General features: G+C 41.5%; 5 protein-coding genes across 6 annotated transcripts; 2 read left to right on the forward strand and 3 right to left on the reverse strand.

Moving 5' to 3' along the window:
* Nucleotides 1-23,089: 23,089 nt before the first annotated feature.
* On the reverse strand, nucleotides 23,090-63,658 carry spock2 (SPARC (osteonectin), cwcv and kazal like domains proteoglycan 2). Its single transcript, XM_061232306.1, has 10 exons — nucleotides 63,391-63,658; nucleotides 38,946-38,991; nucleotides 32,320-32,434; nucleotides 30,850-30,955; nucleotides 29,745-29,859; nucleotides 28,461-28,580; nucleotides 26,549-26,767; nucleotides 25,455-25,517; nucleotides 24,280-24,417; nucleotides 23,090-23,319 (listed from the first exon to the last, which is right to left on the reverse strand). Exons 1-10 carry the CDS (start codon nucleotides 63,577-63,579, stop codon nucleotides 23,171-23,173), a joined length of 1,260 nt encoding a protein of 419 aa, XP_061088290.1. The 5' UTR covers nucleotides 63,580-63,658; the 3' UTR covers nucleotides 23,090-23,170.
* Nucleotides 63,659-74,880: 11,222 nt separating this feature from the next.
* Nucleotides 74,881-85,045, reverse strand: ascc1 (activating signal cointegrator 1 complex subunit 1). Its single transcript, XM_061227817.1, has 11 exons — nucleotides 84,879-85,045; nucleotides 84,500-84,636; nucleotides 84,235-84,334; nucleotides 84,008-84,105; nucleotides 83,578-83,756; nucleotides 83,194-83,327; nucleotides 82,570-82,689; nucleotides 81,937-82,061; nucleotides 80,296-80,369; nucleotides 77,341-77,486; nucleotides 74,881-77,236 (listed from the first exon to the last, which is right to left on the reverse strand). The coding sequence occupies exons 2-10, from the start codon at nucleotides 84,618-84,620 to the stop codon at nucleotides 77,370-77,372; spliced, it is 1,068 nt and encodes a 355-aa protein (XP_061083801.1). The 5' UTR covers nucleotides 84,621-84,636; nucleotides 84,879-85,045; the 3' UTR covers nucleotides 74,881-77,236; nucleotides 77,341-77,369.
* On the forward strand, nucleotides 84,617-89,274 carry anapc16 (anaphase promoting complex subunit 16). Of its 2 annotated transcripts, none has more exons than XM_061227831.1 (4): nucleotides 84,617-84,752; nucleotides 85,876-86,041; nucleotides 87,457-87,531; nucleotides 88,173-89,274. In XM_061227831.1, exons 1-4 carry the CDS (start codon nucleotides 84,690-84,692, stop codon nucleotides 88,280-88,282), a joined length of 414 nt encoding a protein of 137 aa, XP_061083815.1. In that variant the 5' UTR covers nucleotides 84,617-84,689; the 3' UTR covers nucleotides 88,283-89,274. The 2 variants fall into 2 exon arrangements, with proteins under 2 accessions (XP_061083815.1, XP_061083823.1); XM_061227839.1 differs by lacking the exon at nucleotides 84,617-84,752 and adding an exon at nucleotides 84,996-85,177.
* Nucleotides 89,275-93,438: 4,164 nt separating this feature from the next.
* Nucleotides 93,439-95,768, forward strand: ddit4 (DNA-damage-inducible transcript 4). Its single transcript, XM_061231727.1, has 3 exons — nucleotides 93,439-93,606; nucleotides 93,870-94,110; nucleotides 94,453-95,768. Exons 1-3 carry the CDS (start codon nucleotides 93,547-93,549, stop codon nucleotides 94,944-94,946), a joined length of 795 nt encoding a protein of 264 aa, XP_061087711.1. The 5' UTR covers nucleotides 93,439-93,546; the 3' UTR covers nucleotides 94,947-95,768.
* Nucleotides 95,769-99,385: 3,617 nt separating this feature from the next.
* Nucleotides 99,386-106,079, reverse strand: LOC133121703 (dnaJ homolog subfamily B member 12-like). Its single transcript, XM_061231094.1, has 8 exons — nucleotides 105,625-106,079; nucleotides 104,814-104,958; nucleotides 104,334-104,479; nucleotides 103,914-104,087; nucleotides 102,730-102,809; nucleotides 101,973-102,082; nucleotides 100,727-100,899; nucleotides 99,386-99,948 (listed from the first exon to the last, which is right to left on the reverse strand). Exons 1-8 carry the CDS (start codon nucleotides 105,755-105,757, stop codon nucleotides 99,827-99,829), a joined length of 1,083 nt encoding a protein of 360 aa, XP_061087078.1. The 5' UTR covers nucleotides 105,758-106,079; the 3' UTR covers nucleotides 99,386-99,826.
* Nucleotides 106,080-109,289: the final 3,210 nt, after the last annotated feature.

Here is a 109,289-nt window from a genome sequence, read left to right on the forward strand (position 1 = left end):
ATAATTTGAATCAATATTGTCCTGATGTGCATGTCGATAGTGCTGGAGGTTCTTCATGAGTTTTTACTTTGTAGCAGAACCTGGTGTGTTGAGTTTCATTGCTAAATGATGAATAAGAAAATCCACATGTACAAGCAAGCAATCAGGGGTGCGTTTCCCGAAGCCTTCGTAACGCTACGTCGTTCGTGAGCTCTACCTTAACGTTTCAGCGTGTTTCACGAAACGTTCTTAGCTAAGTATACATTCTGTACGTCTTACTTTCGTAAGGTTGGTCTGGACCACTCTTAGCTTTACCTTAGCGATGTTGTCAGTGGCCACCACTGTTACGACCGCAAGCCTGTGAAATCAGCTGTTGCTCTTAACTACATCTCAATCTGTTAAGCAATATGTACACTAATAATTTTCAGTTGTAGTTGGCTAATAATATTACTAAAATACCACATTAATGACACTGTTTTTTTAAAACCTCATTAGAGAAAATGGTGACTTACACCAGTGATGTGATGGTGCTTCTGCCAAATAAACCCTGATTGTCATTTAAGGCACTACGACAAAGATATTAAAATAATATAAATAAAACATGACATGCCAAAGAATGCATATTGCTAGATGGCGTAGCCACAAACCGTATCTCTAACCGTATATATAATTTGTCGAAAATTATATATACGGTTGGATAATTTAGTTTGTAGATTTTTAATTCTATTAATACGTTCCCATCAGTCGTGATGGATGCAATATTTGTAAGTATTCCTGTAGTGTTTTATTCATGAATAACACTACTTTCTCTCATAACGCATTCAAACAGTCGCTGCACGCAGAAGGTTGTTTATTGGGGGAAATGTTCACAGGGTCGAGGGGAAAAGGAAATGGGAAAAGGGTATCCTTCTTGTGTCTGTAATCCATTCTCAGTGTCCTAGTCCATAATCCAAGTTCCAAGGCCAAGCTAGTTTCACATTAGAATCTAGGATCAAGCACAAAACAGTCGTGATCCAAATTCCAAAAACAATTGGAACTTTACTTAGGTATTAGACAATGAAGGTAGTGGGTAATGAAGCATTGAAATGGATTCTTTTAAATATGTAGTACTTCATCATGTATTACAGAAATGATAAAAAAAATCTCTATGCTCTATAGAGATTCCGATCTTATACAGAGCAACTACACAGATTACATTTAGCCTAAAATGGAGTTGGGAATTAAACCAAAACCTCGGGGTTTACAACAATCCCAGTTCCCTAACCATTATGCTACAATGCCATCCATACAGGTGGAACTGAGCTCAATACAGTTGTGAAAACAAACACAAAGGTTAAACTGGATTGCACCTATACCTTGGCAAAATGTGACATAGTCCCAGAGATCTTTGGCTATCACTGACGATTGTTTTGACATTTTAACAATAGTTGACTGGTTTATCCAACAGATCCAACTGCCAGTAACCAAATTAGCGTGGGTGTTATTGATTCTCAAAACTCCAAGTTTATGAATGATTCAATGTCTGTACCAAGATTATTCATGACATAATAGGTAAAACTATCTCGTTTGACAATTGCATGCCTTAATGCAAAAAACATGTGAAATGTCACATTATTGTTTCAGTGGATTAACCCAATATAAAATTAATTCATCCTCTTGCTTCAATGGCTAGATCTTGACTGTGCATATTGCTTGAAAATAAATCAAGGAAATTTTAAATCTTAAAGCTCATTACCTGAAGTTATAGCCACAGGGCTACAATAACTGGAAATAATAACAGAAAAGTGTCTGATTTAATTAATAACAAGCTGCAGGCTACAGGCACATCTGTAGAGTCATGCCGGAAAACAAACACACTTTATAATCCCATGTGAGATTAGAACTATCTACAGTTAATTTGTAGAATTTTAGATCACCTCTTTATACAAAATGACTTTTCTCCCATTCAGAATGTATTCCATGCTGTTATTGAAGTTCCCAGATGGACAAATGCAAAGATGGAGGTGAGACCATTGAAATATTAGCAGTGCAATTGATATTTATTCCTGTACATATGCATACACAAAAAGTGCTAAAAGTCTCCCGCAGGGGGATTATACCAGTTGTTGGGTTTCTTTCTACATTGATTTCCCACAGGAATTATATGGGTGATTATTTCTTAACTGTTCCAAACCAGCTGAGAAAATGTAAAAAAATAATAATAATTGAGATTTGTCTGAAAAAGTCTTCTTAAAACAAGTCCGCTTTTTAAAACACATTAAAAATCATTAATGTCTGGTCTTCACTTTACAATCTCTATTGTGAAGAAAACTAAAAGAAATGCATATAGTGATCGGATGTTCAATGTCATTTATTTCCGGTGTGTGGTAACACCATGGACAACACATCATTCATGTTAAAAAGCAGTTTGAGAAGTAACACCACAGATAATTTCTTCAAAGCTAACATACAATTTTAGCTAACTAGCAAAAAGACGTGGAAAAACAAAGTATCCACCATTCATTATTATTTGACATCCAAAAACTATACTCCATGTTATTTACAAGTAACATCATAGAAAAAAGTTTGGGACATAAGAGTTTTTGTTAAATTTCACATATAAACATTTAACAATTTCAAAAAAAAAATTCTATTCCCTAATCATAAAAGAGGTTAATCCATCAATTTTCTGACATTAAGTATGTTTTTCATTTTTGTATTGCTCGGACATGGTTTGCAACACAAATCAAAGAATGACCCATATATGTCATCTCCACCCACTCTCAAATGTTTTTTTTTTCTAGACGGTTAATTATGTGGTGGTGGAATCTCAGAAGCTGCAAGGCCCTGGAACTAGTCCTTGTACATCAACAATGTATGTCTACTTAAGTTGTGCACCATCCCTTTGTTTTGTGACATTAACCTACTTTTTCAAGATAACTCGAGAACTATATATCGGAACAAATTATCCACTTGAAGCTTGAATCACATAACATTTTCTTTCATTCAAGGTGCATCTCAAAAAAGTAGAATATCATGGAAAAGTTCTTTTTTTTCTGTAATTTAATTCAAAAAGTGAACTTTTTATATATTCTAGATTCATTACATATAAAGTGAAATATTTCAAGCCTTTTTTTGTTTTAATATTGATGATTATCATGAAAAATACAAAAATACAGTATCTCAAAATATTATAATATTAAATAAGGCCAATCAAAATAATACAGATATGTCGACCTTCTGAAAAGTATATTAATTTATGCACGCAATACTTGGTCGGGGCTCCTTTTGCATGAATTACTGCATCAATGCGGCATGGCATGGAGGCAATCAGCCTGTGGCACTGCTGAGGTGTTATGGAAGCCAAGTTGCTTTGATAGTGGCCTTCAGCTCATCTGTATTGTTGGGTCTGATGTCTCTCATCTTCCTCTTGAGATTCTCTATGGGGTTCAGGTTAGGTGAGTCGGCTGGCCAATCAAGCACAGTAATACCATGGTCAGCAAACTAGTAGTTTTGGCACTGTGGGCAGGTGCCAAGTCCTGCTGGAAAAGGAAATCAGCATCTCCATAAAGCTTGTCTGCAGACGGAAGCATGAAGTGCACTACAATCTCCTGGTTGATGGCTGCATTGACTCTGGACTTGATAAAACCCAGAAGCTCCCACAAGTTCTTGAATCGGCATTGCTTGACAATCCTCTCAAGGCTGTGGTCATCCCTGTTGCTTGTGCACCTTTTCCTACCACACTTTTCCCTTCCAGTGAACTTTCCATGAATATGCTTTGATACTTTGATACAGCACCCTGCAAACAGCCAGCCCTTTCAGCAATTACCTTCTGTGGCTTACACCCCTTGTGGAGTGTGTTAATGACAACTTCTGGACAACTGTCAAGTCAGCATGATTGCCTGACCAAGTATTGAGTGCATAAATGAACATATTTTTCAGAAGGTCGACATTTCTGTATTATAAATCCTTTTTTTGATTGGTCTTATGTAATATTCTAATATTTTGAGATACTGGATACTGACCATAATCATCAAGATTAAAACAAAAAAAGGCTTGAAATATTTCACTTTATGTGTAATGAATAATAGAATATATGAACGTTTCACTTTTTGAATTAAATAAAATTTAATTCAATATTATAATATATTTAATTCAATATTATAATATATATTATAATAATTCTAAACTATAGAAATGAAAGTAATCATTGCTAGAGAAATGCCAGTGGGAAATATTTTAGTATTTGTTCATATGAAAAAATCATATATTGTATATATTTATACTATATTTATACTATATTTATATATGCAGTTCTTGGGTGGCATGGATGGTGCAGTGGGTAGCACTGCCGCCACGCAGCAAGGAGGTCCTGGGTTTGAATCCCCGTTGGCCAATACATAATTCAATTTGATTCAGAGAGTGTATTGACCTTCATTTGTTGATTCCACAAGGATACTCCGCCAGTTAGTAAATCATTTGTGGTTCAAATATTTTACATAGTGGCAGCATGGATGGTGCAGTGGGTAGCACTGCCGCCTCACAGCAAGGAGGTCCTGGGTTCGAATCCCTGTCGGCTGGGGCCTCTCTGTGTGGAGTGTGCATGTTCTCCCCGTGTTTCCTCCGGGTACTCTGGTTTCCTCCCACGGTCCAAAGACATGCAGGATAGGCTGATTGGAGAGTCTGAATTGCCCATATGAGTGTGTGAGTGAATGGTGTGTGTGCCCTGTGATGGACTGGTGACCTGTCCAGGGTGTATTCCTGCCTTTTTCAATGTATGCTGGGATAGCCTCCAGCCCCCCTACGACCCTGTACAGGATAAGTGGGTTAGGATAATGAATGAATGTACAGTACTGTGCGGAAGTCTTAGGCACCCTAGACTTTATTATATATATGTTCATTTTTTTGTGTGTGTTAGTATAAAAGAATACATTTGAGATTTCCAAATATTCATTTTCCAAAATATTTAATTTTACAAATATATATATTTTTATATCAATTTATTTAGGATTTTTCCCTTTTTCTCCCAATTTAGTAGCCAATCGTACCCTCCTCTAATTCAATTTGAGTTAGTGTTAGATACACCGCCCACACCCCGCCCCCTGGTGGGCCGAGGAAGAGCGACACGCCTTCTTCAAGACGTCTCGTCTCTCTAACCGTGTCCGTGGTTCCAAGGCGTCCGAGGCGCTTATAGTATACCTAGAAGAATTGATGCTGTTTTGAAAGCAAAGGGTGGTCACACCAAATATTGATTTGATTTAGATTTTTCTTCTGTTCATTCACTTCATGCATTGATAAAAATGAACTATTAACATTTCTATTTTTGAAAGCATTCTTATTTTACAGCATTTTTTCCCACACCTGCCTAAGATTTTTGCACAGTACTGTATATTAATATATTCTTAGTGTATATTCAAAGATATGACCAGAGCAAGGCAAGTGCAATTCAAATGATTTTTTACTTTTTTTCCGTAAGGGGTGCTCACATGGAGAAGTCATTCAAATGAAAGTTTTGGGTACTTTTGGGCATTGATCGTTGAGGGCGAAACAGATCATAATCAATGTAGAAGACCCTGAAGCCTAGGACTTGAACAGTATGGGGAATTATTTGGTGTTAGTAACTGGCAGAGGTGTTCTGAATTCAAGTTTGAGCCCAAAGTCCAGCAGTGCATGTGTCCTCATGTCCAATTGCCAATTGCAGATATAGATGATGTGCGAAGTCTGAAGCCAGGCTACCTGGAAGCCTCAGTGGACTGGTTTAAAGGGTACAAAGTACCGGATGGGAAACCAGAAAACCAGTTTGCATTCAAAGATAAGGTAATAATCTTATCTGAATAATAACTAAAATAAGCATTTTTTTCCAACAGAACAATGGTACTCTTATTGGGCATACAAGTTTGTTGACATTTAATCTCTGTGTATTGTGATTTACATGACGATGAAAAGTCAAGATATTTGGACAACCCAATTTAGTTTTCTTTCGATACAGGACTTTGCTATTGATGTGATCAAGAGCGCCCATGGCTTTTGGAAAGCAGTTATCACTCAGGAGACTGATGCTGGAGAGCTGAGCTGGTGAGGCATCCATTTTATATGTAATAGTCGTTCACTTAAACACTTCATTATTTTCTGTGCCTTTCATCTGATAATATTTCTTTTTTTTTTTATGCTTTGTTATTGCAGATATATACTTACATGTTCAAGGTATATACTGTAATTTGTGATAATGAGCAGTTTTGTTTTCTATGTGATTTAACAGGGTTGTTCAGACCATTTATATGTCAGGTTTTTACATTTAATTCAGCCATGGAACAAATAAATAGTCTAAGCTTTTGCTGTGATCTATTATAATGTTCATAGACATTGGGGGCATTCCAAATACATGTCAATCTTTAGGCCTGTTAGATATAAAGAAAAAAGAAACAAAAATTGTCCAAAAAAATCAACAGAAATGTACAGTTATTACGAATAAACTTGTTGACTTCCTACATTTCTTCCATGGCTTGTTGAAATAACTGCCTGAGGTTTGCTTCATATGGTAACATTTCATTTCAACGAAGGCTTCAAATTTCCTGAAGCATTCATCATATACAAGGGGGCATAATACATAGGAGGCTTTGTAGAAGCTAACCCTGGTTTGGGTGATGGTTGAAGACTGAAATCATTTTATTTGTTTCATAACATGACATAATTTCATATTCTATAGAATGTTACTTGTAGGTCTGAATTTCGGCAAATAACACACAGTAGAATTATGAAAAGATGAATGATTCACATTTAATTTAGTTTTTGTTAAAAAGGGGCAATGTGTCATGAATGTATATGTGAAGATATTCATACATTTCTCATTTTATTGATGCAGCTTGAGCACCTGTCTCTCTGGTAGTCCATTCTGCTGCTCAGATGATGATGCTAAAGCTGCTGTTGATGCAGTAACTCATTTCTTCTCCACATTCGGTGTCATTATTGACATCATTATTGGTATCTTGATGCGGCACAACAGACATTTGAACCTGGCCCTTTATTATCTGAAAAATGCGTCAAACGCAAGCCTTCGCCTGAATACTGATGACTGAATTTGTGCGGCATACATTTCTAAAGCCTTTGAAATCTTCAGAAATGCTTTTAATATTGTTCTAAACTCAACTCAAAGCTTGTTCTGAATGCAAAAATGTTTTAAAGTGAGCTGTTCATCAATTCAAATCAACCTTGAAATTTTCCTCATATTCTCACCTTGGAAGGTTAAGTGAAAGAAATGGTTGAATTGTATATAACCATTGAATTGTATAATTACCTGTCTTTCAGACCTTTTCAGTGCCTTATTCAGAAAGATGTTCTATGTGGTATTAGCCCGGGCTTTGGCTGGGCCAATCAATAACAGTCAGGAGCTCTCTGTATATGGCTGCATTCATCCTTCCCTCAATTCTGACTCAATTCAGTCTCCCTGTCCCTGCCACTGCAAAGCACTCCCATTCTGCATTATTTTTATAGGCACCCTCTTCTGTTGACAAAGATCCAATTTCATCAACAGGTGTGTATAAACCTAGAAAGCAGAAAGCATTCTCTTGAATGCCAAAATGTCAAAATTAAAGTTACTTTTTGATTAAATGACCTGGAAATTTACTGTTACCAGTGATAATGTTTGAATGGCCCTTTTCAGCAAGAGATGTTCTAAAATATATAAACTTTTCTATTTCTATTTTCAGTTGACAAGTGGTACTACTATGAGCAAAACTAACCATACATGAAGACCTGAAGTGTGGACAGAATCCATCTCTCTTTAGAAAGTATATGTGAAACTGTTATTTGTTGGTATATGGTATATAATCTTGTTTAGTTAGGGTATGGAAGATAAATCATGGACCTCTTAGTTGCAGCTCATGGAATTAGTTTATTTCAGCTTTATTTATACATGTTTTATGCTGTATGCAGTGTTATCTGTGACATTTACCACAAGAAAACAAGAAGCCTTTGTCTCCTGTGATTGATCACTTGTTTTGTCAGAGTGCTCATTGATAGGAATTTTCTAGTATCAGGTTGTTTCAAATTGGTAAATGAAAATCCATCTATTTTAATTTGCATAATAGTTATTTCATTGTATATACAAGCCACTGCAGTGGATATGGATTAGTGGACCATCTCAGTTTGTCAAATAAATCAAGGAGGTCTTTCTTCATTTTTAATTGCGTTTTACTTAATACCCTTGCTTCCATATCACAGCATGGCAATTTCTTGGGATTGTGTGAATGGGAACACTTTTAGATTGCGTGTGACCATGGAATCCGACAGTCTATTAATTATTCGCAACAGGTTATGTCTTTGAATGATAACCCAAGGGAATGAAACAAAACACTCCTAAATGTCATGCATGTATGTTAAATATGTAAAATATCCATCCATTATCCTAACCTGCTTATCCTGAACAGGGTCACAGGGGGGCTGGAGCCTATCCCAGCATGCATTGGGCAAAAGGCAGGAATACACCCTGGACAGGTCACCAGTCCATCGCAGGGCACACAGACCGTTCACTCACACACTCATACCTACGGGCAATTTAGACTCTCCAATCAGCCTAACCTGCATGTCTTTGGACTGTGGGAGGAAGCCAGAGTACTCAGAGGAAACCCACACAAACATGGGGAGTACATGCAAACTCCACACAGAGAGGCCCCAGCCGACGGGGATTTGAACCCAGGACCTCCTTGCTGTGAGGCGGCAGTGCTACCCACTGCACCATCCATGCCGCCACTATGTAAAATATTTGAACCACAAATTATTTACTAACTGGCGGAGTATCCTTGTGGAATCAACAAATGAAGGTCAATACACTCTCTGAATCAAATTTAATTATGTATTTAATTGGAATACAAATAGGTTACAAACAAGGTTGTGGCTGTAATGAATCCTTCTGATGGAATACAAGTACACTATATGCAGTATGTTTAACTGAAAATAAGATATGACAAAGAGAATGAGAGACCAGTAAACCACATCGAGTGAGATATTACCAAACTACCAGCTTTAGCATAACACAAGCAAAGAAATGGAGTACAAAATGATGCTCGCTGGAGTAACACTCAACAAAGGAACAACCATCATTTTCAATGTATAGTCAGCATTTAGTTGAAACAACTTGTGCTACATGTACAAACATGTATATTTAACATGGTTAGACAACCACCATATGTAACTTGTGATGTGCCTTCTTGTGTGCTAAAGGATTCTTTCAGTTTATGATAAGGTCGACATGTTGGTTGTTTAATTGGACCCCTTGAATCCTCTGGATCACAGTTTAATTCTGTTTCTTGTACATCTCCTGTGGAATGCAGAAGATACAGAAAACACTAAAATAAATGTTTTGGATCCAGAAAAAGCCTGCTGGCATGGCTATACAAATTTTCTGAAATTGGAAGCCAATGCTGTTGCGGGACCATTAACTTGTATTTTAAATCTGACCCTTAATTTAGGTGTTATCCCTAAATTATGTAACTCTGGTAGTTATTCCCCTATCAAAGGGGGGAGATCTCATTATTCGTAATAACTACAAGACTTTTTCTAAACTCAGTGGCCAGGTCCAATTTTTGTGTTTGAATACGATTGTATCAATTTATCAATCCGGATTCAGAAAGCAAAATGGCACATTAACAGCAGGCATGAAGGTCAGAAATGGCATCACCGCTGCTTTAGATATGAAAGAATAACTGCACTTGAGGTGGGTAAGGTAGGTGTGTCCATCTCTTTGGCATAAAGTATTATCAAATCAATCAGGTGCCGGTAGTGTTCTGTATCGTGTTGATCCATAACAGCTGGCTTGCCGAGAAAAAAAGCCGTTTAATGAAATGGACAAATTTGTGGGCATCAACAGTTTTCTAACTAGATATCTGATTGACATCTATATGACATCTGCAGCATACCCTTTTTAGGGTACAGAGTTCAGGGCAGGGCTGGAGTGCACTGCAGATTGCATTTTTCAAACATTGTATGCAGCAGAACACACTTTCCAATCAGCTAAAATGATATTTTTCATTTTTCAAATGTTGAAATGGCATGAATTAAAAATGTTCACTTTTAAGGTAGGCATACAAACATGGTTACAGCTAAAGAAAAGTTTTACAGAAAGATGTTCTATGTGGTATAAGTCTGGGCTTTGGCTGGGCCAATCAATAACAGTCAGGACCTCTCTGTATATGGCTGCATTCATCCTTCCCTCAATTCTAACTTAATTCAGTCTCCCTGTCCCTGCCACTGCTAAGCACGCCCATAGCATGATGCTGCAAAGACCATGCTTCACCGTAGGGATGATATTAGCCAGGTGATGAGCAGTGTTTACCAGACATAGTGCTTGGAGTTGTGCCCAAATAGTTACAATCTTTGACCCATCAGACCAGAGAATCGTTTTCCTCATTAGTTCTTTAAATGCTGTTTGGCTGATTCAATTCAATTCAAAATCTCCAAGTAGGCCATCATATGCCTTTTACTGAAGAGTGGCACTCTATGATAAAGGCCTGATTAATGGAGTGCTGCTGAGATGGTCATCCTTCCGGACTTTAGAGTGACCTTGAGCTGACCGTGGGGTTCTTGGACACCTCCCTGACCAAGGCCCTTCTTGCCTGTTTAGTTTGGCCGGACAGCCAACTCCCAGTGGTTCCAAACGTCTTCCATTTCACATGTATTGAGGCTACTATGCTCCTGGGAACACTCAAAGCTTTAGACGTTTTTATACGTGCCTCATCACAATTTTTCAGAGAGTTCCTTGGACTTCATGGTGTAGTTTTTGAATTGTGAATTGTGGGATTTTATATACATAGGCATGTGCCGTTCTAAACTATCAATCAATTAAATTTGCCACAGGTGGACTCCAATCAGGTTCTAGACAGGGTCTGAATACTTATGTAAATAAGAGATTTTTTATTTTTAATGAATTTGCTCACATTTATAAAAACATGTTTTCGCTTTGTCATCAGGGGTTATTGAGTGTAGGTTGATGGCAAGTGACTTGCCTTGGATGCTAGTGATGTCCAGAAGATGGAGAGGCAAAGCAACAGGTGGCTTGACGTGAATTTGGTTGAATCAACCAGTGAGTACCAGCATTCTGGACCAGTTTCTGTGGCTTTATGGCAAAGCTTTGATCATAAGCTGATGGATCCTGTGAGGGATGAAACACTAAAACAGGATATGAAAGTATACCGGAACATCCAAAACAGGACAAGTGGTTTTTATATGTCTGTTCATGCTATTGTATCAAGTCAAGAACAAAAGCTTCCTTCAGTTACATTGAGAAATGTACAACAGTAAAGATTCTGAATGGCAAACAGTTGTGTTGTGCCGTGTTAAACTACCTAGGAGACAATTTAAATTGTCACTTATTTATGTCATTTTAATCTCAGATGTTGTCAGAGTTTTCATCCTGGTGTGTAATGTAGAAAAGCAGAATCCTGAACAGAGCAGGATTTTGAAAGCTGGAGCTGTCATTTGCAGGTGGACGGCTTAGCTTAGCTTCTTTCAGGTGCAAATTACACAATATCAGCACTATGTTATTTACGTTTGATTGAGCTATCAGCAGTTAAAACGATCATAAAGAGGAAATTGAGATCACGCTATACTGTTGCAATGAATAACATTCATTTTATGGGCTGTTCTCATTCATGCTTTGGTCCAGTATCTACCAGAATAGCATATTTTATTACATTTGCTATTTTTTGAAGCACATATATTTTCACTGAATTTACTGTATTACCAACCTCTCTGGCGGAGTAAACCAAGCAATTGAAATCTTAATAATCTGTCATACATGCACAACCTCCATCCCATTGCTGATAAAGCCTACTGCTGTGAACATCACAAAAAGGTTAGCTGCAGTGTGCCAACTTGGATTTATGCATAAAGTAAGTGACACAACATCAGACTCACCAGTTCTAAAAGGAGTCCCCTCTAAAACAAAAGTTCTGTCCCAAATATTTTATGATATGTATGTATAGATGTAATAAAGTAAAAGTGACAATTGTTTCATATGGAAACCAGTACACGATGGGTAACCCCCCGATACCCAGGTCAACACACAGATCTCTGCCTGCTCGGCTGATATCTGGGATGTAGTGGATGACTCCCCACCACCTGAAGCTTAACCTTGCCAAAACTGAGCTTGTCTACATCCCGGCTAAGTCCTCTCACGCTCGTCATTTCCCACCTGGATTACTGCAACTCCCTCTTAGCCGGTCTCCCAGCGTGTGCCATCAAGCCCCTCCAGCTGGTCCAGAATGCTGCAGCCCGCCTGATCACCAGTCAGCCCAGGTCAGCTCAGGTCACCCCGCTTCTCATTGGCCTCCACTGGCTTCCTATTGCACTTATGATGACTATATGTTTAAAACAGCACTTCCTATGTACTTTCCTCGTTATGGATGTGATGCTTTGACTTGTAGAAGAACCTATGCACTTGTAAGCCGCTTTGGATTAAAAGCGTCTGCCAAATGACTAAAATGTAAATGTAAATGTAACCCAGTGAGATGCACACTGGATATACAATGTTATGTTATCTATACCTCGAAGAAACAAATTCATATTTGGTTGACATTTTTTACTACAAGACCACAATCCCCTTGTATGGTAGCAAATTGGCTAAAGGGCTGTCAAATGTAATAATAATTTATTTTCTGTGTGAATTAATTTTTTCTGAAAACAGGAATAGCTTTCATAGGACAATGTTATTTTCTCTTAAAGCACTTTATAACAGTAATTGCCTCTGATTGTCAAGTTTCCGATCTCTTTATAAAAAAACAGCATGACCTAAAGACTCAATTCTTTTCTGTGCCAGGTTCAGCTGTGAACTATTCAAAGGGTCTTTTACTGCTCTCTTGTGGACATATAGTACACATATAAATATTTACTCATTTATTTAGCAGATACTGAAAGAATATGTCAGTAACCTAACCAAGGTACATAAAAGGGAGTCTGCAATCATAGCATCTGTAAAAGCCATAATATAACATTTTTACATTACATTTATATTTTAGTCATTTGGCAGACACATTTGGCAAGCGACTTACAAGTGCATAGGTTCATCCACAGGTTAAAGCATCAAATCCATAACTTAGTAAAATACACATGAAGGGCTCTTCTAAACAAAAGGACAACAGTCAAGTCAAGTGCAATATATACTTTTTTTTTCTTTTTTGGTATAGACAAGAGGGATATTGGAAGTGGGGGGGGGGGGGGGGGATCAGGAGGGAGGACTAAGGTATAGTTTTAAAAGGTGTGTCTGCATCAGAATATGGGGAGGGATTCTGCTGTCCTGACAGTGGTAGGCAAGTCATTCCACCACTGAGGAACCAGAACGGAAAACAGGCGTGAACGTACAGCTCGACTGCCAGGTGCTTGTAGTGAGGGAACCACAAGGCGACCAGAGCTGGCAGACCAGAGTGGTCTTGCTGGGGAGTAGGGAGCGATTAAAGATTGTATGTAAAGTGGGGCAGTCCCCATAGCAGCCTGAAATGCCAACACTAGGGCCTTGAAGTGGATGCGTGCAGCAATAGGAAGCCAGTCCAATGAGGAGTGGGGTGACATGAGCCGACATGGGCTGACTGGTGATCAGGTGGGCTGTAGCATTCTGGACCAGCTGGAGGGGCTTGATGGCACAAGCTGGGAGACCGGCTAGGAGGGATTTGCAGTAATCCAGGCAGGAAATGACGAGCGCCTGGACTAGATACATGAACTTGCTTCACCTGCATCGTATTGCAGTACCAAATGCAATTCTTGTGTGTCACATTTTATATGAATACAATATTGTGATGTTATATAGGACATGTCTTTACATGTTTTTACCATATATACATGTTTAACATATAGGCCATGTTCTTGATATTTACGAATATGTCTACGTTTTGTATTATGTTTTGGGAAACATTAGCCATAAAATTATTGTTTTTTGTGACAAAGGGAACATGACTGCTTAAGATTATTTGCGAGTATTTTATTTAATATTTCATATAATATGAATAATGTATTGCTCATTTTAAGCCTCTGGTCTAAAAAAAGAAAATTTCCACATTAAATTCCATTGAAAACTATGAATTTACCCTTGTTAAATGATATTATTTTGGACAATACGCTGAACTAAATACTCTCCAGGGACTGATTTTTTATTTTGATTCATCACTTGAGGTTTAGGCACCCAGTGTGCATACTATAGTGCCAAAAAAAAACCCATAGTCAAAGATGGGAGCCTCATATTTAACATGTGCCTATGCCTGCATGCATTTGCTATCAGTATGGCAGGTAAAGTTGCAGGCAGACCTCATGCTTGCTATGCTCTGTGGTCTACAGGGGAATGTATGGCAGAAGAAGCTGTAGGGTAGGGCCTCTGACTATGTTCCTGTAGAAACAGGGGGAGGCTTTTACTGACTCTTGCATTTGGCCTACCTCAACTGATAAAAAAAAACAAAAAAACACATCAACTGATCTCTCAGCAGGACAGCATCTCGTCAGGCAAACCCGAGGCAGCTTCTGAAATTGATTTATTTACGTATTTGGGTGTGTATGTGTGTGTGTGTGTGTGTGTGTGTGGGTGAGAGAGAGAGAGAGAGAGAGAGAGAGAGAGAGATAGTGTGAGTGAACTGGAAGAATGATTCTGTGCTGGAGAGTTATCAATGCTCCAGCATGTGAGCCGAATGTCAAGTGTCACAGCATCCCAAATGCGACACATTTCAGGCACCAGTACGGTATTTTAAAGGTGCCAAGCGTTGGTCCAAATAAATGTGTTTATTTAAATAGGAAGAACTGAATTATTTGCTTCACAAAGCTGTGCAATACACGATACATTAAAGCAGTGGGGTATTGCCAACACAACTGAGGACACCACGCTATTAAAAGCTGTTATTTTTTATACAATCCACAGTACATCATCTTATCACTCTAGAACACCATGTTAGCATGCCTGCTACTAGGACCTCATTTATAATGGCAGATCACTCCTGAGGGTGGCAAATGGCTGAAAAGCACATTCATTATTAAAGCTGGATGGTGGCACCATTTTCCTCTTGTCATACAAGAGGGACATGCAGTACAGAGTCAGTCGCCTGCTTTGGAATGTCTAATAGGGTAAATTAAGTATGAATGGTTTCCATTAGGAGTACTCTATCAGGACAATGGCAGAGGCATTAGGTGGATAGTGATGAAAAGATGGAAGCAGAAAATAGAAGCTGTATGTATTCATCCCTGGAACAAGGCAGGTTTGAATTTGGCATTTAGAATTTTCAATTTTTCACATCGTTTTAGAACAAGCAAAAACGGTTTCTCATAACCACTCTTTTTTTTTTTAAATATAGTATTCTAATTTAAACATACTGTAGCTTTGAATAAGCCTTACAGCGCATGTTGTTGTTTTTTAAATATGTAAATGCCAGCTGGTGCACTGATAATATTGACTGAAAATGCTTTCAATTATTTGTGAGAGCAATATCACATCAGGACAGAAGGGGGCAGCTCTGTGCCATGTGAGGAGAAATAAAAATACTTCTCATTTAAGCCCATCATTTAATGGCTTAACTAATATAGCAGTGTAAATGTACGTATCCAGGCTCTTATTTTGGTTATGACCTTGGTTACAGGGTAATGTTTCAGAAGTGTTAAAGTAAGGTGTCTTTGGCAGTAACCTGTGTATTTCAAAATGGCTGCAGAGTACTTGTAGTCCTGCAGGTGGCTGTCTCGACACCTTGGGCCCGGATCACGACACAGGATTACAGTGGGTAAGTCCCAACACACTGAAAAATGCATCACTCCTTTCCTCCACTCGTCTCCTCCCCCCATACGTCCAGATAGGAGATGAGGTGGTAGGGGAGGATACGAGTATTGGGACGCATAGCCCCTCAGACAATAACTGTGATGAACCCTTCCAAATCATGGACTGAAGTAAAAAGAGCTCTTTCCAGGTTTAGTGTGGTTTTGCAGAAACTGAGTAATCCTGCTGCGTTATGCAGGCCCCTGAATTAGTTTGCTGTGTGAGTATTAGATTGAAGTCTACCTTTAGTCTTTGCATTTAGTGCTTCAGTCTCAGACACACTCTCAGACATAAAGTGACAGTGGAGGTAGACTTTTGTTCTTCAAGAATCCAATTTCCCAAATGTACCCTGAAAGTACGGTAATGTTCTCTTACAAATGAGTATGTATTCAATCCAAAAAAACACTTTTCGTACCTTTATTTCTGAGAGTGCAGGGTCAGGTGCTATGGATTTACCACATACACCTCAAATCATTCTGAGCTCTCTCTGCTTTAGAACCCTGTTGCTGTCCATTTTCTGTGTGATTTAAGCATTACTCTGCTTCAGAACCCCCAACTGTGGGTATCTCTGAATCCACAGAGCCAGAGAAGGTCATGATCTATTACTAACCCTAAGTAAATAATGGCAAACAGGAGTTATCCTCTTGGTTTTAAATCGGCCCTGTCATGAGGCTGTTTACTGCTGTTTGGAGCCACTCTTTAGCTTGCTTAGCTGTGGGCTCAGCAGCAGTTTACAATCTGCAAGTTCATTCATTTTCATTCAACGCATCTTTGACTCTGATCGAATGCTATACAGGGTCATCGATTAGACTCCATTTCAGTCGATTTGACACATCCTACAGAAGTTGGCATTGGTGTATTATTTTGTTGCATTGCTGCTGTATTTGCAGTTGCCCTGTTCTGGATTGTTCTGTTCTATATCTACCTCCTGTGAGAGGATTGGGGCAATGGCGGTGTTAGCACTTGAATGCCTAGACATTAATTCCCTAAAAGAGGACGGCAAATCATAATGTGTTGCAAATTGGCTTAATCTTTTCAGAAAATTGGCCTGTCCAAGATAACATTATCATCAGGATTGTGCTGCATAGCCACTGTGATGTTGCGTCTGATTTTGTATTGTTGGTGCAAATGCTCTGCTGCTGTACTGTGGAAGGGAGGTGCATGCCAGGTTTGCTCTCTCGATGCCGCCAGGCCCAGGGCTCTGGGTAGATTTGCCCAACCGTTTTGGAGAATGTCCACATTTTCCCATGTAAATTCCCCGCTTTTGCTTTGGCATAATTCGGTTTAGCCTTGTTTTGTGTGTCACATTGTTTCTTTGTAGATCCTCCTGGGCTACAAGCATGCAATCAGATTACGAGACGCTTGGCTCCACTCACAATCTAAAAGCTGCTTTAGAATTTTCATTATGCTAATACATTATTTATTGTTAGTTTGAATCGCTTGCAGATCCAGGGCAACTTCATAACTTACGCGCAGCGCATTACACAATCATGCCTCTCATGGCTATTTACCGAAGTCACAGTCCTCTGCATCGTGTCCTCATTTTCAATTCCGCTTGTTATTGAGCCCCGTTCGGGAACACATTTCTATACGGCAAACTGGAAAGCGCTGCGAACAGGGAGTAGGGGGGTCATTAAACTACAGCCCCTTCAAAAGGCAGTTTGAAGTCAGAATAAGTGAGCGCCCTGTTTCACCATTAAGCTTGTAATGTGCGTACATAAGAGGGAAAGCTTCAAGGTGATCCATGTTAAGAGCGTTTTCATAATAAGCATGTCTCACGGTCCTAGTAAACACTAGCTGTATGAGCGTCGTCTTTTTTCTGTGAATTCATTGCTCTAGAAGTCAATTAGAAGTAGCTGGGAGCCCTTTGGCAAACAAGTAATGTGTTTTAGTGTCTGCTGGAATCCGCCTACCCTTTGCGGTGCACTCTGGTTTAGGCAATTGCCATCTAGAACAATGGTATAAATACATTGCCATAGCATAGGTCTACAACTTACAGGGCATTAGAGCCAGGCACCTCATCAGGGCTAATTTTAATACTTGATCATTTATTTGTGATGATATGTGGAAACTTTACTGGCCTCTCTGCCTGATTTGTGCAGTTTAATGACCTAAGAGTACCTGGTGGCCCCTCCGTTTCACATGGTGACAGCCCTGTCTCAGTCTCCTGTGCTGTGACTCAAAGCCTGACCCTGTGCTGTCTGAGGCAGAGAACAGGATGAACAGAGGCTCTGTAGGCTGTGTTCAGCTGGCGCCCACGTATCATTTAACATTTGTCAGCACTGGGTCAAAGGCAGGGGCACCACAGCACACCGTTCCCCAGGCAACGGATTAGATATAGTACTCTCTGAAGAGTGCTTTTCTCTTCCACTGCTACATACATACTACTTTCTGCTTAACACTAAATATATATAAATTATGTATTGCAGAAGCTGACCCAAGGGCTTATTTCTGTTTTCTTTGGATGAATTTTGAAAGGGATTAAGTTCAGCCCCTTTGGTAAATGTTAATTGCGCTCAGCTTGACAGCTATAAGAGCTAAAGAGGACTCTTGGGGTACAGAGTTGGCTCAAAACAACTAAGTTCCCGCTTGAAGGAGTCCAGTATACACAACCACTGCAACTCTCGGGCACGACATGCAGATTCCAGGCTAATTTAATAATCAACACTGCCCTCTAGAGTACAGCATCAGGTACAGCGTTCAGGTGCTACAATTCTGTGTGAGCTAACCCTAAAATGGAGCCCGTCCTCTATACCCCAGGGCTAAACTAGCCCACTGGACCAATCCATTTTGAAACATTTAAGACATTGAATTCTTTAGTTCACTCAGCTACAGTAAGAAAGGAAGGCACTTTTTATTATTTTATTTGACAGGGAATGTTCTCTTTGAGAATTTGTGTTGAATAAAAGAAAAACATTTATTTGACAGGGACAGTGAGAATGCACGTGAAGGCAAATGTGCCGTCCCAAGGGTCCATGTTTGGGAGAGGACACCCGTGGGAACTCAGGGGAGAACATTCAAATTCCACACAGAGAGGATGTATATTTAAAAAAGTATGCATCATTTGTGATTTTTCCCACAGGTAAACTGAAAAACTTAACACCATAAAAGATTTTGATTTTCTTCAAACCGACAATAAAAAGTAACTCCTGCTGTCAGATTTAAGACTTGTGATAATATTACATAGTAGACTGAGCACTGTATGCATTCCCACTGTCCCAGCAGGACCAACAGTAAGAATAAAAAAGGAAAAACAGAATTGAACAGAAAAGACATAAAAAGAGGCATGGTTATGGTACTATTTTATTATCAAATACAGTGTATTAAGTGTAATATACGGAATTATGTTTAAGTCACATTAAGTACACAGCATTTCATTTTACATTCTATGCGCACTATTGACTGAAGACGTAGATGTCATTAAGCAGATTGGTACTGTAAAATCCTAAACAGCTTACTAACAATGTCTGTTTCAGGGCTGTGTGTTATGAACTTCTTTACCATCTGTGATGAGCACGAGGCCTGTCTGTTGGGCTGCCCACCAGTCTTATCTGATATCAGTCCATTCTCTTTCATCAAAGTCACTCAAATCCCACTCTGAATCAGTTTCACTAATGGCTACAGCAGAGTATAATGCAATACCTTTCCGTCATTGAAAGGCCAGGTTAATATGTGTATTCTGTTTAGACATTGTGGCCTGTAGGACTACACATCTGAACAGAATCCTGTTTTTGGTTTTACAGTACTTAATGTTCATGTTTTGGTATGCTGGAGGCCAGTGTGTTAAAGACGATCATATCTGTACACAATCACAGAAAGAGCTCTAAACGTATGGTCCCTTATGGAAAATGTTAAAAAATAAAATAAAATAAAAATACAAATGTTAACTTGCCAGATGATAAATAAAAGTGAAATTAAAAAGGTTTGCTCACAGCAACCGATTGCCTGTGTCTTTACCGTCTAAGGGTAAGGGGGTCTGCAAACACTTACACAAATAGAACATATGTAATCAGCAACAAAAAGAAAAAAAATGAAATTATTAGCATTTAGGGTTTTTTGGATGTGAACAGAGAATTACACATTGATGACCATTTCTTTGTGCTGAAATAATTCCTCTTAAGCATTGTCAATGTGAAGTATGTGTTTGCCTCCATCTTTTTAAATGCAAATTGTTTATCTCCATAGTATAAACATGCAAGCTGTTACTGCCAACCTAAAAAAAACTCCAACATTGGCCAACATCGACGTACAGCCAGCGGAGAACAAAACCATTCATTAAATCCCAAAACACTAGTCAAAGAACAATTTGGATTTCTGGAGTAGTTTTACATTAAAGTCATGACAATAGGAAATTATATTATTGTTTCTATTTTCATACGCATTCAAAGGTGAGAAACACCATCTGTGTGTACGTATGTGTATGTGTGCATATATACACACATACACACCCACATAAAATATCATTCTCATGGTGTGTAGCCTTAAAACGAATACACATTCTACTAAATGCATGTTATCAGTAATACATATTTCAAAATGCTAGTCATTTAAAATCAGTTGAACAGAGTATGCATACAAGGAAAATGTGAAAAGTTTACTTTTAAACCACAAGTAACACAAACTTTTTCTTCAGCAAATCCATTTAATTTACAAATATGTACTTTTCAAACTTTAATCACAATTTCAGAAGAGTTTGAAGTTTGGCTGCATGTGTAAAATAATATAGAAATAGGAGAAATCTCAGACCAATTTAATTTAATGGTAAAGTGCTCAGCCAATGAAAAGTACATTCTTGTTCACTAACATGCAATACTAGAAACACTCTAATGTATATACCTTACCAATGGCAGGCAAGAACATGGTTACAATTTACTCACCATTAAAAGAATAGCTAATTGTGAGTATTCAAGTATACACACAAAACTTCAAGTAACATACACATTTTTATAACAAAAAATTCAAGTAGCATGATGAAAATAGAGCATTAAGTGGCACATTCTTAAAAGTGAGATTTAGTAGCAGTTAAAACTGTCTTTTATTTAAAGGGCTGTCATTGGTGTTTTTCTAAGTACTCCAAAGCAAACAGGAGAGAGGATTTTCTGAGGTGACTGTATGCTAAACTGACAGCTGAGGAACCCATACCATCTTCATCAGAAAACTTCAAACACAAGATTGACCCGACATGTTTCAGCCAAAGGTTCTGAGGCAATTTTTGTCCAAGCAACACAAACGAAAAAAGCCTTTTAAGATGACTGTTCAAAGTATACCAAAAAAGCCATAGTAAGAACAATAATCAAAAAACGATTGTGTCATGTTTATTCATACCACATTTTATAGTTATGTACAAGTGAATATGTGTACATTTTTCAGCTTAGCAGTAGCACAAAACCTAACTAAACGACCCTGTTTCTCATAGCCTAGCAGTGTGCCTGCAACACATTGCTGTTCCCCTCCATTACCACGGTAGGTAACAAACACAGCTATTTATTATTCATGTAAAGCACTACAATGGAACAAACTGTGTTCCTTTCACTACTAAGAAAGATATCTCTATGTAACAGGCGTTCATAACTCAGCCGTATGCTTTTGAGAAAAGAGATAAGGAGGTCAAATGGAACCTTAATGTTCAACATTTCTTTGAATATTGTCTCATTTAGCAATATTAAAGATAATAACATAATATCGTTTGTAACAAGCAATCATAACAGCATCATAGTAATTTTGAATTGTCTCTTAGCTGCTTCCCACCCTTCATCAAAAGCCATCACAACAATGTGAAACGCAGCTAATTTGATTGTTTAAATAGATTATATGCGTTTTTGTGCATGTGTGGCTGTGGATGTGTGTGCCCAAATGAAAGTGTAAACAGCAGCATGACACTAGTGCCCAGCTATCAGCTGTTTCAAAACCTAGCTTGAGCTGGTCAAACCATGTTAAGTATGGAGTTGGTCTGAACTGGTCAACCAGCTACCGGCTGTTTCAAAACCTAGCTTGGGCTGTTTTTTTCAGCAGGGAGGACTTTTTCTAGTATCTAAGTCAGCTTCTAACTTCCCCCTAAAAAAAACCCATCACACCTCTAAGATAACACAGTACGACTGATTACCATTGTAATGCCCTTGGATTTGACTCTATTAATGTAGGTATCCTTCCGTTGTCACACAGGATCAGATTGGCTACAGTCCATTTAACAGAAGACTGTACCTCAGAGGGTTGGGAAAGCACAGTGAGGCGTGTTGAATAATGCTCCAATGTGCCCCAATTTCAATGGTTATTGCGACTCAAAAGAAACACTGTAAAGTGCTACTAAGACAGTCCCGGAGGAGGGAAGGTTCTGAGCGATTCATGAATTCGCAACTCTTGCATCATGAAAGCGGAATTCATAAAACATGGGGAACACAAGTCTGCTTCCAGCAGTTCACCCTTACACACCAGCAATTAGAAACAATAGAGCCACCCTGAAGGACCTTGGCAAAATGAGAGACTTGCATGCCGACTGCAGCAGACTGATTTTCACAACACCAGCACTATCACACTGCTAGTTCTCTCCTTTGTCCATCCTCCCCCTCCTCTCCCCCACCAGACCTGCAGAAGGCTCTGGAAGCCCGTGGCCCTGCTGTGACACTTTACGCAGGTTCTGGGCTCGACCGTGCCCTGTTAGAGAGGCACAGCCGCCTGGACTGAGACTGCCCTGGCTGCTTCTAAGCCTGTCAGCCGGTGACAAGCGGGCGAACAAATCCCCTCTCCCGCCCTACGGAGGGCCGCGTCGCCGTGGCGACAGCGCCGGGCCAGGGGTGGGCCGCGGGGACCCGCCCGTCTACACCGACACACGCGCGACGCGAGACGGGATCAATCTGCCCAAGCCCCTCGCCAAAACCTCCCCTCCTCCTCCGGAACCGGGACATAAACGCCAACCTGCGTCTTAAATGAGAAATATCGAGGGATCTGGAAATGTGCTGCTGTTGTGATGCACTGCACGGTGGGAATGAGACAGCTTGCTCACCGCGTCTCAAATTTCATTATAAATCATTTGGGAAACGCTCTCAATTTTTTAGACTAGGCTGTTCTGCTTGCTTGCAGCAAATTGTATTTTTGTTATCTCTCATGTCTGTGATGGTTCAAGCATACGGCACAGGAATATATGCATTGCTAGCCTGAGTACTGTTTACTGTGGCCCATCCCAAGGCCCGGAGAGAGCGACTCCAGGTGCTAAGACTGCTTAATGAAAACCTCTCTTGCACAAGAAACAGAAAAATAATGAAGTGTCACACATATTTAAGACCGGACCTGGTCGAGAACACCCCACCCTCCCGCCCCCTCCCACCCAGAGTCATTCAGCTTGGTTTAAAGATGTCTGCCCCCTTTAGTTCCCACAATCCTTTTACTTCCACAAACGGGAGAGCCGGCCCTGTAGCATCAGCCAACACCTCCTCGTGTCGTATTCTACCAGATGTACCCTCCGTCATCCGCTTCTCCCGCCTCCCCCTCCTCTTCCTCCTCCACCTCCTCTGCGTTCTCCTCTGCCTCCTTCTCCTCTTCATCCTCCCATCCTACCCCACTGCCAAAGTCCCCCGAATACCCCACCAGTTCATCTGGGACAGGGACAGAGAGAGAGAGATAAATGACCTACAACGGCCACCAGTAAGAAAATAAAATGGAGATAAAACTGCACATACCCCCAGTGAGCAATTATTAGGTAGACCTGTACACCAGCTTGTTAATGCAAATATTTAATCAGGCAATCATGTGGCTGCAACTAAATGCATAAAAGCATGCAGCCGTGGTCAAGAGGTTCAGCTGCTGTTCAGACCGAATGTTAGAATGGGGAAGAAATTGTTGGTGCTGATTTGAGTATCACAGAAACGGCAGATCTCCTGGGAGATCACAACAGTCTCTAGAGACAAAAACATCCAGTGAGCAGCAGTTCTACGGGCAAAAACACGCTGTTAATGAGAGAGGTCCAAGGAGAAGGGCCAGACTGGCCAAAGCTGACAAGAAGGTGACAGTAACGCAAATAACCACACATTACAACAGCGGTATGCAGAAGAGCATCTTTGAACACAAACCTCTAAGTGGACAGGCAGCAGCAGAAGACCAATAAGTAAAAAAATAAATACCTAATAAAGTGCTCACTGAGTTTATACAGTATGTGTGTGTATATGCATATGCTGCCAATACTGCAAATACAGTATATTATACGCACTTCATTCATTCGATTATTTTATACTAATTTCGAGTATTAATAAATGTGACATTCTGGAGTAAGGGAATTAATGTGTGCAACCAGAGGCTGTTATCATTACGGTTCATCGGGCAAATGAACAGGCGCAATCACATTAAGTGAAACACTGAACAAAGAATATCTCTCGTAAACAACATGTCTGATGTAGCTAACCTTATCTTTAAAAGCCTCATTTGAAGAGACAACCTGGTCCTTTAGAATGCAAATGAGACAGAGCCACGCGAGGCAGCCTCCCACTCCACTAATGGCCCCAGAGCCGTTGGCTCATAAAGGGGGCCTCGTGTACGTATACGCGGCCGCTCGGTCTTACCGCAGTCGGGGTTGCCATGGATCCGGGAGCCTGTGAGCTCACTGCCGTGCTGATCCACGCACCAACACTCCCCCTTGCCCTGGTCACACTGCAGCTTCCTGTAATATCCGTCCTCATCGCAGCTGGGGATGTACATGCCTGGCAAACGGCACGAAACATCACTTTAAATATCCATCTCTGCCTGTGAACCTTCTGCCATTTCGAGCCAAATGGGAGAAAAAAAGACTTTTGAGAAGTCTTGTCACGTCTCGAGTCCCGGCAGTGGAAAAATCAATTTAGGGGGAAGAGACTAAAGGCTCAAACATATACACAGATGTGGGTTTGAATTGGCCGGATTGAACAATGAACAAGCTAGAGGAGAGGGTTCGTGGGATGTCTGCTGATGGGCTGTCATCACAATGCAGTTCTAGGATTATGGTAGATTTCTACTGTTGTTAGCCCCTCTCTACAGACTCTCCTCAGTGCCTGTCAAACCTGACTCTCAGTTCACAGGGTTTCAAAAAACATATTTCACTTTTTTTTTTAAAGGAGAAAGACAAGGGGAGGTGTGAATTGAAAGCAAATGCCGGAGCGCAGAATATTCTGGAAGCAAGTCTAAGTCTCCTTCACAGAAGGCGCATTTGCCTCCAAGAGAGAATTATGAGGGAGCACAGTGTGGATAAGCGGCAGTGCGGTTTGTTTCCTTGTCTGCAGCACCCACAATGCACCTGTGCTGAGCCTTGGGGAGGCAGGCTGCTAGCACAACTGCCTAATCCCTGGGCTGATTAGGAGGTAATCCCAGCCTCGTGCTTGTGATCTGTCTAATGAACCTCCTCAGCCACTGCCTGCTGCCAGCGGCAGACTAACACATACAGAGCACACAGAGAGATGCACAAACACACACCTAAACAGGCCTACACGCACACACATACACACACTCCTGAATACAAGATATACAATCCTTATACAAGATACACCTGCCCACACACGTGTGCACACACGCACACTGACACACACTCCAGAATACAAGATACACACACACACACACATATATAGATATGTAAAAACACACACATTCATACACATGCACACACTCACACAGAAGCACACTCATAATCACACTCACATTCATACTCATACTCACATATGCACACACACATACACACACACCCACACGCACAGCTGCAGACACGTACCAGGCTTCTTTTTGGCCACTTCCTGCACTTGGATCCTCTCAAGCTCTGCCAGGCAAGGAGGTTCTGAGGGAGAAAGAGGTTATTGTGCTTCAGGAGCAAAATCAAACCACTCTGCTAAAGACTCAGACCTACGATACATCTTTTAATGAGCTTCTGAGTGAAATTTTTTTTTTTTTTAACCATGTTAACAGAAATCATACACTTCAAAGAGAGTGAAATGCATACTTTACGCTTCTTTTAAGAAACAAAAACCGGGTAAGCTTATTCCCCCCTCCCCGATACATTCATCTTATGTCTGATGTAGTTTAGGATAAGCTCTCTGTGGTAAATGAGTGCAGTCTATACTCTGAGGGGAAACAGCCCTTTGTTGAATGAGAAAGAGCACAGGGGCAGTTAGTCCTGTCCTGACAGGCTATTGCCCACACAGTCATGGTCAGTCATACCACCCCTGGCTGCCCAAGCAGAACTACAGGCTGAGGCAACATCCGGGAGTGACCCCCCACCTCCCCATGAGGGAGGCACTGGGGACCTGGCGCAACTGAGCATGCTCCAAAAATGCTTTTCATGTGGCTGTGGGGCGAGGCCACTCTGTGTCAGAGGTCCGCACTGAGAGAAGTGACTCACAAAGGCACTGGGCTGACTTACTCCAATTGAAATTCGCAATCCTATTAATGCGGACTACAAGTCAGAGTGTGTGGGAGAGGGTTTCGCTTACTTTATTTCTGTTGAGCGACACACACAACGCAATCAATTTTCCACACTGAGAACACTCTCTTCCACAGTAACTGTTGGAAAAGGCTCCGTTTCTCCAAGTGCTTGCATCAAATTCATTTAAAAGTCTTAGGAGCCAGTCACTGGAAAGTATCTGTACAGTAGATCCCTGTGCTCGTGGCATACTCGCATACATTGGCTTTTCCCCAGCCAATCGGCTTGGGTTTATATATAACTGACCAATTAAAGACCAGCCCTGCTGTTACTATAGGGAGAAAGGTTTGCCTTGGAGGTGCGCAGTGACACTAATGCATGTTTAACTGGGCCCTGCAGGCCTTGCCCTGTCCGCTCCTCCTGCCCTGCCGCCATTGCAGCGCACTCACTTTCCCTCCAGAAGCAGAGACACCACTCGGCCGTGGACACCTTCCCGTCCTTGTAGCTGTCGCAGGAGTTGAAGAAGGGCCGGATGCAGATCTCATACTTGTCCAGGTTGATGGCAGCCAGCTCCGCCTGGTCCAGGTACAAGTCGCTGTTGGTGTCCAGCTTGGAGAACATCCATCCGATCGAGTCCTTGCAGCTCGCCACCAAACTCTTGTCCAGAACTGCGGACGGGGAAAAAAAGTCACAATGTCAGCTTTCGGCCGTAAATCTCACGTAAACCAATAACGGAAGTGTAAACTGACAGGAACAATACCTGTGCTGTTGATGAATTGAACTAAACTGACCCTTTTCCACAAGCAGGAGCTAATTTATTTCCAGCCAACGGTAAGTTTGATATATGAGCACTTCTTTGTTGCCCAGTGTTCAGAGAGGTCGCCTTTCATATTTTGTGCCAGGAGCAGAAATGTGAATTATGGCAAGAAATTAAGCTTTGAAGCTTTTCACTTTTAAGTTAGGCTACCGAAGCTAATTGATCGCGTGGGTTAACTAATGAATAAACAACGCCATATAAACACTGTGTCAGATTCAGTCAATTGTTTATTGGCTATGTTGCTACCTAACCAGTTAAATGGTAAATGGTTGGCATTTATATAGCACCTTTATCCTAAGCGCTGTAAAATTGATGCTTCTCATTCACCCATTCATACACACACCACACACTCACACACCAACGGCGATTGGCTACCATGCAAGGTGCCAACCAGCTCGTCAGGATCATTTAGGGGTTGGGTGTCTTGCTCAGGGACATTTCGACACAGCCCGGGCGGGGGGATCGAGCCTTTATGCAACCCTCCGACTGCCAGGCGACTGCTCTTACTGCCTGAGCCATGTCGCCCCCTCACACTGCTCACACTGCTCTCAATCAGCCATAGGAGCTGACACACTCAGAACAACCTACAGCTACACCACTATTCACCGGATTTTCAAGGACTGCAGATAATCCTGCAACGCTATGAAAGGTCTACTCATGAGCATAGAAGCATTTTTTTCATATGAAGTCTAACACTAATTCTAAGTTGCTATTTAATGAGTCAAAACGCCACAATTAGTCTAACAATTCAGTGTGGAAACACTCAAAGCTGAATTGAACTTGGGACGCACTGCTTCTGCCTTTTAATTCAACATAAATACGGTCTCTACAAATAATTGGCCTTTCATTTCTACACAGCTAAGTGACAATCAGCTTTAATGTGGAAGCAATTAATTTAAACTTTCTCATGTCCATTGTTTACATTTTATAGTTTATATACTGAGCACACAATTTCCATTACAACTTGACGTCAGCATCCTGAAAAGCTTTGTGGATGATTAAACCTGCTGGCTCCTTGTGGGATAAGCATACTAATTATGCCAGCGGTGAACAAAGCCTTTATGTGAGCCGAGAGCTATCCATGGAAAAAGTAGCATTTTATTTCGACAGGGTTTGCTGCATCTCAATTCACTGCAGCGGAAACCTCCAGCTGAGACGTCAACGGTAGAGAAAAGAGAAGTGCCTTCTATATAATACCATTTATAATGACTATAAATCAGAGTTATTATATATATGAATATTTATAGAGGAACACTGTACATATATCAGAATGTCTGGGTTGGAATTTAGATCATAAATATCAGAAAGTATATCATAAAATATACCAAAGTTGTATCCTTGAACAGTTCCCTTCAAATGAATGCTGTCTGGCTTATCTTTTGAGTTCTGCATTAGGTCTTGGATTATATCACATTTCACAAACACAGTCATCTATCCCACGAGAACAGACAGCTACCCACAGTACCTTACCACATATTGATTTCATTATTAAGTGATGACCAGGGTTCAAAGGTCAATATTGGGTAAGAGTAGCCTGTCCTTACCTGAGGCTGTGCCAGTGCCAGGCTTGCCTGAGTTGTTCTGCTTGGCGTTGCCGTGGAGAAGCTGGAACCAATCGCGGAGGCGGTCGCCCAGGTCTGCAAGGTCCTGCCCAGTGCAGGTCTCTGGAGAGGGGACAGATGCTGGGCTCAGATAACTGCACCAACACTGGCACTGACCTTCCCTAGGGCACACCCTGCAGTCCTGCACACAGCTCGCACTGGGATGCAATGGGACGCAAAACAAGATGGCTGCCCAGCTAACACAAAATGTTCTCACAGTGGTATTGGAATGTTTTGTCAATGCTCCTATAAAATTGCCACTATGTGGCAGCAACATTGTTTTGTGTTAGTGGAGCCCTGTGTCCATCTTCCTATTAGATTTACCATCACATTTTTACTGCTAAATATTGGGACATACCGCATTATTGAACTTGAGAGGCAAAATCGAACTTTTAAGTTCTTCAAAGGCAATGGAATATATTAAATTGTAACGGTATGACATCAAAATATTCAGATAAATAGTGGAAATGTGTTAATGTACTGTGAAAATAAAATATTTTAATCTTGAGAACTATGTATTGCTAAGCCACAGAGCATAATTTGTCCCTGCTAGGTTCACATAAATCAAGAGAGCCCCCGATGGAATCGAGATGCTGAAAATAACCTGCCAGAACCTGCCATTTCCAATTTGGAGGCCACTTCCAGTTTGAAACAAATCCCCACATATCCGGTTATAGATACAATACATAAATCATAATAAAATCCATTCCAAAGTATCGACAGCACCCATCACCCCCTCTGTCAATACGCATAGCCAATGAATTGGGTAGGGTTTAACTCTGATGAATGCTCATGGTAAATAATTAATTATCGGATGAAAGGATCAATATTTCAATCACAAATGGCTTTTCTAATTAAGCCAAAGCTACCTGCAAACAGAAGCGTGGTCTAATCTCTGTAATTGTCCATTACTGACCAAAATGAGCAAAGATTACTGCAGTGTTACTCCAAGGAAGGTAAGCCGTCTAGCTCCCATATTTCATTGTAAAGATGTAAGTGAATCTCCAAAAGCTTTACTTTAGCCTTTTCTGCTAACTTTGGCTTCAAGGAACGGCCTTCCTTCAAATTGGCTTTTGATCCACAGCAAATACAAAGCTTCAATTGGCCTGCGAGGCAGGGGGAAGAGTGGAGAATTTGAAATAAGCTAGATAATGACTCCAAGGTTAAAAGAGTGTGCTGTAGAAAGAAGAGGGAGGCAGAGGTCTGCGGCTGACTGGAGATACTTGCCATGTTTGCCCTGGGAGTCGGAGGTGGGAATCGTTTCAGTGGTGCAGGGGCAAAGGCCAGCGCACTTCACCGTCAGCTCTTTCCCTGTGAGGCATCCCTGCTGCTCCAGCTTACACTGTAACACACACACAGCATTACTCTGAAGTCACTAGCTAGGGCACACTGACGAATACTTGCGGATGGACCCTATCCACATACAAAAACACACAAATTGATCTCAATGCAATCACAGAAGCATAGACAAACACAAATACAAATAAACACACAGACTGGTGGGGGAGCCCAGAGAGATATCAGAGAGATAGGCTATGTGAATACACACATAACCTACACTCACAAACACACTAAAGTACACATTCATAAACACATGCATCCACACTGTCATGTACAAATACACACAAGTGTATACTACCACACACTAACCTATGAACACACACACACATGCAGACACAGAGGCATACAGACACACACACACACACACACACACACACAGAGGCATACAGACACACACACACACACACACACACACCCAGCTCTGACGTGCTGCACCATTTTCAGTTATGCTGCCCGGTACGGAGACACAAAGCCCAGCCGAGATCCAGATAAAATATTTATAGAGGTGACCGCAGCAAAGGGAGCTGCTCATTCAAATGAGACACAAAGCTTTGAAGGAGGCTGACGTGAACAGCCATTTTCCTCTGCCTCTTCAACAAGGTCAAATTAAAAACAATACATAAATCAATAAAGCAGCCGAGCGCTAGTCGCTACGCTCCTCTGCCATTCAAACTCTCTCAGGCGATTAATCATTCGGCGGCATAAATCCGGAGTGCTTGTCCCCTCCGCTTCCGGTGACAAACCGAAAACCTCGGGCGCTAATTCATACATTAATGCAGAGCCACACGCATAATGAAGAAATGAGAGACAGCAAGACAGAAAGTGGGGGGTCATTTTTCATTCCTTCACCGCCGAAGACTGTCGTACGTAATAAGGGCAATCCGATACTTGAAAGGCTGGAGGAAAATTGTGCAGAAAAGTAAATTGTTCCGAGCAATTAGATTTAATGGTTGTACACTGGACCGCTGTCACTCGCAGGGCAGTGATTTACCTGGGAGGCGTAGTTGTGTCCGTCTGAGCCACACACTGGGGAGGAGGCGGATACAGGACACGGCTTACAGCTGCTTTCGTGAGGCTTAAGAGCAGGCTGTCTGATCCTGCAAAAAATAGAACAACTAAACAAAAGCAAAAACATGGGTGCGAAACCATTTCACACCAAGTCTATCTATGGTACACAACTCTGAGCTTCTCGGTATGGGGAACACTTACACATCATATATCACAGCAGATGTTACATCTATTGACTGCCAGACGGTTTGCATTAGTGTTTTTTTTTTTTTTTTTTTTTTTTGCTACTGTCAATCAAGACGCCCACCGCAGAAGAAAGACCAACAGATTAAATAACACATCTGTCCTTTTCTACTGGCCCTCCAGTGCACCTCCTTTCTTTGCTTGAAATCTTTGCTGCTTCATCGGGAATTAATTCTCAAGATTGTCACGCTTCGTAAAAGCCTTGCACGCTACAACCGGTGCTTTAAAAGGCATTGGTGCTCTTACTGAGAGTGTACTTAATGACAGTGGAATGGCAGGTGTGATCGTTCTCTGTACCCACATCCCGTTCTCCAGCAGTCGGGAGAGAAAATGGGAGACTCAGATCTCAAGGGTGATTTCCCAGATGAAGTTCTTTATTGAAAAAGATAAATGTCTGTCACCACAGATATACTTTGCAGGTAATAATGTTTCACTCCATTAATTTTTCTGATTACACTCAGGCTAGAATCTCCTGCTTTATGGAAGATGTATAAAACCCGGAGAAACATCGGGAGATATATATCACGGATTACCATGGGGACCGTGTGCGGGGGTCGCGCTATGACAGCTGTCCCTTGGAAGTCTCGAGGCCCTGCACTGACAGCACATGACCACGCTTCAGTCAAACGTAATTAGAGTGCTGCAAACATCCTCGTGTTGAAATGACTCATTTCTCGTCAGGCTTACACACACTGTTAGAAGCCCTAATACCAAGACGTGTTGACAAGGGCTCTCAACAAGCTGCACGTAAGAATAATTTCCTGGCTCTCGTAGCGGAAATTACACAAACAGTGTCAAAACATTCATGATGCCACAAACACTGTAACGCCAACATGCTCTCCTCCGCCTGGTGACACTTAAACCCTCCATACCCCATTCCTCTTCCTGTACCCTGTCCTACACCCTGTAACACCTACACCTTCTGACACTTATCCAACGTGACTTAAAGTTGATTAGACATCAATCCCCCCAGGAGCAATGTGGGGTTCATGACGTTGCTCAATGGCCCAACAGCTGTGCAGATTTCATCGTGGCTAAACCGGGGCATAAAGCACTAACCTTTCAGGACCCAATCATGTACCTTAGCCTCTAGCCTACAAACAAACTTCTCACCAAACCTTTTCCCACGTCCAGAGATCTGTAAACCCCTCCACCCTAAAACTCCCGCACCCGTCTGGCTTTGCCCGCGCCGCCCCGCAGTGCCACCCACCTGTGCTCCAGCTTCTTGCGGTTGATGCACATGGCCCGCTGGTAGCCCTGGGCGATGCACACCTTGTGCCGGCTGCACTTCACCTTCTGGCACGGGTCCTTGGTGGTGTCCACGTCTGTGGAGACAGGAGGAATTTGGCAGTGGCAGCGAAAATGAGCACCTGAAACTGACGGCACCGTCCAACCCGGACCCCCTATCCGCCACCGCCATCACTCAGCAGTGCGTGCAGAAAACCGCCCCCTCCTGCGAAACACATCTCTCTCCCGTGATTGATAAACAGATCGGTCAATCGACCCTTCCACTGCAGCAGGATTATCTCTTAACAAGCTGAGACATTCAAAGCAAGGTACATCTGCAGAGGCAGAGCAACAGTCAGGTACACTGACTGTTAAAAACCACAGGTGATGCACACAATATATCATTTAAATTAATCACTGCCATTTTTCCATGTCGCTAGAGCTAGCTGGCTAGCCTAGGGAACTAACTTTGTTGGTGTTTATGACTAGCCTAATAAACTAGCTAGCTAAATAAGCTGGTGATTTAGCTTATAAGTTTTCTGTATGTCGAGCAAGCCCTTGCTTTACTGTATCCAACACGTTTTCACAAATTGAGGGCTTGCTTTTTACTTTGGACAGTGACACTGGCTGCCGTTAGCCTGTCCGTGACATCTAGATGCATGCGATAACGAGCTGCATGCGATAAAATTTCTGAACATATTGGTGTCATGTTAACAAAACATTTATAACTTTTGTTAGAACAGTCAATTAGCCACAGTCAAGTTTGCTTTGTGTTTCTCCATGTTAAGTCTATGGGTCAAAATTTAGAATATTGAGGTTTAATTCAAATTTAATAAAATGTACAGTCATGAAATTAGAAAAAGCATGCATGTCGCCTTGTGTCAGGATCTGTTGGAATGTGTCATATGTAGGGTTGCCACACGTTCTGGCATTCCTGGGATTGTTCTCTTTTTTGAGCGACTGCCCCGGAAAATGACTATTCTGTCCCAGGACATGAATTGTCCCGGTTTTTGGTACTTCTAAATGTCAAATAAAACCTGATTCTTATACTTCTATTCTGTCTGTAAACAGGTAAAAATGAGCAAAACACAGCGACCATTGGCCATATGCCTATACTTCTTTTTAATTGGAACAGAAATACGAAAGTTTACCTCATCACCTAGCAACTGTTGCACAGGCTATCAGTCTGGCTATTCACTTCAACGACCCCACCGTGGGAAAGTTCAGCTAGCTACTAGCCTAGAGGTAATCGCCTAATATTTCTGATTTTTATTTTTTATTTTTTTTGTCGGTTTTAGCAAATGGGGGGAGAGATGGACGAGGAGGACGAGAGAACAAAATCAGACAAGCAACCAGCAGCAAAAAAAAAAAAAAAATATATATATATATATACAACAAGACTGGGCAAAAAGAGAGCACTTTTCTGAATGCATAATGGCGCATCAAATGTCCCGGTTTTTCACAAATCAAATGTGGCAACCCTAGTCATATGTGGTATAACCAATAGGTTCTTCATTCTCTCCAAAACTCTGAAAATGTTTAACCAGGTATAATAGACTTTGCGTCACGGCCTCAAAGGCAGCTTTCATTCTGATGTGCCAAAGAATTCTCGCTGTGCACATCTTAAGCGATGTAAGGTTCAAACAAAGAGAGTCCTTGCACTGCACTGCAGGGAGGGAACAGCAGTGCTGCAGAAGTGTTTTGAGAAAGAGACTGCTGTGTCACTGCTCCACTTGCTGGGATACCTTTATGCAGATCTATTTTTCAAATCTGCTGATATGCAACCTGATAAACAGCCGAACAACGGCGAGCTTGTGCTTTTCTCTCAAGCAGAAATCACTGCTGTCCGACCCCTTTAAAACCCATTCAAGAAAAACAAAGGGTTATCGAGACAGGAAGAAATTATGTGCCAGGTATGAAAAAAGCCTCTCTTTAAAGGAAAGACAATGAAGCATCCGCAGAAACACTGATCCATTCATCTGTTAGCCTGGGATACTGGGATTACTAAAAAGAAGGCCATTAGCGGACTTGCCTACTTCAATCTGACGTTAAAAGCGAACCCAAAAAGGCACGCTACGTCGTGAGAGAGGCCCCCGAAATGCATCATTATCTGCCCAGTCACCAGCAGCAGTCAGGATCTCGGTGGGCCTTCCCTTTGATAAAGACGAGATTGATCGCGTTTCTCTGTTCTCCCGTCACGTCTCGTTCTCCCCCTGCCTTCCCAGCAGGCTCGGCGCTTTAGCCCCGAACTCGCGCGCACTGATGGATCGGCGTGGCGGCGGCAGCGCTTGCTCCTGGTTGGTCCGGGCCTGGCCCAGCGGACTCCTGTCAGGAAGAGCGAGCTCCGCGCTCCAGCCCGGTCTCGCTTGCCCCCCCTCCAGGGAGGGGGAAAATGGAGAAAGCGGAGTGGTGAGAGACGGGCGCTTCTGCGGGGGGAATTACCGCCATTTAAGCGGTGGCTTTTAATTGTGACGCCGCCGTAGAGTGGCGAACAAATGGCTTCCGCGGACCCCCCAAGTGAGCGGGTGACACTAGAGACGCCAAAGTGCCAGGTGGTGGGCATCCATTTTGTGCCTGTGTGTCACTCACTCTTCTCTGGTAGCCTCCAGAGGGTTCTGGTGCACAATAAAGACCTGTGCTAGAGCCCAGGAGAAAAAACAAAAACAAATCTCTCTTTCGGCAGGGAGGGCAGGAGCAAGGAGCACCAAATCTCCAATTGATTCAATCAGAACAGCCTTCTGTCACGTTTTGAAAGGAAATCGGTGAAATGAGAAAAGCAGAATTTCAGATTTCCACCCTCCCCAAGAAAAAAATGATTGAGGCAAGCCCAGAGCGAGGCAAACAATGACACCACTGCCTTTCAAAGCCATCATTCAATCCAGAGGCAATTGTATTACAGAGGGAATAATCCTTCCTTACTCTTAAAGATATTTAGAAACAATAATGGTCCACCTACTCACCTCAACCCTGACAATATTACAGACAGAATAACAGACGGTATTTTGAGATATTTCACTTCTCTTAACAGGTTTCCACAGCTTAAAGCTAATCGGGAAGAGGACGGAGTTTCCATAGAAACAGGCACACTGTGTTGACAGTAGATTTTCTGGACCGTGATTTGAGGCTCGCTCCTGCAAAGCCCAGGTCTCTTCAAAGCCTGTCTAAGGGCAAGTGCTCTCAGCTCACAATGTAAAACATGGAGTGAGTCCCCCAAATATGTAATACATCGCAATTCTGCTTTGTGAGAAAGACGGCCAGACAAGGTAGATTTAACCCACATTAAGGGCTAGTACAATTTTAGCCTGTCATCCCCTCTATCCTTTGTTTACACGCTGTAGCATTCAATCTCTCTCACTGCCAGAACAGGACATCCAGGACTTGCTATAATTCTAAATCCTGAGCTAATTTTTCAGCAGAAAGGCAATATTGAGTCCAGTCTAATTTGCTACAGACCCAGGCCAGACCTACAGTATTGTATGTATAAGTACCCTTTTCAAAATACAGCCAACAGCTGTATTCACCAATTCAACCGTAACCTACAACCATTTATTTTGTCCAGCATCCCCAAAAAATGCATTCAATAAGCTTTAACACCAATCTATTTCTGGTTCAGTGGTGTGAGGAACTGTTTTCTTGGACAGGCGAAGCAACAGCATTCCAATGTGTGCAAATAATCAGTTAAAACTGCCAGTACCCTACTAAGCCTTTGACTCTGCGAAGGACTTGTGACTCAATTAACAAAATCCTTACTTTAATCCGACAGCTCTCTTGCAAAGACCAGGAAAGTGAACAATTAATATTTTATATGACAGACGAAAATGAACCAGTTTGATTCGGGAGCTGCAATTAGTGTCACATTAGAAGGCTATTTCATATGGTAATGCATAATTGGTGGTCCCCGGCTAAATCAATAATAGCATTTCACTGAGATTAGGCTCTGCTGTAGAACATTCCATCTGGAGCGTTGCTACATTTACAATGCATTTTAATGATGATATCCATTAAATCAGTCTGGGCAATAAGTATGAACTGACAATTCCACAATTAAGGCAAACAAAATGACCTGTTTTGTACAAGCCTTAACCAAGAGATTATGCCCCAAACAGACACTACCATTTTATTATTTTTCAAAATAAATTTGGGACCATACGTTGAGGCAGAGTAAATTCAATTCCCACCCGAATTTGGAATATCCGATGGCTATTCGTAGCCACGTTCACATGCAATTCCTCACTGTGAATTCAGGAGAGTCAACACAGCAAAGGTTCGCCCCCAAAACATGTGTCACCAGCCTACTTCTTTTCACACCACAGTCAAGCTCGCATAGAGTCAGAGGAAGACATCTCCTATGCGGCTTTGGCATGTAAATGCAGTCCATGGGCATACACACAGGCAGTGGAGGTCACAAGCCAATTGAACCCTCCCAAACCCTATGTGATGCAATGACCAATTACACGTCAGCCTATGAGCTACTAGCAACAGCGGGCACTGGCTCATCCATGCACTAAAGCCAGGTGCCTTAACTGAATCAGCCACCCAACAACCCCACCGGTACTAATATGTATTAGTTTGATGAAATTATCATAATATTGCTGATACTGGAAAGCCTTCATTTTTTTAAATTTACATGTCAATGATAACCTCATTGTGGTTACAGAAATCCTGTGGTGGAGACCATGAATAAGTCCTGTCCTTTGAAACAATCTCCCTGGATGTAATTGGTGTTCAAGCCATTCCAAAACCATAGCGGTAACCCTCAAAACTACTTCGGATCGCGTCACAGGACTGACATCTTTATCATCCGGCTTTAAAGGCGAGGCCTGCATGGTGCTGATTTAGTAATGTTCGGGTAACAAATCTGTCAAACGTTCTCCATTCCTCTGCCTGACTAAATCATTAAGATCAATCAGGTCTGCAGAATTGGTCCCTTTGGGAGGCGGTTCAATGTTATTAAAATGAGCTGCCCTGCACAACAGTAAGTGAAGCTGTTTCAGATGAGCATTAAGTATTCCCATTGTACACTGGGCAGATGAGAGGATAAGAGGCTAGCTCCCCGGAGGAGATCCCCCCCACCGCTTTACAATGAGTCATGCTGGGCGGGGTCGAGCTGAAGAACTCCCACGTGTGCCTCTCATCAGCCGACACCAGCGGTGGGCCGATTGAGGCTCTACTGGGCCATGTGAATGGGCGGGCTTTCAGCAGCTCACTAATCAATTCAAAGTGCATATCAATCGAGCAAGGGACAGCTCCGCCCATGAAATACAGGCAATATACTAATACTTGCTTTCCTATGCAGTTTCACATACTGCCTCTGGCATATTACGACCAAGTGTTGACATCACCATGAGGCATAGATGCATTGTGTACAGATGACATGTTGACTGTACAGCTTGTGGTATTCAACAACCAACTGTGCAGTCCTACAGCAATGATGCTTTGCAGTAAATGTCACTGCTTTTCCATATGTGCTCTCAAGTATTAATTTTTTTTCAAACCTCCAAGAATAGATGACAGATAATCCCATGTGCATGTTTGCACGCACTGCAGTGAAAGGTTGTCGGTAAAATCTGGAAAAGACTAATGAATTGCTGTATATGCTTGATGATTTGATAATGCAGATGCTTAAATTAAAATAAAATACCTAAACCAAATGATGGAGCTTTGCAAGATATTTATTTTGGAGACTAATGAACATAAAGTGGGAACATTACTGCATACATGTACACATTTGCAGAATGCAGCAAGAAACAAGGCAACTAACTCCTGGTTCACAGCATAGCGCACAGACTTGTGTTCTGTAGAAACACAGCCCAATGTACAGCGTGCTAAATCAAGCGCTAGGGCTTTTACTGGAATTCAGTCACTGTGGCAATTATGCACACATTAATGTATGTCTCACTAATGCACTCCTCCATTCCAAACACTTCCATTTTCACCCCAAATTCAAAATATGGCATTTTATCCTCCAAGATGTGTGTATCTAGGGCCAGCTTTTAAGCCCATGACCTCATCTGGTGCTTCTGCAATTAAATAAAGCTAATGCCTCGAAATAAATGGGACATACTTTCCGTCATTAATTCCATTTGCATATGTGCAAAGAACAAAGTCATTTAGTCAGCAGCCACATCGGTGAGCATCCAAAGAATGGGATCTTGATTAGAAAGATAAGAGAAATATGACCTACACCACTTTAAAAGCTTAACCTTCCTTTACCAGCAAATAATAGAATCAGCAAGTGATCACTGGGCAAGGAGTAAACCATTTCCTGACTTCATCTGACTGACAGGATGAAATCCAGGCCTGTTTTCATCTGATGTTCAGCGGTACCAGTTTAACATACAACAACCGATAAGCCTGCATTAACCAAGGCAATACGTCCTTCAAACTGATAGAACAGATACTCTTAAGAATGGTTTTGGCAACCTATCTGCGACTTAAATGATTTTGAAAAGGGCATCAAAAGATAATAGATTAGATAGTACAGTGTATTCTGTTCAGCGACAAATAATGCTGCTCTCCTCAATAGCACACATGCTGTATTTCTACCTAAGAAGCGAATTTCCTGAATAAAGCGTATCGTTGCCAAGATAACCTCCAGATTGTACTTACTTTCATCAGAGCTTTGGTTTTCTTCCAGTGTTCGGATGTAATCGTCCTGAGGAGGAAGGAAAAATGTTTAAATGTTAGCATTTCCCTCAAAGTTCAGTTCACAGTATGTGTGCAGATACTTGAGAAGAGAAGAATAGCACACTGGTCCCATCAACAATAATATTACACCACAATGCAATCATGCAGCACAATCCCATGCAAATAAATATCATGTTACATTTTTCCATGCCATATTTTATGCAATCCAGAAGGTGAAGTGAACAGTTCTTTAAAATGGTCTTCCATGCAAACTGTTAGTGGAAGGACTATGGACTTCACAATTTCATGGACTGCACTTGGCATCAAAATATTGCAGTGGCAATAAAAGAAACAAACACACTCCTAAAAATGAAAAAGTAAATAAATGGCCAAGTCACTTTGGAAGACATTCAGAAGGACTGGGGAGATATTCCAAGAACCCAACAGTATTTACTTGAAAGCAGACTGCCTGAAACACTGGTTGCTCGGTTTGAGCATTTCACACCAGAAATCTCACAACAGATGTTCCATCACCAATCAGCTTGGACCAAACTATCCGGTCCATGGCTTGAGATTCCCACAGCTGATGGCAGCTGCGATATCTAGAGCAGAAACCTCCTTGTTTGAGAAGCAATTTTCCCTCACAGAGGCTCTCTGTCCTTCCCAGGGAATTCTGCACACTTCACTGAAATCCAACTTCAGTTTTTAGATTCTGTCCCCAGTGATAGCGGAGTAGCATTGTGATACACGTCACATGCCACTGCAGAATCTCAGAAATACCTGGGCCTATTTCTAGCCATGGAAACCAAGAACACCTGCACACAGCACACCGTCTAGAGAGCTCTAGAATTTTCCGATGGACCCAGGTGACTAACACTGTGTCTGATCTGTGTCTTATCTCTCACCGTGTGACTGCCAAGATGACGTTAACCTGAATGATTAACTCAGCGTTAATCTGATTTCAATGGGGATTACGTTTAGAAACCGTGTGTAAATTCCACTAGTAGTAATCCTCAAAATTGCTTGAGAACCACAGTATGTACATACAGACTGTATGATGATAATAATGCAGAGGGGCTTTTGATTGAAGGGTCACCCCTAGAATCCAATGTGGGTTTTTTTTTTTTTTTTTTTTTTGCTAATGGAGACATTAACTGCCCTGATTGAACTGGGCAGGTAACACAGTCTTGGAGATCTTCCCGCACTTCAGGTTAAGAGATATCAGGGGAGAGTGACATGGACACAGCACAGGATTAGAAATTGTTACTAACCTCCACTTCCTGGGGTATTGAGAAGCAAGAGGAAAAGAAAGAGATGAGAGAGAAAGACAGTTAGGGGAAAAACACTAGACTTGCTTCACAAAAGAAAGCGCCGCTTTTCATGCAGTGCACAAACCAACGGCGAGTCTTGTTTTACAGCCAGCCTAGCAGCAGTTAAACTGTCATCTTTTTGATGCGTGCTGATTACAAATATAAGCCTGCTTTGGCATCCCCTGGAGAAAACGCATAAGAAATTCAGAGCAGATTATGGGGCTCTATTAACAAAGGATGATGAGCCACCAGTTCTGTGAGCTGGCACAGGTCCTATCCATAGGACCCTTCCCTCCATCCGAAAAACCCTAATTACACCTGTTCTCCAAGGACTTCTTCTGCAGCTCCTTTGCGGAGAACCACACATGCACTCAGAAAAAAGCCTTGAAATAGCCCAATGGGAGGCCCACACGCATCGCAAAAGTATCATATAAACAACTAATTTTAAAATGGCAGTAATTACTATTTTATTTGCCCACAAACCATTTTTATGACACAAACGTGCTACATCGTTGCACCCATGCTACACGGTTGCACCCTTGTGTGAGAAAAGGATCCACACACAAAGTGTATAGTATAAATGTTGTTGCAGCAGGTGTTAAAAAGAAGGATTCTGCCCTCACCAAATAAACAAATATGTTACTAATGCTTAAGCATTTTGGCAGGAGAATTCATAAAAGAACACTTATCTTGGAAAGTGTATTAAGACTCAGTCCCATATACTTTGAGGCTCCACATTTGTTTCACGGTTTAATAGCCTAGTAAACTTGGAAGAAATATACCTCCCTTTGACTTATTTCTTTGCCTCGTGCTAGTAAACGCAAGCCCTCCCCAGAAATGAATATCCATCCATTTAGCTTTGCTGTTGCCCAATGTAAAATATATCACCATAAAAATTTACGACATATACAGGGAGCGCCAAAAAGGTTGTAAAGTGTGACACCTGAAATAAGTATTGATCATAACCGAAGCCTTGGGATTTCATATCTGGGGCCATTTCACAGAAGTAAATGTTCCCTTCGTTGGCAGTAATTTGGCCCACCCTAATATCTGTGGGGCGTGATACCAGTGTTTCTCACATGGTAAATGGCCCATGGGAAACTCTCCCCCTTGATTCTAAGTGAATAACGCTGTGCCATACCTGTCAGGATGCACACCCCCTCCATTCAGTTTTGGGGAATGGAGTCAAACTCCCAATGGAGAATAACCTTGTCCAGCTGGCTAGAGTGCCACATTAGCCATGAATGCGATGCATTGCAGCCACCACAACACAGTTCTCTGGTCTGGGCAGATGACTCTGCATTATTCCACATGCTATTCTATATTAATGTGAAACGACCAAATACATCCTGAGTACACCACCTTCGTCATCGCGGTTGGTCGGTCGGTCTCCCAGAAATTATATGCGCAAGGGTGGGATATCTACTGAGTCCTACTGACCCGTTGTTACAAAGTGAGTGCAGCAATCAGTCTTTTCTGTAGAGGCCTATGTATCTTGTTATTAAACATACATAACTGCAAGTTGTTCTGTCTGTTCCAAAATTATAACAGCCAGAAGAACGGCACCTCTGATTAATGGCTCTGTTTCCACTAGAATGTCTTCTATTACCCTGTTCCATTGTCGTTAGGCTATTTTTAAGGTCTACAGAGACAGCCTGCCTCCTCTCTCTGCACCTCCTTCCTTCAGGCATAGTAAAGAACAAAAACAAATGAAAATCCGTTTGTCCTCATATTGCCAAGGGACAAAAGATAGCTTTGTTCTCGGTTCCAGCCATCTGTATCGGGTTAAGGTTACAGTTAGGTTAACTGTTAAGGTTAACTTCCAACAATATGTTCATCAAATACAATAGTAAAATGTGCAAATTGTGAGCTCTTCATCATAAACGGTATTGTGTTATACACACTGATACTGAGTATTTGGCTTGGACATATTTAATCATGCCAGTGGAAGGAGCAGTGGGGCAATGCTCTGATTTCCAGTCCCAGTAAGAAACCAGGCGAAGCAGAAGCGGGTGGGGAGATCAGGGGTCATGTTTGTGGGATCCCCTGAGCAGTGAGATTCATATCAGAGAGCCCACCTTTTCCCGTCGGTTTGTGAGGAGCGCTGTAATGCAGCTGCTGTAATACAGATCGCTGGCTAATGGAGCCTGACTATCAGCAGGACCCCAGATGCAGTATCTGTCCTCCAGGGCCACTTCGGTTTTAGCCTGACAGGGTTTGGCAGCGAGCCTGGCGGAGCATCCCTGATCCGGAGCCAGTGCGTCTCACCTCCGACTAGCCTTCCTTGGTAACTGACAGAAATATCATGCCCTCCTCCGACACCTCTGTCTGTGCCGCGCCCGTAAATGCACGGTAGGCCAGCGGCAGATGAGAGGGGCCAAAATAAAAGGTCAATTACCTTTCATTCAGGTAAACGTGGCATTTGCGTACCATGCTTTACTGCAGGCAGGGGTGAAAGTTAGCTTAATACAGACCCCGGGGCAAGTCCAGGAGAGCGTAATAAACATGAGCAGGCAGGCTGCCTCTGGACCTTCTGCTAATGCATTCAGTAAAGGGCTCCAGGACATTGCTGACCACACCTGACACAATATGTTTCAGCCTGCCCAGCATGGAACAACATGTACAGGCCATTAGCCCCTCCAAACTGCTCTGGCCCTAACCGTGCTCCTAGGCCACGTTCTGCCAATTAGCTGCGTGAAGTCGCTCCTAAACCGATCGCTGATTGGGCAAGCCACGGAACCGGCGGACTCCCACGCACACCCAGCTATGAGTCGTTGGCCGGGGTTCTGTTGTGTTGCAGAGGGGCAGCCATTTTGCAGAAGGTGGCCCTCTCAGCTAGAAGTGCAGAGCGTGATCCCATTGAAGTGTGGCCAACCTCAGCCAGGGAAAACCCACAAGGACACGGAAATGCAGCCATGAAATCTTCATCCCCTCACCACAATGATCCATCATACGTCATGGTTCAAACATGCCCACAGCGAAACTGCTACTATATCTTATATGCTTGTGTATGAGTGGCAGTAGACCACAGTGGAAGGAGACTTTTTGTTTCCACTAAATGATGACAACCAATTTCAGCTTAAATCAAGAAACAAATATTTAGGACATTTCCGTAATGTTTTACCTGCATGTGTTTCATTGTCAATTAACCGTTTGTTTGGTCAGGTTATTAGAAATGTGTCCACCAATACACAATGTCTTCATCTGTAACAAGCTGTAATAGACTTCAGATAAAGAGCAATGAAGCAATGAATATTTGTCCTTCGCAACCGAGAAAAAAAATTAATCGTTCGTGAGGAAGCAAAGTGTTTTGTAATATAACCAGTGACACCTTACGCCTTATGCTAAATGAAATCTGTCCTCTACTTCGCATTTGGCTCATCACGGCGCTTAATTTTTTGCATTTCTCCCAACGGAGTGTCCTTTTTTTCTCCCTGAGAGATTGGATAAATGCCGGCTGATCGATGGGCCCACGCTCCTGAGCATTTCCATAATGAAGGAGAGCCTATCAGGCGCTCCAGGCCTGAGGTAGCCGTGTCAGCCTTTCAGGAGATGCGCGGAACAGTCTTCCTGTGACAGGGCTTTGTGAGCACATCTCCGCCATGCTGATTTACACCCCCTGCTGGGCACAGCTTTTGCAGAGGTGGTGGTTCGCTCTGCTAACAGCTCACCGCCACCGAGGGGTTTGTGGCAAATCGCTCCACAGACGTGGACGGAAGCTGGGCGGAGCTGCAGCCCACATCACAGGCCTCAGTCCACTGGAAGTGTTAACGGATGCCCGGTTTTCAAATTGCTAGTATCGGTCCTGTATGTAGTCCCGATTTTGTAATGTATTTGTGTCTTAACTAACCCCGGTCCAAGATCCATTCTGATAGTCACATATGCCTGTCCATGAAAGGTTCCAACAGGGTCCACCCTGGGTCCGCTGTCGGGTCTGACAGCATCGCACTTCGTCCTCCGTGATTATGCTTCCAGCTGTGCATGTTTTGAAAAGTTCTGGTAACCCTGCCCAGAGGCCTGAGATCCCTAAACCAGCTGTTCCCCAAAAAAGATTTTTAATAAGCATTCCTACCAGTGAAATTACACACTCCACCTGTTACATTTACAGTGTGTGTAGCACAGCTGTTCATGGGCTTGGGAATTTTTGGAAGCGCTGCCCTGATCCCTAAACTTTACCCTCATTATAAACAGACTGCTCTCCCCAAATTTACATTGTCCTCCTTCAGTCTGGTCACAGTGATAATGTTTATAAAATTCATGTGCCCAATACCCTGTGGCATGAGTCGCTTGCTCTGTTGCATTCAGTCTCCTGCCTGGAGTCAGATATAATTGAAGCCGTGGCATATCTCCCATGATGCCCTTTGGTGGTTGCCAAGGAGCTAATGCCGTTGCAGATTCACTCGTGCCACTTACACCAGCTAATTCTGTAGCTGTACTTCTGCTTATTATTCAGCACCTTTTCCCTTGAGCATTTCTAGGGTTGTGATACAGAAGCCTTGCACCTGAAGAAAAGATGCTGACTCTCTCCAGTTTCCCCACAATTTCAGATCCAAGACACGTCATAACAGATTAGGGCGGTGTCAAACTGATCGATATCTGTTACTGCACACTCAAAAAATCACTAGTGTCAAGTGTCGAACATTTGCTTTGAGACAGCAGAAGCAAACAGCAGAAGCATGTTAATCATTGAAAATGACTAATAAGTGTTCACTTTTGAAGACTCTTTTTCAGCAACATTTCCATTAAATGAAGGCCAGCGGGAATATGAGACCAGGCAGTCAACACAGTATTTAATTAAAGTGATCATCTGAGCTGAAATCTGCAGGCTCTGAAGTTGCCTTGGAGGGTGGGTGTCTGTAATACACTGTGGAGCGCTGTATTTTATGCAACAACAGTGTCCTTCACAGCAGAAGACTCTTGGCTTTTTCAAACATTTTAAAGGCATACTATGCCATATTTATTTAGCTTTGCTATGCTGTGCTATGGCCCTACAATCAAAGACTATATACTGTATATCCATTTTTATGCTGTTTTTAGTTTTATATCTCCATTTCAATAGCTGTCACCATCATGGAAAAGCAATTCCAAGGTTGACTTCGGTCAGCTTGTCAATCCACTTTGCTTTTCTTCTTCACCTCTGTCCAATGCCGTGGCTAGCTACAAACGCTCTGCTGAAACCTGATTCCACCGCACAGGCACTGTATTCACACCCAGTCCTGCCCACACAGAAAAAGAGTCACGCCCAAGAAACATCCCAACACATTTTACAGTAGAAAAAGAACTACGGGCGGAGCACTGATTAAGCAGATGTGAGCAGACAGAGACTGCCAGTGCATCATGTGATATATTATTTTATAATATTAAAGGCCCAGCATAGTATCTGCTTTAAAACATGACATTGCTTTGTTTCCGTGACATCCTAATTCTCCATCCATGCAGTGCACATTGGCCAGGCGATTCCCAAATGCCTTGAATACAGGCTACTTTCACTGCGACTGACAGCAGTTTCAAATTTAACATACAGGAAATGGTGGAAGCATGCGGCACCAGGCAAATAGCACAATGGCACAAAACGTATAGAAAGGAGACATAGCATAGCACCCAGTCCTAGAATACCATCTCCGTGAGTATGCGTGAGTAGCTCTGCAATCAGACGAACAGGGAACAAACAACCAATGGTTACAGGTAATCGCACTCAGGGTGGTGTGTGGCAACACATTAGGCAATCGTCTCTGACATTTTGAAGGCCGGATTGTTGAAAAGCGTTGTTTCACACTACACTGACTACAAGTACTTACAGAAATTGATTGTTCCCTTTCCATCTGTTCCGAGTGATACCAGCTCATTCTATGTCATCGGCCCTGCAATGGATAATGGACAACAGCCAGCTGACAGCATTCCTTTTTTTAACAGAATGCAGGTTGCTTGCTTCCTTTCTCTGTGGTCTATCCCATTTAGTTTCATAACAATCAGTAAAGCGCAATATGGTGCTTAGGGTCTCGGACAGCTCTCATTTCTTAGCCTGCTGTATTTCCAGCTTGCCTCTCACTGCCTGTTTTCCCTGAGTGAATAATGCAGCAGAGGTATGATGGTTTCTGAGGAATGACCAACAGTGCTACCTGCCTGCTTTCTTTTCTCCTGTGGAGGAGAATAAACACTGCAGACCACAACACGGGCAGGTCCCTTGCGATGACATTCACATGTAGACCAGCTTCAGTCACGACTACTGTATGTTATTTTTGTTTTCACATTCTTTTGCATCGCAAAAAGTTGCAAAACAGGTGCAACTCCTAGAGCACTGTGCTTTGAGCACGGGCGTCTCCGACTGAGTGCTCCCAATTACCAGCTCAGCCACAACATCAAAAGTGCAGCCCGGAGCTCTCGCCTTTGACTGCGCAGATGGGGCCCGTCTTAACTTGGAGGAACAGGCATGGGGTGTGTGTGTTTGAGGGGGTGAGGGTGAGGGAGAAGGCCTTTCAAAGCTGAGAACGATGGGAAGTAGCACCTGGAGATAGCTCTGAAGCAGACGAACGCTTGATGTGGTTATTCTGACAGAACTCACGGCTCGGTCAGGTGTACCGGGAACATGCTAGCGGGGTTTCACTCTGCCCTGCGCCCCAGTGAGGACTACAAAACCTGGAGAGAAGCAGGGGGTAGAGGCAGCCCCTCCTGGCTCCCCACCCCTCACCTAACGTCTTCATACGCCCCTGTCTTGGAGATGTCAGCGCTTCTGCCGATGAGCACTGTGAGTTAAACCAACCAGAAGATCAGAACACACAGGTCTACAGCAGGGGCATTGGCTTCTACGAAGGCTGGACTGCAGTCTGTCAGGCACTCTACCAGTATCTCACAGAACAGCTGACGCTTCACATCGAATTCCTTTAAAGATAACTGTCAATCACGGCCCCATATCAAAGCACTGTGCATTCATTCACACGAAAAGCAATCCCTGAATTACACCTCGACTCTGGCAGGGTTGCCAATATAACACATAGACACATGCACCCCTGAGCATCCTTGTATATAATGGACAACCTAGAATTGATTTTTGTTGATGAATGCACCATAATCTCCATGAAAAAGAATTGCAAATAAAATAATCAGTCAGTGCCTTTGGGACAGACTGCTGTGGTCACAATAATCAAGATCCAGAAAGATGTCAGAAAAGATGTGATGGCGATGGAAATCTTTGTGCCAAAGGGCCTGCAGATATTGATAACCCTCCCTTGCCATGTCACCATCTTAAGATGACATCGCAGGTCTGGGTAACCTGAAGGTCAGACGGAGCACTGCATCACTGCGGTTGGCTATTGGCATCTTCTGTCCTTTCTTTTTTCAGTGAAACTTTATCCCCCTATTTTCTATCGTCTGGAATGTCCCTAGGATATCTGCGGGCCCATCCCATCTCCAACACATCGTCTATGAAATGGAGCGTGCAAGCATTCGCCTTGTCCCAAGTATCCCATTTACCCCCTGGCACTTCTCCTTTCACTGCGCAGTCACTGTGCTGGATGACTGGGCTTCATGCGCAACTGACGCAGGCAGATCACAGGCTCTTCATTGGCCTGAGGTGCTGCCCTTGTCAGAGAAAAAACATGCTGACCCTAACCCTCCCTCCATAGACTATGCTACTGTCGGGGAAGTGAAGCTTAAGGTGAATTATGGTTCATTTCTGAATCCAGCAGTTTTAACAATTAACGCCCTCATTTAACGTTTGGCACTCTGAAAACTGAGCACAAGCGCATCAACTGTTAAAACCCTTCAACATGTAAAATAAATGTATTCATTTATGTATTCATGTATATATTTCATTTGTTAAGTATTACCAAAATATATCAATTATCCAATAAATTGCCAAATTCCGTGATAAGCAGAGCAACCTGTTGGATCAACGTTTATCAAAATGAACAACTCACAATTAATAAAATTGAGAGCTTTATTAAGTTACAGAATAGTCAATGTCTAAATTAAAAGATGTATGTTAACTTAAACAAAGAAGTAATATACATGGACAGTCACAAAAGAAAAAGAGGAAGAACCGAACCCCAGCGTGTCTCCCAAAACAGTCCCAAAAACTGAAATTAAAGTCCAAAGACCAGAAGACAGCTGAATCATCCCGAAATCAGCAATGAAAAAATGTGAAATTTGCCAGAGCAGCTGTGTGACGCCCACAAATCCCACAAATCAAGCCCCAAAATGTCCACTATCTTGACTACCTGGAAATGTCTGTGTGAAAAACCGACCAAGTCAAGGAAGGCTTGGTCGGTTGGCCGCTTGCTTATGTGCTTGAAAAAAAGGGGGGGACCTTACCCTCAGAGGGGCAGAGCTGGAAACTGGAAGGTTTGGGAGAGGCAGAACTGTCCTAACAGAGCAGGCCATCTACGAATTCCCGTATGTTGTTAGAAGCAGGACCGAGCAGTATGATGTTGTCATCAAAGGATTCATGATATTTGAATATTTAAATATTCAAACATGAATATTGTAGGAGGTACAGAAGCTCAGTTATTGTATACCTCTAAAGAAAGTTTCCTCCTGCTTCTAACAATAGGTACCTGTATACAAATAAAGTAAAACATATATGTTTCATGTAACAAAACAAATTGCACCGCATTGGTTTCCGCTCAAAAAGGTTTTTTTTCCCGCTGGTTTTCAACTGGTTTCCGCCCATCCAGCACACGCAGGAGTGTGTGCGCTGCTTTTCCTCCCAAGCCATGAAGTAATACAATTGTCAGCATAGGGATAGAGGACAACCAGATAACATCCCATTAACATGGTTTAAGAGAGCATGGTACTTAAACACAATGGGCAATGAGAGAGTTTGCTAAAAAATTATTTTGTAATTATTTTTTCTGTCTCTCAAAGACAATATTCAGGCTATTTTTCCGACAATACAGCCAATGATGTGGGGCGAGAGGCCATAGATAGCACTGGTGCGGTCAGGATACCAATTACAGAGTCATTACCTTTGGTGCGATAGGATGGCCCACCCGACAACCCCAACCGCTATCTTTGTGATGGAATTTATTTGCAAGATTCAACTGAGGTTCTGCAGGGGAGATGAGGTTTACTAACCTGTAGTACTATTGTGATTTGTTTATTTATCATCACTCAAACAAGTGAAAATGAATAAAAATCTAATTATGTGGAATCTGAGATAATTCATAGGTAAATCTCAAATAATTATTGCTTCAATTCATTTTTAATCAAACAACAATAAGGTCTTAATCAGTACATTGTGCTAAACTTATCTTAAATGTGTCTAATACTTGCTCAAACAGCACAGTGTCAAATCGCATTTTCATATCACTGAGGTACAAGGCTTCTTCTGTTCTTAGATGTAAACTATCTGTCGGGCAGATCTTCTGAGAGACTGTGAGCTACATCCTGCAATTTGCTCTGATCTGCCTGTTCCTCGTCGTTACACTTGACCTTTTCACATGAGCGTGTGAAGTAACAATCTGAAGGTACACAATAACCACAATAATGTATGAAAGAAGCAAGAGGTGGAAGCTACAGAAACGCTGATGTTCAAACATTCTGCAAATTAACATTCACATCTCTGTGTGCACCCAGCCAACAAAGAAGAAAGAAACATATTTTCAATCTGCATATGTGCATCCTTATTAGATGGCTGACCACAAATGTAGGTCTTATTTGCAATGCATCAAGGTTACTATCTTGCAGTGCAAAGAGCCACCCGTTCAATCAGGGAACAGAATGTGCATCAGAGTGGGCAAAGCAAATCAGTGCTCGCAGCAGCAGATAGATGCAGGAGAGTTAATCACTGGGACTCTGTTCAGTATGCAGTCATACAGAATTTAATTTCACTCCTATCTGTTTGGGGAATGAACACAAATTGCTTTGTCGTGGTTCCTGGCACTGTTGATCCGTTGTTTTCTTCCAACACAAAATTCCCTCGTAGCTTGAGGGTATTCAAACGGTGGACCGCAATCAGGACACTCCTTTGGCTATTTGGGGTGTGTGTAGGAGTGGGGTGTATCAACAGAAAACGAGATTCTGATGCATTCTCTCAACTGAGAAAAAAAAAGCCCATTAGCGATTCCGCTCTGTTGCACATTCCCGCTGTACAATTTTCCTGATTAAGGTCATCTCAATATGAATCTGTTCAGCACATCCATTACGGAGCCCATCCCGGGAAATTAGCACGAACCCTACCGCGGCGACTCGGACAAGCCGGGCCATCATCACTTATCAACACGCCGTTCCCCGGAAACATGCCGCTGTTGCCACGGAGAAAACACTTCCACAAAAGGAGGGGCTCTCAGGCACGGGAGAGAAGCCATTTACTGCACTGCCGGTGTAGCTGGGAGCTGGGTGGCACTGCACGAAATGGCCCGATAGTGGCAGATTGGGTCCCAGGTGGCACTAGTGACGAAGGAGGTCAGCCCAAGGTGGGACGCCCCTGTCCCGGTGGAGTTAACAGACCACGGGCCACTCTCTGCACCCATTCCAGCCATTTAAAACGCTGCAGAGGACATTTGTGGCTTGAAGCAGAAAGCCTGCTTTTATTAATCATGCCAATGAACGCTGCTCTACATTCCAGCATTATCAGACAGCAGCAGCATTGTTGGGCCAGGGGAGGGGCAGAAGGGGGTTTAGGTGCAGTAAGAGGCCAGGTGCTGTAAGCAGATGAAATCATTAACAGATAACAGCCGCAACAGCGCCCTAGGGAGGCGTCCGCATCCGAAAGAGCTGCCGGGATTTGGGTAGCCGGGATTTGGGTAGCCGTGTTTGGGCGATGCTGTGTCAAAGGTAGGCTCCTCCCCCCCGTCCATCTCAGACACAAACCTGGGCATGCTGCCACAGCTGTCCCTGTGGGTTTGGAGGGCATGGTTCAATTCCAATGACAGAAAAACAAGCTGTGTGTGTGTGCGAGTGTATTTGTGGATGCCTGTATGTTAGCAGGTGTGTTTGAGTGTGTGTGTGTGTGTGTGTCCGCATCTGTGTGCATTTGTGTGCATTTGTGTGAGTACGTGTGTTCAAATGTGTGTATGTGTGTTTGTGGGTGCGTGTGTGTGAGAGTATGCGGGTGTGTGTGTGTATTTGAGTGCATGTGTCCGTGCAGGTGTGATCGAGCATGTGTGTGTGTCAGTGTGTTTGTGTGTGTGTGTGTGTGTGTCGGGGGGGAGGGGTTGGTTGTGATGCAGTAAGGACATTGTACCAGGTGTGTTTCCATTGGCAGCATTCTCTCTGCAGTGTGCATGGATGGGGACTGGGAACTGGGGGCCGGAGAGCTCTCACTGCTGGTGAGGAGAGGAGAATAGTGGGAACACGCCAATGCAACGCGGCCCTGAAGACCAAGTCCATTAACCCAGCAGGAGCAGGAGAAAAACAATCATCCTGTCACCACCTGAGAGACTGCCGACTGGATTCATTCCCCTTACAGGGACAGGGTGTGTGTGTGGATATACGCATGTATGTGTGGGGTGTTTGCCTGTGTGTGTGTGTGTGTGTGTGCGCTTGTGTGTGTGGGGTGTGTGCCTATGTGTGTATATGTGGTGTGTGTCTGTGTGTGGTGTGTGTATGCTTGTGTGAGTGTGCTTGTGCGTGTGAATGTGTGTGTGAATGCGTGTGGGCATTCCTGCCTTTATGCGTGGTCATGGTCAATGTTTCTTCACATTCCTTCTTCATGTGACCAGTTTTATCTCACACTCAGCAGGGGAATCTTTAGCCAGCCTCAGTTTTCATTGTAAAACCTATGTGTTTACAGTGAATGCGGGCTTCTCACAGGGGAAGAAAGGCTCTGAAGCTTCCACTTTTGACACTTAGGCCTCCTAATTGGTGCCTGCAGAAAAGCCTGTTTGTTTGTCAGGTTCAAGCCCCATCGACACGCTCTCGCCGAAATGCTCTCGCACCTCTGTCGTCACGGTGATAGCAACGCCGTTGAGAACAGTCTCGTCACCACCGTTTGAAACGCAGACTACTCCTCGACTACTTCCAGGGGGAATAACACATAGAGGATAAAAAGGGAACCGGGGATCAGCTAATTATTCAGCTTGACGTTTCAATGCTACTCCCTGGCGAGCATCAGGCCAGGCCAAATATGCTTTGGTCCCAACACAGTCACACATTTATGTGAAATACATACGTACGCATACGGCGAGCTCTGACAAAGCGCACGAGGATCCGAGGGAGGGAGGGGGGACTGTAGCGGAAGCCAGCGACGAGCGACATCTGATTTTTGAACGTTTTCGTGAAAAGGAAAAGCAGCGGGAAGTGCTTTAAGCTCCACCTCTGCAGCTGGCGGGGGAGGGCTGTGTGGGTGGGGGCGAGGGGGGGGGGGGGGGGGGGGTCGTCCACGTCAGCCAGTGCCGCCGCACTCCACTCCCGCTGTCAGAGGACATAAATCCGACTTCGGCGGGGAGTTCTATCCCCCGCAGCAGAATAAGAGAAACGGATCGCACTACTCAATTAAGGCTCACCTACGCCTGTGTGAAGGTAGCTGAGGATCACTGCAGTATTTCTCTCTCCCTCTCTCAATCCACCACTCTCTCTCTCTATCTCTATCTCTCGCCACCTCGCCTCTCAACCGAGTGAACCGCTGCAATCCACCGAATGTATGACCACCCTGTTAAAAATCTGCACATTTCTCTTCATTTTATTCGTTTTTACACAACAACACATGCACCAAAATCAAAACAATCACACTTGACTCGTGATCCTCATTAGCTGCAGTGCTGCTGAAAATCACAGATGGCTGCACTGTTATTCTGACCCTGGACGATGTCTTGTACATGGTATTCGGAGCACATTTGCTCTCTCTTTTTCTCCACTGTGCTATTGTGCTATTAATTGGAACCTAGCATACTATTAGATTATCTGAAATGACATTATTCTGTCAAATATGAATTCATTTTCATGTCGCTGGTTACATACAGAGGTAGACAGCGAGCTGAAATCTGTGACGTGATAAGAAGCAGGTAAGTCACACACAGCAGCACACAGTAAAATGTCCAGTGTTCATTTAACTCTAGTTAAATGCAGCTCCAATAGAGACCATGTAAATGGTTGGCATTTATATAGCGCCTTTATCCAAAGCGCTGTACAATTGATGCTTCTCATTCACCCATTCATACACACACTCATACACTGACAGCAATTGGCTGCCATGCAAGGCACCAACCAGCTCGTCAGGAGCATTTGGGGGTTAGGTGTCTTGCTCAGGGACACTTCGACACAGCCCGGGCAGGGGATCGAACCAGCAACCCTCCGACTGCCAGACGACTGCTCTTACGGCCTGAGCCATGTCGCCTACGGCCATACACCATGTGACCTGTACTGTGACCTGTAAGAGTTGATTCAATACTATTTCACTGTGTCAGTGGGGATGACATGTGAGGTTCCAATACTGCTGCAGGTACTGGCAAACACGGCACTGTCATACCTTCTAAATGTAGGCAAAATGTTTTGAAAATGGCTAGGCGTTTTGAGAAAGCTATGCTTGCACAAGTCTTGTTTTATTCAATTTCCACTCACAACAGAGGATGCGGACAGGCTATTTACTACTAACATATCATTAAGCCTCAGAAAACAGCAACTAACCTCATTTACAAATATTGTAATTTCGCATTGTATACTGTAGACACATAATAACAGCCTACTTCCTTCATTATTTGGTTTTGGATAGCAACATTAGCCGTCAGCAGAACACTTCGTGAATTCCTGGATTCAGCGAGTTATGTAAACATTTACTGTCAGATTTCACACAAAATGCGAGACAAGAGTATGGATATCTTTCAGTTAGCACTTCCTGTATTTGACAAGTCCTGTTTCACACGTCTTGTTTTAAGAACATTAGACTACAGCATAATATTGCTTCGTAACTCTAACACGTAATCCGTCTGTGTTATGATAAATTACATTATGCTAATGCAATTATATTTTGAGAAATCTCTCCATCATCTTCATTTGCATTTTCGTTGAGTATCTCATAAGGAGACAGATTCTGGTCCAAGTATCAGTGTGAAGGAACTGCTTCACCTGGAGACTGCTGCAGAATAAATGTAACAATAGTAGAGGGCTGAGTAAGATGTGTCGCTGTAAGACCTCAGGACTAAATCCTGTGTTTATTGTGTCGCGAATGTTGACTTTCTTATGAATGAAATGTGTGATATGACACATTCATATCCTGAGTTTGAGAAAAAATGTATCAAATTATTCTTGTTGGCAGATCATAGCCACTTAGCAATCTGTACCCTTTAATGCAGTGTGTATTTGTGTGTGGGAGTGATGTGCCGTAAATGCCTTCCAACTGGCTGATTGATAAATGCTCCACACCAACAGTATTGGAGGGCCACGAGAGACTCATTCTCAGTTGAACAGCATTCCTTTACTTACTTGTACAGAGATTCTAGCTTGTTGTATGTTGCCAAATTTTTACATTCTTACTCGTAGAATTTACTCATGTGAAGATCCTAGGTTGTTGTATTGTCTAATTTCCACATTATTGAACTAGTAGATTATCAAATAATCGAATTACTTTATTTAAAAACTGTGTGTCATTTAAAAATGTCTGTATTAGTCTTTTCACAACTAGGCTCATCTTGGGCTGCTACTTTTTGAGACCGATACACTTAGACTTATTTTTTACACTTATTAAGTCTTCTGCTGCTGTAGCCTATCCACTTAAGAGGTTTAATGCATTGCATGTTCAGAGATGCTCTTCTGTATACCACTGTTGTAATGTGGTGTTTGTCACCTTCCTGTCAGCTTTGACTAGTCTGGACCTCTCCACTAACCTCTCTCATTAACAAGCCATTTTTCCACGCAGAACCTCTGCTCACTGGATGGTTTTTGCTTTTTGCACCATTCTCTGCAAACTCTAGAGACTGTTGCATGTGAAAATCCCAGGAGATCAGCAGTTTCTGAGATATTCAAACCACCCTGTCTGGCACAAGCAGTCATTCCATAGTCAAAGGCACTGATTTCACATTTCTTCCCCATTTCTTCCCCATATTTGGACTGAAAAACAGCTGAAGCTCTTGACCATGTATAGCCCATGCTTTTATGCATTTCATTTCTGCCACATGATTGGCTGATTAAATATTTGCATTAACAAGCTGATGTACAGGTCTACCTAATAAAATGCTCAGTGAGTGTATATCAAGGTTGCATGACATCACAACAATGTAAATAGATTTACATCTTTTATATAGTTCCAAACACCCAGCTGATAAAGGGAAGGGGTTACAAGCACCAGAACCGAGCCTGAATGAACAAGAGCAGGAAGGGGAAGCCTGTTCTGTAGGGCCAAGCCACAAACACGCACATGTACACACACACAGACACAAACACGCACCTACAGTACACACACTGTCACACACATACACACACACACACACACGAATACACACTGCTCTTAAGCTAATGATAAAGGCTGAGGAACTGAGAAGCCATTTGCTGGGAAGGATGTAGCCATTTCCATTCATTAAAGATTCAGCAGCAGCGTAACAGGTGCAGTCCTGAGCAGCCCTGCAGACTGGAGCTCGGCACGCTCTTTAATGAGCTCTCTCACTGCACTGCCGTGGGTGCGAAGGAGGTCTGTCCACCGAAGGAGTTCTGCTCCAGTGGCCCTGTTCATTTTAAACTGGGAATATAACGGAATGTGAATAAAAGTTATGCATCCTGGTGACGGCGTGGAGGGAACGCAGTCTTCCAGAGGTGACCACGGCAGGTTTTTGGACCTAATGGGAGTGCTACGTTCGGACGCAGGCGAGCTATCAATTAATTACGGGCTGAAAAGGACCCATTATTCCAGTCACTACACGCTCTCTGTGTGGCCTCATGAATGTCTGCTCCAAGATCTGTGTGCTGTAAAGAGAATCTGCATTTTCTTTGTGTGTGTGAGAGAGAGAGAGAGAGAGAGACTGAGAGAGACAGAGAGAGAGAGACCGAGAGAGAGACCGAGAGACAGAGAGAGAGAGGGAGAGAGAGACAGAGACAGACAGAGAGAGAGAGCGACAGGGAGAGAGACAGAGAGAGAGAGAGAGAGAGAGAGAGAGAGAGAGAGAGAGAGAGAGGAGCTGAGGTGTTTTTCCATTGCCAATTAGTACATGTAAGGTTTTGCTATTGAAACACATAAGACACATATTTCTTCGAAGAAAGAAGGCTAAATGAAGAATAAGCACCACACAAATCTTTTTACAGCAGAAAAAAACCCACATTCCACCAGGTTTGGAACTATACAAAAAAACACAAATCATTTGACACTCTTCTGATGTCATAAAAAGGCTGCAACCTTGATATATGTATTTGTCTAAAAAAATTACATACAGATATCCCTGATGGATTGACTACATCAGTGGAGTGACTGACTGGTTCATTCTATGCAAGGCTTCCTATTGGTCCCAGGTGTGAGGTTCAATCCCAGTGGAGACTGACTGGCTATTTCTAATGTTACTCCGAAGAGGCAAAACTGAAATAGCATTAAAACATTTTTCAAGGTTATATCAGTAACTTGGTAGGTACATGGTAATTTAGTAATTGGTAATTTAGTTATTCTTATAGTAATGAGCGTGAGAAATATGTGGATGGCCATGCCAGTGATAGAATATCAAACACACTGCATATTGTACTTTTTCACTAACAATTCAGACTCACGTTATGGGTGTGCAGACAGTACGTTATAGAGTACTGAGGAAGATGCTTGGTTTCATTCGTCTTTCCAGAAAGCAAATGGGGGACGTGTGAGAAAGATGCCAGCGAGAACATATTACTGAGACAGATAAATATCCCTGTAGGAGCCTTTTACATGTATCAAAACAACATTTTTCTTTCGTTTTTCTTTCCAATGCTACCATTTCAATCCTTGTGGAAAATTGGTTTTGCTTCAGTTTTAATGACATTTTTGCTTCAGATGCAAATATGGAGAGGCAGGAAACTGACAAACCAAAGTCAACACGTGAACGCAGATTATGAACGCATACTCCAAATTTCAACCCTGACAAACAGAAAATGACGAGCAGGAGGCGTACCGCGCCAACTGAAATCCCTCTCTGGGAGACAATGTGGACAATTATGCCCTGCCCTGCGGCACCAACGGTCACAGTTGGCACCGGCACATTCCAGATCGATCCAGACTGTGGGACGCATCATTTCACATGAGCCTCAGCTGGATAGACCAGACCAGCCTGGTGATCCCTTTGGCATTGTAGATATCACTGTTCACTAATCCACTCCATTGGAAAATAATGTATGTATATTAGTATTACCCCAAACCGAAAAACTAAATGTTAACTGATCATTTCAATGAAATAAAATGTATTTTCATGTAGTGTTATTATTGTTTTCAGTACAGGCCTTCTATATATAGAAAGAATAGAAGAATTGTAGCAACCATATGACAAATTCCCTTTTTATAAAATACTTCCTGATCTGATTTTCTTTAGAGGATAGACAATCAAGACAATAGGTTTTAAATGGCTTGAAAAAAAGATTTTTCATAACTAACCTAAAGATGAATACTGCCCTGCTTTAACAGATTTACAGGCAGCTTGGTGGCTCAGGGAGGGAGAGTTCCAGTCAGCAAGATAATCTCCACCTCATCCCATAATACTGCCTCCTTTCACCAGTCAAACACCTGCAGTCTCACCTCCCCTGTTGTGGAGCCCTCTGGTTCACTGCCTGCTCGGCTCAGCGGGGGAACTAGCGCGGTGGGTGAGCCTATAATCGGGCTTCCAAAATTGAGGAAGGGAAGCAACAATTCACCCTCCCTCCCATTTTCAAATGGACATTCTGTCCCCTTCTCCCGCACAACATGCGGTTCTCTTTCAACAACTCATCTTTAAAACAAAAATCTAGCACATCGCAAAGCGCCTTTTTATAAACACGCTGTGAACAAGGTGCACATCTGTCATCACAAACGTGTGCCACTAATCCATCAGTCTGACCCTACTGGTTGTGTTTTCATAAACATTTTAATCGTTATAATTATGCAATAATTACCATTCATCTACTTTACAAGCAAAAACACTGTGGATATCACATCTTTTTTTGTCAGGATTTGTTAACTCATTTTACACCTAAATATCTCCCAAAAACTGTCACATGGGAGGTTTTCATTGAAAATGTTTTATGAGATTAACAACATGCATCTCTTTGATATTCCATAACTACTCAAAAGGGTCTTTAAAAGGTTAAAGGTGTAACCCCTCTAGCAGAGATTGCTCAGCTAACTCCACTTCCAGTCTACTAAACAGTACATTATATTTCGGAAGTCCGTGGTTAAGCACAAAAACAAATACAACAAAGAACAATTGCACATCAACACCAACTGTGAAGTAACACACATTCAACAACAGAATCTAAATGGCTGATTCTGAAATACATCATTACACTTTTTGTCTTTCAAAATATGTATTTTAAGCCCGCCGTACTGCAGAAGTAATGTCATTTTCAGGTTCGTTTACACTTCGGATCCAGGGATAACATCAAACACTTGGCCAGATCGCAATTTTCTGCCCAGTTACCTCAGCTGCAGCCCTGAGCCCTTTCCGGTAACGAGCTGCCCAGGATAAACACTTTCAGTGAGAATTATAGGATGGCAGCTGGATGACAGGAGGACGCCTTGTGTCTCTATTATGTCACCCGGGGAGGAGGAAGTTTGCGGGGGGAAATTTGCATTTGTTTTCAGCTCAGCACTGACGGTTAGCTCACGGGAGAATACGGGAATCACGTGGCTTTGCAAGGGGACGGCTTGTGGCATGATGATAGATATATGAGAACACAGTGGCTTTTCGATCTGTCACAGGGGAGTAAGACCTGGCCCGATGCAAAACGGCAGACGGGATAAACAGACTTTTTCATCCACCCGTACACGTGCTGTCTGAAGCTGGAGGAGACCACAGGCCGCATGTACTATGCCCTCAATTTGCTCCTGCCCAACCTTCCAAAGAACCATGCTCTCTTGAATAATGGGGTTGTCAGGGACTCTCGGGAGAAAAGTTTTGGTTCTTAATGATGTTAGTGTGTGTCAAGATTTTTCCCATTCACACTCACTCAACATCTGCCAGCACCTTGGGCAATCTAAGTCCTGACCAACAGTAGAAAAGATTTTGAATATACTGTAAACTATATGAATCTTATTCTGAGCAAGAAAAAATAAACAAATTAAACAATATTATAAAAATTATACAAAAAATATTAAATTCACATGCAAAAAGGAACAGGAATAAAAAAGTACAAATATCTTAACAATGATTCAGAATGTATTTTAGGAAGCATATGATATGGTATGATAAAAAATATATGTACAGTATATACACTCAGTGAGCACAAAGGCATAAAAACATGCAGACATGGTCAAAAGGTTCAGCTGTTTTTCAGACCAAATGTCAGAATGGGGAAGAAATGTGATCTAAGTGACTTTGACCATGGAATGAGTGTTGGTGCCAGAAAGGGTGGTTTGAGTATCTCAGAAACTGCTGATCTCCTGAGACTTTCACGCACAACATTCTCTAGAGTTTGCGAAAAACAAAAAACATCCAGTGAGCAGCAGTTCTTCAGGCAAATACGCATTGCTAATGAGAGAGGTCAGAGGAGAAGACCCATACTGATCAAAGCTGACAGGAAGGTGACAGCAATGTAAATAACTACACATTACAACAGTGGTATGCAGAAGAGCATCTCTGAACACACAACGTGTCAACCTCTAAGTGGATTGGCTACAGCAGCAGAAGACCAATAAGTTAAAAAAATAAGTCTAATAATTACCAAATAAAATGCTCACTGAGTGTATCTGTCTAATGTGACTTATGCGCTTAATTAAATATACCAACATCATCTATGAGTGTTCAAAAGATATGAAAGTCGGTGTGGTGTCCTGTTGAAATAATAGTTTGTCTAGATTTTATTTTAGTCAGAAGATCATGCCATGCAATTTATCAGAAGCAATCAGAGGGGATCAAACCACAGAGAGCTCAAATTGACGGTATAATCATACACTCTCTGTTTATTCAAGAGATTAAAATAGTGGAACGGAAGTGCCTTTCCATACAGTCACAGAAATTGAAATTATCTCATTTTTTGGCCCAAACATAACTGTCAAAAACACTTTTCAAAATATATGTAGACTACAGAGAACTCCAATCGATTTACTTTCATCAACATTCTTTATGATTTGAAAACTGTTTGCAATTAAATGTCTGCAATCTCCTTTTCCAGTCCAGAGGTCTTGGGCACGGAGGAAAATGGAGTCATCAGACTGTGTATAAAACAGCTGAGGCCCACAACACAGCGAGCCCAAAGTTGTCAAGGCGATGGCTGGAATCAAAGTGGTTACTATCCTCTGCTTTACTGCCGTTCTCCTGGGAGCGCCCTGCACTATGCTTTCATATTCCGCCTCACCAACACGCATGTGCCTGCTTCAGCGCTCCCTCTGAAGGAAGGCTGCACGGTGCCAGGCCCTATGCCCAGTTGATGGACACAGGGGGCGCCCATTCTCGCAACCTGTCGCATGGTAAGGGATATTTTCACACAAAAAAAAAAAAAAACACTCACACCGAGCAGTGCGGCACATATGTGACTCACGTCTCTGCTCTGAAACGGAAAACAAATCAATCGCATCTCGCAGCCGATAACAAAACCCGAGTGCAACTCCATCGGGAGCAAAGAGCAGCGCTTGTTCTCTTTTAAATATTTTGATTTAGAAAAAAAAAGAAAATGGAAGTGGGGGGGGTAGATTCTGCCAGTGAGCTCCTGTGTATTTCCTCAGTGTTCGGCTGCTGTAAAATACATTTATATGCTGAGGGTGGTGTGAGCCAATCAATAACTATTGATCTCAGGAATACAGGGGCTGCTGAAGGCCCTGGTTTGAATATCAAAGTTGCCCATGTACAGCTGCAAAGCCTATCCACTTATAATGCTGTTCTAATTTATACTTAATCCTTCCCCACTTGCAATTTGACTAATTCCCTGAACGATTCTGCAGTGTACATCTTCAATCAACATCTTGGGAATTATTTGCTTAATCCTGCTCTCAGGGGTTAGAACTGTTAGCATTCAAAGTCTGTGTGTAAATAATTGTCCTTATCTTTAAAAGTGCAATGATATTTCTAAGAAGCGCTGTCCTTGGAGACATAAACCCATCACTTCCTGACTACTTCTTCCTTCACCTGACGAAGGCGGCTTCTGACAATTGCTATGAGTGTCAGTTACTGCAACTGACAATTTGAAAGAAGCAGAGACCAGACTGTATATATAGGTCATGTTCCCATTAACAGGAATATTAGACCAGGGAATATCAGTCATCCATGTTGTATTGAGCACTCCATTCATTTAATTCATTTTTATTCCCACAAATGTGCAGAATGAAGAGAATGTACCCATAATTTCAAAACAAATCTCAGTTTCACATTTTGCAAGCTAAACAAATGCATCCCTGACCTATAGTTAATATATTTAATGGCACATTGAACAAAATCTATCATAGCACATGATCACGATTATTATTATATTATATTATATATTATTTAAGACTTATGTCATGGTAGACAGTTACAATATTTATTATGGTTTTAAAAGAATACAGACAAATAATATATTATTTTGAACTTGGTGTTAACTGTCATATGTATGTATGTATGTATGTATGTATGTATGTATGTATGTATGTATGCATGCGTATATGTTTTGAATCTGAATTGCATGCTTAAATGCCACATGTGAAGGTTTGATTAATACTATCAGCGTCTTGCCTGAAACCAGCAGAACGAACCAGTGACTGTAAGCTCAGTGCCTGGGTTGTTTAAATAATTATTCATTAGCTGCTCTAAGCACAATTGGCCACAACTGAATTATCAAGATATTATATTGTATGTCATTAGAAGCTAATTCGTCTGAGGAGCCTGTACTTTCGTTTTCAATCACTTGTTCGGCCTACTTCATACTGCATGACTGACTGAGCTATGGTTAATTTTTTTTTGAAACTGCACGATTGTTTGTTAATTACTGGCACATTGTGACTTCTACCTACTGCAGGCCTGTATTTCAATTACAGTGTGTGTATGTGTCTTAGTAATACGCCTACTTACAGTAGTAATAGTGGCAAGGATAAATGAAATGCTCAATGATAACATTTTGTAGCCGCTGGTTGTAGGCTATAGCATGAACTGTTACACAGCTTCAGATTTCTGCTGTTACAAGTAATGTAACCAGCGGCAGTAACGCAGCCTAAATGCAGCCAAACGTTATGGATGAAATAATAACAAGTAAACTAAAATCAGTTATCAATAAAAGCAAATGTTAGGCTACTGATGAAAAAACTAGACGCATATTCCAAAGCATCCTTGATATGCTATGGCCATGACTTGGAATTCATGGAAGTTGACCTTCGACAACACAAATAATCGTGGTGAAGAATCTCTTCGTGATTTTCTGCAAGAAATTTTAAATGGCCAACAAAAAGAAAAAAAGAATAATGCAAGAAATATTGAAACGCAAATTATGTAGCCTATCCTGATTCCCCTACTGTATGGGATGCTTTGAAAACAGCAGCCTACAACATAAGTCCAACTCTTTTCAATGAATGCATTTCAGATAGTAAATTAACAACTAGATATTTTTACTGACATAGCGCCTGCCATTGACTCCCTAGTTAACCTGTTCTGCCGAGCGAATTTCAGTAGCTAGGCTACCCCTTACCAAGCTGGCTAATTACCAAAACTTTGTTGCATAGCATATTTTACGCATGGCGACAATATTTGATAGCTTTAATGTATAGCCTACTGTCACATCTAATGTGGCTATTTGAAAAAGTCGTGATTGGGTACTACCTGTGTACATTCATGAAAGGTTTCCCCGAAGCATGCATCAATTCATTTGTGTTAGTTTTGACTAGCCAACCATTGTTTATATGTCCACTTAACTTGCTTGGTTCCTGTACGTAACCTACAAAGATCTTGAAGAACGAGAAACGTTTATAATAGCTTTATAGCCTACGGTAAAAATGAATTAATCGCATAGATAAAATATCATATACATCTTTGCGTTTATTTTTCTCTAGTAACTGTGCTTGCACAAATATTTTATCAACTGATAATCTAGCTGACAAAACGGCTTTTACTGTTCATGCCTTAAAATAACTGAAATAGCGAACTCACGTCTCTGAAGCGATTCCAGTGTTTGATCTTGCGGCTGTATTGGGAAATGGTGGACAGCCATTGCTCATCTTCCATGAAATTCCCCGCATTCTGCGCTTCTTTTCCAGTTTTCACGTCCACTTGCATAGTGGACCCCACCAGTAGCAGGACTGGGACAAGAAAATAGCCCAGATCTCTCATCCCGACCATGGCTGCTTGTGATGCTGTACGTATATGCGATTCACGCTGGCTGACTTCTTCTCGGGTAGAGATCTACTGTGAAATGTGACCTGATTATAAGATTCTCCTTACAGAGCCACTGCGAGAGAGAGAGAGAGAGAGAGAGAGAGAGAGAGAGAGAGAGAGAGAGAGAGAGAGAGAGAGAGAGAGAGAGAGGTGGAGAGAGAGAGAGAGAGAGAGAGAGAGAGAGAGAGAGAGAGAGAGAGAGAGAGAGAGAGAGAGAGAGAGAGATCCGCAGCGCGTGTCCGATAGCATATTACGCGATAACGAAATAGTGGCGAGCAGGTGAACCCTGCACAATATTGCCGACCGTTACAGGTAAGAATGTCCCAGGAAATTGGGTGCCAGTGATACACCTGCATACTATAATTTGAATGTGTAAACTGGGTGTCGCATTCTGTTTGACATAGCCTACATTAGTTACAGAAAAGGCTTAGCCTAGGTTGTGTTGCGCCTCGATATAAGGCTAGTCTAATGATAGCCTTTTCATTCAATATGCATAAAGACTTAAGTTATTTATTTAAATTGGGCTGAGATTACCTAATGCAGAGTGAAACATTCACTGCTGGCGTGGAGTGTGGGTCTAGATCTGACTAACACAAAACATGACTACCTTTAGTCGTATATCAGTAGAATATTTTAAATGAAATAGAATAATGTTCTGATGCCCACTGCCTGTGGAGCAGTTTCTACATACCCTAGATGACAGCATAACGTATCCTAAATTGTGGTGGGAAGTGTTTACGACACCTGTCCTCATTGGATGGTACATTACTCTTGGTTTCCTCCTTGCTCACCTGTGATGTGTTTCTACACCAAATAAGTAGGTCTGATCTCATAGCTAACCCTGGGAAGGTTGCATCAGTTAGTTTCCATACGCCGGATCTGGGTGTAAACAAACTTATGATGATGCAGATAGGGGAAGAACAAGCTTGAGTCATTAGATACCATCGTCTGACTCTGCAGAATCCCAGCTCTGGTCCAGGGGGGTGGGGGACCTGCCAAGATTGCCAGCTGCAAATGTCAACATAATGTAGCGATCGACAAGATTCAGTAATTAATGATCATCATCCATCATGTCACAATTAGTGTGGTGAGCTGACTGCGGCTCAACATGCTGGACAAGGGGTTCAGTTCAACTGAGTGGACAGAAAAATCATATCTTATATTTCACAGTCGGGCTTAATTCAATGCATTTTGGATGCAGCTTTTTAAAACACTTTCATAAGGGCCAAGTTTGCTGATTAATGCTGAAGTTTACTGAATACAGAAAAACACTGATACCCTGGTAAGAAGCTTTAGAAAGGATAAGACCCTCCTTCTGGCATAGTTAGCCTTAGTGGATGATGGGGGATTGTCGTCCAGTTAAGGCACCCTGTTGGGCTGCACTGACATAGCACCTGGGATGCTACATCTCTGTGTACCATCCTGTATTTACTGACCTGACCTACCTCTAATGTGCAGCACAGCGGGCAGCCAGTGAGCTGACGGGACAGTGCGTAGGGTTGGGTTGGGTTACGGCCCGCCTTGACCAGGGAGGCAAGCCCCTCCACGCCACTGTGACAAACCGCTTTGGGAATCAGAGGCAAGCTATTTTTAGAGCTGTTTCATGTCACAGCATATTTAGGGGATTATCTTGATGCATGGGGAGAATTAATATGTGAGGAGCCAACACTGGCGTAATCCCACTTGGTGTGTACACCTCCAGTGTACTCATAGCCTCTGCATTAAGGGCTCATACCCTGCTGTAGCAGAGGCGTCCCTGGGGAGGACGTCGTAGGAAGGAGGGGTTGAAGTTTGGATGCTGGGCTGGAAAACTGTGTTTCTGTCCTTCTGTCGATAGCGCACACAGGCAGGGGCGTGCTTGGGAAATGACACCCCGCCAGGAATAGCTCCGTTGTACCTATCTTCTTCTAACACGGGTCTGCTCCCGAGATACGCCCTTGGGGGATTTTAACAAACCCATTTCACTCCTTTAATTGAAACGGCAGATTAACTGATGGCATCTCTTCTCTCCGCTCAGAAGGTTTTTGTCCTCCTCTCCAAAGGCAGTGTACAGAAGAAGCAATCTCATCTATTCGGCGATTAGATTTACATACAAAATCAGTTTACATACAAAAGACTGCAGAAAAAAACATCTCAACTGAAACGTATACATGAGTGCACACAGGAAAATTGGATTTACAGTGCAGAGGTATGAGTATCTGTGTAACTTGGAAAATGCTTGATTGACAAGACAGCTTATAGTTATTAAAGACAGGTATGTAGCATATAAAATATGTATTCCAGAAGTTATACATTTCATCATGGCTAGCAAAGACAAATACAATATTAGTACCAAACAGGTTATGCTCCAATAGGACTAAATAAGCAGTAGGCCTACAATACCAAATCATAAATCAATTCATCTTAATTCATATTAGACAGGCCCACATTCTTATAAAACAATTAATCAGCCGTATGCCTCCTGCATTTCAAAGAGACTGATGTTAATTAGTAACTCAGGCATTTTGCATAATCATCTGTTTATTTATGCACAGCCATATGAGGTTGAATTCATTTTGAATTCAAAAGTGGGTGGGAGAGAAAAAAAAGAAAATCTACCGTTTTTGTAGTCAGATTGAAAAGATTAAGTAAATGGCTCAGAATGTAAGCAATACAAAATATGAGGGTGAAATGCAGCCCCCCGCAGATGTGAATGTGTTTGAGATTCAGTCAATCTGAACGAATTCCCCATTAAGCCGCGGAAAGCCGTTTCCAGAACGGCAATGTGTGTTTGGGAGAGCGGCACTGGCGCGCAGTCGAGGCGTGTCTGGCAGAACACGGCACCCGGCACGCCACCGGGCCGTCACCCTGTCGCGCGACACAGGACACGGTGACAGGAAGGAGACGTGCCGCATAGCAGCACCCTCCCTCGGTTACGCTGGAAACCGCCGGGCCCCATAGACGTGATTCCTGCAAGACATGAAAATTAGCATTAAAAAAATAATAATTGGGTCAAGATTGGTTTAGTCTTGGGAATCAAGGCTAAAAACAACATCCATAATGTGATGCATTGAGAGACGCCTTGCAAATGCCATTGGAAGGATTAGTAGCTATGTGGGGAATGGCCAATGATGGACCACACAAACACCAGACAGCAATTACTGTAGTCCTCATGCTGCACTATGAGAATAAATGACATTTTTGTTGGCAGCATTTACCAATTTACCCAGTAGGCCCAAAGCATTCTGAAAATCCCAGGAGATCAGGAGTTTCTGAGATATTCACACCACCCTGTCTGGCACCAACAATCATTCCATGGTCAAAGTCACTTAGCTCACATTTCTTCCCTATTCTGATATTTGGTATGAAAAATAGCTGAACCCCTTGACCATATCTGGATGCTTTTATGCATTTAGTTGCTACCACATGATTGGCTGATTAAATATTTGCATTAACAAGCTGGTGTACAGGTCTGCCTAATAATGTGGTCACTGAGTATATTCATAACAGCTTTAGAGTGATGATACAAGATACAGATAGATCTTTAACTGTTTTTCAGTTTTTCTACAGAGCTTTAATGATAGATTTTAGAAAAGCATACAGCTCATTTGCTCATGTCTGCCACAAACATTTTCATTCATTGCATAGTTCCGCACTCAATTAGACGGCACAATGAGCAGCACTATTTTGAACCCCTCAATTTTGAATACTTAATGGGCTTAGAGGAAAAAGTATTGGAACAAACTCTATTACCAAGCCGAAAACTACCCCAGCTCGGACCCTCATTATTCTGAGTACAACTTAAGATCAAAATCTACAGCAGCCAAGGATATAAAACATGTTAAATATTCTGATAAAATCTATTTCTGACAATTACATATTTTCCTTGAGCCTGATTGGAGAGGCAGAAAAGCCCTTGTTGCGAGCGTTTAGCTGTTAATGCTGTCCAATAAAACCTGTTATTCAAAGAATACCCTACAAAAAAAGATTTTGGAGCATCAGTGCAATTATATGAAATATGGACCACCTCAGAAATCAAAGGCTTCTAGTTTCTAAGCATTAGCATTATTATTTGTAGCCATAGTGATAGCAGTAGCATTAGTATCTTCCAGCATTTTTAGGCAGACACACTTACTGGGATTTTTAAACAGCCAAACTTTACTGAAGCAATTTGGCCAATGTTTATAACAGCACCCCGACTGACAATCAAACCTTCAAGCTTTCTGGTCTAGAAAGTAGAGCGGCTGACTAGTGACTACCTCTAGAATTGCATGTTTGAGGCTTTCCTTTTAAGTCCATAAAGGTTTGCAGGCGTGGGTTTTCATATAGCAATGCATGAGTACACAAGAAATATCCCAGTATACATCTATTACCATGTCACAGTGGATAGGCAGCAAAGCATTCTTTGGTAGTTTGGTAGTTTAAAACATCACTGGGCAACAGTGCTACTGTATTTCACATATTCATGTTATGCCCTCGCAGTGAAGTCAGATGTGATCTGGTTCTGCTGCTTTTCATCATTCAAATTACTGCCCGTCGGATATGAAGAAGTGTCAATACCCGTTTATTCAAGTGTCAATCAAAAGGGTTCAGCGATAACAGCATATGTTTGATGCCTCACATTGTCACTGTGCAGATTTTATGGATCAGGTTTTATGGATCAAATGTAATCGTGTAATGTAATGAGATGTAATCATGAAAAATATAAAATGTACACCTCTGAGGACCCATAGATATTTTCAGCATTCAGGTCAGGGGCCATGATGTCATTCGCTTAATCTCTTTTGCTGATCATTCACATTTAAAATATGTCACGTAGACTCAGTGAGCACTTTAGTAGGTATTTATTAGACTTCTTTTTTAGACTTATTGGTCTTGCTGCTGCAGCCTATCCACTTAGCCATGTCTGCATGCTTTTATGCATTTAGATCCTGCCACATTATTGGCTGATTAATTAGTTGCATTCACAAGCTGGTGTACAGATCTACCTAATAAAGTGCTCAAGGAGTGTATATCTCTGTAACTGTATAACTGTATAACAGGTTACTTTTTTCAACTAAAATGAAATCCATTAAAGTTGCTATATATATTCTCCCTGTGTTCGCGTGGGTTTCCTCCAGGTACTCCAGTTTCCTCCCACAGTCCAAAGACATGCAGTTTAGGTTGATTGGAAAGTCTAAATTGCCCGTGGGTATGAGTGTGTGAGTGAATGGTGTGTGTGCCCTGCAGTGGACTGGTGACCTGTCCAGGGTGTATTCCTGCCTTTCGCCCAATGTATGCTGAGATAGGCTCCAGCCCCCCTGCGACCCTGTTCAGGATAAGCGGGTTAAGATAATGGATGGATGGATGGATGGATGGATGATCACATTTTCTGTGGTAGATGCATGCAGATCTGTCCCCTTACAGGAGAAGACAGAATCCAGCCACTCATTGCTGCGTTTCCTCTTCAACGTCGCCATTCTTCGGCCGTACAACACTGTCACCAGCATCCATATCCATTAACTCAAACAGTGTTTCAGCAGTAAGCATTACAGACAACATTTGCAGCTGAGACGAGACTCCTGAGTCCACAAAGAGCTTAGCAGCACAGAGGATCGATGTGGATTCTGAATTGCATATGGCATCTCTGCATGTCCAGGAGTTCAGTTGGCTCTGTTTGCATTCTTCCTAGAACATTTAATTTCACAACGTGTTTAATTCAATAAAAATCCCAAGTGTGTGACTTGTCAGCAAATGTAAGCTTGCTCAGCCTACTGATATAGGCATTGACACATTACATTGCTTAGAGCTTGCAACAAAAATGAACAAATGGTACCCTAGAAATGTGAACTTTTACATTTACATTTACATTTTTCTCATTTGGCAGACGCTTTTAATCCAAAGCGATTTACAAGTGCATAGGTTCTTTCAGAAGTTAAAGCATCACATCCATAACTAGTCAAATACACATGAAGTGTTGTTCTAAACATATAGTCACCATAAGTGCAATTTTTTTTTTTGGGGGGGGGTTAGACAAGAGGGATAGGGGTATCAGAAAGGGGGGCGGGGGAAATCAGGAGGGAGGACTAAGGTACAGTTTGAAAAGGTGTGTTTTTAGTCTGCATCAAAATAGGGGGAGGGATTCTGCTGTCCTGAAAGTGGTAGGCAAGTCATTCCACCACTGAGGAACCAGAACGGAAAACAGGCGTGAATGTGCGGCTCGACCGCCAGGTGCTTGTAGAGAGGGAACCATAATGCAACCAGAGCTGGCAGACCGGATTGATCTAGCTGGGGAGTCGGGAGTGATTAAGGATTGTATGTAAGGTGCCTGAAAAGCAGCCTGAAATGCCAACACCAGGGCCTTGAATCGGATGCGTGCAGCAATAGGAAGCCAGTGGAGGCCAATGAGGAGTGGGGTGACATGAGCTGACCTCAGGTGGGCTGCAGCATTCTGGACCAGCTGGAGGGGCTTGATGGCACAAGCTGGGAGACCGGCTAGGAGGGAGTTGCAGTAATCCAGGCGGGAAATGACGAGCGCCTAGACTAGGAGCTGGGTGGCTTTCCCCGTTAGGAGATGACGGATACGGCGTATATTGTAGAGGAAGGTTCTGGCAGTGGAGGATACTTGTGGAGCCAGGGTGAGGCAGTTATCAAGAGTCACCCCAAGATTCTTTGCCGTATGTGAGGAGGAAACTACAAAGTCCTCAACAGTCAGTGAGAGAAATGTTTTTTTGGCCACTTTAAGTTATAATAGTGAGTTTAGCTATTGTACTTTTTACATTTTAAATCTGTATACTTTCAGTTGATCTGCGAGGTAATACCTCTGTAATATGAAATGAACATATAAGATATTATACATGGTTCAATTTTAAGCAAACATTGTTCTGCTCTCTTAAACCATCCTTCCAGATTTGGCTTATTTCAGTTGATGATGGTGGTTAGGAAGAACTTGTGCCTCCTCTTTCTGAAAAAGTGTCTCTTGAAGCACTTGCTGAGGAAATAAAGCTTCCCCAACATTGCTATTGGTTACTAGACTCATCAGAAATAACTGGACAAACATTAGAATCAGTACAGTCATGTTCTGTTCTATTCTGTACCTGTGATCTTAGTCTATAATAAACCTAAAGCTCCTGAAAATGTCCTGCTCCGTCATCAGTGACAATCTCACAGGGGGCGAGGCAGTGCTGAGTGGTGTGTGACTGCAGCACAGCATGCCTGGTTTTCCCAGAACTGGAAATCTGGGGTAAACCCATTCATTTTCTTTCCCCAGGTGACTCAGGCCCCATTTTAAACCCGTCTTGTAGTGGGCCTCAGCTGTACCATAAAGGACCAACAGCCGCTCTATCCTAAAATTCAGCTCCCTGGTTAATGTGGCCCAGTTGGCCAAGCACGTGCATCGGTTTTCCAACTTTTACTTTTGTTCATGACAAGTGTTCCAGCGCTAGCATATGTGACTCTTAATGTGATTTGCATGTTGTTCTGGTGCTGATCCGAACACGCCCAGCACTGCCCACCAGCTGGGTTGTTATGCCACATTATCCATCAGAAATATCTAGCTGGTGTGTAATAGTACTCCAGCCAGCATGGCATCATTATTATCTAGAGACAGTTAAAAGTGTGTGTGTGTGGCCAATTCTTTGGCAAATACTATTATGAACACATGCCAACAGTAGACATTGGCAATTTAAGACATGCCTTAAAATCCTATATCAGTAGGAGACAATAGCAACTGACACATGAGCAATTTCTGGGCAGCTGTAGTGTCTTTTCAGCAAAGTAAAATTTGCCAATGACATATAATCAATTTTCAGGCTATTTTAATGCACTGATATCTGGCCAGCATAGTTTTCTTATTGCCGCCTGTTCTTTAACATTAGCTGAATCCAAATGTACACTAATGCTTAATGGTCCCATAAATGAGAGACTTGACTGACAATATTATAAAAATCTTCAACTAAGAAAATATATTCAGCATTTAAACCTGAAGAAATGGAATCAAGACAGATCAAGTCAGTCGAAAGGGTGGGCTTTAAAGATATGAAACCCAATATAGAAAATAAGCCCTGACCTTAAAAAGTAATTAACAGATTAATCAATTTTCTGTCGGATCAATATCATTTAACAGCCTGACAATCTTTTATTCTGGAGCTATAAAAGGTCATGTGTTCTCTACCTTTTCCTTTCCTGATTTCAAGAACATCCTAGAAAAGTACACTGCCTCATGAAAAAGATCAGATCTTGATTAAGATCCATTATATCATTCTAAATAAGATGACATTTGATATTTTCCATCACCTATAATGCAGTGCAATCTGTAAGTATTTGGACTGAGACACAATTGTTATTGTTTTGGCTCTGTACTCCAGCATTTGATTGTCGTCAAAACGACAATGAGGATGAGATTAGAGTGCAAACTGTCAGCTGTAATTTGAGTTACATTTGTATTGGATGATCTGTATAGGCATTACAGCCTTTTTATACATAGTCTCCTCTGCAGCACATCAAAATTGAAAAAGCTAAAGGCTGAGCAAGTCTGTTTATATTCTGTTAGAAAATGGGGTATCTGAAGGCCTGATGTTGGGTCAGCTGTGATTTTATCTCTGCACCCACCCTCTCTGGGTCATTGTGTTTCATATTTTCCTGACTCCTCAGTGTTGAAAATCCATCATTAAAACTCCCCCCTTCTGTGGATGTGCAGTACATCTCTCTGTGAATTTCCAACAGTTTAAATCCAAAACGAACCTCTTTTCATGCTTTCTTCGTCTTCTGCCGAGCTCAGTTTTCAAGAACCTGTCTGCCTCTCCCTTCTGATCAAAAGTACTTTGCTCAAGGTTTACCTCTTGTACTCCAAACCTGCTTCTTCTTTGACCCATTCAGAGCAAAATTCACAGCTGAAATGTTTTTCACAGATGCGTGGATAAATTCTGCCCAGACAAGTATTATTCGCCGATTAGAAAAATAAAAAAGGATTACAACTGCCAGTTAGCACTTACAAGATGGGTCCACCTGCAGCCATGATGAAAGAGTGGTAATCCGTAATCTTGTTACTTTCCACATTTCATACCACTGGGGGCATCGACATACAGAAAGCACACTATTACTGCAGAAAACACTTCATTTCCTTCCTGTTTAATGCAATATCACAATTGTAGCTTAACTGCACAATGCTATGCTAACACTCATAAATATTTAATAGACATGTATCTTAACACAATGCTGACATTGTCTATGTTTAATATGTATGCAATACTCACTTTTGGAATAAGTTTCTCACAATTACATTTAATTTGTAAAGAATACTTAGAAAGAATAAAGAATTACTCAATATTTCCTGTATTTTTGCCTTTTTCAAATTAGCGTGCTGTACCGTCACTGGCCAAAAATCGTGTCATACTCAGGTAGAGATCTGCACTCATAGAGGACAATACGAGAACTGATTGGTTGTAGCTGCTAATAAACACAGATGCTGATCCAGAACTGCATACAGCAACGTAATTGCACACAAATTAATTCACATCTCTCTCTGCGTTTCATTTAGACATACTGTATGTTATTGACTGTAAATACTGCGTCAGCTCTTAATATAGAAGTATTCTTTCAATGACAAATAATACAATAATTCCTCATTTCTCAACCGTGAGTTTTTCTCTTCTATATTACTTACGCAGAGCTGTCAATTTACTCTGATCTTTCATCCTGTTAATTAGGCACAACTGTTTCCTATATAGACCCATATTTTTCAACTGATATTCATCACTTTATTTTTAGCCCTAAATGCCATAAGGTCTTGCATATGGAATGCATTTCCCCAATTATCGCCTTAATGATGTGTTGATTTATACATAATTCTTCTTTTCATTCACATTTTCATATTATAGGGATTAGGGCAATCATTACTTCATGTATCACCATTCATCACTCTGCAAGGGCGTTATGTAAAAATGAAAATGCAATCGCAATAACGAATAGGCTATATTGTTAACTGCATTTTTGACATGGGTAGATACAGCAACCTGAATTCAGGTATAATTAGATACCCTGAACATTCTGAAGTAACCTGATCGGTGCTTATTACACAGCAGTATCTTACTAACATGCAAGGCCTACAACAAAACGTGCATGTGAAGCACAGTTGCTGTCACGCAAGTTTACGCATTACCAGAAATGCATTATTTATCAATTTATTGTTCATGCATTATTCAAAACTGAAGAGCATAATTTGTTTACTCTCAAGGACATCAAGGATTGTTTCCAAATGAATTTTGCCATTTGGATGGTTTCTTGCCGTCCTTTGAAGTTTTTTTTTTTTGGTGCAATTTCTATTTTTGAAAGAGTGTAATTCTAATTGCCGAGTGCACAGCAGGCCCCAAACAGGGACGGTTTTCAAAATGACATTGGCTCGGATGGCAGCCGGTGTCTTTCTGCTCTCCTAAGCAGAGAAAGGAAAGGTGAATGTTTGGAGGTGATTTCTCATCATGTGGGGGGAGGGGCAGATGGATTTTTTCTCCTTTTTTCCCCTGCTCTCAGCACATCAGCAAATTGCAGGCTGGTGGTGCCACATGCGCCTATGAAACGCTGCAGTGAACCCCATGTGCCGGACTCTCCTCACAGAGGAAACGCTGTAGCGTTTGCCTTTTTCCTTGTCTTTCGTGGTAACTCGGGAACGCCGAGAGAGAAGTATAATGCGGACCCGCACGCTTATTGATTAATTCCCGTCAGGGAGAAGGTGCTTTTCGGCCTCTTCCTGTACAGCGTGGCACGAGCTTCCATGCGTCACTCTGTGACCATGTTGCCTGCCCTCTTAACCCTTTCGTGACGTTTCAACTCACATTTTTGTTTCATGCCACAGGCTATCAAAATGATATTTTACACCAAGGCCCAGAGTCGAAGCCATGAATTTTATATGTACTGTCAAAAGAATTAACCCTAATCTGCACTGCCTAAAATATTGAACAAGATATGGATAGAATACAAATCAGAAAATCACCAGCCTTGCATCTGTAATAACTAAAGAAATTATCAAAAGCTTGTTTATCAGTCTACTGAAATGAGCAGAGGAGGAGGCCACCTGGAAGCGGTTACTGCATTACACCCCCGGAAGCAAAGGGCTTGCTCTTCAGATAAAGTTGCCAGAATCTACATTGAAATTTCCAAAAATAAAGGCAATGAGGACTGCTCATTGAGTTTTCAAATTATGAGAGTTCTGAGCCAGGGCCTGATGAAGGTTCACCGTTTCTCCAGTTTTTTTTTTAGAGCTGTCACACTGCAGCAGCTGTGCTGATGTCAACACCATAATAATTGCAACAATTTCTTTTATAGACACACTTTATTGGAGCTTTTGAAAATAATGTCTGATATTCCCTGAAATGCAGGAAAATATTTAATATACATTGTTGAAAATATTTTAATGGACAGGCTTGACAGGCCAATTGATTTCATAGGCTAGTCCCAATGCAACTTTCAGAAACCTATTTCAGTTAGTCATGTCATGTCTTCCAGTACAGAGCACGATTATGACTCCCTCAGTCACAAAATCCATCTCCTCTCCTGGGGAAAGGTGACTAATACTTTTCACTCGCAACATTTCAATCTACGGAGCAGTTACAGAGTTGATGGAACATCAATCTGGAACCTGACACAAACGCAGGTCAGTTAGGGCCACCCTCGGATAAACAGCCTTACCCAAACAGCAGCCAGACCCACGCTAATCCGCCACAGCCCATCGAGGGCACGCCTGTTAAACAACGGAACCAAACAGCAGGCCGTGTCAACAAGCCCCGTTTTACAGCTCCCGAGAAAACACGCTCTAGCCGACACCAGACAAAATTATGAGCCAGGGGTCGACGATCGCTTTCCTCCTGTCCTGCGTGATTATTTCCGGATGTTCCCGTGTCAATTCGGGTTGAGAGGAAAGAGTAATGTGTGACTGAGCTGCTGAATTTGAAACAGCAGGAGCAGCGAAAGTAGACGGGGCCTGGGTTGCTTGCAGGCACAACAGGCAGGCTATGGCGACCTAGCCTCCCCGTCCTGAATGCCGAACAGCCGTATACTCACAGAACTCGTTGGCGTTCCAGTCAAACGCACTCACATTCGCTGCTGACACAGGACTCCGGACCGGTCAGCTCTTCCGACATAACAGTCAACTTCTGACCAGGCTCAAGACTGTCCATCACATAGGCTACAGTGCAGTCTCTAAGTATTTGGACAGTGGCATCATTTATGTTCTTCTGGCACTGTAATCCAGTACATTGGATTTGAAATTAAGCAATCAATATTGTGGTTAATGCAGCCATAATATCTAACGTTAACAACTCTGGACTGAAAATAAAATAGGAGGGAGACTCATCATTCTATAATAAAACCATAAAAATGCACAAAAAGACTGACAATATTTGCTGGGTCTAAAAACTCCAAGGGGCACAAATGAATAGTACATTACAGTAATATAGCGAAGGAGAAACAAAATAATGTTTTTCTGCAACACAAAATGATAAAATAGGTTTTAGGTTTTTAAACCTAGCAATGTCACAAACGTTTTGCTGTAGGACACAAAAGAATAGTCAAATAAAAGACTGGCTGCACATTATGCAATAAAGCACAGTATTCCATTATCCAATATGCAGTGAGTGGGAGCTGACTACTCTTTAATACTAGTCTTTCATGTCTATGACTGTAAAATAAACTTATGTATTAAATATGCATTTTTAGACAAACTGTTTGTGTGCTGTGTTTTGACAGAACCATACGGAACTGAAATGAATCACAGACAGGAGGGACGACAGAATTCCACTTTTAAGAAAGACATGAAAAAGTGTGTGTTTAACATACTAAAAGAGAATAAGGACACTCTACTCTGTATTATTGTAGAAATTATGTGGCTTCAATAAAGACAAATATTTACATGTCTACCTGACTTGCATGCACATGCAATACCTTTTAGCACATGCAAAACTAGTAACACAACCAATGATTGGTGCAAAATAAATACCATGACTAATCACTAGTCATGTTATTGGTTTTGCGTGGGCTAAAAGGTCTTACTAAATCAGGCCATAGCTATATTTTTTTTATTTAGCTTTAAACTTGATCATCCTAAAATAAAAATAATGAAAACATTTCAACAGGAAGATAAAGGGTTTGCAGATTTCTCCCTCAACACGTTACTTCCCCAGAAAAATCTTTTAGTTTTTTCATGTGCAAAGCATAGGAATTAAGGCATGATTTAGCAGTTGTTGCCTGCTAACATTTTTCATCCAGAATGAGAACTACGGGGAAACAGAAAAGCTTTCCGATTTGCCCGGCAATAAATCCGGCTTTTAATTGAATTCGGTTTGATTCACAGCGAGTTGGCGCGAAGGCAGAGGAGGTTTATTTATAAGACACTGGACACAGCTCAAGGCCGACACCAGCACGGCCATTACTGTTATAACTTACTCCCCCACAGCACGCGCTCACAGTCACGCGCTCTCTTCGTGAGTCTTCTTCTGGTGTCTCTTTCCACTCCAACTACAATCTCAGCTGCGCTCAATTACGCCATCTGTTGGCCAAGTTGAACACTGCCCTCGGCGAAGCAAAGGCAGTTAAGACTGGCCACAATAATGTCACTGCAGCCAGGCTGAGATTAAAGAAGGGTTTGCTTCGGTCAATCATCCACGCCGAAACCCTGCAAAAGAAATGAAGAACAAATGTCCACACTGGAGACCAGTTGCTCAACCATGACAGTCATTCTCCAAGGCTTTGAGTGTCTTTTAGTCCAGTGTTCCTTACCACAGTCGGGGGTCAAAGGGCAAAGCTCGTCACGAGAACTGGACAAGGCCGGACGAGGTGTAGTACCCGGAACAGTCTGTGGAAAACCTCTGGGAAATGTGGACGCCGGTCAGCTCGAAGTCTCCGAAGTGGAACGAGCCAAACTTCTACGGAGATAAGCGAAGGAAGAGAGGAAGGCATTGAGTATTACGCTGGGATCGCCTCAGACGGCACGCCCGTGTCCAACTGCCACATTAACCAGGTACTGTTACAAATTCCCCTCTCCGTCAATAGCTCCAGTCTGCATGGGCGGAATGAGAAATGTATCTGTGCCGTTTCTGCTGGAGCGCATCCAAGCAATGAAAAACAATATGACTGATGCACTGACACTGGCCACATGCAAAACAATCATGTGAAATTGCAGTCTGAAAGGCATTGATTATGACTACAATCAACTCAAATGTATCCCTTTATACTTATGGGGCTATTTACTGGATTGCTAATTAGCCGTTTCCCCATTCAAAGCCTGTTGCAGACACTAGCTACCGTGTCTCTTGGATTCCACTCCTGGAGCGGCCGCGGAATGACAAGAAGGGGACCGTCTCTCACAAACATGCCGTTACCATGGTTACTGCCTACTGAACACAATCCGGGGGCTCTCCAGTGACAGTTCTCTACCGCGTAAAGCAGGATCATAAACGCTCTGTTTGTCATCTTAACGGGCCCTTAGCAGCTTTCCCCCAATGAAGCTGCAATAATAAGACGCAGCAATAAGAGCAATAACGTACACGGCCTACACTTGCTCTTAGCACCTAATTCCCTATATGACACGTGGTCGTTGTTGGTGGCAGCATGTCTAAACCTTTGAATATTTAGCCTCATCCTGAATGAAATTAAATGGCTGGCAATTTCAACCACTGAAATTAATCCAATGGATTTGAAATGCAGTAATATTCTGTCATGTTCAACATGATCATCGCTGACACAATAAAACATGCAAGTTGTGTTTTGCATTCTAATGACTAAAAGCTGATTTGCCATGACCCTCTGTCCGTGGGTTGCCAATTTCTGAGACAGATATACTCTGTGACCAATTCATTAGGTATTTATTAGACTTATTTTTTTAGACGTATTGCTCTTCGGCTGCTGTAGCCTGCAGAACTGCTACTCACTGGATGTTTTTTGTTTTTCACACCATTCTGTGCAAACTGTAGCGACTGTTGTACGTAAAAATCCCAGGAGACCAGCATTGTCTGAGATATTCAAACCACCCTGTCTGGCACCAAAAATGATTCCAGAGTCAAAGTCACTAAGATCACATTTCTTCCCCATTCTGACATTTGGTTTGAAAAACAGCTGGACCTCTTGACCATGTCTGTAAGCTTTTATGCATTTAGTTACAGCAAGATGATTGGCAGATTAAATATTTGCATTATCCAGCTGGTGGACAGGTCTACCTAATAAAGTGCCCAGTGAGCGTATATTCAAACTGAAAACCAAGTTTCCAGTTTCAGTTCATGTCACACTTCCCCTGACAGGCGATGTTCCCCGTCTCCACTGCGAGAGCGATACATGGACATGTGATCTCTGCCTCTGCAACAAGCCGCATCCATGTCATCTCCACACAGGTTTTACAAGCACGGAGGAGCCACCATCCGCAACCAGCGAAGCAGCTGCTATTTTTACACATGGCCATTTCTTCAGGTTTGTGCCGAAACAGTTTCATCATTCTTCCTTTTCTTTCTTTTTTTTATATCCTCATTTCCCAGAATAAACTGCTAAGCTGTTTGTAGGGTCTAGCACACAGATAATTCAACAACTTAGGTCAAGCATGGAATAATATATTTATACACTCAGTAAGCACTCTATTAGGTAGACCTGTACACCGGCTTGTTAATGCAAATATTTAATCAGCCAATCATGTGGCAGCAACTTAATGCATAAAAACATGCAGACATGGTCAAGAGGTTCACCTGTTTTTCAGACCAAATGTCAGAATGGGGAAGAAAATATGATCTTAGTGACTTTGACTGTGGATGATTGTTGGTGCAAGACAGGGTGGTTTGAGTATCTCAGAAGCTGATCTCCTCGATTTTCACACACAACAGTCTCTAGAGTTTGCAGAGAATGGTGTAAAAAACAAAAAAACATCCAGTGAGCAGCAGTTCTGCGGCCAAAAAATGCTGTGTTAAAGAGAGAGGTCAGAGGAGAAGGGCCAGACTGATCTAAGCTGACAGCAAGGTGCAAATAATGTAAATAACCACCCATTACAAAAGTGGTATGCAGAAGAGCATCTCTGAACACAATGCATCAAACATCTCTATGTAGATAGGTTACGGAAGCAGGAAACTTAAGTCTAAAAATAAGTCTAATAAATACCTCATAAAGTGCCACTGAGTGTACATGTATTTTTAGAGGAATTGAAGAGCAGCACAATGTGTGAATATTGAATGAAATGAAGAGCTTTTTAATATGGATACCTCCTCCCGTAGAGGTAGAAATGACAGTGTTTTGGGTTGTTATCGTTCTAGGTCAGAGGTAGGCAATGAGGGCCATATCGGTTTCTGATTTCATTCCCACTTCTGGTTTTAATCATTTAATTAAACCCTTACATTTACGCCTTCTGACATTTTGGCTAAATATCAGCCGAAGACTATTCTTGCAACCATTTATGAAACATTCTACTAATGGCCAAGTGAATGAGTGATTGGTGTGTACAGCCAATAAGCTCATTTAGCCAGGGTAATTGGTGGAAACAAAAACCTGCATACACCCAGGCCCTCCAGGACCGGAATTGCCGTTGTTGTTGTTGATCCATAAAATGACAGTTCTTGTATACAACCACTAGAGGGCAGGCTACACTAATAAGGTTGTACTATACCAGTGACCGCAACGTGCACTTAGGCAAGAGACCATTAGCACCTGGATGTTTGAAATTCTAATACATTTGGAGGGGCTTGGTTTTTTTTCTCTGACCTTTAATACACCCCGTGCATCAAAAGCCTCTCGGTCCTTCATATTTGGCCTCCCAGAACCACCCTTTTCTTCAGCTAGAAAACAGAAAAAAAGACAATTAAAATGAATGAAAAACAAGTCCTCATCCAAACCAAAGTACACCAAAACAGTCAGGATATGTGCTGGGTGTACCACAATTCTATAAATGATGCAGGATCTGCTTTTAGTTCAGCTTGTTTTCCATCAAGAGTCCAAATCAGGAGGGAATATGGAGGGAGGTAGGGAGAGCCTGTGTTACTACACAGCTAATAATTACAAGGGAACAAATACTGATTCCCTGATGTCAACAGAGATGCGAAAACACATGCGAAAAAAGCAACGGCTCAATCAAAACATCCAGTGTTCCCCTGCGGTAAACAGGCTCCATACTGAACCAGCTCTTCCTTTGTGCTCTGCTAGCCCTCTCTGTGCAGACTCATGTTCGGGAACAGAATCTGGGCATGATCCATTTCCAGATGAATAAGCCCATTGTGGCAGCAGTAAACATGCTATTCCTCTGCCACAAACAGGGAGAGGTCACTCACAGCTGCTGTTTTCAGCTCACCGGCCCAAACCTGCCCGGCCTCCTGTTAGCGCTGTATGCTAGCTGCTGCTCTAAAACAGCAGCGAGCTGATCGATATGGAGGAACAGAGCGTTATCAGACTCCCTGCAGCTCACTGTAGCCCCCTGCTGAGTGCGTCTGGAAGTGCAAGGCCAGACTGATGAATAAGCACGTCTTGGAAAATTACAAAGTAAGACTATGTTGTATAATGACCAGAACAGGCCATTCAGCCAGTCAAGGCACAGCATTTACCTATACACTAAAATATCCCCAGGGTTTTTTCCTCAACTGCATTATCTCTGCCTCTATAACAGTGATCTTCATTCCTGGTCCTAGCGGGCCGCAGGGTCTGCTGGTTTTTGTTGTAACTTGGCACTTGACTGATCAGTTACGGCAGTCAATTACACACCACACCTGGTTTATTCGGTCTGAATTGATATCGATATCGATATCGAAGGCTTTGCATAATAAAAATCTGCTAAATAAATGTATGTAATGTAATGTAAAAACAGCAGACACTGTGGCCTGCCAGGACCAGGAATAAAGATCACTGCTCTATAAAATAACAATGGAACATGACCTGTCCTTGCATTGACAACTGTAAGAATAAAAACGAAAAATAGTTTCCGATATCCATGTCCCCATGTTCCACTGAGCAAACTCAAACTGTGTCCTCGGCTTGGAATGGGGCTCTTTCAAAAGAGAGCCAGAACAAAGGCTAGCTGGAGGAGCTGGCTGCTTGAAAGGACTCACACACCCCAGCACCTGAGGGCAGGTTCCTGGGCGGGAGACACAGCGGGGGGGAAGGGTGTGTATGAGGGCTCTACCCCTGCTAAATAAAGGTACTGTAAAGGCAAAAACAAAAACCAGCAGACCCTGTGGGCCGGCAGGACCAGGAATGAAGATCACTGCTCTATAAAATGACAAGGAAACACAACCTGTCTTTGCATTGACATGGGCGTGTAAAAAAAGTTTCCGATATCCATGTCACCGGGACCTGAGGGCAGTTTCCCGGGCGGGGGACACGGCGGGGTGCGGGCAAAGGGTTGGAGGGCTCTACCTGAGGGGTCCTTCCTGAACAGCGTGTTCATGACGGTGCCGTGAAGCTTCACCCTGTCCCACTCCCTCACCATCAGACCCGCTGTCACAAAGCTCTCCACCAGCTGGTCGGCCATCACCTGCAGCCTGCGGAGACAGCGACCACTCAGAGGCACCACGGTGAACTCTGAAAACAACTCAGAGCTACTTACCAAAGACTGTACACTCTTATGCAGTGCTATACGGCAAACAGATGCACAACAAACAATCTGTAACAATGGACATTTGCACTCAGCATGACAGCAATCCATGCAGATGGTTATCTCTATATACAGGCTGTTCACAGTTTAATTATGTTTCTCTGTTCAATCGTTGAGCAGCATGTTCCTCCGTTATATAAGTTGGTATTTATTGGTTTTTCAGAAATCTGTTTATAGCTGTGCTGCATGGTGCTAGGGGCACAGCTCCTTTTACAGAACACTGGGAGAAATGTTTTTAGTGTAAAGCACTTTGGGCTACCTTCATTTTACGAAATGTGCTATACAAAAGTGTATTATAATATTAAATGACTAAAGACTGGGCAGGACACCAGTGCTGAAGCACTGCTCCTCGAGGCAAGCTCCCAGGGACCCAGACTACCAGGCTACATTCTTACTTGTCTGACCCATCCTTGGCCTGGACTTTGGCATACAAGACGTCCACCATGGCAGGGTCGTCGTTCATGTACTCGAGCCCCACTACCTCCAAGGGAAGAGGCTTCCCCCCGGTGATGTCTCTGAAACATCAAACTGTGGTCAGTAAACCAGTGACTTTTACCAAATCTTACAGTAATTTTACAGACAAATTATCATTATTATTCATTTTCCATACATTCAATAATTCCAATAATTATTGCTATACTGGTTTGAATGGTATAACTTGAAAAGAAGATGAGGTTTGCACAGGAAAAAGTTCAAAATAAAAATACAAATAAAAAAACAGACAGGTGCTTGGAGAAAAGAGCAATAAAATGGTATATATAAAATGAGGCGGTAGCAAATTCTTTGGTCATCGTGGGTCGGCTCTATGTAGGTGTGCAGGCCTGCCGCTTATTGTGTGCTGGCAACGATGGAGTATGCAGTTTAAAGATGGTACAGTTTGATGCGCCGGATGTAAATGGAGTGGAAACCATGCCCAGCCGGTGCAACCGGCTCACTAGGCAGTGGGGTTTTGGAGCCGACCCATTAACTACTGCATAATTACAGCTGGATTAGACTGAAACGTATAGACTGGCACACACTGGAGCTGCTCCTGGCACTGCTGGAGGAGTTCACTCGCTTTGGCCACTTCCATGTCATTGAGTAGAGCCAGGGTCCCAACAGTCAGGTGGAGCTTCGCTGGGTTCTGAAAGATGCTGCCGTCAACTCCACTATCCTTCAAAAACACAGGGAAAGAATTGGCGTTATATAATGGCATATACGGTACGAGATTATGGTCCCATCACTGACATTTACTTATTAAATTTCTTTGAAGGATTTATCAATCAGAGCAATTACCTCAGTAAGCAATGGCCTTGACTATCCTTGCCACACAGGTTAACAACCAAACTCACATATATTTAAATGGGCAAAAATTAAAGCTGCAGTTTTATCATTTCTCTGGCCATAATTCAAATATGCTCTACCTTTGAACACTGTTCCAAGACCTCTTCTTTAAACTTTAAGAACTGCTCCTGGATTTGAGGATGGTTTAAAGGGAAAGACAGGAAATGCGTGAAGGGCTGTTTCTTCCGGAAGCTCTCCATCAGGACCTCAATGCGTGTGACGGCTGACGACACCGCACCTCTCTGCTGACCAGTGATCACTGAGCCAAGATTGAGAGACTAAGTCACAAGTCAGGACAAAGACTTTATCACAGGAAATTCAAAGTCTCTAACAACCACATTGTCTTAATCACAAACTACAAATATAAGGAAGCCCCAAATTTCTCTCTTCACTACAAATTTGTTAAATATGAATCAAGGGGTAGGAAGTAGGATGGTAAAGCATCAATAAAAGACAAAGATTGCCATTGTTCTGCCTGACAAAACAAGCACAGTCCCATCCAAATCTCACCTATCTGTCCCTCCACTCCTTGCTTGGGAATGTTTATTGAGGTACGTGTTTCATTCTCAAGTCTCTTCCTGGTCTCCCCTTTCTTTCCAATAATGTATCTGTAAAAACAACACCTTCCATTTTAAAGTCAACTTTATTCCATTGGTATCCATTTAAGGTTGATATACAGTATACCTTCGTTGCATATCAAGGCAAATAAGACAAGATTTTAGTACATGCATGCCTACTTGTAAAGAACACTGGGAACATCCATGGCATAACGGTAGCCCTTCTCAGTTTGTTCCATGGAGAGTGTGTCACAGGGTTCCTCCGTGAACTGGTCAGTGACTGTAAGGGAGAACAATGGGGAAATACAGTCAGCCATCGTCTAGGAACAGTCTTAAATATTTATTTACATCCATATAATTGCACTTGCATTTACAAAACCTATGTGTTCATTGTTGTTGTTCAGTTGGATACCCTCGCTATTTTAACTTAGCTAACGTTATTTACCTGGTCCAGAATAAGAAAATTCGTCCTCATCGTCTTCCTCTTGATAAACCTGTTCTTTGATAACGTTTTTTCTGTAAATCCTTCCATTGATGTTTATCAGGGTCGGTCGTAAAACCTCCATTTCAAAGGAACCGGGGCTGTGTGTTATAGAATAACTATGGCATTAATTAACCATGGCATGTGAAAGGTGATGATTTCAGAAGATAAAAGCAACGTTAGCGAGCAAACAGGCAACAGCAATTACAAAGTCAAGGTAGCTATATTACCTAAACTATAGGTTTAATAGTTTGCTAGCTAGTTAGGCTAGCTAATTGCTTTTCGTGGTGTCAATTATATAACGTTAGCTAGCTAGCTAGTTAACGAACTAAGAAAATCTTACCAATACAGCAAACAGTTGACGCTACTAGATGGGGGTGGTAACTTAATTTGCTTCAGTATAAGCACATAAGAGATGAATTATGTAGGACAAGTTAGTATGACGGTCAGCGCTCGCTAGTTGGCATGCAATTTCTGATACACGGCAAACTGTCGCGAAGCGGGTTGTCTAATGTATTGAAACATTCGACAAAGCCGCAAAGCGTTTCGACTACGGTGTTATTGCAAATTGCTAGTTGTGTTGCTAGTAATTTAGCTAGTATACGTCTATCGGTTGATGTGGGCATAATTCTTTGAAAGCAGGTAACAAGTTAGTTTAAGCTAGAACAAACTAACTATTGATAATATTGAACTTCCCCCAAGCTTGGAAAAAGTAATTTCATAAATTCGCCGTGCAATATTTTGACGTAGTTTTTAGATAGCCATGCTTCCGTAAGCATGCTAACTGGCAAGCGGTTGACTAGCTAATGTGGAGTTGTCTGTAGACTAACGTTAGACTGTTATGATACTCGGCTAGCTTTACTACAGTATCTTGCCAACATTAGCTTATGTTTACTAATTAGCCAGCAGCGTAGATATCAGCAGATTCGCCACCCAGTTGTGAGCTCTTGAAACCAAAATATGTAGCTAGCTAGCTACGAATCGTATTAGCTATAAGTTAGTATTAAACTCTTGTCGTTTCGTAGACACGACATTTGGGGGCTCGTCCGGGATACGAAAGAGAAGCTCCCGGCGACTGGAGACGAGGGCGATCTTTTGTTCTGTGAAATTTCCCCTACACTCTAATTTATGTTCTGTGTTCCGTTCGAATATTCATGGTGTCATAAGCTGGCCAACATTACTTTGTATAACGGTTGCATACCAAGACTGACATGGTTAGCTAACTAGATTAGGGACGGATAAACAACGGCACTCGTGCAGTGTCTGCAGTTCGAGCTAACAACCTTGTTTACATGAAGAGTAATAACCATGTGGTAATGAGCTAAGCTACTGTTTTACAGTGTTTCCAGGTGGAGTACATTGGGATGGCTGCATCTTCCTCCTCTTCTTCTGCTGGGGGAGTCAGCGGAAGCTCTGTCACTGGATCAGGATTTAGTGCTTCAGAACTCATACCCCCTCGCAAAGTCCTCTACACATATCCCAAAGGAGCCGGGGAAATGATGGAAGGTCTGTCGCAAGTCGGCTCCGATTGTTTACGTTTATATCTACTGTACATCTGTTCAGTTGGGAATTGTCCCAGTAATGAAATATTGATCTTGGTAAAGCTAGAGAGGAGGTAAAATCCAGAGTGGATACACTCAGCATAATTTTTTGCAAGTCCTGCTATAAGCTTATTCAGATACAAACTTTTATTTTTTTATTCAGCACAACTGAAAATTGAGATGTTAATTTTGTGGCACACAAGTTCCAACTGGAACATGTCCTGGATATTGCGGTGTAAGACTTTGGCAAGTTCGTAGTGATAGTCACTTACATTTATGTAGTTCCAATAGTTTCCCCTCTATGTAGGTCAGCACCTCATAATCTTGGATGTGTGTTTTCTCACCAGAGACCCTAGTGACTAGGGCTCAGTTGATGATCCATCCTCCAAATTTGTGCATTTCATACGTGCCTGCACAGCAGAACACAAAAGGAACTGTGTGTGCTGGGCCGTATGGCAGACTCCCTCCACCAAATTACTTCCCTTGCGTCAAACACCTTATTTAAAGGGACAGTTCACAATCTGTGATGTCTTTTAAATAATATTGCATATTTGCTGTATGTAACTTTTTTATGTTTGATAAAATATATTTTGAGCTGGTTTCTGACCTGCCAGCTTTACACTGGCAGGTATAGATGAGGCTTGTGGTGTAAAGCAAGAAAATGCGCAACTAAATCAAAAGCAGCTTGCACAGCAACATTATGTTTCTAAGAGGCTGTGAACATGAAAAGAAAAATCTATTTCATGGTCTTTGCTCACAATTATAAGCGTAAAGATCCGTTTTCTTTAAGCATGAACACCACAAAGCTCCAAGTGCCTTATACCAGCCATTGTGAAGTTGGCAGGTTGTCAAAAAACAAATATATAAAATATCCTTCACTGCACACACTGCACCAATAAAAATGTAATGAACATTAAGACCAAAACAATATTTTAAAAAAGAAAACAAAGTAAACTCTTGCTTCAATGTACTTGGCTTAATTTCTATCAGGAGGCCACGGGTGACAAAAGGGCAAGGAAATGGCGCACAGCAAAGTGGATATTCGTATGGCTGAATGAGCTCTGTGCCTGTTGTTTTGTTGTGTACATTGTTGGGGCTTGTCCTCATCAGTAATCCCTGTTACAGTGTCAGATTCTGGCATGCATTTGCTTACCATGGGTAGTAATGCTAATGAGTTGCATAATGGTGTTTTGCATCTTCTCTCCTTAATCATGTTTTCCAGCTGAAGAGTTAGCCTAGTTTTCTCGCATGCTCAGTTATATGCCTTTTTTGTTACACAAGCGAACATGTGCTATTGTGGCAGTTGGTAAAAAGAGTATTGGAAAGGTTTGCTTGACAATGCACACAACGGGGTCATTTGCACATTTCTGTGCGTTTCAGATGGCTCTGATAGATTTTTGTGCGAGTCCGTGTTCAGCTACCAAGTTGCGTCTACACTCAAGCAGGTGAAACACGGTAAGACAATGTAATCTTGCAAAGGACTCATCCATTCTTTGCTCAAAAAGGACTTGGACTCAAAGAAAGAAATTGGTAAAATGCCAATAGGATTATTTAATGCACAAAGGAGGGGTTAAACACAGTGATTGACCCCTTTCTGGGCTGCTGTCTGTCAGGAACTGAATGTAGGACACGAGGGAGCATATGCCCAATGGCATGGCTGCCTTTTTAAATTGTTTTATTTTATGACCCTTTATGTCCATGCCTATAATAATTCAGTAAATGGTCCGGTTAATATAAAAACTGGAAACTGTCCCATAAAGACATTTTTAAACTTTTCTTTATTTATGGAAATGTTACAAAATGTCTTGACTGTATTAGGGGCACAATACAGTAATTTAATAAAGATGTGATACAGTAACTGTAGACTATCTTTAGAATATTTGTTGTTTAATTAATTGTGCGGAATAGGGTTGAACTGAATTGTAAATCCATTTGAGGCCTTGAATTTTATTAGAACATCTGCAACCGGCTCCAATCAATTTAAGTGAACTTCATGGTATACAGTTATGGTATACAGCTTGTTGGTTCCTTTGATTAGTTTTATTGTATCTGTAGAAAAGGGTAAAATTTCACATTTAATTTGTCTTCATTTCCAGATCAACAAGTGTCTCGCATGGAGAAACTAGCAGGCTTGGTTGAGGAGCTTGAAGCAGACGAATGGCGATATAAACCCATCGAGCAGCTGTTGGGTTTTACACCTTCATGAACAAAGACTTCTGACATGGACTTCTCAAGAAGGGAAGATTGAGTTTTAAGACTTAAGAGTTCATACGTCAGCAAACACAGCCAGCGTCCCTTTGTGTTTAAATGGCTGGCACTCCCTCTGAGTTCATCAAAAAAACCATGAAATTTCAAAATTATTTTTTTTCCTAATATCACATTATGTCGTGTCAAACTGTAAAAACGTATTTTATTTGCATCAGTTCATGAATTTATGTCACAAAGATATTTTTTGACTCGCTATATCGGGAGCAAGTTGACCAGTGGAGAGAGCTGACTTGTAGAGACATGTCTGTGTCCTCCTTTGTTTCCTCAGTAACCTCAATTTAATGACTAGTCGTGAAAGCACATAGAATCAGATAGACACAGGTTCTAGCTCAATCCATAATGTCTCTTGCTTCACACCTGAAACTCTTGTTTCTTTTGTTTAAATACTAGATCAAATCTCATTGTATGTCAATGAATCGTCTGGTTTTCATAAACTGTTTTAATTCATTTGGATAAATACCGTTTGAGAACCTTTTTTTCTTTTTGTATTTTGTGTGATTGTGGAATTAACTGAATTATTCCTTTTTAACAATACTGACAGTGTAATTATGAGATTGTCAGGCACATAAATTGTGTATTGTATTTTTGCCAAGTTTTGAATTACTTTTGTATAACTTTATCAGGAATAATCAAAGCCCTATAATCTTCCCGTGCCAGTGTTTATGGGGATCAGTTTGATTCACAAAAGTCCCTCAATACATGTATAAATTATTATTTTTAAAATGGATGTGGATGGCTCAAACCCACCCATGTATCTTCTTGGTAAGTCAGTAGTATTTCTTTAAATGGATTTGGCCGCATTCCAGGAAAAACATTTTTTGTCAACATTGTCAGTCCACACCATCAGTTCAGGCTTGTGTCCTTTTCTTAAGTAAATTAAATGGTATGGTAGAACTGGATCCATAAGTTAAATAAATGATATGAAGCATTTTTTGGATTTCTTCTCTACATTTGCAACCTTTGTAATAAGTCCAAATATCAATTGTATTCTGCAATCTGAAACACATTAATTCTCCTGTTTTCACTTTGTATGGCTGAATTGTCACCCTTTCTCCTTTATGAACAGTAATGCAGTGCAGTCAAGCAATAATGGCAGTTATACTAATAGTGCTGCTTCCATTATAAACAAATGTGAACAATGAAAAATATATGGTTGTACACAATCTAAACCTGTGTTTGCACAGGACCAGGACTGGTAAAAACCTGACCTTTTTTCATGGTATTTCCACATTGCAATGGGGACGTGTGGTCCATCTTTGTTATTTTTATTGCAGCTATTATATTTCTTTATGCTCATTATTATCGAAAGCACGAGTGAAGAACATACAAAAGGAGCCTCCGCTACTTCCTCTGAACAAAAGAGGCTGCCTGTTTATGTATTGTTAACCCCCATTATACGGCCTTCTGCTACTGCTCGTGTTTCACAGTCCACAAGTGCAAGGGCATTGAAAATCAGGGGTGACTGACTGCATCTGCAGGGATATGTCTTTGTTTTTCCATGCCGTCTCATTAATTTTAATACTGTGGTCTGGGACCCTCCCCCACCCCCCTCCAGTGTGTCTTCACAGCTGCCTCTGCAGCGAGGGGCTGGAAATAGGAGAAGGCTTACAATGAGGGGGTGATGGTTGGTGGTAAACAACCCCCGATGATTCTGTTTTTCACAAGGCTCGAGTAGCCTTTGTTTTCTGCCCTAACCCATGTTTCCTGTTCCCATGTCTACTCTATGCCTTGGCCATATTCATATAAGGTATTGCACATTTGTGATACACTAAAGCTACATTTCTTTATACTATGGCTTTACAATGTTGCATGTGTCCAGAACTGGAAGTTGCCACCCCACTTGTTTACATTGCTTGTGCTCTTGAGCCAGTTTACATGACTAATTGAGGAAAAGTGCCTTCTTTTTTCTACCCTGAGAAGGAAGTCAAAACAGCACAGAAGTCCTGGCGAGAGTGAACAGAATGTTCTGTTCTTCTCTTCAAATGATTGTCTACTGTTCCACAAAGGGCTTCCCTTGCCGGCCACAGAGGACTCCTCTGGGTCCTAAAGCCACCTACAAAAAATAAAATAAATGAAACCGTTTTCTTCTCCGGGCTGCTGCTAGGCTAATATGTCTTTTTAAAAATGCAACAGAAAAGCAAAGACTTAAGAACCTTTGCACAAGGTAAAATAGTGCTAATAAAGCACATAATCCCATCACCTGGTCTTTCAAAATAGCCAAGGCTTGACAAAATGCCTTTCTGAGAACATTTCACAAATCTAGTTGCATAGTTGAAGTTGACACAAACAACAGTTAATCAGTTAATGTATTAGAACTGGCTGCAAAGCAAATAGATCTATATTATACACACCCATTTATTTTTTCCTTCAGCAGAACAGTACGGCCAGTTCTTCTGCCCAAGACCTTTGAATACAGTGTATCTGCGGTATTTGGCAGCATTCCAGTACTTTCTGTTTGTCCATGGGCGGACTTGTAAGGGTCTGAAAGTGTGTGTACAGCACGTGAAGCTGGAGTACAGTATGAAAATACATCAGTCTCCTGAGCAGTGAAATGAAAAGGAATGTGCAGTGGACATTAAAACTTCATTTCAGATAAGACAGAAAAACAAATATTAAGACATAATATTTGCTTAAAAATTAGCTTGTTTCTCTCAGTCAAGAAGAAAGCAGGCCAATGTAAATAATATTTAAGACTTCCAATCAGGTCATATTGAAGGTTATTGAAAAGTTAGGGTGTTCCTTTTTTATTTAGACCCTTTTCACCAGTGCAAACTCTATGCATGACAAAGATGATCTCAAGTTAATCCTGACTTCCTGAGGATGTACCAGTTGATGTGGCAGCAAACAAAATGCAGAACGTTTCAACCATTGTTTTCATCACACAGAAGTTTTTTTTTTTAATAAATTGTGGCTAAATATTACATATTTTCAGCATACTGCCTCCATCCGTGAAATGTGGTTTGCAACTTTCACTGATAAGTGTAGTATACTGCAAGACAAAATGGGAGTGCATTTTTATTGATCCTACACTTTTACATTGATCTATAAACCTCTACCTTTAACAAGAGACTGTTCAATTTAAATTGTTGCTATATTAAAATAGTATTTCATTATTAATAATTAATTTACGATTTATGAAATCTCAACATTAAAATTTAAAGTAGATATGCAACATACACTCACCGAACACTTTATTAGGTATATATTAGACTTATTTTTTAGACTTCTACTGCCGTAGCCTATCCACTTACAGATGTGTTGTGTGTTCAGAGATGCTCTTCTGAATATACAGTCGTAATGTGTGGTTATTTGCATTACTGTCACCTTCCTGTCAGCTTTGACCAGTTTGACCATTCTCCTCTGAAGTTTCTCATTAACAAGGCGTTTCTGTCTGCAGAACTGCTACTTGCTGGATTTTTTTTTCTTTATTATTATTATTTTTTTGCACCATTCTTTGCAAACTCTACAGACTAGCGTGTGTGAAAATCTGAGGAGTTCAGCAGTTTCTGAGATACTCAAACCTCTGCCACCAACAATCATTCCACGGTCAAAGTCATGTAGATCATATATTTTCCCCATTCTGATGGTTGATGTGAACATTAACTGAAGCTCCTGACCTGTAACTACATGATTGTATGCATTGCACTGCTGACACACAATTGGCTGATTAGATAATTGCATTAATAAGTAGGTGTAATAAAGTAAAAATGTTCCTCATAAAGTGCTCGGTGAGTGTATATTCCTTAAACTTTACAAAGTTATCATTATTTTTCTAAAAACAGGAAAACGGGTATCTGGATGTAAGAAAAGAACACCACGCCTTTTGGTAAAGAAGAAAACAAGAGGTTCCCTGCCAAATCCTTATCATGATTATATAGCATTCAGGACAAAACATTTCATAAATGTGTTTTGAGGAAGTGGTCACTCTAATCGGATTGGCAGTTCCATCGGAGAACAGTTTTATTGGCCCAAGTCAGCCTCCTCCTTTTATACATATATTTTAAAATACATGCAAGCAGAAGTTGTGTTAAAATTTAAACAAATACATGACAAACAATAATTCAAGTTTTATTTTCTGTCATTCGTATAACCTAATCAAAGAGTAACCACATTATGTAATATTGCATCATACTATTTGCAATAAGCTCTCCAGTGAAAACCAATAACAGTAGGCCTTAGGACCCGGCGTGCATGATTTCTATCTTGGTGCAGGCCTTGCTTGCATGACGCCATAGCTACAGCTCAAGTACAGGGTTCAGATTCCTTACTTTTGAGCTTGTGCTGAATTTTGTATAAAATGATATAAAACTAGCAACGTGCAATTACCAACTGAAATAGGCCGACGGAAATCACATCATACTCGATATAAAAACTCGATTAATGCAATTACTTTTAACTCGAAATGATCAGAAATGCATTTTATGTGGGGCCTACACTTTACAATGAATATTGATAGCAATTTTATTTTGAACATATGAAATAGGCTAGCCTACATGGCAACACACGAACTATGCAATCATTATAGCAACTTTGCAAAGGGCAAGAGTTTATATTTAACATTGTAAAGATACTTTTCTTCCAGTAGCCCACAACTAAAGAACCTAAACTGCAAGAATATACTTTTCAATTCATGACATGCGTTCAATTAAAAGAGCAAATTTCCACTGGCAATAGTTTAATTTATCAAAGTAATTTATCGTTTTTTAGCCTATATTACATTAATTAGTTAAGCTACCACACACCTCCAATAAACAAAACCACAAAATGCAGTGGCTTGCAAAAATAAGATAGAATAAAATAAGGCTACAGAAATTCAATTAACCCTGCCGATTACTTCGATTAGTCCGCCAACACGTTTGGGGCCTACGTGTTACTCTGAATGTGCCGGTATTTTGTTTTCTTTCTACTCCTTTGAGGAATAACCAAAAAGGGTTGGCGTCACTCTTAGCACCCCAACCCCCATTAGGCTGCAATGTTACCGGGCAGGATAGTACGCTAGGAACGTGCAGTACAACCTGATTGGCTAAAAAGTATATGCGGGGCGGTCCTTTGTATAGTCTGCATCGAAGCTATTTAAACAGCTTTGTTATTGAAAGGACTGCAGTGGCTCGTTCACGGTCTTTGGGTGGATGTACACAAGTTAGCGAAGAGCCATACAGCAGTCTTTTGTTGTCAAAGATTAGTGTAATACCTAGTATTTGTATGCTACATGGTGAAAATTCTGGAAACGCCACAACAGAGCTCACATTAAACAAACGCGATGTAAGTATCCACATGATTATTTAACTTTTGTCATATTTTTGCAGTAGCATAGGGAACATTTGACATCGTTCATTGTTAGCTTGGCTATAGTGAGTCTAATGCAACATTTTCAACATGTCGCTTGCATAGTATGGTCAGACCTAAATGGAAATATTTGAATGTAATTGTGTAGGCTATATGTTTATACTATAGGCTATATAGCTTTGTAGCTATCCATTGTACCCTCAGGTCTTAACAGTGTTTTCTGTTGCTGTCTCCCGCAGATCACAGGTGATCGTGTGTTGAATATTTTGATTATTTCACCTGAACGAATCATGCCTGTTCGTTGTACGAGCTTGACCTCCGACGGAAGTTTTCCTCCATCGCCGACTGATGATAGCACTTCTAAACGTCTTTCCTGGGGGAAGTTGGTGCAAAAATTAACGGAGTTCAGCGGGGCGAGCTTCAATCATAGCGTTGACTCCGACTCTGATAGTTGCAGCCGGAGTGATTGTTCAGATTCTGGTACGTATACTATACGTGTTCGATCACTTGCATGCAACTTGTATCTATGGACTGCAATATTGATAGGCTGATCTTAAATGATAGTGTAGGCTTATTGACTTTCAGTAGCTAAATGTTGCCTGGGTGTTTTTATAAGTCTGTAATCTCCGATGTGTTTGTGTGGGGAACTAAAAGTCGCCTGCGACTTTATTTAGCCTATAGTTCTTTATTTGTATTTAATCAGTCCGATTTGTGAATGGATATTGAACTATCCGTGCGTACGTGAGTTTCTAATAAGTCAGTCATTCAGTAGTAGCCTGTGGATGAAAGATTTTAATGATGCAACTTATTTTATCTCTCCAGGGTCGGACTTCCTGTCTGATGTTTCCACTAGCGATTCTGATATGTTCTACGACCCCATGGAAGAGACACTATGTGAGGAGGTTGTGGAGCTTATTTCAAGCAGTCTGTCAGATGCCAAGGACGGGCCCTTAAAATGTTCCAAACTCCTCATTCCGCATCAGCTCTTGGAGCACATCGGCCAAGAACTTCGTCACCTAGCAGCAAGTGAGCCCTGCGGCCTGCGGGGGGCGCTGATCGACCTGTGTGTGGAGCAGGAGGACATCTGTCGCAGCGTAGAGCAAATAGCTGTGGACCCATACCTCGTTCCCACATTCCAGCTCACGCTAGTGCTTAGGCTGGAATCCGAAGGACTGTGGCCCAAGATCCAGGGCCTCTTTGCCGCACGGGCGCACTCTACCCCAACCGTGAAACATGCCCTGAAACTTAGTACTGGATTCAGAGTGATCAAAAAGAAACTCTATAGCTCTGAAGAGCTGCTCATTGAAGAATGTTGATGCCAGGGTACTTAACCACAGCCAAGTGACAGTAGAATAATTGGCATGGCTGATGATACTTATTGCCTTGGATAGCTTGTGAATACTGCTCATCTGGGCATGAGCTCAATGTGCCATTTGTAACGATAGTCCAGCGGGCTATTATTTGACTTATGTTTACTGCTGTTCTGTTCTTGTGGTTTGTGAAATGGGCCTGTTACATTCCCATGTCTATGATCACTGGATGAGTTTCCATAAGCGCTCTAAGATCTAGGGTATCTGTTTTAGTCAACACTTCTGATTTTATAGGTTCATGAAAAAGAAGTATGTTTATTGGTAAGCATTTAATGATATTCACTGATAAGCAGCACTCTAGGTACTGGAGTAGATTCTGCACTTCTGCAAACGGTTGTAAAAGACTAAGAGCAATGTAAATGGTGCTTTTTCATCTTTTGATCTAGGATACCTCAGTTTCTATGGAAACCCAATTATGGCAGCTAGCTATGGTAATGTAGCCGTATTGTAGCCTATTATGAAAGTTTCCATTTTTATTTTACTCCATTAAACTTTTTTTTAAATATTATATGGGAACAGTTTATACTATGGCTTTGACTGGGCATGTTTTGTGAATGATGAGTCCATAATGTTCAAAAAGTTACTTGCTTCCAGTTAATGGGCCAGTCAGTTGTTACCAGAGGTCCACAGTTGTTACTGTTGCAGTTTTTCTTCTGTTTAGCTTTCACTTGTGCCTCTTAATTTATTTGATATTCAAATATTCATATTGCACTGTTTTTGTACTTTCATTAAAGTAATAAAATGCGCAATAAACATATTTTCTCAGAATATTGTGTGATTGTTGTCATTGCGATTCTGAATAAACAATACAGCTTGTAGTGAGGTGACCTACCTGTTCAATTAAGTTGTCAAAACAATCCTTTATGAGCACAAGGATTCCACACAGTCATAGTTTTGTAGTCCAAAGTGCCATGCATGTACAATCAGGTTCAGAATTATTGGCACTCTTGATAAATATGCACAAACATACAAGCAATAATATGGTTATTGACAAACTTTATTTTCCAACATGTGTAAAGTAGTGTGGTTGATTCTTTTGAGTCATTAATCAGGCAAAGTCTTACATTTTTCTCATTTATTTCCCCAATGATGTTTGAAGTCCACACGTTTGTGTTTTTATTGTCCTCCATAAGGACTTTCTTCGTGTCACCCTACCAAATAGTTTGTTGCTGGTATGAGGTGGTGTTTTATGGTTATTTTTGAGACTTGGTGGCTCCAAGATGCAAGCAATCTCTGCAATTCATAAACTGTGATCCTTGGGTTCTTTATAGCTCCCTCACCATCCAGGACAACGTGAACTTGCGTCCTCTTCCTGGCGAGTTTGTAACAATTCCATATGTCATCCATTTCTTTTATCCTAATTAGTGCAAGTAGTTGCAGTGCATTGAAATGGAACACAAGTTTTATGTCAGAGATAGTTATAAACCATCAAGGGAAGTAGACCTGCTGCTTTTGAGTCAGCCCATCTAATCGGAGACTTAACTTACATTGGACACACATTGAAAAAATTGATCTTGGTCAAAACATAAATGCGCATATTGATAAATATGAGAAAATATAATAAATACTTTCAAAAGAATATGCTTGTCTGTGTGAACGGTTTCCACTGAAAACATTAGCACAAGGCCATTATTTCAGACACGATACGCTGTAAGTCTATCTAAAAGTTACCATAGATTGATCATCCTTAATAATGAATTGTTATAGACGAGATACTATATATACATTTTAGTCCTCTGCAAAGTTTTTCATCGTAAGAGTGACATCATATGAACTGATAGTGAGAATGAGACCATGCCATCATCGGCAGCTAGATATTTGAACGTTCCTATGCGTGTAGATTCCGTTTGGAATCTCTTTTTTCCACTTATTTGTTTGTTCATTTTTTTATTATTCGTTCGGTCGTTCATTCCTTAATGTATTTCGCTGACATAGCATGATTAGGCGTAATCGAAATACGCACTCGGATTTCCTAAGTGTTGCTCAAGTCTCAACAGGCTCAACAGGATTCATGGCTTTGTGAACGTGCAGAAGCGCTCGTCTCGTGCTGCAAGCATTGCATATCCTGGGCTTAGTTGATGAATCACCCGACTGACGCTCACCGAATTCCCTTCTCTCACACCTCCCCCAAAAACGAGGGTACAGAATGTGGCACGTACAACTTTTACGCATGCAGCTTGGATAAAAACCCAGATATCCCCAATTTGCAAATCAACGGCTGAAATGACTTTTAATTTAGCCGACATGAACGAAGAGATATTTGTATTACTGCAGTAGCCTACCCTACGTGCAAAAAAACAAATAACGAATATATTTCACACTGGCTACTTTTATTTTTACTTCAAACAAAAGCGAATGGAGAAGACCATGGCAGTGAACTGGCAATGGTTCAGAACAAGCCAGCACGATTTAGTGAGGAAATGGAACTGGCTTCTTTTTTTTTTACACACGTTTTCTGAAACCATACCTCAAGTAATCAAAACTCTAAACAAAAAACACAACACCATTTACCATGCTGGAAAAAACGCACAATCTCTGACTAAATACAACATTTCTGTCAAAACCACATTGAGACTTCTCAAAATCATATTTTTGTGTCAAAATTACACACACATGCATCATATGAATTAACCTTACTGAGAACCAATTGAACACTGATTTGCTCAATGATAAAAAAACACTTATGAATATCTTCACTTATCAGTAGGCTTATGCCTTTTGAATTTTCAGTGTTGCACATACAAACTATAGACAGTAGTGTTGGAAATGTTGGAAAATCTGGGGTGGGCAAGGAACCAGTTATGGACCACAGCAGCCAGGTGGAAACGTTGTCCCAGATGATAATATACATGGGTTGATCAGGTCTATCCATCAGTGCTGGTGGAATCATGATGTTGTGGAGGGTGTCCAAAAGGTGATCAGATGGGCAGTATTGTAGAGTCCAAGGTTGGCATGGTGTTGGAGAAATCCTACCACTCCTCCATCTCTTACTCTTACTCTGACTCTCACTGCAGCATTGGCACCCATTGTTCACCAATACAGGAGAGCATAAGCATCTCTGGCGCTTTTATTCATGTGTAAGTTGAGATTGGTAGTGTCTAAAATGGCAAGGAGGTAATGTGACCAATTGGTCATTTGTGTTCAGCATTTGGATAGCAGTTCTTTCCATGTCAACACAATCAATTACATTCATGAGAATTGTGCCAAAAGTAGAGAATTGGGACCTTAAAGGGTTCTTTGTCTTGATTCCATAGGGTATACTTTTTAGTTCTTTCTGGAACCCTGTCATAGGTTTGGAACCCTCTGTCACCCTCCCATACAAATAACTATTTTGCCAAAAAAAGAAACCTTTAACTATATATGCTTCTTCTATGGAATCCTATTGGAACCATTGTTTAGAGTGGTCACTGCCAGTCAAGGGCAGGTATTGCACAGATGTGCATTACCAGTTATTTCCTGAGTAATAAACCCTTCCAAAGACCCTAGCTTAGTCTAGCCACTCTGGATCATCATTGTTTTCTGGCCTCAACCAGAGCAAGATTCAGACTTTTTGACTCATGGCCTTTATTATTATTATTTTTGTATATATATATTTTTTTTTAATCAAATTTTTTGCTTATCATATTTCTTCCATTTCACTTGTTTTAAAACAACATACAAAGAGAGGGAAAAAGTCATGACAACAAAGTCCAGGATAAGAGTATTGCCTGACATGAAGCAAAAGCTTTTATAAATGGTTACCTGTATGGTGGCAAATTATTACCCAATTCTTGGCAGCCTTCACAACCAGTATGCAAACAAGTTTTGTTTTAGACTATAAATCGACACTTTCAGGTTTCTGAACACAACAGAATTAAATCACTCCAAGTGCAACTTTCTAAATGTCCACATTTTGGTAATTGCCTAATTTAAATATGGTGAAATCTGTCAATACTACGCAGTTTAGACTTCCCAAATTTTCCACTGTAAGCCACAGAGAGTTCACATTTCACCAAAATGAGGTCAGACATGTACTTTTCCATTCAATAGTCTATTGAGCAATGCTTATCATGTCCCCAAAGTGATATTATTGCTGATGGCATATGCAGCCCTGTATGCTTGTATGTACATCTTTTGCAAATAAAAAAAATAGTATTCTAGTATTATAGTAAAAATAGTTGATGTATGTAAAAAAGCTATATGTAACCATATGTTTAATGACATTTTGTGAGATTGCAATTATATTGTGAAAAAACAGGGGAATGTAGGCATATTTAAAAAAATAAAATGTGCACTTTCATGTATTTCAAGGTGAAAAACACTAAACTTAAAAAACTGTAAATAAGGCCCAATGATTCTTCACATGATTGCCTAGTCTTGTAATCAGAATTCATTCAATCATTCAGTTATCTTCTGAAATATTTTATTCAAGATTTTTGTTCTTAAAGATTTGAGGCAAGCTTCTCATTACAATATAAATGACGTCTCGTTAGTCAGGATTACAGAAAGGGATGCATTTAGGGACTGGATAAAACTGGGAAAAATTACTCCTCTCAGGATAAAAACATTTAAAACAAATGAAACATTCAAAATGAATATATACACATTCTTATTTAAAAAATGAAAACCAATGCAAATGCATCGCTGATCCTGAAAATTCTCACATGAGCTCACAGTATAGGCATTATTCAGAAGAACTAGATAAAGCCATTATTAGTATGACTTCAATAAATTAGTGTTACACTATACAGCATCTGAAATGGCACACTAAAAAGGCATTTTCAGAATAAACTGAGGACTGTATGGGGACTATACCTGCACCTACAGTATGTGTGTGGCAGATGACTTTAACCATGTAAGGAAGACTGGATTTCAGATAGCCTGGAACAGCTTGGAGTTCCCATCTTTAGAGCACTTTGGTACAAATCGCTGTCTCCAAAATATCGAGCTCGATACAGCAAACCTTCCTCTGCAAGACAAAATAGCACACTGTAAATGATTTGATAGTATTTGGATGAACTCTTGTACCAAAAGTTACTGTAGCTTAGAATAAGTAAGATGAAACTAGAGAGCAAGGATAAGTTCATCAAGAGATAGTAACGGTACCTAGAACAACTAAAGTCAATTTAAAGCTAAATTTGGTTGACATGCAAGGTTGAAATGCTAAATATCACTATAGTAATCACCTGGGTTAAACACATTAAAGAGTTAAGCTGTCAGCTTTTGCTGTGTGCTGAAAGCAACTGCTCACAGAGGGACAGGGCAGAGACTTAGACTACATCCTCATACTATTGCACATGAAAAACCTAACAGTAACAGAGAAGTTTCCCGTGCATTAAAAACACATCAATACCTGATGAAAATACATTTCCCACAGGCATAAATGGGTTGCCTTTGACCATTTAGATTAGTAAGGCTGTTGCATTTTTTTTTAGAACATTCCATTATTATTTCTGTATGATTTTTTTAGGCTAATGATAAATTTGCATTAAAAATCATAAAACCATGAGAAATTGTTGCATGAAGAAGATGTTTTCCTTCCATGGTATTAATTTAAAATAGCTGAATATCCTACCCCTAATAATAGCCCTAACATTAATCATATAATTATATAATTAATTATATAATCCAACATCTAAACATTCCCATATCTCTACATTTATATATTTTGATCTATTACCCCTTCAAAAAATAGTGTGTGTTATAGTGTGGTAAAAGTAATATAACCATAGGGAGAATTAACATACTCTGTTGTTTCTCTTTCCAGCAGTTGTTTCTCAGGTTGGAGATGTAATCATCTTCTACGCTCCTCTCCACATTCTTTAAGTTGATTCCATCATATTCCGTGGAGAACTGGTCACCCACATAGTAAGGCACCCCAAGGCTCTCTGTGAGCCTCTTATGAGTGTGACCTGCCGACCTGCAAAGGGAGGCACAACCACACACACACACACACAGGTGGTAAAACATATGGGAGACACAGACCATTACAAAAGCTACACAAATGGAGAATTGACAAACTGTCTGAATGAGTGTGTGCATGATACATTCTGTCATACCTCAACTAGCCTATTATTAGCTAAATTCTCACAAGTATAAGAGTGTGGGGAGTAGACTGGGAAGACTTACGTAAAGGCATTTTCCAGGTGCACATAGTCAGGAAATATAATATAAGGGGACAATTGACCTGGACCAATCAGCAGGTTGATGTGAGTAAGGCAGTCACTCACACGATTAGCAAAGAGAAGACATTTCAAAATCCTAAACTTTTTGATGACCTCTACAAATGCAAATGCAAATGACTCAGGCTAGAGGACAGACCCAAAACGGCTTCAAAGAAAGAAATCCAGAAAAGGTGTGTTTGCAATGAATGCTGCCAACATCAAAGAAACCCGTGGGGATGAAATAGCTTTGTTAATGTATGACCACTGTGTCTGCTGCAAGGGAAGTTTAACCGCTTAATTGAAGTGAAAAGCTTCTCAATTGGGACATGAGATTACCTATTGATTAACTGGCTCCTGAGCTGAGGAAATAACGTCCATCTATTTACACAGGATTGGTCAACTATACTCCATCATTGCACTGTCTGTTACTTTACCAGACAGCAGATGGATCCAATCAATTTGGACAGAAGTTGCAAAGTAAATCTATAATCTCCCGAAATCCCAATGAAGGGCATTAGGGGGTAAAAAAAAGCCCTGGAAATCCTGGACAGCTTTTCCAGTCCTACACATTGATCACCATATACATAAAAAAAATCTATAAATAGTTAAGACAATCAGATTCATTATTATCACCACCATTCAGAATTTTGGCCAATATAGGCGTGTTTCAATATAGTTACATTCAAACTCACCAGTTTGCGAAACCAAAGTACAGGGCTTGCAATGCTTGCAATACTCACAAGGTTGCAAGGCTGTTCAAATGAATTAAGTTGTTTTTGTGGCGGGCTGAATGAAACCTTTGTTGGGAAGGTGGGAGGGGGTCACTCACGGCCTGAGGCTGAGGCTGTAGGGGGGTATGGGCACCATGAGCTGGCTGATGGCCGAGACGATGACCAGGATGAGGATGGGCATCAGCTGGACAAACAGGGCCAGTCCCCCCTGCACAGAGACCACAGACAGGCAGCCAATCACAGGCCAGTACACCTCCCACACCCAGCTCTCCCGTTAAAAATATCCCACCCCAAAAAAAGACAGACTGCTCCAGAACCCAACAAGCCACAGTATGATGGGGCAATGAAAGTGACAGGGTAGCCTAGTGGTAGGGTATTTAACTGGCAACTGTAGAGCTGCTGGTTTGAGCCCCTGGTGGGCATATGTGAATCTGTCTTGGTCTCTGCCTCAGAAAAACAGAATCTCAATGCATCTTCCCTGGTAATTTTTTTAAGCTAAAAGCCATTTGGATTTATGTACGATGTAAAATATCACACTGTGTGAGCCAAATCCACTCTTTGCTCAGCAAAACTCTAAACTGATGGTAAATACTGAAAAGTGATAAACAGGACTACATTTCCACCAGTTGGATGCATTGATAAATCCAAGCATGACTCAGCTGTATTCATTCTCTATTGTAAATAAGAGGCCACCAAATGCCAAAGTCAGTCAAAGCAAAAACCTATTTCCACACTTTATCCCAGTGATGTGAACAGCATGGAATATGGAATCAACTAAACTTACTTTGACCCAAACGCTCAGAGAAGATGTGACTGAGCAGTAAACTGAGGCAAAAAATTATATATTTTACTTACTTCCCGCTGCTGTTGTCTTCTCGCTGGTCTTGGGCGATAGGTGTACTGCATTCGACCATTACTGTATGCATGAACATTACCTTGAGGAAGATATTAGCGAAAACATGTTACAGCAGCAGGAGAAATAATGGGTAACAATAGCTGCCTTCAACGCAGGTTCTCACATAAAGCTGAAGCCAATTACTTATGAATGACATCAAAACATTGGCAAAACATAATTTATTTGAAACAAATGGCTCCCTGCTGCAGATAGTAGCTTCTTTCTGGGCCTTCGGCCTTTGACCTTCCACAACGACTCATTCTGGCATACTCTCTAGATTGTTTGAGGCGCCTCCCTGCAATTCACAGAGCTTCTCACTAGGAATTGATGGCATTTTCACAACCAGTGCTTGTCAAAAATCAAACAGCTCATTAGCATATCAGTCGTAGGGGGAATAAAGCTGTCTGAAACATAAAGGATAGCAGGAGACAGGACAGCTCTTCTGGTCAGACGCCAACCACATAAGCCATTTTAAAACATTAAATTTGTTGTATTCTTATTCTTTCTTACTTTGCACAATTGGTCATTATTTATACACTTGCATTTTGCCTGGACAGTAGTGCTCCAATATTAGAATCGGAGGTGGTAAGATCAAAAGAAGCATGAAATACCATTACATCCTGAATCTTACCTTGTTGTCTTAAATCTCCAAGTAACTCAAAATGTTAATTTTGTCACAATAGGCACATTGTATGCAACTGTATCCAAAGATAAGCCAAGATAACCAAACTCCAAAACAGCGATTATTTTGAACACAGCTGAGGGTCACTGAACACAGCGGCCCATATAATTAAATACAACCAGATAGCAGCAAAAGAAACATGACTGGATAGTAAGCAGACTGAAAGACTAAATTAATTAATTGGTAAATGTTACATTCATTTTTTATAAAATGTTACAATTTACAATTGCCATTTTGTTTACCTATTTAAAAAAGTATTTATTCATTTTTGCTAAATCTTTTCAGAATTTTAAAGATAACTTATTATCATAACTTATTTACAGTACTGTGCAAAAGTCTTAGGCACCTGTATAACATTCTGTACAGATAAGATTCCTTCAAAAAGGAAGTTTGGTGTTAAAACCGAGAGAGAGAGAGAGAGAGAGAGAGAGAGTGAGAGAGAGAGAGAGAGACTTGACTCACTTGAAGGAAAGCCACCCCCAAAGAACATGTTGAAGAGATCTTCAGGTGAGATGTCAGCCTCAAAGTCACCATTCATTTGGCCGTCCCCAGATGAGTGTGCTCTCTTCTCCCCAATGTGGTCATACTGCCTCCGTTTGTCAGTGTTACTCAGTACAGCATATGCATTGCCTATAGCTGCAGCAAAAATATTAAAGGGATTGAATGAACCAGTTTCAATCATACCTCACCTCTGACAAAATGGCAAACTGAAAAGCAATGGGAAATCGTGGCATGTTTTCAATGGAATAAAACTACACAGGGAGACAAGCCTTGCGGTGTTTTACCATTGACAATGAAACTGTTTTGCGTACGAAACGCAATACTGCCACCCATTGACGAGATTGTGGTACTGCAAAAGAGGTGGAAAGTTTCAAAGGTTACCTTTAAATGCCTCTGTAGCACCCGGCGCATGGTTTTTGTCTGGATGGAATTTTAATGCAAGCTTCCTGTAAGCCCTTTTAAGATCGTCTTCAGAGGCATCTTTGTCAACAGCAAGAATTTCATAATAGTCTTTACATTCCTTAATTCTGCAAGGACACAAGACGTGTGAAAACAATTCTGAAATCTTAATATGCAAATAAAATGAAACCATAAGTGCACGACATAAGCGATCCATCACTCTGACGTTCTTCTGAACGCAGCTCCACGCAACACAAGTTGTCTTTAAAAAGCTGGGTGATTTTTTGAGACTGTCCACCTGACAAATTGCATGTGAATGAAAAATCTATTGCTTTGATCCATAGGAATATTGCATTACATTACAGTTACTTAGCCGATGGTCCCATAAAAAATAAAAAAAAATCCTTCATTTAAAGAAGCGAACATTTTGTCAATAAAGCAGTAAATTATTTTTTAAAGCACCTTTTTACGGAGTCCAGTTGGTCTGTAGTGTAAGACCTGGCTGTTTCTGTGGCCTCTTCCCTCGGTCGCCGGGGCCTAGGGCCAGTTCGCGATGGGCCACTTTCATTGGAGGGTTGCCCATTCCTTCTTATTGACTCCAGCAGTGCTGGAACGTCATTCCGATTGGGTTATTCACTATCACATCCTGTACTACATCACACAGTGATGCTCACAAACAGCTTACATGGTCAGAAAGCTGGACACCATCCAGTGAGCATTAACATCAATCAAAAAAAGGGCAATCGAAGTCACTGTTAAAACCATACTCACAAATGTATACAAAACATTTAGACAAGCTTTTTCGCTAGCTAACTTATAATAATCGAATGTACAATGCTATTGCAGATATAGAAAAACACTAGCAAACAAGTGTCCCTGCTCAAAAAAACAGCTCAAGCTAGGTTTCAAAGCAGCTGGTATTTCAAGGTTGCCACAGCTGATTTTAACACCAGGGGTACCATACAATATTTAACGATTACATCAACTGGAGCATTTGTTGGGCATCATGTTTTGCCCCAAAAAACAATTTTCACATCTAGATGTATTTGAACGTATTAGCTTAACTACAGACCGTATTGTAGGCTACTGTTGATTTACAGCTTCCCATGTGATCATGATCTCGACCTGAATAAAAGCATCAGAAGTCTGATATTTCGCATTTAACGTTACATTATACCCATCTGTTCAGTTACACTTGGTTCTTGCCAGCTGACGGCCCTACCAACATTGATTCGGACCTGTCAGTTTGCATTACACAGGTTTAAGGTCTTACCCTTCGCCTTATCCGTTGGAAATAGTTGTTGCGCCTTTTCTAGAAACCTCCGAGCTTTCTCTGGTTGGCTGTTTCTAAGTGCACTGATCGCAATTTCAATGCAGCGCCCCGCTTCATCCTTGTTTACGTCCATCACGAAGGAACGAATAAATAATTAAATAATTCGTACTGGACGGCGCTCATTGATGACATCACGACGAGGCGCTGTAGTGTATTTTGCTATCTGTCCAGATCATTAAACTGTTACAGTTAGAGGTGATCGTCCAAAAATAAAAAGAAACCAGGTCTGCGCCCGAAATCAAATACTACACACTATGCATGCATATTATAATTTGGCGTACATAAGGCTGCTTATAGTATAGCTTACCAGTAAAATGACTTTTCGGACACACTACATCGACATAGAACGCTGACACTTTAAACACAGTGCGCGTTGATGACGGCAGCTAGTTGATGTGACTTCGTGTAATGAAAACAGATTTTTTTAAAAAGATTAAATATATGAATTGATTTTAAGCATGTTCCGCCAAACAAAGTTAAAGGTAGTACTTTCGTTTAAATTGTTCAACTATATCATAGATTTGGTTTGAACACCGCCCTACTATTTGCTTGGGTCGTGACCTAGCGCAATGCACGGTGGTATACTCGTACCAGAATAGTGTCCAGTGTCGTACACTTGTCGTACAATTCGTGATATTTCACCGAATGTAGTGTGTCATCCGGGTAGCTGTAGCGCACTCTTGTTAACACACAAGGAGACTCGAACACACTGCTATTATTTTGACATCCGAAATTGTAAAATTGTATGCGAGGCAGTCGAAGAACATAACACAGGCACCTTTCGTGTTGCGTTTACAGCACAAAAAAAGCAATTGGAACGAAACATGCTCATGTATACCCTGGAGTTTAAATAGAATTCTGGCCACATTATGCCAAATAAATACTGAACATCCCAAAGTTCATTATATGTTTTTAGCCCCCAAGCTGACCAGTAGATGGAGCTAGAGTCAAATTTAGCAGGCTGAACTCAAATTACCTGATTTAGTAGGGTTGCGTGGGTATCTATGGGGTATCTATCTTACTATCAAACTGGTCAAGATAAGGTCCTTGCTGAGCTCGTAAGAAATAATCTTGCAATTTTGCAATGATATATTATTGCCCTTGGTTGGTCATTTCCAGCAGTAGGAGATAATTCTAGATAATGAAAGAGATAATTATTCCTTTGAATTGGTTTGTAACAAACTGGTAGATTATAGATGTAGGCCTACAGTGGGCTCCAGAATTATTGTCACCCTTGATAAATAAATTGGCACAGAGAATACTGTAAACTGAAAAACAGTGAGTCAATGGAATCAAATCTTACATTACTTACAATATATACTATATTTTTACGTATTTACTAATATAATTTAGTAAATGTATGTAATAATTAGCATTAATACTGGTTTTTATTCCTAGAATTTGTGATACAGCTAGAGTATGGTTGGATGGATTTTTGACCATTCTTCTATGCAGAACTTTTCAGAGATATCCTTTCAATATCCTTGAGTTTGCATTTATGGACCTCCCTTTTCAGTTCAGACCACATGTTCTTGATGGGATTTTTTGATGGCCATTGCAGCAACAACCTGATTTTCTGCCACACCATCCTGGTACTTTGATGAACCCATTGATCTCCTCAGAATGCCTGTCACAACTGTTGTCTGTTCTGGCTCCAGGGTGGTGGAATGACCTTCCTGTGGAGGTCAGAACAGCAGAGACTTTGACCACCTTCAGTCACAGACTAAAAACTCACCTCTTCAGGCTGCACCTCTCCCCACCTCTCCTGATTAGTCCTATGTAAGATGTTCATCATAGTTATTGCACTTATGTAAACTTGTTTTATTGCAAGCGTTATATTTGCTTAGAATATTATTGGTGCATTTGTTTGTTTGTTCTCAACAGATTAATCTACAGAGTCCAAGTTCTTATCTATGTGGTCACTGCTAGCACTTGGAACTGTACTTCCCTTTAGGGTTTTCAGTGCACTGGTCCCTGGTTATGGTTATGCACTCTGTTGTACATCGTTCTGGATAAGTGTCTGCCAAATACCTGTAATGTATAATGTCATGTCCCTGGACCACTGGCAACACAACATCTCCAAAACATCAATCACCTTGGTATGGGTATGACGTGCTTGTCCTTGTATGCATTCCTCTTTTTCAGCCAAACATGTCGATGGTGTGTATCACATTCTGAGGCGATCAGGGACACATGCAGCAACCCCCCCCCCCCCAAAAAAAAAACAAAAAAACATGTAGTTTTCCTATGTATGAACAGAACATATAGATAATTATCTGAACATATAGAATTTATTAAGAATTTACTCATTTTGGGACCCACTGTATGACTTAGGCAAAGTTAAATTGAAATTTGTGCTTTTGAGCTCTACATTTACATTTTACATTTTAGTCATTTGGCAGACGCTTTTAATCCAAAGCGATTTACAAGTGAATAGGTCCTTCCACAAGTCAAAACATCACATCCATAACTAGGAAAATACACATGAAATGCTGTTCTAAACATATAGTCATCATACGTGCAATTTATTTTTTTGGGGGGTTAGACAAGGAGGATAGGGATATCAGAAAGGGGGCGGGGGAAATCAGGAGGGAGGACTAAGGTAGCTCTATGGTGTACATCTTTTTCTTGTCCTCCTCACCTTTGCACCAGTTAGATATGCATTTGTTTTAAAAACTGTTACATTCCAGTCCGCCCTAAAGATGTAAAATAACAATAGCACAGATAACAGGAAATAAAATCTCGTTATGCATCTGAAAGACATCGAAGATGTAAGTTATACTTTATATCATACGTTTCCAATACCAGACTCGTGTTTTCACAATAATGCTGGATTAATTATCCTAACAAAGATAACACTCACTCAGAACATACAAACTGCTGGTTTTAAGTTCTCCAGTAATTTGACTCGGACTATTGCCTAAACTTGGTTAATTTCAATGGTTAAAACATAATTTAAATTAGGGGTTACTACTACGTATTGTAATGTTCAATAACCAAACTTTGCTGAAGTAAAAATGCCTAATTTAACTACTTTTATTATTATTTATTATAAAATCAAGTAAGAAAACAAGCACTTCAATTAATTACATTTCGGCATTTTCGGGAAATGACGACGGATTCCGGTCAGCGTTATGAATGTTCTGCAGTCGACGCGACTTTGCGGTTTGCACATGGTGAAATACATTCCATCCAAATTTAGTTAACAGCCATTAGGATTGGTCAAGGGTGAATCAGACATGTTTTTTGCATCGCTCCTGATTGGTTCTGTTGGATCAGACGTTGTAAGCGGTTGTCGCGTGTGAACTTCAGGGTAGTTTTGGCCTACAGTAACCTTTTGGCGGTTTTGTAGAAGCCCGCTGACGTCGCTCCACCTACTGCCCGGCGGATGGAAAGAAGATACAGCCCTACCGCCCAAGAACCAATAGGAAGTCCTTGCCACCTCCTCATCAGGTAGGTGTGTCCATAAGCACGAGTCACCCGGCAAGTTTATTATGCAATTTAATTGGCGTGCCTGAAGGACAGTGGTTTTCTTTCGAATATGCTCCCAGACAGATTCGTTAGCGAAATATTTGACAAAAGCAGCCTACTGCATGGATTTAAAC

The sequence above is a fragment of the Conger conger genome, chromosome 2 (assembly GCF_963514075.1).
Source record: "Conger conger chromosome 2, fConCon1.1, whole genome shotgun sequence".
NCBI lineage: Eukaryota > Metazoa > Chordata > Actinopteri > Anguilliformes > Congridae > Conger > Conger conger.

What these genes read in the sequence shown, in the direction of transcription:
- spock2 (XM_061232306.1), bottom strand. Translation starts at nt 63,579, where the DNA reads ATGGTCGGGATGAGAGATCTGGGCTATTTTCTTGTCCCAGTCCTGCTA. An exon ending in ACTGGAATCGCTTCAGAGAC is followed by an intron (nt 38,992 to 63,390) that starts GTGAGTTCGCTA and finishes CTTCCTCCTCAG; the next exon opens with GACGATTACATCCGAACACT. An exon ending in GACACAACTACGCCTCCCAG is followed by an intron (nt 29,860 to 30,849) that starts GTAAATCACTGC and finishes TGTGTGTTACAG; the next exon opens with TGTAAGCTGGAGCAGCAGGG.
- ascc1 (XM_061227817.1), bottom strand. Translation starts at nt 84,620, where the DNA reads ATGGAGGTTTTACGACCGACCCTGATAAACATCAATGGAAGGATTTAC. An exon ending in AGGAGTGGAGGGACAGATAG is followed by an intron (nt 83,757 to 84,007) that starts GTGAGATTTGGA and finishes ATCTTGGCTCAG; the next exon opens with TGATCACTGGTCAGCAGAGA. An exon ending in CAGTGCCAGGAGCAGCTCCA is followed by an intron (nt 82,690 to 83,193) that starts GTGTGTGCCAGT and finishes TTGATGTTTCAG; the next exon opens with AGACATCACCGGGGGGAAGC.
- anapc16 (XM_061227831.1), top strand. Translation starts at nt 84,690, where the DNA reads ATGATTTCAGAAGATAAAAGCAACGTTAGCGAGCAAACAGGCAACAGC. An exon ending in AGCCGGGGAAATGATGGAAG is followed by an intron (nt 86,042 to 87,456) that starts GTCTGTCGCAAG and finishes TGTGCGTTTCAG; the next exon opens with ATGGCTCTGATAGATTTTTG. An exon ending in ACTCAAGCAGGTGAAACACG is followed by an intron (nt 87,532 to 88,172) that starts GTAAGACAATGT and finishes CTTCATTTCCAG; the next exon opens with ATCAACAAGTGTCTCGCATG.
- ddit4 (XM_061231727.1), top strand. Translation starts at nt 93,547, where the DNA reads ATGCTACATGGTGAAAATTCTGGAAACGCCACAACAGAGCTCACATTA. An exon ending in TCACATTAAACAAACGCGAT is followed by an intron (nt 93,607 to 93,869) that starts GTAAGTATCCAC and finishes TGTCTCCCGCAG; the next exon opens with ATCACAGGTGATCGTGTGTT. An exon ending in GAGTGATTGTTCAGATTCTG is followed by an intron (nt 94,111 to 94,452) that starts GTACGTATACTA and finishes TTATCTCTCCAG; the next exon opens with GGTCGGACTTCCTGTCTGAT.
- LOC133121703 (XM_061231094.1), bottom strand. Translation starts at nt 105,757, where the DNA reads ATGGACGTAAACAAGGATGAAGCGGGGCGCTGCATTGAAATTGCGATC. An exon ending in CAACTGGACTCCGTAAAAAG is followed by an intron (nt 104,480 to 104,813) that starts GTGCTTTAAAAA and finishes GTGTCCTTGCAG; the next exon opens with AATTAAGGAATGTAAAGACT. An exon ending in TGCTACAGAGGCATTTAAAG is followed by an intron (nt 104,088 to 104,333) that starts GTAACCTTTGAA and finishes TTTTTGCTGCAG; the next exon opens with CTATAGGCAATGCATATGCT.